The sequence below is a fragment of the Triticum aestivum genome, chromosome 1A, assembly GCF_018294505.1.
Source record: "Triticum aestivum cultivar Chinese Spring chromosome 1A, IWGSC CS RefSeq v2.1, whole genome shotgun sequence".
Taxonomy (NCBI): Eukaryota; Viridiplantae; Streptophyta; class Magnoliopsida; order Poales; family Poaceae; genus Triticum; species Triticum aestivum.
Genome location: NC_057794.1, coordinates 381,894,609 through 382,038,787, shown reverse-complemented (window position 1 = coordinate 382,038,787; position 144,179 = coordinate 381,894,609). Strand labels below are relative to the sequence as shown.

Below are 144,179 nucleotides of genomic sequence, written 5' to 3'. Positions count from 1 at the left end.
GAGCGCTTTACATCATATAAGAGTTTATCCAGGCTTGTCCTTTGCTACAAAAAGGATTGGGACATCTTGCTGCACCTTATTTACTTTTGTTACTTGTTGCTCGCTACAATTATCTTATCACAAAACTATCTGTTACCACATATTTCAGTACTTGCAGAGAATACCTTGCTGGAAACCGCGTATCACATGGGTATCTGGACGATTGCAGTTTAGACCCGCATCCTCGGTGGTGTCCAGACACTTTATTCGTGATTTGAAGAACAATCCATACATCCCTTCGAGCGTCATGCCGAAGAATTGCTGAATAGTTCACGGTCCTTCCGGGTTGAACTCCCGCATACGGAGAGATCGGCGTTGGCATGGCAGGACCCGACGAACTAGCATAACTTGCATTACCTTGACGAGACTGACGTCCCTCTTGAGGAGATCTCGGATGCGACTTTGCAATGTCGGAACGTCATTAACTGGCCCCCAGTCCAGCCCCTTGTTGACCCATGACGCCAGTTGTGGCGGGGGGCCCGAACGGAAGGCGGGGGCAGCTACCCACTTAGTACTTCGGGGAGCTGTGATGTAAAACCACTCCCGCTGCCATAAGTTGGATACCTTCGGGAAGGAACCCTTTGGCCATGGAGCATCGACGCCTTTGCTTATTGTGGCACCTCCGCATTCTGCGTGTCGCCCATCGATCATCTTCGGCTTCACATTGAAGGTCTTGAGCCATAAGCCGAAGTGTGGGGTGATGCAGAGGAAGGCCTCACACACGACGATAAACGACGAGATGTGAAGGATGGAATCCGGGGCTAGATCGTGGGAATCAAGCCCGTAATAGAACATAAGCCCTCTGACAAAGGGATCAAGACTAAAGCCTAGCCCTCGGAGGAAGTGGGAAATAAATACGACGCTCTCGTTGGGTTCGGGAGTGGGGATGACCTGCCCTTGAGCAGGCAGCCTGTGCGAGATTTCGGCGGTCAGGTACTTGGCTTCCCTTAGCTTCTTGATGTCCCCCTCTGTGACAGAGGAGACCATCCACCGACCTTGAAGGTTGGATCCGGACATGGTTGAAGGTCCGAAGCGCTTAGCCTGAGCCTAGGGTGTTGGAACTCGAGGTGGGGGAGGGGAAGGATTGAGCGCAAGAAGAAAAGGACATGCCTTGGCCCCTTTATAAAGAGGGCGAATATCAAGCGTCCTCCACGTGCCCGTTTAGAACTTTCCTAATATCGAGGAGTCATACCAGCAGGCGCGGTTGGGTTACCCACACCTATATTGATGAGAATCCCATGATAAGGGGACATGATCTCTGCTTCGATAGGACGTGCCAAGAAAACCGCCTCGCAATATGTGTAGTAGCTGGTTGAGGAAAACGGTTCGAATAATGACCGGGCCATGGCGTGATGTCACATTATGAAAAGTTGTCAGCAGATTAGATTTTTGGAAATATTATACTCTCTACGGTGGTATGTGGAATTTGTTTTGCAGAGCCGGACACTATCCTTGTGTTCAAAATCTTCTATGGAGTATTTGGAGAAGGAACCCGCCTTGCAATGCCGAAGACAAATCTACGCGCGGACTCATCGACATTGAAGCCTGGTTCAGGGGCTATTGAGGGAGTCCTGGATTAGGGGGTCCTCGGACAGCCGGACTATATCCTTCAGCCAGACTATTGGACTATGAAGATACAAGATTGAAGACTTCGTCCCGTGTCCGGGTGGGACTCTCCTTTGCGTGGAAGGCAAGCTTGGCAATTCGGATATGTAGATCTCCTCCCTTGTAACTGACTTTGTGTAATCCTAGCCCCCTCCGGTGTGTATATAAACCGAAGGGTTTAGTCCGTAGGACAACAACAATCATAATCATAGGCTAGATTCTAGGGTTTAGCCTCTACGATCTCGTGGTAGATCAACTCTTGTAATACTCATATCATCAAGATCAATCAAGAAGGAAGTAGGGTATTACCTCCATCGAGAGGGCCCAAACCTGGGTAAACATTGTGTCCCCTGTCTCCTGTTACCATCCGCCTTAGACGCACAGTTCGGGACCCCCTACCCGAGATCCGCCGGTTTTGACACCGACCGTGACCTTACCACACACACTGAACATTATCTTGTCCTAGCTTGGAAACAAATGGAAGTTTATCCTAGCTACTAGCAAATGATAATACAAATTGTTAAGAGCCAACATGGCCGAATAGGGAAAGTTCAATGATGCTAACTAGGTGCCAGTTCATCCTCTTACTCTTCCTCTTCCTCTGCTGCTTCCTCTTCCATGCTTATGCTGCTGCCTCTTTCTTCTTCTTCCTCTTGTTATTCTACTTCAAATCCTTGTTTGACCTCTGTTATCCCACATTGCCTGAGCACACTTCAACCTTTTGTTCTTCCACACTTCGTTGTCGAGCGCCTCCACACCATGGACAGAGCTGATTACCTCATCAGGAGTCACATATTGCTCCATCGGCACAAATCCATCAACTCCCCATTGCAGGATCCAGTTGTGAATGATGCAACATGCAAGAACAAACTTCACCTAGTTAGGGTAAGGGTGGAATGGCTTCTGATCCAGGATCTTAAACATGTTCTCCAGAGCTCCAAAGGCCCTCTCAACAGTCACTCTAAGGCTGGAGTGTCTGAGGTTGAAAAGTTCCCGGGGAGTCCTAGGATAGTTCTTACTAGCAAACTCGTTGAGATGGTACATGGTTTTCCCGAAGGGTGGAAGAACACATGTCCGACATGCGTAGCCAGCATCTCCAAGGTAGAACTTGCCATCGGGGATGTTGATGCCATCATGACGACTCACGCTGTCACTGAGAATGTTAGCATCATGTGATGATCCTTCCCAGCCAAGCAACACATATGTGAACTTCAGATCGAAGTCAATAGCAGCTAGCACATTATGGCTTGTGTAGTGCTTCCACCCTCTATATGCTATAGCTTGTGACCAAGGCACTCTGGCAACAACATGAGTATCATTTATAGCTCCAATGCAATCATGGAATGGCATTATAATATGTTGTTTGTCTACTACAGAACAATAACAACATATGAACTACATACTGTAAGTGCTCACCTTGAAGTATGGATACCATCTTGGGCTAGTGAGAATCTTGGTAGGAGTCTAGCCAGTTGTTAACCTGATCATCTCTCCTCTGAGCTCCCCAACAGCATAAAACACTTGCTTGAAGTACCTGGAGATGGTCTCCATTAATCTCCTGAAGGTGATGTGTACAACCCTGAACCTCTGGTTATGACCAACAACATGGAGGAACATGGTCACTTGCTCTTCCACAGTGGTGTGGATTCTATCTTCTAGCATCCCCTGTTGTGGATCTAAGACTAACAGTAGAATGGGGGGTAGGTATGAGGAGGCAAGATCCTAGCTATGGCAAAGTTGTACACACAAGTTTTATGAGTTCAGGCCCTTCGCAGAGGAAGTAAGAGCACTACGTCTCGGTGCCCGGAGGCGGTCGACTGGATTATGTATGTGTGTGTTTACAAGGGGTGTGAACCCTTGTCTCAGTGGAGGGGGTGGCTTATATAGAGTGCTCCAGAACCCCAGCCTGCCCACGTTACAAGAGTTTTAAGGTACATCAAGAGGGAAGCGTTACTGGTAACGCTAGCAATTAAGTGACATAAATGCCTATTAAGTCTATGAAGTAAACGTCCGACCGTTGTCGCGCGGAGTGACTTTAGATCTTCTGTCTGTCGAGTGATAATCGTCGTGGTCGAGTGACTTTGAATCTTCCGAGTGGAATGCCTGGCAGTCGAGTGGATGATGCTATACCTCTAATGCTTCTGGTTTTAGGATGGATTCCTAGGGGAGGGTGTCTATGTCAGGCCTATGACCCCACCCTAGGTACATATCTACATCATTAGCCCCCGAATGATTCAGGGTTTGAGTGGAAAAGGAGTTCAGAACACCTCCGATTCAATTTTCGAGCTTCGGAAGCGCCTGATTGGGACCAAGTGAGCAATCATGATGACTTCAACATCTTTTTCAGTCGCCTTGATCCATTCTTGGTTCTACCGAGTGAAATTTTACTGCTACACTTCGAGTGCTGATATGGGAAAAAATCTTCCGTCTGACAAGTTGCTCTACTGCTCACGGATATTGTGGGATTCAAATTTCAGGAAGCGCGCAGGGCGGAGGAGACCGCGGTAATCGGGTTGGATTAGGCAGGGCCGCCTCGATCGCTGCGCCACCTTTTTTGCCACGTATCGCGCGCGTGATTGTTGCGGGATTTTATAGGATCGCCCGGACACACAGGTCAGCCGGATTGGGGTCTTTTTGCATAGTGCGTTCCCATTCTCCCCCGCTTTCTCCGCCTCATCCACCTCTGCTCCTGGCGCCGCCGCTCTGCTCGAGCTCCGCCCGCTGCAATGGGGAAGGAGAAGACGGTGGCCTTACAGCACGTGAAGAAGGCGACGACGAAGGCGAAGGGGAAGAAGTCCAGCCGGGGCGGATATTCGTCGAGGTCCAGCCTGCCGTGCGGCTGGATTCGGTCGATGATTCGTCAGGACAACATCGACGATCTGGTTGAGGGGGGACTGATTCCCCACAAATCAGTGTGGCTCCTGGAAGGCGAGACCGAACCGCATCAGCAGGAGGGTGAGTGTGTTCTCCTCGCCACCCATGTTGACCGCAGATTTTCTTTGCCTCCCCATCCTTTTTTCTGAGGTTTCTTGAACTTCTTTGGAGCACAACTCCACCACTTTTCTCCCAACACTATCGTGTACCTCGCCACCTACGTGTCCATGTGCGAGAATTTCTTAGGTTATAGGCCACACTGGGTTCTCTTCAAGCACATTTTCACGTGTCGTTCCCAGTCGGTCAAGAAGGCCAACCCAAGTGATGAGAGGACGCACGTGATCCAGATGTGTGGGGGTCTTGGGATTCAAATGAGAGGTAAAAGCACTTTCCCAGCCATGATCCTTCTTGAGTCAGTCCAAGGATGGCAGTCGACCTGGTTCTATTGCAAAGACCAGCCGACTCCAGGTCAATCGACCGGACTTCCACCCTTCTATATGGCTCGGCTCGAGAAGCCTTCCGCCTTGAAAGTCATCCCGGAGGAGAAGGCGCAGGTGAAGGTGTTGGTCGAGCGGGTGGTCCAACTCGTCCGTGACGGCGTGACTGGCATGGATCTGTTGGAGGTCTTCCTTAAACGACGTATTCAGCCGCTTCAATCTCGAGACCATCCGATGTGGATGTATTCGGGCATCGATGATTCCACTCGGATCCACCGAGAAGAGGTCGACGAGGACATGGTGGAGAAGTGGCTAAGAGGTATCACTGGCAACAAGGATAACCCCAGGGGTCTAGGAGAGTCCCTCCATTCGACAAATCGCGCCAACCAGACAAGGTCCAACTCTGAACTGCCGAGTGTTCTCTTGATTTGTCATGTAACTGCTTGTTGTCAACCGACTGATTTCTGCTTCGCTTGTTGTATTTCAGGCCCTTACTGAGATGTACTCGATGCCCAACGGGGAGCAGGAGCAGGATCCAGAGGGGGAGGCGAGCGGAGGCAAGAGTGGCGAGTGGCACTCTGATGAAGAGGAGGACGAGGAGAGTGACGACCCGAGTGATGAAGAAGAGGTCGACTCACCTCCCCGTAAGGAAAAACGATCCAAGCATGCTCATGACCTGGCAAGCATCCATGACAAAGCGACCGTACCGACTGGGCAGTCGTCGAAGCGCCCTCGGACGTCTTCTCCAGTGCAGACTAAGAGGACACTGAAGCAACCGAAAGCTGCACCATCTCTAGCGCCAACTGATAAGGCGCCGAAACAACTGAAAGCTGCATCGTTAAAACCACCGAAGGCCTTGCCCAAGATCGAAGTGGCCATTCCTACTGTTTTCGGGTAATAATCAGACCTGATTTCTGTGTTTAGTACGAGTCGAATTTTGGCCGACCCACCGTGATAGGCATGACCGACTGAATCTTGAAATTTGCAGTGCAGCTACCTCCGGGACTTCCAACCACAAGTATGAAGATGAAGAAATGGAAGACGCAGTCACTTCCAACCCGGGTATAACTCTCGTAATCATGTCTTCAGTTGCTCGATCGATTAAATTCTGACAATTAATCTGGAGTCGACTGATCTTTTTGCAGCTCCTCCCAATGTCATTGAGCTTCCAGATGACGACAAGGGCGTGCCGCTGAGGGCTAGGAGGAACAAGAAGGCATCAGCTGGCAAGACATCCCAATCGGTGCTAGCAGCAGAGCCAGCGGTTCAACAACCTGAAGATGTGACTCGGGCTTCTGTTACTTTTGTTGATCCACTATCGAGTGAACGCCCCACATCGTCGACTGTACCAGTGCTTGCTTCCACCATCCAGCTTCATGCCTTGGAACTTCTAGCTGCTGCGTCTGGACCGTCAGTCCCATTCTTCACTACTCATCATGTTCCAGAAAGCCAAGCGGACGCTGTCGGTGTCAAAACCGGTGGATCTCGGGTAGGGGGTCCCGAACTGTGCGTCTAAGGCGGATGGTAACAGGAGGGGACACGATGTTTACGCAGGTTCGGGCCCTCTCGATGGAGGTAATACCCTACGTCCTGCTTGATTAATCTTGATGATATGAGTATTACAAGAGTTGATCTACCACGAGATCGTAGAGGCTAAACCCTAGAAGCTAGCCTATGGTATGATTGTATGTTGTCCTACGGACTAAACCCTCCGGTTTATATAGACACCGGAGGGGGCTAGGGTTACAGAAAGTCGGTTACAAGGGAGGAGATCCACATATCCGTATTGCCGAGCTTGCCTTCCACGCCAAGGAAAGTCCCATCCGGACACGGGACGAAGTCTTCAATCTTGTATCTTCATTATCCAACAGTCCAGCTGTCCAGAGACCCCCTAATCCAGGACTCCCTCAGTAGCCCCTGAACCAGGCTTCAATGACAATGAGGCCGGCGCGCAAATTTGTCTTTGGCATTGCAAGGCGGGTTCCTCCTCCGAATAATCCATAGAATATTTTGAACACAAGGATAGTGTCCGGCTCTGCAAAACAAGTTCCACATACCACCGTAGAGAGAATAATATTTCCACAAATCTAATCTGCTGACATGTTTGACAGCATGACACCATGTCACGGCCCGGTCATTATTCGAACCATTTTTCTCAACCAGCTACTGCGCACATCGCGAGGTGGTTTCCTTGGCACGACTTGTTGAAGCAGAGATCGTGTCCCTTTATCACAGGATTCTCATCAATACGGATGCGGGTAACCCAACCGCGCCGTCAATTACGGAGCTTGGGGAATAAAAGGTTTTACCAGGTGAGTGGGGAGGCGCATCGTCTCTTCCACCCTTATAAAGGGACTAGGATTCACTCTTTTCACCCACGCCTCCTTACCGATTCATTCCATTCTGCTTAGGCTCCAGCGCCCGAGCATTCACCTTCTCTACCAACAAAAGGTCTTCCAAAGATGTACGGATCTAGAGTAGGAGGCAAATGGATGGCCTCTACAGTCCGAGAGAAGGATATAAAAAAGCTTCGGGAGGCCGGGTATCTGGTCAAGAAAATCAGCCACCGTCACCCGACGGCGGGACAGATCGTCCCTACTCTGGAACCCCATGAGAGGGTTGTATTCCTCCCTCACTTTGTCCGCAGGCTAGGGTTTCCCCTCCACCCGTTCGTATGTGGTATCATGTACTATTACAGGATCGATCTTCACGATCTGTCCCCTAATTCCTTCCTCAACATATCGACATTCATTGTCGTGTGTGAGGCTTTTCTCCGTATTTCGCCGCACTTCGGTTTATGGCTGAAGGTTTTTAATGTGAAGCCAAGGTGGTGGGCGGCGAGCACGCCGAGTGCGGGGGCGCTATGTTGAGCAAGATGCCCAACGTCGTATGGCCAACGGGGACCTTTAAAGATTCTGTCAAGGAGTGGCAGTAGTAGTGGTTTTACATCACTGAGTCGTGCGACAAGGAATGGGCCACCTCTCCTGAGTTTCGACCCGGCGCCCCTCTGCGGCTTACATCCTGGGTCAAGAAAGGCCTGGACTGGTCCTCATCCGGCGAACTGTCGGTGCTCCAGACACACGTTAAAGATATGGGAGATAAGAACATTGAACTTGTCAACGTAGTCCAGGTGATGTTAGTCCGCCGGATACTGCCTTGCCAACACCGGACTTGCAATCTATGGGAATTCGATCCGGCCAGGCACCAAACTTTGCGAAGGTTCTTCGTCTCCTTGCACAAGGACATTTGGAAGGTGCTTTTCAAGTCCAGCAAATCATGGCCAGACTCCGCCGAAGACCACGGGTACCAACTGTCCCGCCCTGCAAGTTCGGTGAGTTTATCAAACTTTTCTATCCGCATGACCCAAAGGAAGCACTTAACATGTGTTTATTCAACTCCCCCAGAGCTGGACGAAGAAGGCGGAGCATATCCATTGTCCGGCCCCATTGCCCGAAGACCCGGCCATCCCACATCTGACGAAGATGCTGGTCCCGGTGCCCTACAAGGTGCCGAAGAAGACGGCCGAGAAGGAGGCCAAAAAGACCCGGGGCGGCCTTCATCGTCGTGGCACTTCGGACACAATACCTGAAGGCTCTGATGCCCGTTCCGCCTCCGAAGAGGATGAAAAGGAGGAGGAAGATGAATCCCCTGCGGGGTGAAGAAGGAAGAGGATGGCCTCCTCACCCTTGGAGGCCGAACTGCCCAAAAGGGGAAGGGCTTCTCTTCCGGAGGAGTCCACTGCCGCCCGACAGCGGCCTGGCATGGGATCCCAGGGCCCAGCCCCTCGTGAACTCGTAAGTATAGTAAATCCGAGTACGTTTAAGCGTCCGGACTCATCTTCGCTTAGTATTTTAACCTTAAGCCATATTTTTTGGTAATCCGGTGAGGTCCCATACCAAACAATCCTCATCAGAGGACCTACTGAGCTCAAATGCTATGGAGAGCGGGACGCCCCCAAAGGCCCCTTCCTCCAACCAGGTGTATAACATCGAGGCTTCGTCCCAGAAGGACCCCAGCCAAGGAGGAAAGGAAGAAACCGTGAAGGCGGCGCCTGGAGGTCAAACCGTAGGGGCCGGACACGTGGGGGAAAAGATTCCCATGGGGTCTGACGGCGGGGGCGATCCTAAGTTCGGCTCCCCACCGGATGCGATTCCAGGGGCCTATATAGCTCCAGAATCAAGAAGGCAGCCTCCCTCGGCTGGAGGGGGCGTGCCTGTTCTGCTGGCGACCTCTGTCCATCCAGAGGTGTCGGGTGCTTTGTTGGTGGCGTTACGAGACGCCTCCATCATTGACGAACACCGTACCCTTATGGGTGCGGTGATTGAGAAGATTCAGTCAACTGAGAGTGGACTGAACGAAGCCTATATCAGCCTTATAAGAGGCTTTGAGGTATGTTTTATAAGTTGTCGAAGAGTGTCATAGTATAGATAGTAGCCCCTGATACACTGTTCGGTGAAAGAAAGAACCGGACAGGGGATCGCTTTGATGATCACAGGAAGACTCATTGAATGATATTGATTTCTCTTCTGTTTCAAGTAGATACCTGTAGTGGCTGCCGCCTCTCGTACTGCGGAGATCTCCGGACTGAATCAAAGTCTGGAGCGGGCCACAGAAGAAATTGGCCAATTGAAAATGCAGTTGAGGGATAAACAAGGTATGCACAAGCATTGCATGCATTATTGTGAAATAAATGTTCAGTATGAGATAAGCCGCATAATTTTTGCAAGGGGTTATGACCGAAGTCGAGGCCCTCAAAAGGGTTGTTGCCGAGGCCGAGGAAAAGGCGGCCACGGAGCGGACTCTTCGTGAGAAACACGAGGCCAGAGTTATTAAAGCTGAGCAGGAGCTGCAAGAGGTCGTAAGTAAATGCGAGACCTTGGAGCAGAGTTTAACGGATAAAGAGTCCGAATTCACCAAGGCGCGTCAAGCCATGAGTGACGCCCGGGGGGAAACCCAAAGCGCCCTGCAGGGGATCTAAGAGGCGAGGAAGATCGTGGCGGGTAAGGCTTTTCCCATGTAAAGGAAGTATTTTAAGGGAAAACCATGTTTCTGATTGTGAATCCGGACTTCTCAAGTGTATTTGTCGAGCTACCTCACAGCATATCAGATGCCGCTCAATTCTACCAAGCTGAAGGAAGGAACACCACTGATAGGCTCTTTTGGTCGCAGTATTTGGCGCCGAATTATCTGGTGCCTTTTGTCGATCAACTGAAATAGCTGATCGAACTGCATAAGGCGGCGGAACTAGCCATGAAAGATATGGTTATCCGGCTATGACCTGCCGAGCCGATTCCAAGCGACTACTTTGGGCTCGTGAGGTGGCTTGTAAACGCTTTCCCTCGACTTGACGTCATCAAGCGGTCGGTCTGTATAGAAGGAGCGTGAATGGCCTTCGCCCTCGCAAAGGTGCACTGAGGGAAGATGGATGCTAAAAAGCTAGTGGCCGAGGGACCGCCAGAGGGGAAGGAGCACCGTAAGCCCGAATTATATTATAAGAGTGTCCTGAAAGGATCCTACCTTGCAACGGAGCTATGCACCAAGGACATTATATTTCCATGAATGGCAATCATGATGTCCTTTGTAATGTTTGAACAAGGTCGTTTATATGTCGCCTGTTATATAAAAGTTTACCCTCCTGTGCGGCCGTTTGTATGTTAAGGCTGAGAGTTGGCCAGTCGTCGGCTTCTGCCCGCACGTAAGAAGTACGGGGGTGTTCGGGATAAACCTGAGCACTCTTTATCCTAGTTTTGGGTCCTCCGAAGGAGGTGCTCAGCACAACGAACCAGGCAATTGGACTATAGGGCTTTATCACTCTCACTTAGCCATAGGAGCTTTAGTATGGTCGGCGCAGCCCCTTGTGTTCGGAAGACCGTACTAGGGGCTCTATAAGCACCTGATCGGAGAAAAAGCCGATCCATCGCACGCTGCATTGGTTATGGCATTATGCGGCAGAAATCCTTAAAGATTTTGTGACCGCTCGAACAGCTGACCAGCTCTCACCGTATCATGATAGTCAGTTTTCGTCTTTCTCTACTGAGGTTCTCGTCCGGAAGAACTCGGACACAATCGCAGTAGTTCTCCCAGTGCTACCTTAGCCGATATAGCGGAACGTAAGGTACCAAAACATGGGAGCCGGGCAAACCCAACTATTGACCCAAGACATGATTCGGAGATGATGCATATAATGCTATAGGTTCGGGGTGCCGAACTTCCATGAAGGTGTTCGGACTTTTATTGCCATGTTATGGGAAAAACGAAGCCCCTGGCATATTTAAAGCATATCGTTGTGTACGGATGCCACTTGATGAAATGATTTCGATAAGAAATAATTGGCAGGTAAACGTCATATAAATCCATATGTTGTATTTCAATAATACGTCTATGCGTATGGGTATAAGTAATGTGATAAAAAAGGAGTTGTGATAGCAGAACTTGCTATGACCAGGGGGAGGAGGTTGAGTGTGGATCCGTATTATAGCCGGACGTTCGCTGCGGGGAATGTCTAAGGATCCCCTGACGCGTTCGAGCTGCCTTTGTGGAGTCCGTCCTGGCCGGTTCAAAGGTGAACCTGCGAAGGAAATATAAGAAATGTTTGCTTGCCGGAGGCCGGTTGAACCGCTGAGTTCGGCCTGTCATGGCCTTCGCCAGAGTGTTGTAGTTGAGCTCTGGACGAGCCGGGGTATCCTTCCGTGAAGTAGTTCGGAGCCCCTTGACGGTGTCCGGGAGCCTGGGCATCGACTCGAGGTTCGGCTGCAAGGTGCTGCTTGTTGTTTCTGCTGCTAAGGCAGTGATGTATTTGTTGGTGCCGAAGGAAGGTTCGGCCCTGCCATGAACCATGATGACTCCGCGTGGACCGGGCATTTTGAGCTTGCGGTAGGCATAATGTGGCACCACATTGAATCGAGTGAACGCGGTTCGCCCGAGTAGTGCTTGATAGTCACTGCGAAAAGGGGCGATTTCGAAGATTAACTCTTCGATACGGTAATTTTCTGGTGATCCGAAGATTACCTCGAGGGCAATGGAGCCTATACAGCTAACCTCCATACCTGGTATGATGCCTCTAAAAGTGGCTTTAGTGGGCTTGATCACTGAATGATCGATGCCCATCTTGCGCACTGTGTCCTGGTAAAGCAGATTTAAACTGCTACCTCCGTCCATAAGGACTCGAGTGAGGTGGAACCCATCTATTATTGGGTCAAGGATTAGTGCGGCTGGATTTCCCTAATTGGCGTTAACCGGACGATCCGTGCGGTTGAAGGTGACCGGCCCTAGCTTATATTGTGGGACGGCTAGTTCTGTTGAGCCGCCGTCCCTAAGGGTGCATATCTTGTCCAAGTTGGCAATTTGGGTGGTATTTACCACATTCACCGATTGAATATGGGGGGGGGCGGATTTCTTTTGCCCTCCTGTGTTCGGCGATCTGGGCTCTTCGTCGCTATCGTCGCTTTAATACTCCTCTTCGTTTTTGGCGTCTGCCTTGCTGGCTTGTTTGAAGACCCAACATTCTCTGTTGGTATGGGTGGCTGGCGTTTTTGGGGTGCCATGAATATTGCATTGGCGAGCGAGTATGCGTCTAGACTAGATGGACCCGGATTTGTATTTTTGAGTGGCCCTTTCTACTGACTGGACTTTGAGCCCCTGAACCCGGCATTAACTGCCATATTTTTGGCGTTTTCACCATATTTGCGGCGCTTGTGTTTGTTGCGTCTTGGTTTGTCGTTGCTATCACTGGCTTCTGATATGCTAGGTTTGCTTGCTGTATTGGTACTACGAGCCAACCAGCTATCTTTGCCCGCACAAAAGCAGGTCATAAGTGTCGTGAGGGCTGCCATGGATTTTGGCTTCTCTTGGCCGGGGTGTCGGGCGAGCCATTCATCACGGATATTATGCTTAAATGCCGCTAAGGCCTCTGCATCTGGACAGTCGACAATTTGGTTCTTCTTGGTTAGGAACCGGGTCCAGAATTTCCTGGCCGATTCCCCTGGCTACTGGGTTATATGACTTAAATCGTCAACGTCCGGCGGTCGCACATAAGTGCCCTGGAAATTGTCCAGGAATGCCTCTGCCAGGTTCTCCCAACTTCCGATGGAGTTTGCCGGCAAGCTATTGACCCAATGCCGGGCCGGCCCTTTGAGTTTGAGCGGGAGATACTTGATGGCATGTAGGTCATCCCCGCGGGACATGTGAATGTGGAGGAATAAGTCTTCTATCCCTACCGCGGGGTCTGTAGTACCATCGTATGATTCGATGTTTACAAGTTTAAACCCTTCTGGGAATTCGTGATCCATTACTTCATCAGTGAAGCATAAGGGGTGTGCGGCGCCTCTGTGCTGGGCTATATCGCGACGCGGTTCATACGAGTCTTGTCTGCCGTGTCCGGCTCAGCCGGATTTGCTTTTAGTGTATCCGGCGTGACGATCATCGTCGTGTATTGGTGCGCGCCCCCATGATCCATAGATCGATCTTGCATGTTTTGCCTTGTTTTCCAATACGTCTCGAAGGTCCCGTGTGTTGCCCTGGGCCTTCATATTTTTGTCTGAGTGGCGGCGGGGTGTGGGCTGAACTTTAGGCCGATACGCCTCTCTGGCTCAGCCATGAGGTGGCCGGTCAGCCGCATCGTACACAGGTGATGTAGGTTTCAATGCTTCCTCCTCGAGGTGAGGTAGCAGCAACCTGCACTTTGGGTAACTCCTGGAGGGGCACTCGAGTTCATATTCCCCAGCCGCAAGGACTTCGGTCCATCTGTCTGCTAGCAAGTCTTGATCAGCTTGAAGCTGTTGTTGCTTTTTCTTCAAGCTATTTGTTGTGGCCATAAACCGGCGCTTGAAGCGCTCCTGCTCGACGGGATCCTCAGGTATGATAAATTCTTCGTCGCCGAGGCTCTCCTCGTCTTCGGAGAGAGGCATGTACTTGTCCTCCTCCGATTCTCCATCTGCTGCCTGCTCTGGAGGGCTAGCTTGTTCATCCTCCCGCTCTACATCATGCTGGAGGAATTTGTGGTTGTCTTCGGCACTATCCGGAGTGTTATTGTCTCTTGTGCCGGTATCACTACTTTTGTTGTGGCGGGACTTAGAGCGGCACCGCTGACGTCGGCACTTGGGTTGCTTCTTGGAGGGGTCATCCTCCGCTGTCTCATCGCCATTGCCTTCTTTGGGGGTGTCCACCATGTATATATCATATGATGAGGTGGCGGTCTAGCGCCCTGTGGGCGATGGTTCCTGTTTGTCTCCTGCATTGTCGTCCATACCGTCGATGTCTTCGGAGTCAAAGTCGAGCATGTCGGTTAAATCATCGACAGTGGCTACTAAGTGGGTGGTGGGTGGGCAGCAAATTTCTTCGTCATCCGCATCCCATTCTAGCCGGACATAGTTCGGCCAAGGTTCTCCTGACAAGGAGAGAGACCTTAATGAATTTAGCACATCGCCAAAAGGTTAGTGCTGAAAGATATCCACGGAGGTGAACTCCATGATCGGCGCCCAATTGGATTTGATAGGCACAGATGCAGGTGGCTCGGAGTCCATGGCCAGAGATGAATCCAGTGGTTCAGTGACACGGCTCTCATAAGGGGTGAAGTCAGTATCCGGCTCCATCGCCACTGAGGGTGCGGCCTCCATGGCGGGGTCTATCCCTCCGTCCTCTGATGGCGCAATTTGCTTCGGACTGAAGGCCGGAGTAGTTGCAGATGCGATCTCCCGAACACTGTGCGACGACAGAGTTACGTCATGCTCGTCGTGATTGTGCGGCGCACCTGACATGGGCTCGAATCCGTCGAAGATCAAGTCTTCGTGGATGTCGGCAGTGTATTTTAAGTTTCCGAACCTGACCTGATGGCCAGGGGCCTAGCTCTCGATCTGTTCCAGATGGCCAAGCGAATTGGCCCGCAGTGCGAAGCCGCCGAATACGAAGATCTGTCCGGGGAGGAAAACCTCACCCTGGACCGTATCGTTACCGATGATCAAAGGGGCCATCAGGCCTTATGGTGAAGGCACAGTGGAACTCTCAATGAAAGCACCAATGTCGGTGTCAAAACCGGCGGATCTCGGGTAGGGGGTCCCGAACTGTGCGTCTAAGGCGGATGGTAACAGGAGGCAGCAGACACGATGTTTACCCAGGTTCGGGCCCTCTCGATGGAGGTAATACCCTACATCCTGCTTGATTGATCTTGATGATATGAGTATTACAAGAGTTGATCTACCACGAGATCATAGAGGCTAAACCCTAGAAGCTAGCCTATGGTATGATTGTATGTTGTCCTACGGACTAAACCCTCCGGTTTATATAGACACCGGAGGGGGCTAGGGTTACACAAAGTCTGTTACAAGGGAGGATATCCACATATCCGTATTGCCAAGCTTTCCTTCCACGCCAAGGAAAGTCCCATCCGGACATGGGATGAAGTCTTCAATCTTGTATCTTCATTATCCAACAGTTCGGCCAAAGGACATTGTCCGGCTGTCCGGAGACCCCCTAATCCAGGACTCCCTCAGACGCCGCTGTAGAAGCCATTCGCCAAGCTGGCCTAATGATGGAGCGAGTGAAGGTGGTGCACGAAAACAGTCAGGCTACTTACGACGCTAGCGCGGCCCTTCGAGCCAATGTCCAGGTAAGTCGGCTTCTGACTGAACTTGGTCTGTTAGGATATGTTACCTGAAAACCTTTCTCCGTGCAATCTCTTGTTATCCTGCACTTCACATCTGCACACCTAGTGGGTGTTTGGCATCTTTATTGTTTTCACTCTTCCACTTGGTCTGGGCGGACCATGCCGAGCGGAATCTGAACCAGTGGGGGCACACTAAGTGCACCCACTAGGTGTAGTCCCCGAGACCGCAGTCGACTGCTGGCAGTCGATTGGGGTCTGAATATTTCTTTCTCTCTTTTTTTCTTCCATTCGGTCTGGGCGAACCATGTCGAGTGGAATCTGAATCAGTGGGGGCACGATAAGAGCACCCACTAGGTGTAGTCCTTGAGACTAATGTAGAATGTTTGATTCTGCAGTAGTCTTAAAGTTTTATTCACTCGAAAGTAAATGATCTTTGATCTTGTCCATTGACATGTCTTTTTCTCATTGTAGAAATCATGTGCGCTTATTTCCAAGTTTGCTGAATTCGAGGAAAAACAGAGACAACTCAACCTTGACTTGGAGCTAGCCCATCAGAACTTGAAAAAGGCTAAAGATGAAGTGGCTGGTACGGAAGGTAACAACCTGTCGACTGTTTATTTTGACTTCAGTTATCTCTTCGTTCTTCTGTCTGACCCGAGTGTATATCTTGCATAGAAAATGAGGCTGGCTCTGGCGAAGAACGACCTCGATCTTGCAGCTGTGCAAAAGGAGGCTCAGGAGAAGACTGCACTTGCTGACAAAAAGCTGGCTTCGGTCGGCGCGTTAGAGGAAGAAATCTCCACGTCTCTTACCGAGTCCAACTGAGAGGCGACTCGTCTGAAGAAGGATAAGGTGACTCTGAACGAGCAACTGGAAAGCATGTCTTGTAGGAGAAATGACCTGGAAGCTTATCTGAAAGCACTCGCCAAGAAGCTCTTCCTTATGCTCGAAGGTACTTTTCTTTATCCGACTGATTCACTATTTGCAAGTCATCATGAAGTGGTCACTCATTAACTCCTTGAGTCTGCAGAATTCTGCCAAAACTTTGAAGAAGAAACTGGACGGATCGAGATAGGCTTGGACACTGTCCTTTCTCCAGTTGGCGATGAGGCTGCCATGAACGTGCTCCGACTGGAATCTCGTGTTGCCAGCGTTACAAGCTATCTTGCTCCTGATGGTGGTGGTGTCGTGCATTGATACATCACTCTGGCCAAGGGCAATGTTTCAAAATGACCTTGAGTCTCTGATGACTCGACTCAATGAGGTTCCTTGTCCAGTGCAGGAATGGAAGAAGTCTTTTGCCCGATGCGGTGCTGATGTGGCTCTGTCGCTGGTTAGGGTCCACTGCAAAGAAGCTCGAGAAGAGAAGCTGGCGGCGATCAAGGTTGCCAACACCAAAAGGCATGACTTCCAATCCTTCATGGAAACCTTCATTGCTGCTGCCACTCGGATCACTGATGGAATTGATCTGGACGAGTTCGTCGAGCCTGTAAGCCCTCCTCCTGCGGAGTGAACAAACTTTATACCTCACCTTAAATTTGCCTCGGAATGCCAAGTGATTTTTTAACCGTTAAACTCCTTCAGGCCTGATGCCCGAGTACTTTTATCTTTATTCTGGAACTTTAGGATTTATCTGAACTTGGTTTATCTTTTGAATGTGCTTGCGTTTTTCTTCGAGTGGAACTTGTTCTTCACTCGGAATATTCTTTGTACTTGAGATGCAGTTCTGAGGAAGATGTCCCAGTCGACCTGCACTTTGTCGTCCTTGCGGATGAGGATGGAGCGCACATTGTATTTGTGGCATAGCTCCGAGGAGAAGGTTGCGGTCGACCTGCGCCTCATCGTCCTTGCGGATGAGGATGGAGCGTACATTGTATTTGTGGCGCAGCTCCGAAGAGAAGGTTGCAGTTGACCTGTACCTCATCGTCCTTGCAAAACGGGATGTGTTTCAAACTTAGGCGAGTACTGGACTGCAGCTAAGCCCCCGAGTATGAGGGTTGCTCATCACTCGGTAGGATTTTCTAAACTTAGGCGAGTACTGGACTGCATCTAAGCCTCTGAGTGAGAGGGTTGCTCACCACTCGGTAGGATTTTTCAAACTTAGGCGAGTACTGGACTGCAGCTAAGCCTCCGAGTGAGAGGGTTGCTCACCACTCGGTAGGATTTTTTAAACTTGGCGAGTACTGGACTGCAGCTAAGCCCCCGAGTGAGAGGCTTGCTCACCACTCGGTAGGATTTTTAAACTTAGGCGAGTACTGGACTGCAGCTAAGCCCCCGAGTAAGAGGCTTGCTCACCACTCGGTAGGATTTTTTTAAACTTAGGCGAAACGGATTCACAGCTAAGCCCCCGAGTGAGAGGCTTGCTCACCACTCGGTAGGATTTTTTAAACTTAGGCGAAATGGATTCGCAGCTAAGCCCCCGAGTGAGAGGCTTGCTCACCACTCGGTAGGATCTTTTAAACTTAGGCGAAACGGATTCGCATCTAAGGCACCCACTGGGGGATTTAGAACATATAAAAAGGAACAACAATCATTTAAGAGACTGTAAAACCGTGTCTTTGATAACCAAACTAAAGGGTATTTCTTATTACATCTCAACAGTCTGAATGCTTAAGTGTAAAAGGGCGGAGGAGCTCCGCATTCCAAGTGCATGGCTCGTCTTTCTTGTGTTCGACATTGTATAAGTGGTATGCTCCATTGTGGAGCACTCTGGTGATAATGAAGGGGCCTTCCCAAGTAGGAGCGAGCTTGTGTGGTTTTTGCTGATCCACTCAAAGAACCAAGTCTCCTTCTTGAAATGCTCGACCCCTCACGTTTCTGGCGTGGAATCGACAAAGGTCTTGCTGATAAATGGTCGACCAAATCAGAGCCATCTCTCTTTCCTCTTCCAGGAGATCAACTGCGTCTTGCCGAGCCTGTTCTGCTTCATCTTCTCAGAAAAGCTCGACTCTGGGTGCATTGTGAAGCAAGTCACTCAGAAGAACATCTTCAGCTCCATAGACCAGGAAGAATGGAGTTCGGCCAGTCGACCGATTAGGAGTTGTCCTCAAGCCCCAAAGCACTGATGGAAGTTCATCGACCCAGGCGCCTGCCGCGTGCTTGAGATCACGCATCAGTCAGGGTTTCAGTCCTTTGAGAATCAATCCGTTTGCTCTTTCATCTTGTCCATTCGACTATGGATGGGCGACTGAAGCGTAGTCGACCCGAGTGCCTTGGGAAGCGCAGAAGGCTCTGAACTCATCCGAATCGAAGTTCGACCCATTATCAATGATGATGTTGTGCGGAACACCATATCTGAATGTTAACTCTCCGATGAAACTGACTGCAGTACTGGCTTCGAGACTTTTGATAGGTTTGGCTTCAATCCATTTGGTGAACTTGTCGACTGCCACGAGTACATGAGTGAAGCTACTCCTACCCGTTCTCAGAGGTCCCACCATGTCCAAACCCCAAACAACAAAGGGCCAGACGAGTGGAATGGTCTTCAGGGCCGATGCAGGCTTGTTAGACAAGTTGGAGTAAAACTGGCAACCTTCACATTTGTCAACTATTTCTTGTGCCATCTCATTTGCCCGTGGCCAATAAAATCCCGCTCGGTATGCTTTGGCCACGATGGTCCGAGAGGACGCATGGTGACCACATGTCCCTGAGTGGATGTCATTGAGGATCACTCGACCTTCTTCTGGTGTTATGCATTTCTGGCTGACTCCAGTTACACTTTCTCTGAACAGCTGCCCTCTTATCACAGTAAAAGCTTTGGATCGGCGGATGATCTGTCGGGCCTCTTCTTCGTCCTCTGGGAGTTCCTTCCTAAGGATGTACGCGATGTACGACACTGTCCAGTCGGGAGTGATGACCAAAACCTCCATGATCAAGTCGACCATGGCCGGGACTTCAACTTCAGTCGGATCAGCGGCGCTCTTTGGTTGCGGGGGCTCTTCAGTGAAAGGATCTTCCTGGACTGAAGGTGTATGAATATGTTCCAAAAACACATTACTAGGAATGGCTTCCCTCTTGGAACCTATCTTCGCCAAATCATCTACTGAATGATTTTTCAGTCGGGGTATGTGATGGAGTTCTAAACCCTCAAACTTCTTCTCTAACTTTCTCACTGCATTGCAGTAGCCAGTCATAGTCGGGCTTCTAATGTCCCACTCCTTCATCACTTGATTCACCACCAAATCTGAGTCGCTGTAGACCATGAGGCGATGGACGCCGAGTGAAATGGCCATACGCAACCCGTACAAAAGTGCCTCATATTCAGCTTCATTGTTGGAGGAATCGAAATGAATTTGGAGAACATTGCGGAGCTTGTCACCTCGAGGGGATACCAATACTACCCCAGCACCAGAACCATTCAGCATCTTAGATGCATCAAAGAACATGGTCCAATGGTCCGAGTGAATCTGAGTCGGCAGTTGCTGTTTGATCCACTCGTGAGGAAATCCGCTATTGCCTGGGACTTGATAGATTTCTTTGCCTCAAACTTCTGGACATCATGCACGCGCACAGGGTGCCTCATCCGGAGTATGGCACCAACTTTCTCTGGGTTCACGTCGATCCCTTGTTCGGAAACGAGGAAGCTGAGTAACTTTCCACCAGGAACTCTGAATGTGCACTTTGATGGGTTAAGCTTGACATCATATCTTCTCAGGTTGGCAAAGATTTCACCAAGGTCAGTCAGCAGGTCGGAACCTTTACGCGACTCGACCACAATGTCATCCATGTATGCTTCCACATTCCGATTGATTTAAGTGAGCAGACACTTCTGAATAATCCTCATGAATGTGGCCCTAGCGTTCTTTGTAAGGTCATTTCCCTACTTTGTGTTTTGGAGGATGACGACAACCCTTTATTGGCCTAATCGTATGTTAAGTGTTTCAGGTTTCGGTTTTAGGTCTTCTTCGGTTAGCTATTCTCTCTGAAGGAAAAAGGATCGAAGATGGTGTGTTCTACATGTTTGCTTATCTCTTTTGGTCATAGGGAACCCGTACTATCAAGAGGGAATCCACATTGGAAAGTGTTGGGGGTATCATTTCACGTACACTTACCTCACCCCTCTCTTGCCTTCCTAAACTATGAGAGAGCGCTCGTCCCCTTCCTTCCTACTGCTTACTGTGGGCTCCAGTGGTTGTACCGCTCTCTGGAGCGGTTGTACCGCTGGGTCTTGGCGCTGACCAGTTTTGTTCGAGCGGTTGTACCGCTGCTTCCGGGCGGTGGTACCGCCAACTTGCTCAGCAAAGACTAGGGCGGTTGTTCCGGCCAGGCACCGCCCAAGTACCGGTTAGGCCTCTGTTTTGATGCGGTACTCGGGCGGTGATGGCCCGGTTGGTCCGGTCGTATTGGTACCACTGGTGTCCGGAGCGGTTCTACCGCTCAGGACTTAGCCGCCCGAGCGCTCGAGGCCATGCGGTTGCACCGGCCCGGTACCGCTCGACTACCGCACTCAGGGGTGACTCCCTTCTGTTTCTATGCGGTGGTTGGGCGGTGGCTGGGCGGTTGGTCCGGTTGTTCTTCTCAACCGGTACTACTGCCTGGTCGCCCGGTTGTACCGCCTGGTAGGGTTCTGCATGTAAACTATGAGTCCCCGTTGTACCGGGACCAGGAGCGGTTGTACCGCAGCAGTACTGAGAACACAGTAACGGTTGCATTTTTAGGGTTTCTATATAAGGGTGCTTCTTCCACCTACCACATTCACCTCTTACCTCTCTCTTTCCACCATTAATGCTACTCAAACTCTCTTTGCCCGATCTTTCTCTCTAGCCACTCAAACTTGTTGATTTGCTAGGGATTGAAGGAGGAGACCTAGATCTACACTTCCACCAAAGGATATTTGCTTCCCCATACTTTCTTGTGTGGATTTTGTTACTCTTGGGTGCTTTGTGCACCCTAGACGGTTGAGGTCACCTCGGAGCCATATTCCATTGTGGTGAAGCTTCGTGGTTTCGTTGGGAGCCTCCAATTAAGTTGTGGAGTTTGCCCCAACCTTGTTTGTAAAGGTCCGGTCGCCGCCTCCAAGGGCACCAATAGTGGAATCACGGCATCTCGCATTGTGTGAGGGCGTGAGGAGAATACGGTGGCCCTAGTGGCTTCTTGGGGAGCATTGTGCCTCCACACCGCTCTAACGGAGACGTACTTCCCTTCAAAAGGAAGGAACTTCGGTAACACATCCTCGTCTTCACCGGGTCCACTCTTGGTTATCTCTTACCTTTACTTGTGCAAGCTTATTAGTGTTACTTCTCTTGCTTGCTTGTTGTTGTTGTTGTTGCATCATATAGGTTGCTCACCTAGTTGCACATCTAGACAACCTACTTTGATGCAAAGTTTAATTTGGTAAAGAAAAGAAAAAATTGTTAGTTGCCTATTCACCCCCCTCTAGTCAACCATATCGATCCTTTCAATTGGTATCAGAGCCTCGTCTCTTTACTAAGGACTTTGCCGTCCGAAGAGTATGGTTGACACCGTAGACGGTGTGGAGGAGCACTCCGGTGTGAATCCGATCTCGTCTACGGGCGATGGGGGAACCTCGGTCTCTCGTGAGGAATTCAATGTGGCCTTGGAGACATTGAAAACCTCCATGACGACCGAGGTTGAAAGCATGTTTACTAAATTCATTGAAGGGCTTAAACTATCCACCGCACCGTTGAAAGTGGGTGATCCCACGACAAGGTGACGGATGCTAACTCCGACAAGGGGAAGCTAGTAGTGAAAAGGCTCCTTCTTCTAGTGGTAAAAATGGCACCGACATCTTTGCCCATGTGGAACCACCACTTGTTTATGGTGGACCGATTCCTTCCACTCATTTGAATCATGCCGGTCCTCCCCCTAAGATTGTGAAAAATGAGGACTTTGATTCTTGGGTTTATCGCTTTAAGCGTCATTTAAATCATGTGAACACTAATCTTTGGAGAATCATTGAAGAAGGTTTCCATCCACATGATCCAAGAAACTTCACTCCTCGAGAAGCCACGGATAATCAATTCAATGAGAATGCTCTCTTCATCATTCAAGATGCAATTCCTCCCGAAGATCTACCTCATCTTCGGCCCTTCGCCTTGGCCAAAGATGCATGGCTTTGTGTTGTCTCTCTCTACCGGGGAAGCGTAAGCATTCAACGCTCCAACTATGAAGTAGTGCAAGATGAAGCCGATGAGTTTGCAATGAAAGAAGATGAAGAACCTCGTGAGCTTTATCGGAGAGTAACCAAACTCACGGTCTCACTCTGAGATCATGGGAGCAAGGATACGAATGACAATTGGATCAAACGCAAATTCCTCAAGGCAATGATGCCTTACCACAAGGCCATGTCCTCCATCATTCGTCAAAGGCCGGACTTCCACACTTTGACCTCAAGTGAAGTGTTGGATGAGTTCGTGGCTATGAACATCTTGGACAAGACCGCTGACAATGTGGTGCTTCATTCTCAAAGGGCAAAGAAGCCCAACCTTGCTTTGAAGGCCAAGGTTTGTGTTGAAGAAGAAGAAGAAGAGGAAGAAGAGGAAAGCAACCCCGAAGAGACAAAGTATGCCTATCATGAACACATGGCACTTGCTTCAAGGCAATTTTGGAGCAAGAAAAACTCAAGGGCCAAACTTCAACAAGAACAACTCAAGTGGCACGAAGAGCAAGCAACGTGTGAGGACTTGCTACAATTGTGGCAATGTGAGTCATTTTGTTGCGGAGTACCCGTATGAGAAGAGGGAAGACAATGGTGGCAAGCTCATTCGAAAAGACAAAGCCAAGTCTTTGCCCAACAAGAGCAACTTCACCAAGAAAACCCCTCACAAGGCGTTGGTGGTTCAAGAAGAGTACCATGAGGATGATGACGATGAAGATGGTGAGTCGGTTGCCATGGCCTCCGTTGCCATTGCAAAAACTCCAAGGATATCTCTCTTCGACTCACCCAATGAGAACATCACCGCCAAGTGCCTCATGGCTAAAGCCACCAACAAGGTAACCCCCAACATCAAAGCTACCATCATTAATAATCCTTCCTTGATGGATTGCATTGATGAATGTGAGGGACCTAATGTGGAGGAAAATGAGTTTGAGTCCTTTATGGGTAAACTCAAGGGTAAAACTAAGAAGCATTTTGTTGCTCTCTTGGAACAACTTGGTGAAGCCAATGACGTGATCGAGGCTCACGAAGATACTATCTCCAAAATGGAGGGGCATAGTCGTGACTATGCCGATGAGATTTCGGATCTTTCCAATGCTCTTGAGGAAGAGTGTGGTCTTCGTTTGGCTCTTGAGGAGTCACAAAACGTTGATCATGCTAAGTTAAAGAAAGATTTGGATCATGCTCTCGTTGTTTCTCATGTGCTAAAGTCTGAGAAGGCCAAACTTGGGGTTGATCTTGCTAGACTCAAAGAGGAGTTTGATCTACTTGACAAGGCTCACAAGGTCTTGAAGGGTGTTCATGCTAGCCTCAAAGAGTCTCATGATCAACTTCAAGTAAAGCTAACCAAGGAGAAAGCCATTTTTCCTTGTATAATGTTAATTGATAATGCAAATGCTACTAACCCATGTTGTGAGCATGTGCATCTTGTTGAGGAGAACGCTAAGCTAAAGGAGCAACTTGAGAAAGGTCTTGTGTCTTACATACAAGGCAAGAAGAACCTCAACGACCTTTTGACCAACCAAAAGGGAGTTGTGGCCAAGGAAGGGATTGGGTACGTGCCCAAGTCCAAGAACAAGAATGACAAGACCAAACGACCTCCTCCTCTCAAGCAAACTTTTGTGAAGGAGGGAGAGGGTGCTTCCAAGGAGAAGAAGAACAATGCAAAGAGTGGCGGTGTCAAGAAGGGCAATGTCACCCCTCCCAACAAAGCCGGCGATTTTAATCCTTCTTATGTGTTATGCCGTGCTAGTGATGGGCATGTTTATGCCAAATGTTGTTGGTTCTCCTCATGAGTATATTGAATGGTCTATTTGGGCTCCTAAGACCCTTGTTACTAACATCGAAGGACCCATTACAAAATGGGTACCTAAAACCAAGCATTGATCTCTTGTAGGTGTTTGCTTTCGGTGGGGGATCATGGTTGCTTGATAGTGGAGCTACTAATCATATGACCGGAAGCAAGGACTTGGTGGTGGACGTGCAAAAGATTCCATCCATGCCCACCAACGTCCAGTGGGGTGACGCCTCGTCATCAAAGGTATTGGGACTCGGCAAAGTTGTCATTTCTCATGATCTTACGATCGAGAAGGTCATGCTTGTTCAGTCCCTTGTATATAATTTACTTTCCGTTCGCCAACTAGCACTCATGGGCTTTGCCACTTTCTTTGATGTTGGTACTGTGGCCCTCTTGTGGAGCAAGACTCTTAAAGTAGCCTTCGTTGGGCATGTCGAGGACGGTCTCCATGTGATTAACTTTTCGGAGCAACCCACTAAGACCGCGACATCCCTAATGGCTAAAGTTGACGTGGGATGGCTTTGGCATCGCCGTTTAGCCCACGTCAATATGAGATCTTTGCAAAGTCTTCTCAAGGGGGATCATGTCCGTGGACTAACAAATGTTAGTTTTGCCAAAGATCGTGCTTGCAGTGCTTGCATCAAAGGAAAGCTACACGAGAAGGCTCACCCTCCCACGACTATCATCTACTCGAAGAAGCCTTTGGAGCTCCTTCATTTGGATCTCTTCGTGCCTCCATCCTTTGATAGTCTTGGCGGTAGAAAGTATTGCTTGGTGATTGTGGATGACTATTCAAGATACACTTGGGTATATTTCTTCAAGAGGAAAAGCGAGACCCAACAAACCGTCATCGACTTTGCAAATGAAGCTCAACGACAACACAATACAAAGATCTTGACTATAAGAAGTGACAACGGCTCCGAGTTCAAGAACTACACCTTGGATGAGTTTTTGAGTGATGAGGGAATCAAGCATCAATATTCCGCACCTTATACCCCTCAACAAAATGGTGTAGCGGAGAGGAAGAACCGGACGTTGATGGATGCGGCAAGGACCATGATGGCGGAGTTCAAGTCTCCCTACAACTTTTGGGCCGAAGCCATCAACACCGCATGTCATGCATCTAATCGGCTCTACCTCCGCAAAGGCTTGAACAAGACTCCATATGAGATACTCACCGGTAACAAGCCCAACCTCAAGTACTTCCGGGTATTCGGGTGTAAGTGTTTCATTCTCAAGAAAGGTGTCCGTTTGTCTAAATTTGAGGCTAGAGCTTATGAGGGCATATTTGTTGGTTATGCTACAAACTCTCATGCTTACCGTGTTCTCAATAAGTCCACGAGACTTATTGAGGAAACGTGTAACGTGGAGTTTGATGAGAATAACGGCTCCCAAGTGGAGCAAAGTGGTACTTGGGACGTAGGTGATGAAATTCCTCCCCAAGCCATAAGAAGAATGGGTGTTGGTCATATCCTACCCATTGAGGAACCCCTTGTGGCCGAAGGAGAAGGACAATGTTCCACTCAAGTGGAACCTTCACCAACCTAAGACCCACACGCTTCCGAAAAACAAAGTGAGGGCCCTCAACTTCAAGAATAAGACCAAGGGCAAGATCAATCTGAAGATGGTGTTGTAACATCAAGTGATGCCCAAGGTCAAGCTCCCTCCTCTAAGCAAGTTCAAGATCAAGAGCTTCCATGAGATCAAAAACAAGCTCACGACAACGCTCAAGATGATCAAGTGACAACTCCTCGTCTCACCCCCGAGGAGGAATTGGAGCGTCGAGCCACCAAGGTTGTTTCCAAGCTCTCCACCAAGGATCATCTCATGACAAATGTAGCTTAAGAAAGGGGGTAAGCACTCATAGACAATTAGCAAACTATTGTGAAAATCACGCGTTTGTCTCTTGTGTTGAACCCCAAAAGGTCTATGAGGCGCTCGAAGATCTGGATTGGATCAATGCCATGCATGAAAAACTCAACAACTTCGAGCGCAACAAAGTATGGAGATTGGTGCCAAGGCTAACAGTGAACCACAATGTCATTGGAACCAAGTGGATATTCAAGAACAAGCAAGATGCTCATGGGATTATCATTCGCAACAAGGCTCGTTTGGTAGCACAAGGCTACTCCTAAGTCGAGGGAATCGACTACGGTGAAACCTTTGCTCCCGTTGCTCGTCTTGAATCCATTCGCATGTTAATTGCCTATGCTTCTCATCATAACTTTAAGTTACAACAAATGGATGTGAAGAGTGCTTTTCTTAATGGTCCTATTAATGAATTGGTTTATGTCAAGCAACCCTCTGGGTTCGAAGATCCCTACTTTCCTGATCATGTGTATCAACTCGATAAGGCACTCTATGGCCTTAAACAAGCCCCACGTGCGTGGTATGACCACCTTACCGAGTTGTTACAGGACCGTGGTTTTGAAGTTGGGCTAATCGACCCCACTCTTTTTACTAAGAAGGTCAAAGGGGAGTTGTTTGTGTGCCAATTATATGTTGATGATATTATCTTTGGTTCCCCTAACAAAGCTTTCAATGAGGAAGTTGCCGCTCTAATGACCTCAAAGTTCAAGATGTCTTCCATGGGGGAGTTGAAGTTTTTTCTTGGGTTCGAAGTGAAGCAACGGAGAGAAGGAACCTTCATCAACCAAGCCAAATACACTCAAGACATGCTCAAGAGATTCACGCTAAGTGATGTCAAGCCGGCTTCCACTCCCATGCCCACCAAGTGTCAACTTGACATTGATCACAATGGTAAAGTGGCGGATCAAAAGGTATATCGCTCCATGATAGGCTCCTTGCTTTACCTTTGTGCATCTAGACCGGATATCATGTTGAGTTTGGGTATTTGTGCATGGTTTCAAGCCGCACCTAAGGAAAGTCACTTTGTGGCGGTCAAGCAAATCTTTCGATACTTGGCTCATACCCCAAACTTTGGCTTATGGTACCCAAGAGGAGCAAACTTCAAGCTTGCAGGTTATTCGGACTCGGATTGGGCGGGGGACAAAGTGGATAGGAAATCCACTTCCGAAGGGTGCCAATTTTCTGGCTGCTCTTTGGTGAGTTGGTCGTCCAAGAAGCAAAGTTGTGTGTCTCTCTCGTCCACGGAAGTGGAGTATGTGGCTGCCGGTAGTTGTTGTGCACATCTTTTATGGATGAGGCAAACTTTAAAGGATTACGGTGTCATTTGTGACAAAGTTCCTCTTTGGTGTGACAATGAGAGTGCCATCAAGATTTCTCTCAACCCGGTGCAACACTTCAAGACGAAGCATGTTGAGATTCGGTATCACTTTATCCGGGATCACATAAGGCGAGGGGAAATCGAGCTCAACTACGTCAACACTCATGATAACCTGGCAGATATTTTCACAAAACCCTGGGATGAAGCAAGATTTCGCGAGTTAAGGCATGAGCTAAATATCATTGATTCGAGCAATGTTGCTTGAACCCTTGCACACCCCACCATACTCAACTTGTTATCTTGTTTAGATGTAGGCATGGACATAGGGGGAGTGGTGTTCTCTCAATGAACTCTTCCTCCCCCCATTATGCATAAATCGATCAACTCTTTCACATTATCATGTTTAAAGACGAGTTTTGGTCATGGGCCCAAGGATAATTCTTCGCGGTGCCATACCAATTGACTCCTACATAGGTGGCTATGGCCACCGACCCCCTTGATAGTGTTGTGCTTTGTGCTTGTCCTTGCCTTAGTTTGTTTTCTTAGGCTCTAGGTGTTGGGGTCTCCAAGTGTGGTTCTCCTTCTTTTTTTGTTTGTTGGTGTCTTGGAGACCCACCTTTTTCCCCGTGTCTTCTCTACCCCAAGCCTTCCCTTCCTCGAGCCATCTAGTCTAATTGCACACACTTGACCATGGCCTTGGTTATGGTGACCGGGCGGTACAACCGGGGTCACAGGCGGTTCTACTGCTGGTGCTCTCCAGGCGGTCTCCCAGCGGTGCTTGAGCGGTTCCACCACTCAACCACTAGGGTGCCCGTCTGGCCGGTTCTACCAGTTGGTTACGGTGGTACTACCGCTGCCTCTTGGCGACGGAAGTACCGCCCGCAACCACTGGCTCATACCAGGCAGCGGTACAACCGCCGCGCGACTTTGGGCCTATATATTCCCATCGGGGCTGGTGGGGGTTTCTTTTCTCTCTCCCCCAGCCCTTTCCATCTTGTGCCCTAGCCACCGGCCGCCATTGCCTCTGCCTCGGAGTGCTTCTCGTGCTTCGGATCCATGGGGTCTCCGTGGATCCTCTCCAAGGAGGCCTCCTCCTTACCGATTTCTTCCCATGGATGCCGGTAATGCCCCTTTGTCCTTCGTTCTTCGTTCTAGGGTTTGTTCCCCGTTTTCTAGGGCATTACTTGACATTCCGTGTTTATTGTCTAAACTATTGGGTGGAAGAGATCCCCTTTTGCCTCCTGCTTAGATTGCACATCTTTGAGAGTAGAATATGGCTAGTGTGATTCATATTTCGCGGTTAAATCTAGTCCCTACCAGTAGTACCACCGTTCAGCGGTTCTACCGCCTCTATGGGCGGTAGAACCGCTGGAGCGGTACTACCGGTAGGAGACCCAGTTCAACCAGGATATCTGCACCATGTAGCCCTGTTTTATTTTCTAAGTTCATGCAATATTTCTTTTCTTCTATTTGTGTGTGCAATCCTCTCATCTTTGTTGGGTTTCTTGTGTTCTCCTTGTGCGTGTGTTTAGGTGGCTCTAGTTCTCGCTCTGCTCCTCGCAAGACCAAGAAGAGGGCACGACGGACCTTGCGTCCTGTTGTGTCTGATGACGAAGAAGAGGTTGTGATTCCCACCAAGCCACTCGCCATGAGAAGTCTGCTGCTGCAAGCAACGTGTGGTTTTGCCCATGCATCGTTGGAAAGCCAAGGATTGGGAAGCTTTCTGCTTGAAGAATCCTTATGAGGTTCCCATTGCTCCTCGTTAGACCACTATTCAGTTCCGGAATGAGATGCAAGTGCGGATTGTTCACGAACTCTTTGAGCACAACAAGAACAGGTATGCCAAGCAGTGGACCATCGATCTTGACCATTGGAGGAACAACTTGGAGTATTTTGGTGAGGCACTGGCTCTCTGTGAGGAGTTTGATCTTGTAAAGCTCATGTCTGTCAACTGCGACTTTGATGTTCAACTCGTCCATCAGTTCTATGCCACGGTTCACTTTGGAGAAGATGACGCGCGCACTCTCACTTTCATGTGTCGTGATGAGCTCTTTCAAGTTCCCTGGAGGGCCTTTTGAAATGCTATTGGGTATGACGATACTGGTCTGGAAGGTAGAGGTGGCATTCGCCCTCATGACAATCCTGAGTCTATGCCTTAGGAGAAGCTTGTCCCTTTGTATATTTGGGGTCGTGGTATTATTGGAGAATCTAAGGATTTGGTGAAGGTCTATGACATCATGCATCGTGTGTTTCGCAATGTGCTTCTGCCCAAGGTGGGAAATCAAGATGAAATCCATGGCTATCTTTTTGACTTGATGGTTGCAATGAAGACCAAGGTGGGTTCCGGGGAAACATTTGACGTGTCCAACTGGCTGTGGCACGAGATGTACAACATGGTCATCTATAGGAAGGTCCCCATTTATGCTCCCTTTGTCATGTGCTTTCTGAACTCAGTATGGGAGGTTCGCCGTCCTGGAGAGGCTCTCACCTCTCCCGATAATCTCATTGTTCATGAGGTCAAGCTACTTAAGAAGAAGAAGCACGCCGAGCCTCGCTTCCCTGCCAATGCTCCTGAGGATGTCTATGCCACTTCTGACGATGAGGACTTTGAGATGGAGCCAGGGGCCAAGCCCTCTTGGGTGGACAAGCTCACTGCCAAGGTGAAGAAGACTTTCTGCCTCCAGTCTGACATCCAGAAAAGGATGTATGAGGCCCATGTCAATGAGAAGCATGCCCGGCGTCGCCAAATTGCAATGATGAAGCACCTCAACATGCCGGTTCAGAGTGGCTCTGAGAAGAGAATCACACCAGAGGAGTGTTGGATATCTACCCACATCACCTGGTCTGATGATGAAGCTCCTCCCCATCCACCCACCTCCTTTGCTGCAGCTGCTGATACCGTGGAGGAATCCGATCAAGACGATGCTGACGAGTCTGATGATGATGCAGATCCAGATGCTACCGAGGAGTCGGAGGAGGACAATTGAGCCTTGGGACGCTAGCTTCGCTCTTTTTCCTTTTTGGTGTCTTAATGCCAAAGGGGAGAGAGTTTTAGGTCTCGGGATTTGCATGGGTTTTTATTTGCCTTGTTGCCTGTGTTTGTTCCTTTTCGTTCGTTGTGTTGAACTTTGGCCTGTGAACCTTGTTGATTATCTCTGCATGCATGGTGTAAGACATGTGCGTATCTAGCTATCTATCTTTTTTTCCGTGTTATTGTTGTGTATTCCATTATTCTTGTTACCTTCATATTACGGTCTTATTTCTCACCATGTTTAGTAGGAGTGGCGAGTCTATAAAATCTAGGGGGAGTCTCGTCCCTAATTTGTGCTCTCAAATAGCCTTCTCAATTTGGGGCACACGTCTAGGGGGAGTCCCGTCTACATTTTCTAGACTTTCCACTTGCAAATCGTGGTGTTGTCATCATCCACCAAAATGGTGGATATTGTAAGGTCATTTCCCTAGTTTGTGTTTTGGATGATGATGACAACCCTTTATTGGCCTAATCGTATGCTAAGTGTTTCAGGTTTCGGTTTTAGGTCTTCTTCGGTTAGCTATTCTCTCTAAAGGAAAAAGGATCGAAGACGGTGTGTTCTACATGTTTGCTTATCTTTTTTGGTCATAGGGAACCCGTACTATCAAGAGGGAATCCACATTGGAAAGTGTCGGGGGTATCATTTCACGTACACTTACCTCACCCCTCTCTTGCCTTCCTAAACTGTGTGAGAGAGAGAGCTCTTCCCTTTCTTTCCTTCTGCTTACTGTGGGCTCCAGCGGTTGTACCGCTCTCTGGAGCGGTTGTACCGCTGGCTCTTGGCGCTGACCAGTTTTGTTCGAGCGGTTGTATCGCTGCTTCTGGGCGGTGGTACCGCCAACTTCCTCAACAAAGACTAGGGCGGTTGTTCCGGCCAGGCACCGCCCAAGTACCGGTTAGGCCTCTGTTTTGATGCGGTACTCGGGCGGTGGTGGCCCGGTTGGTCCGGTCGTACCGGTACCACCAGTGTCTGGAGCGGTTCTACCGCTCAGGATTTAGCCGCCCGAGCGCTCAAGGCCATGCGGTTGCACCGGCCTGGTACCGCACGACTACCGCACTCAGGGGTGGCTCCCTTCTGTTCCTATGCGGTGGTTGAGCGGTGACTGGGCGGTGGTCCGGTTGTTCTCTCAACCGGTACTACCGCCTGGTACCCGGTTGTACCGCATGGTAGGGTTCTGCACGTAAACTGTGAGTCCCAGTTGTACCGGGACCAGGAGCGGTTGTACCGCTGCAGTACTGAGAACACAATAACGGTTGGATTTTTAGGGTTGCTATATAAGGGTGCTTCTTCCACCTACCACATTCACCTCTTACCTCTCTCTTTCCACCATTAATGCTACTCAAGCTCTCTTTGCCTGATCTCTCTCTCTCTAGCCACTCAAACTTGTTGATTTGCTAGGGATTGAAGGAGGAGACCTAGATCTACACTTCCACCAAAGGATATTTGCTTCCCCCATACTTTCTTGTGTGGATTTTGTTACTCTTGGGTGCTTTGTGCACCCTAGACGGTTGAGGTCACCTCGGAGCCATATTCCATTGTGGTGAAGCTTCGTGGTTTCGTTGGGAGCCTCCAATTAAGTTGTGGAGTTTGCCCCAACCTTGTTTGTAAAGGTCCGGTCGCCGCCTCCAAGGGCACCAATAGTGGAATCACGACATCTCGCATTGTGTGAGGGCGTGAGGAGAATACGGTGGCCCTAGTGGCTTCTTGGGGAGCATTGTGCCTCCACACCACTCTAATGGAGACATACTTCCCTTCAAAAGGAAGGAACTTCGGTAACACATCCTTGTCTTCACCGGGTCCACTCTTGGTTATCTCTTACCTTTACTTGTGCTAGCTTATTAGTTTTACTTCTCTTGCTTGCTTGCTTGCTTGTTTGTTGTTGTTGCATCATATAGGTTGCTCACCTAGTTGCACATCTAGACAACCTACTTTGTTGCAAAGTTTAATTTGGTAAAGAAACGAAAAAATTGTTAGTTGCCTATTCACCCCCCCTCTAGTCAACCATATCGATCCTTTCATTCTTGAGACCGAATGGCATGGTGACATAACAAAAGCACCCGAATGGAGTGATGAAAGCTGTTTTTATCTCGTCGGGTCCATACAGTCGGATCTGATGGTACCCGTAATAGGCGTGTAGGAAAGACAAACGCTCACACCCCGCGGTTGAATCGACAATTTGGTCGATGCGGGGGAGAGGAAAATGATCTTTCGGGCATGCCCAATTGATATGCTTGAAGTCAATGCACATGCGAAGTGAATCGTCCTTCTTGGGGACCATAATGACATTGGCGAGCCACTCGGAGTGGTAAATCTCTCGGATGAACTCAGCTGCCAGTAGCCGAGCCACTTCCTCACCAATTGCCTTTCTCTTTTGTACGGCGGACCGTTGGAGATGTTCCTTGACTGCTTTTACTTTTGGGTCGACTCGCAAACAATGCTCAGCAAATCCCCTGGGTACACCCGGCATGTCAGAAGGTTTCCATGCAAAGATGTCCCAGTTCTCACGGAGGAACTGGATGAGCGCTTTTTCCTATTTGCTGTCGAGTGAAGTTGAGATATGAGTAGGAGCAGCATTAGGGTCAGTCAGGTGAATATGAATCGGCTTGGTTTCATCGGACAACTGAAATGCAGAATCAGTGGCAGGCTTCTTGGAGCATAGCAAATCACTCGGATCTGCATTTTTCTGGTATTCTTGCATTTTGACTGCTGCCATTTGTGCATCGGCGATTTTTTAGCCCTTCTGGAAGCACTCTTCTGCTTTCTGTCGATTGCCAGTGATAGTGATCACTCCTCTGGGACCAGGCATTTTCAATTTGAGGTACACATAACACGGTCGAGCCATGAAACTTGCATAGGCAGGCCTACCCAGAATGGCATGATAAGCACTCTTGAAATCCACTACTTCGAATGTCAACTTTTCTTTGCGGTAATTCTTAGAATCACCGAAAACCAAATCGAGGGCGATCTGGCCGAGTGATTCAGCCTTCTTGCTAGGTATAACGCCATGGAAACTCATATTACTTTCGCTGAGCTTGGACATTGGAATCCCCATTCCCTTCAAGGTTTTAGCATAAAGGATATTCAGGCCGCTACCACCATCCATCAACACTTTAGTCAGTCGAGTGCCTTCATCAAGTAGGTCGACCACCAACGCTTGCCTCCCAGGGGTGGCTATACGTGCTGGATGGTCAGACTGGTCGAATGTGATGGCAGTCTGGGACCACTTCAAATAACTTGGTGTTGCCGGAGCAACCATGTTCACTTCTCTGTTGATAACTTTCAATCGACTTTTGCTCTCAACATCAGCAAAAATCATCAGAGTGGAGTTGACATTGGGAAAACCATCATCATCCTCTTCCTTATCCTAATCCTTGTCCGACTCCTTTTCCTTCTCCTTGGATTGTTTCTCTCGGAACTGCTGGATCAGGAGTCGGCACTGCCGAGTGGTGTGCTTGGGATAAATCAGATTACCCTCTTCATCTTTCTTGGTGTGAATGTGACATGGCAAATCCAACACATCATTTCCGTCTTGATCTTTCACTTTCTTGGAATTTCAGGGCCCTTTGGGCTTCCCCTTGAAATTTCCTTGAGCCACAACTAAAGCATCACCAAAAGCAACTGGCTTGGCCTTACGCTTCTGTTTCCGATTGGAAGTACCTCCACCGGTGTCCTGGGCGGCTGCTTTGTGCTTGCCACTCCGGAGTCGGTCTTCTTCTTCGCCATTAGCGTATTTGGTGGCAATCTCCATCATCCGAGTCAGGGACATATCTCCTGTCCGACCGAATTTCAGATTCAACTCCCGATACTTGACGCCTTCCTTGAAGGCACAAATTGCTTGGTGATCTGACACATTCTCCACTGTATGGTGTAACGTGATCCATATCTGGATATAGTCTCTTAGGGTTTCATTCAATTTTTGCACACAACTCAGAAATTCAGCCAACCCCGCTGGTCGCTTGCAAGTACCTTCAAAAGTCCTAACGAACACTCGGGCAAGTTCCTCCCAACTGAATATACTGCCGGGTGCTAACTGGTTCAGCCATGCCCTGGCTGAGCCTTCCAACATCAGAGGAAGGTGCTTCATGGCGACTTCATCATTGCCACCACCAATCTGTACAGCTACTCAGTAGTCCTCAAGCCAACTGTCAAGCTTAGACTCACCCGTAAATTTGATGACTCCAGTCGCCAACCTGAAATTGGGAGGAATCACCGCACCCTTGATGGCTCTGCTAAAACACTCGGGACCTGAAACATGCACTCTACTGCCAGTCGGATAATCTCTGTCATGGCCTTCTATGTGTGCTCTGTTCCTATCAACCAGACCTTGAACGAGAATAGATCTCGCATCAAAGCCTGTCTCCCTTGGGTCGACTGGTATTCTTCGCTCGCTGCTGTGAGGGCGTCTGTCATCATGCCGCCGAGGCACATACGAACCACTCCTCGGAGGAGGCGTGGGCACTCGATGTCGGTCGCCGTGGCCGAGGTGGTGGTCATATTGCTCATGGTTTATGTACTGATCTTGCCTGTGCCCACGTCCTTCACGCCGCGGGGCGATCTTGGGCTGTGGGACGACTGTACTGTATCTTCTACCACAGACCTGCTGTGAATCCTATTCCGCGACTGAGACACTGTTGTGTTCTGTTCTCCAGCTGCTCGGAGCAAGGCCCGGATCTACATCGAACCCCTACCTGCCTCCGATTGGGAAGGCTGGATTGACTCTGCTATTCGGGCTGCGACTGTGAGATTTTGAATCGGAGTGCGGTATACCTGAGTTTGAGGCGGAAAAAGCTGCCGTCGACTGGATTCAGGGATCCTCTGCCGAGCACGCTCGTCAAGTGCATGTTGCAGGTTCTCCACTCGAGTGCGCTCAGCCAAGTTGTCCAGGCACGCTTCCTCCAAGGCCCGGGCCTCGGGGGTTTCTCCAACAATAGGAGTGTGAAGTGCATCCATGTTACGGCGGCGAAGCTCTTCCCTTCGTTGCGAAGAAAGGGGCTCGGGGCGGTACTCCTCGTGAATGCGCGACGGATCACCGCCGCCATCACCATCGTCGTTGCGGGGGAAGCCAGGAGGACTGGGTGGTCCGTCGACCATCAAGACTTCTGCCGCGGGATCGCTGCTGTCGCAGTCGGATGCGGTCTCGACGGAGCCAGTCGAACATGCCATAGAGAGTTTCGTCGGGCTCGATTGCCGCGACTTGTGAGGTGGCCGACTGGCGGGCCACCACGTGTCTCACCCACCGTTGGAGCCGCGACCGACCAGAACGCTTGTGCAGGCGAGCGGCGAGGGATGAGGACACCATAGGAACCGACCGATACTGGGTCGACGGTTGCCGGAGAAGGATGCACGCGCGAAAGCACGTCGCCCCGTGGACAGGGAGCACATGGACGTCGAGTGGAGCTTCCTGGAGCCAGGCGGAGTCGTCGGCGATGAACACGAGCGCGCCGAGATGGATCTCGCGGCCCTCAACCAGTCCACCGGCGGAAACCATGATGGTGAGAATCGGAAAAATCCCAACTCCACGAAAAAGTCGCTAAGACACCTGCCCCACAGTGGGCGCCAACTGTCGTGGATCTAAGACTGACAGTAGAATGGGGGGTAGGTATGAGGAGGCAAGATCCTAGCTATGGCAAAGTTGTACACACGAGTTTTACGAGTTCAGGCCCTTCGCGGAGGAAGTAACAGCCCTACATCTCGGTGCCCGGAGGCGGTCGACTAGATTATGTATGTGTGTGTTTACAGGGGGTGCGAACCCTTGTCTCAGTGGAGGGGGGGTGGCTTATATAGAGTGCTCCAGGACCCCAGCCTGCCCATGTTACAAGAGTTTTAAGGTACATCAAGAGGGAGGCGTTACTGGTAACGCTAGCAATTAAGTGACATAAATGCCTATTAAGTCTATGAAGTAAACGTCCGACCGTTGTCGCGCAGAGTGACTTTAGATCTTCTATCTGTCGAGTGATAATCGTCGTGGTCGAGTGACTTTGAATTTTCTGAGTGGAATGCCTGTCAGTCGAGTGGATGATGCTATACCTCTAATGCTTCTGGTTTTAGGATGGAGTCCTAGGGGAGGGTGTCTAGGTCAGGCCTATGACCCCACCCTAGGTACATAGCTACATCACCCCTCACTCCTAAACGTCTGCACAGCCCTGGAGAAAGGTGCTCTTTTCATTCGAAGATCAACAGAGCCTCTGTGTCGTTGTAGTTGTAGATGTAGTTCAGGTTCACTATCCTCTTTTGATCCTGGATTAACATCGGACCATACCGGATGCGAAGTTTCTCGTTCCGACTAACATCTCTCTTATGGACCAACAGGATCTAGGCCTGAACCACAGCTATCAACGATGTTTCCTGAACTAGAAGCTTTGTCCGTTCATCCACAACCTAAGCAACATCCATGATGCGGTCATCGATGGCACTATCGACCCTGAACAGTCCTATCGAAGGACCTAATAGATAACAGAGAAGGGGGGGGTGGTATCTTACCAGCTTCATGGTCGGGGGAGACATGGCGGACACGAGGAAGGTTGTACGTAGACGAAGAAGAAAGGGAGAAGTAGCTGCCACTTCTGGGGAGTGGTCCTGCCGCCTCTTGCCGCTGCAAGAGGGAGTGTCATAGCCGCAGATCTGAGTCGCCGCCGCCATCGCAGTCGCAGATCTGAGTCATTTCAACCACCGGTGCCAACAATAGAGGAGGGTTTGTCCTACAGCTAGAGGTGAGCGAGTAAATGGGGTGGTGAGGGTATATTTGGCGCCACCCCGCCTCGGCCGATTTCCCCCTCCCGCCATATCCGCCCGCACCCCCACTGCACCGCGCCCTACGCCGTGTCTTTGTTTTCTACCCCACTCAGCCTGGTTCAATGGAAACGGCCGATTTAAGTGTTCCCAGATGGCCAGGCTCTGGGGTGCTTTAAGTTTCGTGTAGATGCAAGCCAGGCCAGCCTGCAGGCAAGAAAATGACACATTTTCATCCCGCCCAGGTGTATGCAGCCTACCAAATGCGTCCTTGGAGTACTTTGGAAAAAAAATCTAGGAGGAGAAGCTGGTAGCCATGGTAAACATCTGCCAATTGTTGGATATAACATCAATGTTTTGATTCGAGGCTATAGTACACTAGGAGTAGAACAATCTCTACAGCGTCGGCGTGGTGTGGATACTGTACTGCTATGCCTACTTGTTTCTGATCTACTACTTGTGAAACAATGTTGCGATTTTGTTCACTTTCGTGACTTGCCAGTACGCCCACGTGCTGAGGTACAGGTGCTCTCCAAGTGTCGCAACAGGCCCTTCCACATCCCTAGAGTGATCACTGGGCTTCCTTACACTCTCAAATACAGGGATCACTTAAGCCGATTCCTGACGCATCCTAATCCTACCCGATTGCAATGATGGAGTAGCATGCACTAGGATTTTGAGCATCAAGTATGTATTTGATAGAAGAAAAACTATTGAGCTTGTGGGGAGGGGGAAGAAAACAGTCCATAACATGTTTAAGTTTGATCTCAGAATGCATAGCGAGAAGGAAATATATAGGGCCCGACACGCCCATACCATCTCTTCTCTCCACGCCTCCACCTGCCAGTGCCAGCCATTCACCTCGTCATATCGAGTACAGTAGGTGTACAATGCTAATTACTCCACTATAAGACCATTGTCCAAGGCCATTAATCATAGGTGACATGTGAGAGAGGAAGCCTATCATCTAGCATGATAATTTGTATGCTTAAGTACAACCATGTGTATGCTTGAAATTAGAACATGTATATATATGCGTGTCAAGCGATCTCTCGAACGTGTATATAGAGTTACATTGTTTTTCTTCTTTATCTAGCAAAAATGTGTTACGCTCTTGTGAGTGGCATATGTAAACATGTTTCTGTTAAGGCTACTCAAGCAACACACAATGCTAATTGTACGCGTCACTGGTCTCATAAGAGCAACTCCAATGCACTGACGCAAAAGGCCGCGTACTTTGTTTGCTTTTTGTCTGTTTGGATCGGTCGACCGAACATGTGGGTTTGTTTTTCATTTGGGTCCGCCGGTGCGGCCAACAGGTGGCCGATGCATTTTTCCCGCGTCCACAATTTTTTTCAAAAACATGCTGCCGACATAAACATAATTATACATTAAACGGCCGTTCAACCGTCGGCCAAAATCCATTTATGCATTAAATAAAACATAAAAAGGTAAAAACCTGCCCGCGCACCGCCCTAGGCCTTGCCCTTGCCCTTGCTGTGATCGTCATGAGGTCCATGAATGATGGCGGTGTTAGATTTAATCTTGATATTTTGTATCTGCATTTACATTTTTAGTTCTGCATGAGATAGGTGTCAGTATAGCGTGTGCAGAAGTACGTGCGACGCGTACGAGCTGGTGGTTTCAGCCAAGAAAAATCATGTATGGCGAGAGGCCGATGTGCCGTGCGAAGCGGTGCTGCATGAGGCAACGGGCTGCACAAGTTATCTGGCCGGAAGCTGCGTGAGTTGTGGAGAACGGGCAAGTAGCTAGTGGTTTGTTACAGTGCATGCATGAAGTTAGTTGAGCTAGGCGTGGGTTAGTGCATGGTCGTGTTGTTAGTGGCCGAGGGTTACGGCCAGGTTGTGTGCGTGCGTGTGTACTACTTAAGAGTTGTAAGCATGTTTCTTTTTGATAAGAGAATAGAGAGAAGAAAAGGCCGGCGGCTGTGTGAGGCAGCTCGGCACCAAATACTTGTGTCTCCATTGGTGTGTGTGTGTTGTGAGAAGCAACACCGAGAGGAAGAAGAGGGGTTGAGAGATTCAGCCCCAACATTTGGTATCAGAGCTAGGTGATGACGAAGACGATGCCGCGTGACTCTTCAGCGAGTGGAGCGTTGGTGCCGAGCGACTCGGCGGCGATGACGGCTGCCGCGACGGCGACGACGGCGGCGGCGGGGAAGCTCCCATTCCCGCTGCTCACGAGGACGAACTACGCGGCGTGGGCGATGAGGATGAAGTACCTCTTGCGCGCCAACGGCGCGTGGGGTGCCGTTGATCGCGAGGCCTCATCGGAGGTCGACAAGGGCAAGGAGGAGATGGCCATGACGATCATCTCCCAGTCCATCGACGACTCGACGCTGCTGCGAGTTGCGGAGAAGGAGACCGCAGCCGATGTGTGGGCGGCGCTACGCTCCATGCATGTGGGCGTCGAGCGCGTCCGAGAGGCGAGGGTTCAATCCTTGCGCTCGGAATTTGATGGCCTCATGATGGGTGATGCGGAGTCCGTGGATGATTTCGCGGCGAGGTTCACGACGCTCGTGGGGCGCATCCGTGAGCTTGGTGATGCGATGGAGGAGAAATATGTCGTGAAGAAGCTTCTCCGAGCCGTCTCCAACAAGTTCATCCACGTTGCGTCATCGATTGCATTGTTCGGCGACACCAATAAGATGGCCATGGAGGAGGCCATTGGTTCACTCAAGGCGCACGAGGAGCTCGTCAAGGGGCGGGAGACGACACATAAAGAAGAGCAGCTCCTCATGGCGAGAGGGCATGACTCATCGCGAGGACGCGGCCGCGGTGGCCGTGGCCGTGGCCGCGGACATGGCCGTGGTGGAGGGCGCAGAGACAAGAGCGAGGTACAATGTTATAACTGTGATGACTTTGGACATTTTGCTTGGGAGTGTCCGGAGAAGAAGAAGGAGAACGAGGAGAAGGCACTGCTGGCCGGCTACGGCAGCGACGGACCGGCTCTCCTATGAAGTTTCTGCGTGAAGAATGGATATCAAGATTAGGAGGTTGAATGTTAGATTTAATCTTGATATTTTGTATCTGCATTTACATTTTTAGTTCTGCATGAGATAGGTGTCAGTATAGCGTGTGCAGAAGTACGTGCGACGCGTACGAGCTGGTGGTTTCAGCCAAGAAAAATCATGTATGGCGAGAGGCCGATGTGCCGTGCGAAGCGGTGCTGCATGAGGCAACGGGCTGCACAAGTTATCTGGCCGGAAGCTGCGTGAGTTGTGGAGAACGGGCAAGTAGCTAGTGGTTTGTTACAGTGCATGCATGAAGTTAGTTGAGCTAGGCGTGGGTTAGTGCATGGTCGTGTTGTTAGTGGCCGAGGGTTACGGCCAGGTTGTGTGCGTGCGTGTGTACTACTTAAGAGTTGTAAGCATGTTTCTTTTTGATAAGAGAATAGAGAGAAGAAAAGGCCGGCGGCTGTGTGAGGCAGCTCGGCACCAAATACTTGTGTCTCCATTGGTGTGTGTGTGTTGTGAGAAGCAACACCGAGAGGAAGAAGAGGGGTTGAGAGATTCAGCCCCAACAAGCGGTGGCCCACCCCACGGGAATGCTCTGTCCCACGCCACCAACGCCGCCTTCTCCGGCGCTTGCTCCGGCAGCGGCATTGCTGCACGACAGGCGCACTCCTCCTCCTCGCGCTCCCACTACATCTGGCGCTCGCCGTCGGCTCACTCGTCCGCCACCCGTCTGAAGTACACAAGTTTGTTTTGCTCTCTTAGTTGTGTGTTGCCGTCTAAAGTAAAAAAAATGAGTCGCTCTTGGCTGAGAAAGCACTGACAATGTTATTATGCCACTGAGGATCTCAATCTCATTCTTCGTGGGTATACATTCAAAAATGAGCTCCAATTAGATAGTAAAATTCCTGTGTTTTTCTGTAAAAGAAGGATTAAAAAATCCTCCATTTTTTCATTTCTTTAAACCAAAGGCTTGAATAATGCCGCCATTCGAAATTTTCTATTCCTATGTGTTTCCACCACTTTTCGGCCTAGTTTGATTCATAGGATATGAATACCATAGGTGTGGGGGCATATTCACATATGTGCATGTTTCTATTTGTTTAGTGTCGAGCTGTATGTTCCCTCATACATGAGATTTATGATCAAATGTACTTGATTTATGAGAACACCTTTCTCTGAAGATCAAACGTCTATGTACTTGAAACAAACTACGTTACTGCGGCGGTGTCAGCAGAGTCGGCGTGAGTGCACGTCTTTGATCATGCAAATTCCTATTTGGAGTAGTTTGAAGAAAATCTGGGAGGAAAACTGGTAGCCACGGTAAGCATCTCCCAACTGTCGGATATAACATTAATTGTTTAGATTTGTGGCTCCGGCACACCGGGAGTACAACAATCTCTACAGCCTTTTCATATGGATACTTTATTGGTATGGCTGTTTGTTTCAGATCTAATAGTTGTGGAACAATGCTACGATTTTTCCGACTACCGTAACTTGATAGTGCCACCGGGGACGAAGGATCAGGTGCTCGCCAAGTGTCGCAATATTTCCTTCGACACCCCTAAAGTGATCGCTCGGCTTCCTTACTCTCTCAAATACAGGGGTTACCATAACCTATTCCAGATGCATCCTAATCCTACCCGATTGCAATGATAGAGTAGCAGGCACTAGGATTTAGAGCATCAAGTACGTATTTGAGAGAAGAAAAAAAATATTAAGCTTGTGGGGAGAGAAAAAGAGTCCATAACATATTAAAGTTTGATCTCAGAATGCATAGCAAGAAGGAAATATATAGGGCCTCAGACGCCCATACCATCTCTTCGCCCCACACCCTCACCTGCCAGTGCCAGCCTACACTCACCTCCTCATATCGAGTAAAGTAAGTGTACAATGCTAATTACTCCAGTATCTGAGACCTTTTGGCAAGGCCATTAATCATAGGTGACATGTGAGAGAGGAAGCCTATCATCTAGCATGATGATTTGTACGCTTAAGTACAACCATGTGTATGCTTGAAACTAGAACATGTATATATATGCGTGTCAAGCGATCTCTCTCGAACGTGTATATAGAGTTACATTCTTTTTCTTCTTTATCTGGCGAAAATGTGTTGCGCTCTTTTCAGTGACATATGTAAACATGTTTCTATTAAGGCTACACAAGCAACACACAAAGCTAATTGTGCGCGTCACTGGTCTCATAAGAGCAACTCCAACACGCCGACCCAAACGGACGCGTGTTTTGTCTGCTTTTTGTCCGTTTGGATCGGCCGACAGACGAGCGGATCCGCTTTTTCGTTTGGATCGGCAGGTGCGTCCAACGGGTGGCTGGTGAATTTTCCTGCGTCAACATATTTTTTCCGAAAACATGGGGCTGAAATAAACATAATTATATAGTAAACGATCGGTCAACCGTGTGCCAAAGTCCACTTAAGCATTAAATAAAACATAAAAAAGTAAAAACCTGCCCGCACGCTGCCCTAGGCCTTGTCCTTGCCCTTGCAGTTGTCGTCGCGAGGTCCATAAATGGAGGCGGTGGCCCAGCCCACGGGAATGCGCTCTCCCATGCCGCCATCGCCGCCTCCTCCGGCATTTGCTCTGGTGGCGGCATTGCTGCGCGGCAGGCGCACTCCTTCTCCTCGTGCTCCCACTGCATCTGGCGCTCACCATCGGCCCGCTCCTCTGCCACCCGTTTGAAGTACACAACTTTGTTTTGCTCTCTTAGTTGTGTGTCGCCGTCTGAAGTAAAAAATGAGTCACTCTTGGCTGAGAAAGCACTGGCAATGTTATTATGCCACTAAGAATCTCAATCTCATTCTTCGTGGGTATACATTTGAAAATGAGCTCCAAGTAGATCGTAAAATTTCTGCGTTTTCTGTGAAATAAGGATTAAAAAAATCCTCCATTTTTTTCTATTAATACATCTCTTTGAACCAAAGGCTTGAATAATGTCATCATACGGAATTTTCTATTCCTATGTGTTTCCACCACTTTTCAGCCTCGTTTGATTCATAGGATATGAATACCACAGGTGTGGGGGCGTATTCACATATGTGTATGTTTCTACTTGTTTAGGGTCGAGCTGTATGTTCCCTCATCCGTGAGATATATGATCAAATGTACTGGATTTATGAGAAGACCTTTCTCTGAAGATCAAAAGTCTGTGTACTTGAAACAAATTGCGTTACTGTGGCGGTGTCGGCAGAGCCGACGTGAGTGCACGTCTTTGATCATGCAAATTCCTATTTGGAGTAGTTTGAAGAAAATCTGGGAGGAAAAGCTGGTAGCCACGGTAAACATCTCCCAATTGTCGGATATAACATGAACGGTTTAGATTTGTGGCTACGGTACACCGGGAGTACAATAATATCTACAGCTTCCTCATGGTCAGGATACTTTACTGGTATGACTATTTGTTTCGGGTCTAATAGTTGTGGAACAATGCTACGATTTTTCTGACTACCGTGACTTGATAGTGCCAGCGGGACGAAGGATTTGGTGCTCTCCAAGTGACGCAACATTTCCTTCCACACCTCTAAAGTGATCGCTCGGCTTCCTTACTCTCTCAAATACATGGATTATCAAAACCGATTCCCGACGCATCCTAATACTACCGATTGCAATGGCGGAGTAGCGGGCACTAGGATTTGCATCTTCAAGGATTTGAGAGATTAAAAACTATTGAGATTGTGGGGAGGTGGAAGAAAATCGTCTATAACATGTTTCATCTCAATATCAAAATGCTTAGCGAGAACAAAATATATAGGGCTTGACCCGCCCATACCATCTCTTCGCCCATGCCCTCACCTGCCAGCTAGCACTCACGTACCTCGCCTTATTGAGTACAGTCTGTGCACGACACTAATTAGTCCACTACCATCTAGCTAGCACGACGTTTTGAATGCTTAAGTACAACCATGTGTAAGCTTGAAAATGGAATATGTATATGTGTATCAAATGATCTCCATCGAACGTGTAAGTTACGTTCTTTCTCTGGCGAAAATGTGTTACGTTCTTTTCAGTGCATATGTAAGCACGTCTCTGTTAAGGCTGCACAAGCAATGCACAAAGCTAACTGTGTGCGTCACTGGTCTCATAACCATGTGCATGTAGGCAGCTTTGTTTCGCTCTCTTAATTGTGTGTCGTCGTCTGAAGTAAAATGAAATGAACCGTTCTTGGCCGAGAAGCACCGGCAATGTTATTATGGCACTAAGGATCCCAATCTCGTTCTTCGTGGGTATACAGTTGAAAAGGAGCTCCAAATAGATCGTAAAATTCATGTGTTTTTCCTATAGAACAAAGATTAAAGAAAAAATTCCTTCATTTTTCCATTAATACATTTCTTTCAAGCAATGGCTTGAATAATGTCACCATACAGAATATTCTATTCCTATGTGTTTCTTCACATTTCGGCCTCGTTTGATTCATAGTATAGCAATACCATAGGAATAGGAAAGTTTTAGAAAATGAGGTGACATGTATCTTATTCCTAGATAAAAAGGGATGCCATTTGATCTATAGGATTGAATTTTTCAATAGGTCCGAGCTGTTTTGCATACCTTTGATACGTGAAGGATAGAAATTAATACCACATAGGAATAGGAATCGTATAAACCAAAGGGCTCTAAAGATTTTTTCCCCTATCAAACTCATATATCCTATAGAATTCCTACAAACTAAACTAAAGGGGGCATTCCTTTGAACCAAAAACAGCCTTGCGTCGTTGCTCGACGCACGATTCACCAACATATGTTTTTCTGGAAACATGCAGGGGAACTACATGTCAATATATTAGAAAAAGAAAAGGAGAAGGGAAGACCCGTACAAGGTTCTTAAAAGGAGGACAATGACCAAAACAACTCACAAGACAACAGGGGCGAAGCGAGTAATCAATGGAGGGGGAGGGGTGCAAACACAAATTGTGAAGCATTAAGGGAGGCCAAACAATATGTTCGTTGTTTTACGTGCACTTTTGAAGGCTATATACAACCAAGCATGTGTTCCTCTTGCTGCTGCTAGCTAAGTCACTACAAGATAACCAAATACACATGTCCCAGACGTGGATCAGACGAACAAAACTGAACCAGGAACAACACCAAGTTAGCACAAGCCTATCATATTCATATTGAACAAAACACCAGCATCCACTTTGATTTGATTCACAACCTGCAGAATCGACGTTGCCTCTGTTAAAAAAATGACGTCCCACAACCCATGAAAAAATGGCTGGTGTCCTCATGGGCACAATGGCACAATACAAATGCATCGTTGTGAGGGAAGCCTCGCTTGGCCAGGCGTTCAACAATCCACACCCATTTGTGTTCCACCAACCAAGTAAAGAACTTGCACTATGGAGCATATTTCTTCCAGTTGCTCTGCCCCGTCGCTGTGAAGTGTTCCATGTATGCAGACTTGGTTGAAAAGATCGCATTAGCACTCCATGGTAACAACCACACATCGCCTACATTGGATTGAGAAGTGAACCTCCGAGTCTTTCTGAGAGCTCAATAAACTAGAGAAAAGCTTTGATAGATAGAGGGTTTTTGACATCCTTAAACCACACATATGCTTAGCCCTAGCACACTGCGGAATTTCCGAGACGATCTTTGGGACAAAGGCTTCACTTGATGAACCATTTAGCCAACAATCGATTTAGGAAAGAAGTTTTTGCTATTCCCCACATGCAATCTAGCGGTAACGTTAAAGATTTCCACAACCTGCTTTATTCGTATGTTGAAAGGATCGAGAGGTCAACTAGAGGGGGGGATAAGAGAGTACAAATGTTAAGCTTAAATTCCAATTTTAGGCTAATGCGGATAAAGTAAGTTATTTAGATAGGCAATTAGCACTAGTGTAGAAAAGTCTAGTTATGGCATGTCAAAATTGGCCTTGCTAGCATAGGGCACCAATGCCACCAATATGGTGCCAGTGAAATTTTTTACTGGTGGCGTTGGGGCAAACGTCAGCAATATTTTGGGTACTGATGGCGTGCCACGTCTCCAACTACAGCAATATGTTCATATTATCTATGGAATTGCATGTTTGCCAATGCCAGCACTTTGATTTTTCACTAATAAAAAATGTGCAACAATTTAAACCTACTCTGTATATGCAACAATTTAAACTTAACTAGTAGTTCACAAACTCCACAAACAGTAGTACAAGTAGTTCAACTTCACAAACTCCAAACAATAGTACTAGTAGTAGTTCAACATCATCACAAACTCCAAACTACCTACATCTGATATCTCTCTTTGAATAATTAACTTCATCTCATGTAGCTTATTCCTATTGCTCTCCCCTTCCTTTCTGTAATGGGCTTTCTTTGTCTTTAGTTGAATCCTCTCGGCCCTTATGAGTTGTATCTCCTTCTTCACCTTATCCGTCTCGCGGACCAGTTCATCCTTCTAGTCGCTCAGCTTAATGATCTTACTATAGAAACCAACATTATCTTCGATTATCTGACCCCTCTTCTTCCGTAGGGAGTCATTCAACTCCCCAAGGGCCTTAACTATACTCTCATGTGATGCGACCAGCTTGCGATTGAGCATGTACATGTCACATGGCTGCTGCTCGATGGGTGCTGGAGATGGGTCTAGTACGTATTCCTGGCAAGTCAAATGTTTGAAATCATCAATAATTAATGGTTCGATATACACACACATGTGTTTGCAATGCTCATGGATGTTTTTGTTATCTTACCTAGTTGGTGCTCGCTTCGCCTTTGTCAATTTCAGCATACGCCGCGAACTTGCACGAGGACCGGTAGTGGTTGTTCCATGTACTCACTGACTGCACCTACTAAATAATAACAAGTCCGGCATGACAACATATGTTAGTGATATGAACTAATATATGAATGGAACTAAAAGAATATTAGTGATATGAACTAGAGATGATGAACTAGCATCTAATGCATATACATATGGCATTTTTCACAAATGCACACTAGGCATACTATGATCAAGAATGCATGGTATTTTTACAAATGCATATACCATGACAAGGTAGTTCAACATATGCTACACATGACATTTTTACAAATGTACACTAAGCAAACACATGGCAGTTTCCATCTATTCAAACTCATTATCTTACACATGACAGTTTCTACACAAGCAAAGTATCCATCTATTCAAATTACCTAGCACTGCCATACAAACACATGATAGTTTCTACACATACAAACACATGGTAGTTTCTAGGTTACATGTGACTAACTTGCTTAAATTACCATTGAACTAGCATCCATTGCCTAAATTGCCTAAATTATTTAAATCGGATCGGGCTACTACGTATCCTAAATAAAAGAACTCCAGAGATGGATTATTTTGCACAACCTAATGAAAGAAGTTGCTGGATGAAAGAAAGAAAAGCATGAATCACACAATTTCCTTGGAATTACGTAAGAACTAAGGTGCTAAGAAATGAATGAAAGAAAAGCATATGGGAATGTTTGGGATGCCACACTATTTCAGTCACATACCCCACTTGTCATAGACTCAAGTGCTAGCCAACTTTTGCCACAAGTGTGGAGACCAATTTGGGCATGCCCACAATTTCTTCAGAATTATGTAAGAAAAGCATAAATCACACAACCAGGCATTTTCTTCTATGAAGGTCGCATAGTAAGAACTAAGCTGCTAAGCAATGATATAAATTTACCAAAAATATGATTAAAGATGATCATCTAGTTAAATTCTGCATGGCTTCATAAAAAAGATAATCTAGATCGCTAAAAAATCTAACGACACTAGATGTTGAGAAAATATTTTGACTCGGTAGGGTATTTTGCATGATGATTTTTAACAGAAAACAAGAACAAGTAATAGCAAGGGCTTGTCCACTGAAAATACCTTATTAGTTTCAGATGAGGACAGTTCAAATGATATTACCGAATCTCATTAGAAATAAACCTGGAGTGTGAATCGGGAGCGGAGGATGGGGAGGTGGGTGCTCACCGGTGGAGGAAGCTCTGAAGGCGCTGGAGGGCTTCGAGGACATCGGAGACCTGCGAGATGGCGGCGGGGGCAGCAACCTGTGAGATGGCGAAGCAGCTGTAGGGGCAGTGCCAGTGGAGACCTATGAGACAGCGACAGGGCCGGCGGGGGCGCCGATAGTGACCTGCGAGACTATAGCGGGGGAGGAGGCGGTTGTGCGAGGTGAGAGAGATTTTTTTAGCGAACATAGAGAGAGAGAGAGAATGGGACGGAGATTAGGCTTCGGCCCAGTTAGTCCGAGCGGAGCGGGCCAATTCCTAGGCTTCGGCCCACGTTGGCTGGATTCGTCATGCCACAGTAACTGGTTCATTTTTTATTTTATTTTTTGCTTTGATAAAATATTTTAAAATACAAATAAATTCAAATATTTTTCTTTAATAACTAAATGTTTCAAAAATTATAAAAGTCGCAAAATACTAATAAATTTAAATAAACATATTTGCTTTGATGACCCAATGTTTCAAAAATATAAATAGATTCTCACAATACTAATAAATTCAAACTCATAATAATAACTTAGTGTCAGCGTTCAATTATATGTACGACATCACTAGACAACTAGACAAATTTCCTATGGTGTCCTAACAAATCAACGCCACTACTATCTACCAACCAGACAGTACAGTTGGGCTCATAAATTTGTGGTGCGTTATAAAAACCCATGCCAGCAATATTCTTACAAAGCCGTCATACCAAATATGCCAATGCCACCACTATTTAAAAATATAGTGCTGGCGTTAATTGAAAATGGGCTGCCAACAACTAAAGTTGTGGCTAGCCATTTCTCCACTAGTGTGGGCAAGAACAACCTATAGGGAAAGCAAGCTCAAGGCAAAGTATGCAAGGCAACAATTTAGTTAGCAAGCCAACCATCATACAAGAAGAGCAAATAAAGGTATGGGAAAGGATTAACCACAAGTGAGTGAAGGACACGGATTTTATCTCAAAGTTCACACTCTTTGGAGAGTGCTAATCTCTGTTGAGGGATGTGAAAGACAAGGGTGCGGAGACTTGAGTCACGCCCAATGGATAAGCATCAAATCACTCGGGGTTGGTCTTGAAGATGACCAACACACATTTATAAACTTCCCAGAGCACACCACAAGCAGGAAAGTTTGGGGCCTTGACTCCTAGCCGCTTAGGAGCCCAATCTACATGAATTAATATATTTCCCTTCATCAAAAGAGCTATAGCGTCACGAAAATCATCTTCAACATGTACATACATATTTCAAACTTTCCCCAATCACTACTCCAAAATTGTCTCCCTGAAAGATTCTTTGATTGTTGTCGATTATTCTAAGATTTTCTAGCTCTAATTTCTCTTCAGAAAGCTGGAACTAAGAGAACCCGGTGATTGTTATGAACACTTTTCTTTGTTTTGACTGGAAAACAATAGGAAATGATCTTACAATAATAAAATTTAAATATAAAGGGAAGTATGCGCATACAAATTATTTACAAGAGCATATATACGGAGGGAGAGAATGGAAAACTAAAAGGAAAATCAAAATTATAGTTTATGTTGTACTCATGCTCTGAAATTTCTTTGTGCTTAACTATGTGGATAACCAGAGTCAGGTCTTCTTAGAGACAAGCTAGCCACATATCTCTTCTTGGTGCATCGTTTGTAAAGATCAATCCATTTCTGCACCTTGAGAGGTTCCGGCAACTAATAATTATGATATCAATGTTCAAGGGTTGATCAATTGTCAATTTTGCTAGGTGTAATTCTTCAATGATTGAGATCCCTCTATTTTGAAACATGTGCTATTTGCAGTAGTTTGGAAAAAAATTGGGTGAAAAGCTGGTAGCCATGGTAAACATTTGCCAACTGTCAACTGCCAGATATAACATTAATGGTTTAATACATGGTTATAACACACCATTAATCAATCTTCCTCTACAATCACATCATGTTGTGGACACTTTACTGCCATGGCTATCTGTTTCTGATATAATATTTGTGAAACAATGTTATGATTTTGGTCACTTTCATGACTTGCCAGTATGTTCGTGCATAGAGGTACGGGTGCTCTCCAAGTGTCAAAACATGCCCTTCCACATCCATAGGGTGATCGCTCGGCTTCCTTAATCTCTCAAATAAACAAATTACTAAAACACATTCCCGACGCATCCTGATCCTACCTGATTGCAATGATGGAGTAGCAAGCACTAGGATTTAGAGTATAAGGGTTTGAGAGAAGATAAACCATCAATCTTGTGAGAAGGGAAGAACGTCCATATAACATGGTTCAATTAGATCTCAGAATGAATAGGGAGAAGGAAATATATAGGGCTTGACCCGCCCATACAATTGCCCCATGCCCCCACTTATTAGCTTACACCCACCTCACCATATTAAGTACAGTAGGTGCATAATACTAATTACTCCACTATCAAAGGCCTTTTGCCAAGGTCATTAATCATAGATGACATGTGGGAGATGAAGCATATTATCTAGCTAGCACAATGATTTGTATGCTTAAGTACATGTGTAAGCTTGAAAGCAGAACATGTATATATGTGTCAAACGATCTCTTTTGAAATCGCATCTAGCAGAACATGTGTCACGTTCTTCTTCATCTTCTTTTAAGAAAAATGTGTTACGTTCTTTCTAGTGAACATATGTAAGCATGTTTTTGTTTTTTTAACGCTGAACTGTGCAATAAGTGTTCAATGGTGTATATTTTTTAGTAAAAAGGTATATGCTTATGGTACACAATAGGGGAGGGGGTAAAGAAGAAAACCTCTTAAAAGATTTTATCCAAGGTCACATGCAAAGAATCAACCAATACCAGCTCTAAGGAATATGCATAACATGTTAACATGTTAAAGGTTTACAGAAAGCCACTCATGGAAGCAAACACTATGTTTGCTTTGAATTCCATGACCAAGAAGCTCCCAATCCTCTTTGAAAGCATGTCTCCAAACTTGAATGAAGTTATTAGTGTACTTGAAGAATTTTCCATTTCTCTAATCCATTGGTTCCAGCAAGCCAAAATAATAATCCTCCTAATCCTCTTTAATAGCATGTCTCCGAGTTGTATGTTTCGCCATCTATGAGATTTATGATGAAATGTACTAGAATTATGAGAACAACCTTCTCTAAAGATCAATCGTGTATGTACATCGAAGGAAACTGCACATGGTTGTGCATTACTATGGTGGTGTCAGCAGAGTCGACGTGAGTGCACGTCATTGATGATAAAAAATCCTGTAGGGGAACACAGTAATTTCAAAAACTTTCCTACGTACACGCAAGATCATGGTGATGCATAACAACAAGAGGGAAGAGTGTTGTCCACGTACCCTCGTAGACTGTAAGCGGAAGCGTTATGACAACGCGGTTGATGTAGTCGTACGTCTTCACGATCTACCAATCCTAGCACCAAAAGTACGGCACCTCCGTGATCTGCACACGTTCAGCTCGGTGACATCCCACGAACTCACAATCCAGCAGAGTGTCGAGGGAGAGCTTCATCAGCACGACGGTGTGATGACTGTGATGATGATGCTACCGGAACAGGGCTTCGCCTAAGCACCGCTATGATATGACCAATGTGGATTATGGTGGAGGGGGGCACCGCACACGGTTGGAAACAATCAACTTGTGTGTTCTAGGGTGGCCCCTGCCCCTGTATATAAAGGAGCAAGGGGGAGGCCGGTCGGCCCTTAGGGCACGCTAGGAGAGGAGGAGTCCTCCTCCTAGTAGGAGTAGGACTCCCCTTTCCTACTCCTACTAGGAGGGGAAAGGAAGGAGGAGAGGGAGAAGGAAAGGGGGGCGCCGCCCCCTTCCCCAGTACAATTCGGACCATACGGGGAGGGGGCGCGCGGCCTGCCCTGGCCGGCCCTCTCTCTCTCCACTAAGGCCCATGTGGCCCATTAATTCTCCCGGGGGGATTCCGGTAACCCTCCGGTACTCTGGTTTTCTCCGAAATCACCCGGAACACTTCCGGTGTCCGAATATAGCCGTCCAATATATCAATCTTTATGTCTCGACTATTTCGAGACTCCTAGTTATGTCTGTGATCACATCCGGGACTCCGAACTACCTTCGGTACATCAAAACACATAAACTCATGATAACCCACAAGTATAGGGGATCACAACAGTTTTCGAGGGTAGAGTATTCAACCCAAATTTATTGATTCGACACAAGGGGAGCCAAAGAATATTCTCAAGTATTAGGAGCTAAGTTGTCAATTCAACCTCACCTGGAAAACTTAATATCTGCAGTAAAGTATTTAGTAGCAAGTGGTATGATAGTAGCGGTAACGGCAGCAAAAGTAATAGTTTTGGTTTTATAGTGATTGTAACAGTAGCAACGGAGAAGTAAATAAGCAAAGATCAATATGTGAAAAGCTCGTAGGCATTGGATCAGTGATGGATAATTATGTCGGATGCGATTCCTCATGCAATAGTTATAACATAGGGTGACACAGAACTAGCTCCAGTTCATCAATGTAATGTAGGCATGTATTCCAAATATACTCATACGTGCTTATGGAAAAGAACTTGCATGACATCTTTTGTCCTACCCTCCCGTGGCAGGGGGCTCCTATTGGAAACTAAGGGATATTAAGGCCTCCTTTTAATAGAGTACCGGACCAGAGCATTAACACTTAGTGAATACATGAACTCCTCAAACTATGGACATCACTGGTAAGTATCCCGATTATGGTCACTTCGGGGTTAACGGATCATAACACATAATAGGTGACTATAGACTTGCAAGATAGGATCAAGAACTCACATATATTCATGAAAACATAATAGGTTCAGATCTGAAACCATGGCACTCGGGCCCTAGTGACAAGCATTAAGTATAGCAAAGTCATAGCAACATCAATCTCAGAACATAGTGGATACTAGGGATCTAACTCGATTACATGATAAATTTCATCCAACCCATCACCGTCCAGCAAGCCAACGATGGAATTACTCACGCATGACGGCGAGCATCATGAAATTGGTGATGGAGGAAGGTTGATGATGACGATGGCGACGGATTCCCCTTTCCGGAGCCCCGAACGAACTCTAGATCAGCCCTCCCAAGAGAGATTAGGGCTTGGCGGTGGCTCTGTATCGTAAAACACGATGAATCCTTCTCCCTGGTTTTTTCTCCCCGAACCTGAATATATAGAGTTGGAGTTGAGGTCGATGGAGCACCAGGGGCCCACAAGGCAGGAGGCACCCCCACACTCTCGTGGACAGGGTGCGGGCCCCCTGGCCTTGATTATTTCGCCAGTATTTTTTATATATTCCAAAAATATTCTCCGTTGATTTTCAGGTCATTCCGAGAACTTTTATTTCCGCACAATAATAACACCATGGAAATTCTGCTGAAAACAGCGTCAGTCTGTGTTAGTTCCATTCAAATCATGCAAGTTAGAGTCCAAACCAAGGGCAAAAGTGTTTGGGAAAGTAGATACGTTGGAGACTTATCAACTCCCCCAAGCTTAAACCATTGCTTGTCCTCAAGCAATTCAGTTGACAAACTGAAAGTGATAAAGAAAAACTTACAAACTTTGTTTGCTCTTGTTGTTGTAAATACGTAAAGCAAGCATTCAAGTTTTTAGCAAAGATTATGAACTAACCATATTCACAATAACATTTACGTCTCATGTTTACTCATATCAATGACATAATCAACTAGCTAGCAATAATGATAAATCTCAGATGACAACACTTTCTCAAAAACAATCATAATATGATATAACAAGATGGTATCTCGCTAGCCCTTTCTGAGACCGCAAAACATAAATGCAGAGCACCCCTGAAGATCAAGGGCTGACTGGAAATTGTAATTCATGGTAAAAGAGATCCAGTCACAGTCATACTCAATGTAAACTAATAGTAATACATGAAAAATGACAGTGGTGCTCTCCAACTGGTGCTTATTAATAAGAGGGTGATGACTCGACATAAAAGTAAATAGATACGCCCTTCGCAGAGGGAAGCAGGGATCTGTAGAGGTGCCAGAGCTCGGTTTTGAAATACAGATGAAAAATATTTTGAGCAGTATACTTTCATTGTCAACATAGCAACCGAGATCTCTCGATATCTTCCATGCTACACACATTATAGGCGGTTCCCAAGCAGAATGGTAAAGTTTATACTCCCCACCACCAACAAGCATCAATCCATGGCTTGCCCAAAACAACGGGTGCCTCCAACTAACAAAAATCCTGGGGGAGTTTTGTTTGCAATCATTTTGATTTGAGCATGGGATTGGGCATCCCGGTGACCAGCCATTTTCCCGTGAGTGAGGAGCGGAGTCCATTCCTCTTGAGAATAACCCGCCTAGCATGGAAGATACAGATAGCCCTAGTTGATACATGAGCTAGTCAAACATACAAAACAGAATTTCATTTGAAGGTTTAGAGTTTGGCACATACAAATTTACTTGGAACGGCAGGTAGATACCGCATATAGGAAGGTATGGTGGACTCATATGGAATAACTTTTGGGGTTTATGGAAGTGGATGCACAAGCAGTATTCCCGCTTAGTACAGGTGAAGGCTAGAAAGAGACTGGGAAGCGACCAGCTAGAGAGCGACAACAGTCATGAACATGCATTAAAATTAATCAACACTGAATGCAAGCATGAGTAGGATATAATTCACCATGAACATAAATATCGTGGAGGCTATGTTGATTTTGTTTCAACTACATGCGTGAAGATGTGCCAAGTCAAGCCACTCGAATCGTTCAAAGGAGGATACCACCCTATCATACCACATCACAACCATTTTAATAGCATGTTGGCACGCAAGGTAAGCCATTATAAACTCCTAGCAAATTAAGCATGGCATGAGCAACTATAATCTCTAATTGTCATTGCAAACATATTTCATTCCTAATAGGCTGAATCAGGAACGATGAACTAATCATATTTACAAAAACAAGAGAGATCGAGTTCATACCAGCTCCTCTCATCTCAATCAATCCATCATATATCGTCATTATTGCCTTTCACTTGCACAACCGAACGGTGTGGATAATAATAATAGTGCACGTGCATTGGACTAAGATGGAATCTGCAAGCATTCAATTCAAGGGAGAAGATAAGGTAATATGGGCTCTTTGTTAGATCAACAATAATGCATATGAGAGCCACTCAACATTTTCATTAAGGTCTTCTCCTCTCGACCCCCACAGAAAATAAAAGGAACAAAACTATTTACACGGGAAAGCTCCCAACAAGCAAAAGAGGAATGAGAAATATTTTTGGGTTTTCTTTTTAATTACTACTACTACAGGCATGAAAGTAAACTAGCTAAAAGCTACAACTAAATATTTTTTATTAAGGTTTTTCAAACACACAAGAATAAAGCTTAACAAGAAAATAAACTAGCATGGATAGTACAATGAAAAAGTATGAGCACCGACAACTGGAATGAGTGTGTGAACATGAATGTAATGTCGGTGAGAAATACGTACTCCCCCAAGCTTAGGCTTTTGGCCTAAGTTGGTCTATGCCCATGGATGGCCTGGTGGAAATCCAAAGTTGTAACTGGGGTCGTACTAAGATGCAACAACTATTGCCTCACGAGCTGCAGCTTGGAGGCAGGCTGCCTCCGTCCTCCTCTCGTACTCGTTTGCCTCGTCCATGGTTATAATATATCTCCCTTTTGTCTGAAAGTCAAAGAAAGCAGGAGTAGGGAGAGCAACATGGACGGTGCGCCGTCTGTCAAAGATTAGTCGGTACTGGAGGAATTGTTCATTCCTCTCAACAAACTGATGACGAACCATAGCATTATAATCTAGATAAGCAGGAGGAATTTCAATATCATTCTCATGTATGGGTATCTCAAGAAAATTAGCTACACAAGTTGCATAAATTCCACCAAACAAGTCTCCACTTAAACTATTAAGATGCAACCTACGTGCAACAATAGCCCCCAAGTTATATTGTTTATCACCTAACACCGCACTCTTGAGGACACTAAGATCTGGAATGCACATGTGACAAGCCTCATCTTTACCGTTAATGCATCTACCCACGAAGTGAGCGAAATAATGTATGGAAGGAAAATGAACGCTCCCTATGGTAGCTTGTGTGATTTCCCTAGATCCCCCCACAGTAATACTAGCGAGAAAGTCTTTATATTCATATTTGCGAGGTTCACTAACATTGCCCCAGTGCGGAAGTTTACAAGCAGTATTAAAATCTTCTAGGTCCATGGTATATGATTTATCATAAAGATCAAATAGAACAGTGTGAGAGTTGCGAGGATGTAAATTTAAACCTTCTCACAAAGGAATCAGTTAGGTGATACGTCTCCAACGTATCTACTTTTCCAAACACTTTTGCCCTTGTTTTGGACTCTAACTTGCATGATTTGAATGGAACTAACCCGGCTGACGCTGTTTTCAGCAGAATTACCATGGTGTTATTTATGTGTAGGAGGAAACGTTCCCGGAATGACCCGAAACTTCACAGAGACACTTTTCAGAAAATAAGAAAAATACCTGCCAAAGATGAAGGCCAGGGGGGCCACCACCTTGCCGCGAGGGTGGGGGCGCGCCCCCCTACCTTGTGGGCCCCCTGTTGCCTCTCCGACTCCAACTCCACCTCCATATATTGAGTTTCGATGAGGAAAAAATCAGGGAGAAGAAATCATCGCGTTTTACGATACAGAGCCGCCGCCAAGCCCTAAAACCTCTCGGGAGGGCTGATTTGGAGTCCGTTCGGGGCTCCAAAGAGGGGAATCGGTCGCCATCGTCATCATCAACAATCCTGCATCACCAATTTCATGATGCTCACCGCCGTGCGTGAGTAATTCCATCGTAGGCTTGCTGGATGGTGATGGGTTGGATGGGATCTATCATGTAATCGAGTTAATTTTGTTAGGGTTTGATCCCTAGTGTCCACTATGTTCTGAGATTGATGTTGCTATGACTTTGCTATGCTTAATGCTTGTCACTAGGGCCCGAGTGCCATGATTTCAGATCTGAACCTATTATGTTTTCATCAATATATGAGTGTTCTTGATCCATTCTTGCAAGTTTATAGTCACATATTATGTGTTATGATCCGTTAACCCTGAAGTGACAATAATCGGGATACTTACCGGTGATGACCGTAGTTTGAGGAGTTCATGTATTCACTATGTGTTAATGCTTTGTTCTGGTTCTCTATTAAAAGGAGACCTTAATATCCCTTAGTTTCCATAAGGACCCCGCTGCCACGGGAGGGTAGGACAAAAGATGTCATGCAAGTTCTTTTCCATAAGCATGTATGACTATGTTCGGAATACATGCCTACAATATATCAATGAACTGGAGCTAGTTCTGTGTCACCCTAGGTTATGACTGTTACATGATGAGCCGCATCCGACATAATTCTCCATCACCGATCCATTGCCTACGAGCTTTCCATATGTTGTTCTCCGCTTATTTACTTTTCCGTTGCTATTGCTATCATCACTACAAAATACCAAAAACATTACTTTTACTACTGTTACCTTTCGCTACCGTTATCACCACTATCATATTACTCTGCTACTAAACACTTTGCTGCAGATATTAAGTTTCCAGGTGTGGTTGAATTGACAACCCAGCTGCTAATACTTGAGAATATTCTTTGGATCCCCTTGTGTCGAATCAATAAATTTGGGTTGAATACTCTACCCTCGAAAACTGTTGCGATCCCCTATACTTGTGGGTTATCAAAACTATTTTCTGGCGCCCGTTGCCGGGGAGCATAGCTCTATTCTTTGAGTCACTTGCGATATATATCTGCTTATCATTATGAAGAACTTGAGAGATCCAAAAACCAAGATCTATCCCTCAACTACGAGGGGAGGTAAGGAACTACCATCTAGCTCTGCACTTGATTCACCTTCTGTTTTGAGTAAGCTTGTGACACCTACACATGTTTCTGCTATTCGTTCTGATATGTCGCATGTTATTGATGATGCCACTTCTACTATGCATGATACTTATGATGAAACTAGCTCTATGCCTGATACTACTATGCCACTCAGTGCTTTTCTCGATGAACAACTTGCTAGGGCTAGAGAAATTGAAAATATTGAATCCGATGATACTGATGAAAGGGATGATGAAGAACCACTTGCCATTCCTAAGGGTTATGTTTTTGATCAAGATGCTTCTTTAGCTATTTTAGCTTGCAGAAATATAACTGAACTTAAAAAATTATTAGCTAAATGGAGTAAGCAATCCCTAAATTATAGAATGAAACCTGACCCTGCTTTTGCTACTTCACCTATCTTTGTTACTGATAAGGATTATGAATTCTCTGTTGATCCTGATATAATTACTTTTGTTGAATCTGATCCTTTTCATGGTTATGAATCTGAAACTATTGTGGCACATCTTACTAAACTGAATGATATAGCTACCCTGATCACTAAAGATGAGAGAACTCGCTACTTTTATATCCTTAAAATATATCCGTTCTCATTAAAAGGTGATGCTAAGATATGGTTTAATTCTCTTGATCCTAGTTGTGTGCGTAGTCCCCAGGACATGATTTATTACTTCTCTACTAAATATTCCCCTGCTCATAAGAAACAAGATGCTTTAAGGGATATATATATAATTTTGTGCAAATTGAAGAAGAGAGTCTCCCACAAGCTTGGGGAAGGCTTCTCCAATTACTTAATGATTTGCCTGATCATCCTCTTAAGAAAAATGAAATACTTGATATCTTTTATAATGGGCTAACCGATGCCTCTAGAGATTACCTGGATAATTGTGCTGGTTTTGTTTTTAGGGAAAGAACACCGGATGAAGCTAAAATTCTATTGAATAATATGTTGACAAATGAAAATAATTGGACACCTCCGGAGCCAATTCCTGAGCCTATTCCTAAACCAACTGAAATTCTATTGAATAATATGTAGACAACCGAAATACAATTCAAATATGATTGGACACTTGGGTGATTATATGGCTAATGTTAAAAGTGAACTTAAGCTTATTAGTAAACATGCTTCTATGGTTACCACTCAAGTAGAACAAGTACTTTAAAGCTCAAAATGATTTGCTCAATTAATTGAATAGTAAAGATAATGATTATGCTGTTAGAGTGGCTACTAGAACTGGTAGAATGACTCAGGAACCTTTGTATCCTGAAGGCCATCCTAAGAGAATTGAGCAAGATTCTCAGAGAAATAATATAGATGCACCTAGTTCCTCTAAAAAGAAGAAAAAGAAAAATCATAAGACTATGCATGCTTCTAGTGATCCTATTGTTGAAACACCTGAGAACACAACCTGGTAATGAACCTGAAACTAGTGATAATGTCAATAATAATGTTCATGATGATGCTCAACCTGGTAATGATAATGCTATAGAGATTGAACCTGCTGTTGATCTTGATAACCCACAATCAAAGAATCAATGTTATGATAAGAAAGACTTTGTTGCTAGCAAACATGGTAAAGAAAGAGAACCATGGGTTTAGAAACCCATGCCTTTTCCTCCCAAACCGTCCAAGAAAAAGGATGATGAGGATTTTGAGCGCTTTGCTGAAATGATTAGACCTATCTTTTTGCGTATGCGATTAACTGATATGCTTAAAACAAATCCTTATGCTAAGTACATGAAAGATATTATTACAAATAAAAGAAAGATACCAGAAGCTGAAATTTCCACCATGCTTGCTAATTATACTTTTAAGGGTGGAATACCAAAGAAACTTGGAGATCCAGGAGTACCCACTATACCATGCTCTATTAAAAGAAACTATGTTAAAACTGCTTTATGTGATCTTGGAGCCGGTGTTAGTGTTATGCCTCTCTCTTTATATCATAGACTTGATTTGAATAAGTTGACACCTACTGAAATATCTTTGCAAATAGCTGATAAATCAACTGCTATACCTGTCGGTATTTGTGAGGATGTGCTTGTTATAGTTGCAAATGTTACTATTTTAACGGACTTTGTTATTCTTGATATTCCCGAGGACGATAGTATGTCTATTATTCTTGGAAGACCTTTTTTGAATACTGCAGGGGCTGTTATTGATTGCACTAAAGGCAATGTCACTTTTCATGTTAATGGTAATGAGCATACCGTACACTTTCCAAGGAAACAACCTCGAGTTCATAGTATCAACTCTATTGGAAAAATTCCATCGATTATATTTGGAGGTTTTGAATTTCCTCTCCCTACTGTCAAGAAGAAATATGATATTCTTATTATTGGGGATGTGCATATCCCCGTTGAGGTAACATAGTGTTATTCGAAATTTCTCCGATTCCATGTTATTCGGAATGAGTTCGTTAACAAGACTTGATCAACCTTGTTAGTGGATTCCTTTTGATGACCATGAGATGGATGAAACTAGAAGGCACAACCTTCTGTATCCCACTTTTACTTTCTGCTATTTATATTAAATAAAATAAAAATAAATATTTTTCTGTCTGTTATCTGATTATCCGTACAATATAAGAATACCTCGAAAACAAAAGTTCTCCAAATGCCCTGAAAATTAAATATGATTTTTTCTAGAATATTTGAGGATTTATGGAACTGAATACACCAGGGGGGTCAACCACCGTGCCACGAGGGTGGAGGGCGTGCCCACCCCTCTAGGGCGCGCCCCTGCCTCGTGGGCCCACGGTGGCCCTCCTCCACTTATCCTTTCAACCATACACTTCATCTTCCTCCCCCAAACACAAATAACCAGCTCAAACCCGAGTCCAAGCTCGTTTTGTTGCCATTTTCGATCTCCTTGCTCAAAGCACCTCTCACAAAACTGCTTGGGGAGATTGTTCCTTCGTATGTGACTCCCCCATTGGTCCAATTAGTTTTTGTTCTAGTACTTTATTCATTGCAAATTTTTGCTTCTTAGGTGACTCTGTTATTGAGCTTGCATGTCAAATTTATATGGTCAAAAGTAGTTTTGATGCATGATATAGGCCCTAGGCACTTGTAGGAGTAGTTACTATCAATATTATTGAGTTTGGTTTACTTTTATTTTGAAGTTACTAAAAATTTCAGAATTTTTCAGAAAATGATGAGGAGACTTCTGAGGGGATCATCGAGCCAAAGCTCGAAGGAAAAGGCACCGAAGCCTAAGTATAATCTTCCTCGCACCGCGGAGGTTCGGGCGTGTGAATGGCCTCCCGAGGATTTCTTAAGAGCAGCCGGGATTTATGAAGATTTTCATGAGTTGGCTCAGACTACAAGCCTTACCACTTTCCTCCACGACCAATGCGATCAGTATCTCTTGCTCACAAATACCTTTGTGCAAAACTTTTGTTTTCATTCTAGGAACTCACCACCTATGGTGGAATTTCATTTATATGATGAGCATAAGGAGATGTCACTTTATGATTTATGTCGGATTTGTTTAGTCCCTTTTTAGGGCAATACAGAAGAACCACATCGTGATGATGTGGAGGGATTTATTGACACTATCACTGTAGGGGAAACAAGGAAGGTTTCGGATGCACGAATCACTAGCATACACTTTCCTGTTTTACGTTACTTTGCTTTATTTGCTAGTCGTTGCTTAATTAGTCGCGGAAACTGTGGAAACCTGAGTATCCCTAATATTATTATTTTGCACCACGGTTTATACGGTGATAACTCTTTTAGTATGGGCGGCATTATTGCCAAACGGTTAAGTCTGAACCGTACCAAGGGCCCCATCTTTGGAGGCATCTATGCTACACGCCTAGCTGCACATTTTAACATACCTATTAGGCATTATGAGAAGGAAGAAAAGGTGCTGCCTCATGTTTATTTAGATTATAAAAGTACGGTGGCGCATGATTTTATTGTTAAGAATAGGGAAGGAGAGCTTAAATATCAATTGTTCTTTAATAAACATCATCCTGAGACTATTACCTTGCCTGCTCCTTCTTTATTTGATTTGACTGTAGGCACGTACCTTGTTCCGTTGACGGCTATCCACGCCTTCCGGAACCCTGCACCAGCCGAGGAGCAAGATCCGGAACCACAATTTGATCCTTCATGACAGTCTAATTACCAGTGGGATCCGGAGATGATTGTCAGCCAGTGGCAATTGGAGCCTTCCTCCTCTTCTTCTCAGTAAGACCCCAACTACTATTATGGATATCCACCAGGCCAGCTGTGGCCATAGACCAACTTAGGCCAAAAGCCTAAGCTTGGGGGAGTACGTATTTCTCACCGACATTACATTTATGCTCACACACTCATTGCTAGATGTCGGTGCTCATACTTTTTCATTGTATCATCCATGCTAGTTTATTTTCCTTTTTATGCTTTCTTCTTGTGTGTTTAATAAACCTTCAGAAAAACCAAAAAATTTAGTTGTAGCTTCTAGCTAGTTTTAATTTCCATGCTTGTAGTAGTAATTAAAAAGAAAACCCAAAAATATTTCATGTTCTTCTTTTGCTTGTTGGGAGTTTTCCCGTGTAAATAGTTTTATTTCTTTTCTTTTCTTTGGGGGTCGATAGGAGAAGACCATGATTAAATTGTTGAAGTGGCTCTTATATGCATTATTGTTGATCTGACAAAAGATCCCATATTGCCTTGTCTTCTCCTGTTTATTGAATGTCTGCAGATTCCAGCTTAGTCCGATGCACCTGCACTATTATTATAATTCACATCATTCAGTCGTGCAAGTGAAAGGCAATTATGACGATATATGATGGACCGACTGAGATGAGAAAAGCTGGTATGAACTCGACCTCTTTTGTTTTTGTAAATATGATAAGTTCATCGTTCTTGATTCAGCCTATTATGAATAAACATGTTTGTACTGACAATTAGAGATTGTAGTTTCTTGTGCCATGCTTGATTAGCTATGAGTTATAATGGTTTACCTTGCGTGCCAACATGCTATTAAAATGGTTATGATGTGGTATGATAGGTGGTATCCTCCTCTGAATGATTTAAGTGACTTGACTTGGCACATGTTCACACATGTAGTTGAAACAAAATCAACATAGCCTTCACGATATTTATGTTCACGGTGGATTATATCTTACTCATGCTTGCATTCAGTGTTGATTAATTTTAATGCATGTTCATGACTGTTGTCGCTCTCTAGCTGGTCGCTTCCCAGTCTTTTGCTAGCCTTCACCTGTACTAAGCAGGAATACTGCTTGTGCATCCAAACTCCTTAAAACCCCAAAGTTATTCCACACGAGTCCACTATACCTACCTTTATACGGTATCTACCTGCCGTTCCAAGTAAACTTGTATGTGCCAAACTCTAAACCTTCAAATAATTATCCTGTTTTGTATTCTCGAATAGCTCATGTATCAACTAGGGCTGTCCGTATCTTCCATGTTAGGCGGGTTATTCTCAAGAGGAGTGGACTCCGCTCCTTACTCATGAGATAAATGGCTGGTCACCGGGATGCCCAGTCCCATGCTTTATGCAAACTAAATCAAAATAATTGCAAACAAAACTCCCCCTGGGACTCTTGTTAGTTGGAGGCACTCGTTGTTTCGAGCAAGCCATGGATTGATGCTTGTGGTGGAAGGGGGAGTATAAACTTTACCATTCTGTTTAGGAACTACCTATAATGTGTGTAGCATGGAAGATATTGCCATCTCTTGGTTGTTATGTTGACAATGAAAGTATACCGCTCAAAATATTATTTACCTCTATTTCAAAACAGAGCTCTCGCACCTCTACAAATCCCTGCTTCCCTCTGCGAAGGGCCTATCTATTTACTTTTATGCTGAGTCATCATCCTCTTATTAAAAAGCACCAGTTGGAGAGCACCTCTGTCATTTGCATTCATTATTGTTAGTCTACATTGAGTATGACTTAACTGGATCTCTTTTACCATGAATTACAATGTCTAGTCAGTCCTTGATCTTTAAAGGTGCTCTGCATTTACTTTTTGCGGTCTCAGAAAGGGCTAGCGAGATACCATCCTGTTATATCATATTATGATTGTTTTGAGAAAGTGTTGTCATCCGAGTTTTATTATTATGGCTCGCTAGTTGATTATGCTATTGATATGAGTAAACTTGAGACCTATGCGTTATTGCAAATGTGGTTAGTTATAATCTTTGCTGAAAACTTGAATGTTGGCTTTACATATTTACAACAACAAGAGCAAACAGAGTTTGTAAAAGTATTTCTTTATCACTTTCAGTTTGTCAACTGAATTTCTTGAGGACAAGCAAAGGTTTAAGCTTGGGGAGTTGATACGTCTCCAACGTATCTACTTTTCCAAACACTTTTGCCCTTGTTTTGGACTCTAACTTGCATGATTTGAATGGAACTAACCCGGACTGACACTGTTTTCAGCAGAATTGCCATGGTGTTATTTATGTGTAGGAGCAAACGTTCTCGGAATGACCTGAAACTTCACGGAGACACTTTTCAGAAAATAAGAAAAATACTTGCCAAAGATGAAGGCCAGGGGGGCCACCACCTTGCCACGAGGGTGGGGGGCGCGCCTGCCCCCCTTGGGCGCGCCCCCTACCTCGTGGGCCCCCTGTTGCCTCTCCGACTCCAACTCCACCTCCATATATTGAGTTTCAATGAGGAAAAAATCAGGGAGAAGAAATCATCGCGTTTTACGATACGGAGCCACCGCCAAGCCCTAAAACCTCTCGAGAGGGCTGATCTGGAGTCCGTTCGGGGCTCCGGAGAGGGGAATCCGTCGCCATCGTCATCATCAACCATCCTCCATCACCAATTTCATGATGGTCACTGCCGTGCGTCAGTAATTTCATCATAGGCTTGCTGGACGGTGATGGGTTGGATGGGATCTATCATGTAATCGAGTTAGTTTTGTTAGGGTTTGATCCCTAGTGTCCAGTATGTTCTGAGATTGATGTTGCTATGACTTTGCTATGCTTAATGCTTGTCACTAGGGCCCGAGTGCCATGATTTCAGATCTGAACCTATTATGTTTTCATCAATATATGAGTGTTCTTGATCCTATCTTGCAAGTCTATAGTCACCTATTATGTGTTATGATCCGTTAACCCCGAAGTGACAATAATCGGGATACTTACCGGTGATGACCGTAGTTTGAGGAGTTCATGTATTCACTATGTGTTAATGCTTTGTTCCGGTTCTCTATTAAAAGGAGAGCTTAATATCCCTTAGTTTCCGTAAGGACCCCGCTGCCACGGGAGGGTAGGACAAAAGATGTCATGCAAGTTCTTTTCCATAAGCACGTATGACTATGTTCGGAATACATGCCTACATTATATCAATGAACTGGAGCTAGTTCTGTGTCACTCTAGGTTATGACTGTTACATGATGAACCGCATCCGGCATAATTCTCCATCACCGATCCATTGCCAACGAGCTTTCCATATATTGTTCTCCGCTTATTTACTTTTCCGTTGCTATTGCTATCATCACTACAAAATACCAAAAACATTACTTTTACTACTGTTACCTTTTGCTACCGTTATCACCACTATCATATTACTTTGCTACTAAACACTTTGCTGCAGCTATTAAGTTTCCAGGTGTGGTTGAATTGACAACTCAGCTGCTAATACTTGAGAATATTCTTTGGCTCCCCTTGTGTCGAATCAATAAATTTGGGTTGAATACTCTACCCTCGAAAACTGTTGCGATCCCCTATACTTGTGGGTTATCATTAGGTAGAGGTATTGCGGCCACTTATCTGACACAAAGCCCTCAAGATCAGCGTTACGCACATACGCGTGAAATTCTTCCTTAATTCCTGCTTCGACCATAAAATCTTCTGACGGCCATTCACAAGGCCGCACTTGAGCTTCTCTTGGTAGTTCATGGTCCGGCTCATGTATCAAGGGCCTGGGTCCTTGCTTCCTTCAGGAACCACCTTGCTATATTTTCCTAAACATATTTCTTCCTCTAAAAAATTTCTGAAATTTTTTAGTGACTCAAAAATAATAGTGAACCAAACTCAACAAGATTGATAGCAACTACTCCTACAAGTGCCTAGAGGCCATATCATGCATTAGAACTACTTGGGACCAAATAAATTTGACATGCAATCTCAAGAACTGGGTCACCTAAGCAGCAAAAATTTGCAATAAATAAAGCACTAGAACAAAAACTAATTGGACCATTGGAGGAGTCACATACCGAAGAACAACCCCCCAAAGCAGTTTTGTGAATGGAGATTTGAGCAAGGAGACCGAAAATGGCAGCAAGATGAACTAGAACTTGGGTTTGAGCTGGTGGATGATTTTTTCTGGAGGAAGACGAAGTGTGTGGGTGCAAGAATAAGTGGAGGGGGCCCACGTGGGGTTCACGAGGCAGGGGGCGTGCCCAGGGGGTAGGGCGCGCCCTCCACCCTCGTGGGCATATGGTGGGCCCCCCTGGTGTGTTCTCAGTGCCAAAAATTCTTAAATATTCCAGAAAAAATCATATTAAATTTTCAGGGCATTTGGAGAAGTTTTATTTTCGGGTATTTTTTTATTGCAAGGATAATTCAGAAAACAGACAGAAAATACTTGTAACATCCAAAATTTTCAATTTGGAATATTATACATTAGATCATCATGCATATCATATTTTATTTTGGTTGATCCTAGAAATTATACGCAACTCAATGACCCACGGAGAGAGTTGGGGATTTCGTTATTTTCATATTTGAGTTCTCTCAAATTTTGAGAATAGGATCATTTGATTTTATTTATTTTATCATCAATTATTTCTATTACAAAAATATGAGAGAGGGAATAAAATGACTTTCCCAAAATAAAGAAATATTGAGGAATTAATAAAAAATCAAATAAGATTTTATTTCGGAGTTTTTCGGTGTTTTATTTGAATTTAGGAAAAAAAAGTGCGTTTTTTAAGATTGCATTTAGGGACCAAATAAATGTTCACCTTGTGCGGCTTGATTTTAGAAGCCCGTGAAAATTTATTTTGGAATTTTTGGAGTCCGTTTAATATTTATTTTTATTTTTCTTCCGAGCGGAATAATTAAAAAAACGAACCGACTTCGGGCTGTACCCAAGCAGGACACCGCCCGGGGGCAGCCTTTAAATAGCGCCGCCCCGAGCCGCCCCAGCCCATCAGCCCCGCCTCGATCCGCGCGCGCCGCTGGAGCCACCGCCGCCACCGCCGACGATCCCGCCGCCCGAGGTTCGTCACACCTCGTTTTCCGTGCCGAAAAAAGAGAGGAAAAAAAATTCGGCGTTCGTCGTTTTTTTTTCTCGGATTAAATCCGCGATTTTTCTGATCGCGATTCCTGATCTAATTTTCGTTTTAGTTTAACTTTTCGCTCGTTTATCGGAATCAGGCGATTCAAGCGCCTAGGGATTCGTCTCGAAACCCTCTCTCCGTTTAACCAACTTAAACAAGATTTTGCTACTATAAAATTTGCCCTAGATCCAGATTACTAGAACGAAGTTGTTTTCTTTCGCAGTTTGTTTTTTGTTGCTTCGTTCGATTTGATTCTTTTTGCCAACCGGAGTTCTTAAGTTGAACATTCTGGTTAGATCTCTTATTTGAGTTTTACCTGTGCATTAGATGAGTACTCATTGTATGCTTGTTTGTTTGCGATAGAGTACCCGGAGTGCGCCGCCTGTTACTTCGAATCATTAGGTCTCGCGGATCATCAGCAAGGCAAGTAACACTTTGATCATACCTTTTCTACTACCCAGTTTTATTGCATTAGATCAATCCTCACACATTGCATGATTAGGATCTAATTAAATTGTGGGATGGGAAGTAGATCAGGTAGTACCTATTACCTGTTATTATCAAACCTTTGGGAGTTACTTCTACGTTTGCTTATTATGCCGTGCTATGCTAGTAGACGTGGATTGGGTGAGTGATATCCATGACAGATGTGACATTGTTAATTAATGGTTTATCTAAGGTGGCAACTTAAACACACATCTGGGTGGATTGAGGCACCTGGGTATTCCAGGACTTGCCTGTTTTCTTTTGGACCGCCACCCAGGCTCAAAGGGATCATGAGACTATTCATACTAGAAACTTCCGTGTGAAGCCACAAGCTATTATGGGCTCTAGCATAGTTGACTAAGTTGTGCGAACTCTTACAGTGGTAGACTAGCAGATGTAGGGGATATAGGTGGTACGGTCTACCCGATCGTAAGGTGCTAGCGCTTCTGAAAGACTATGTCTCGGTCATCCGTCTTCTCAAACACCATGTAGTGCGAGAAACCAAACGGAGGCGATCGAGTCTTGTGGGGAAAGTGCGCAAGCCTCTGCAGAGTGTAATAAACTAATCATGGTTAGCCATGTCCCCGGTTATGGACATCTTGAGTATCTAGTACTTGGATTTTCATGTGAATCTCAACATGTTACCCTAAATTAATTTTGTTGGGTTTGTTTAATGATGATGCTTAATTGGGATTGAGAATGCTGTCAACCATTCTCAATGTTTAACAACCACCATGATAGTTAAAAATTTATTCCTTTGAAGTAGGGAAAAATTGGCTTTACGCAAAACTGTAACCATAGATCTTTCCACCAGCCAAATATGCATATAGTATAGCTGTTTCATTCCATTACTCTCTATGTGTTACCTTGCCAGCATATTCCATGTGCTGACCCATTTTCGGGCTGCAACGTTAATGTTGCAGACTTTTCAGACGACGATTAAGGAGTTTTTAGGTCGTGGTCCTATACTCAGTGATGCTGTTGGAGTTGATGGACTCACTTGTCTTCCAAGCCTTCCGCTGTTATCATTATTAGATGGCCTTAAGCCATACTTATTGTAATAAGTTCTCTTTTGAGACACTCGATGTAATAAGTGTGTGATTGCTACTCTGCTATAAATCCTCTGAGTACTGTGTGGTGTCAGCATTACTGATCCAAGGATGACACCGGAGCACAGATATCAGACTGTTTGAGGTCTGGTCGTTACAGAGATGGTATCAGAGCACACGCTGACTGTAGGACACGACCACTAAGCTAAAGACCTAGATCACTATTCACTCTCTTCTGTTCTGACCTCTCATCTTTTCTACTCTTTAGGATGGCGGATGCAAGGAACAAGTTCACACAACCGGATGAAGATACACCCTTTGGACGTCACTTGAAGGAAGTCACTAGATACCTGAACATAGGAGTACCTAGCTTCAGGGGAACCTACAACGCCACTTTACCTGAAGAAGAGCGCTGGATGATTCAAGTTCAAGTTCCAGGAAGGACGTTCATGCCAGTCACTGAGCCCATAAAATTTTCTTTTGATGCACCAACTTGGAGTCTAGGAAAGAGCATGGCAGCTCACATCGCCATGGGACGCATTGGAGAAGTCTACTGCAAGGATCTCAAGGATACTATCTACCAGATTTGTGGGCGCCGAGATGAGCACTGGGAGATGATTAGCACCAGGAAGGATAGATCAATTGCAGCTTTTATCCAGGAGTTAAACCAGCACATTCGACGACATGAGAACCAGTTGTGCGCCGACATGATAGATCTGAAGAAGGCAAGGACGAGAATCAAGGAACTGGAGGAAGAACTCAAGGCTACACGTGAAGATTATGAAGAGGAAATTGAAGTATTGGTGGAGAAGAATGACGACCTGATCAAGAAGATTGGAATATTTATGGGAGACCCTACGCCAGTAGATGAAGACGAAGAACCCCAGGAAATTAGCCCGGAAGACTACATCATCATCGACGGCACCGACTCGGAAGCAGATAGTAGCGATGATGACTATGTTGATGAAGCTGGAGCAGATATTATGGAGTCAACGTCCGTTGAATATTTCTAGTAGACCACCTCATCAGTAGTAGTAGTCCACCATGTAAATATAGTAGTCCGAGCACTTTTGCGATAGATAGATCGATTGTATGCCCTTGTTTGATTGATTGAAGTGAATTGTTTGTTTTGCCTCATGTGCATATGGGTAGTGTTTTCTCTTTAGACCCCCTCTATTCTTATATCTCATCTTTTCTAAACCCTCAGATGCCTCCGAGACGTGACCCCGGATTTGCCTTTCCACCGGAGCTCACCCAGTTGATCCAGCAGCAAAACACATTGATGCAGTTGCTAGTCCAGAATCAGAATCAGGGGAACAACAACAACAACCCACCACCACCACCCCCACCTTTTGACCACTTAGCCCGTTTTCTTAGGCTGAATCCGCCGGTGTTTTCTAGTAGCACTGAGCCGATAGTAGCAGATGATTGGCTCCGCAAGACAGCTAGGGAGTTGACCACAGCAGGATGCACAGATGCGGAGAAGGTGAAGTTTGCCGCACATCAGCTAGAAGGACCAGCAGCATCATGGTGGGAGAATTTCACAGCCACTTTCCCAGTTGACACTATCACATGGGACCAGTTTCAGCAGGCTTTTCGTACTGCACACGTTTCAGCAGGAGCTATGGCCATGAAGAAGCGTGAGTTTCACAACTTGCGCCAAGGAGGAAGGACAGTTGGCTAGTATGTGGAGGAATTTAGTAAGCTAGCACGTTATGCCCCAGATGACGTCGCTACGGATGCAGCGAAGCAGGAGAAGTTTTTAGAAGGACTGAATGATGAGTTGAGCATGCAGTTGATGGTAGCCACCTTCAACAACTACCAGGAGTTGGTAGATCGTGCTCTTATGATTGAAGGGAAGCAGCAGCAAATTGAGAATCGCATGAGGAAGTATGGACAAGGGAAGTATAATTCAGGAGCTCAGCAGAAGCCACGTTTTACCCCTAGACCGGGAGGACATTTTCAGCATACCCATGGAGGAGGTAGCTCGCACAATCACAATGGCACCAAGAATGATAATGGCAACAGAGGAAGCAACGGCCAGAACCGCAGCAACCCATCAACCCCAGCCAAGAAGGACCTAAGCCAAGTCACTTGCTTTAAGTGTTCGAAGACAGGACATTATGCCAATGAATGTCCTGAATTACAAAATGGAAATAGCAATGGAAGTTCTGGGAAGAAACCGAACCCTTTCAATAGGGGACAGGTGAACCACGTTAGCGTGGAGGAGATTGAAGCTCAGCCCGATGCAGTAATAGGTAAGTTTTTGGTTAAGTCAGTTACTGCACTCGTTCTTTTTTATACTGGTGCATCGCATTCATACATCTCAAGGGGATTTGTGGATAAGTATAACCTACTAGCCCAAGCCCTTAGGTCACCCATGTTAGTAACCTCGCCCGGAGCAGAATATGTGGCTAGTCTATGGTGTGATCGGTTACCATTAAGGATTGGTAACTATGTTTTTCCCTCAGACCTAATAGTATTGGAATCTCAAGGATTGGATGTGATATTAGGCATGGATTGGTTACCAAAGTATGAAGGGAATATTGAGTGTGCTAGTAAGTCAATTTTGCTTACCACCCCAGAAGGGGGAAGGATCAAGTATGTATCCCGGCATGTGTCAAAGAGGACTCAAGTAAATTGCCTAACAAGAGTTGTGCAGGAGGAAGTACCAGTGGTAAGGGATTTCCTTGATGTATTTCTAGAGGAGTTGCCAGGCATGCCACCGGATAGAGATATTGAGTTTTTGATTGAGCTATTGCCAGGCACAGGTCCAATATCAAAGAGACCATATAGGATGCCAGCAAAGGATTTGGTGGAAATTAAGAAGCAGATTAAGAAGTTACTGGATAAGGGATATATTCGCCCAAGTTCTTCACCTTGGGGATCGCCAGTACTTCTAGTGGAGAAGAAGGATGGATCGTTAAGGATGGTTGTTGATTATCGAGGATTGAATGAAGTAACGATCAAGAACAAGTACCCGCTACCAATGATCAACGATCTGTTTGATCGATTGCAAGGAGCTAAGGTATTTTCCAAGATCGATCTGCGATCAGGATACCACCAGTTGAAGATTCGAGAATAGGATATTCCGAAGACAGCTTTTACCACTAGGTATGGGTTGTACGAGTATACCGTTGTGTCATTTGGTCTGACTAACGCACCTGCCTGTTTTATGAACATGATGAACAAAGTGTTTATGGAGTTTTTGGATAAGTTCGTCGTAGTGTTCATTGATGATATCTTGGTTTATTCGAAGAATGAAGAGGAGCATAAGGAGCATTTGCGTTTGGTACTTGGAAAGCTCAGAGAACATCAATTATATGCCAAGTTCAGCAAATGTGAGTTTTGGTTGAAGGAAGTAGGATTCCTCGAACACGTTATATCAGGAGAAGGTATAGCAGTAGATCCCGCTAAAGTTGAAACTGTGACCAAGTGGGAAGCCCCAACAACAGTTGGAGAGATTCAGAGTTTTCTTGGACTCGCAGGATACTACCGGAGATTTATTGAGAATTTCTCAAAGATTGCGAAGCCTATGAGTGAGTTGTTAAAGAAGAATACCAAGTTCATATGGACAGAGGAATGCGAGGCTAGTTTCCAGGAGTTGAAGAAACGTTTGGTTACCTCACCAGTGTTGATTTTGCCAGACCAGACCAAGGATTATGAGGTGTATTGCGACGCTTCATGTCGAGGACTTGGAGCAGTGCTTATGCAGGAAGGGAGAGTTGTTTCATATGCCTCAAGACAACTGAAGCCTCATGAGTTAAATTATGCCACACATGATTTGGAGTTAGCAGCCGTAGTGCATGCATTGAAAACATGGAGACATTTTCTGATTGGAAATCACTGTGAGGTGTACACGGATCATAAGAGTTTGAAATACATCTTCACACAGAAGGAGTTAAACCTCAGACAAAGGAGATGGTTGGAGCTCATCAAGGATTATGATATGAGATTGCATTACCACCCCGGAAAGGCTAATGTAGTAGCTGACTAATTAAGTCGCAAGAGCCATGTCAATACATTAATGACGGGAGGAATACCAAAGGAGTTAGCAGATAATCTTCGTGAACTATGTTTGGAAATAGTTCCGAGAGACTATGTAGCAGCATTGGAGATTCAGTCAACTTTGATGGATAAAATCAGAGAAAATCAGAAAGCTGACAAAGAGATTGCCGCTATAAAGGAGAAACTGAGCAAAGGAAAAGCTAAAGGATTTCGTGAGGATGAGCACGACACCCTATGGTTTGAAGACCGTGTCTACGTGCCCAATGACCCGGAGATCAGGAAGTTGATTTTGCAAGAGGCACACGACTCACCGTATTCAATTCACCCAGGAAATACCAAGATGTATTTGGATTTGAAGGATATTTTCTGGTGGACCAGAATGAAGAAGGATATAGCGGAGTATGTAGTAGTTTGTGATGTATGTCAGAGAGTAAAGGCAGAGCATCAGAAGCCAGCAGGATTGTTACAACCATTGCCGATACCCGAATGGAAGTGGGATAAGCTAGGCATGGATTTTATCACGGGATTGCCCAGGACTCGTTCAGGCTATGACTCGATTTGGGTTGTAGTTGATCGATTGACGAAAGTAGCTCATTTCATCCCAGTAAAGACCACTTACACCAGTGCTAAGTTGGCAAAGATATACATGACCAGGATCGTATGTCTGCATGGAGTTCCAAGGAGTATCGTATCAGATAAAGGAACCCAGTTTACCTCAAAGTTCTGGAAGTAGTTGCACGAAACTTTGGGAACCAGGCTAGAATTCAGTATAGCTTTTCATCCACAGACAGATGGACAGACCGAGAGAGTCAATCAGATTTTGGAGGATATTCTGAGAGCTTGTGCGCTAGATTATGGATCTAGTTGGGACGATAATTTGCCAAATGCAGAGTTCTCTTACAACAACAGTTACCAAACCAGTTTAAAGATGGCCCCTTTCGAAGCCTTGTATGGAAGGAGGTGCAGGACACCATTGTCATGGGACGAAGTTGGAGACCGCCAGTTGTTTGGACCTGACTTGATTAAAGAGTCTGAACAGAAGGTGAAGTTGATTCGCGATAAGCTCAAGGTAGCCCAGTCCAGACAGAAGAGTTATGCAGATTCTAAACGCAAGGAGACAGTTTACGAAGTTGGAGATGGAGCTTATCTTCGAGTATCACCACTTTAGGGAACAAAGTGTTTTGGAGTTAAAGGGAAGTTAGCGGCACGATTTGTAGGACCCTATCGAGTTTTGGAACGTATGGGAGAAGTGGCCTACAAGTTGGAATTGCCCGAAGGATTGTCAGGAGTACATGATGTGTTCCACGTTTCTCAATTAAAGAAATGTCACGCGGAGATGGCTGACATACCGTTGAGAGATACAGTGCCTTTGGAAACTATTCAGTTAGATAACAATTTGACGTACGAGGAGAAACCAATTAAGATCCTCGAGTTTGCCAGTCGTGTCACTCGCAACAAAGTTATTAAGTTTTGCAAAGTTCAGTGGAGCCACCACACGGAGGATGAAGCCACCTGGGAGCGAGAGGAAGATGTGCTCAAAGACCACCCTCACCTATTTTCTAGCCAACCCGAATCTCGAGGGCGAGATTCATCTTAAGGGGGTAGGTTTGTAACATCCCAAATTTTTAATTTGGAATGTTATACATTAGATCATCATGCATATCATATTTTATTTTGGTTGATCCTAGAAATTCTACGCAACTCAATGACCCACGGAGAGAGTTGGGGACTTCATTATTTTCATATTTGAGTTCTCTCAAATTTTGAGAATAGGATCATTTGATTTTATTTATTTTATCATCAATTATTTCTATTACAAAAATATGAGAGAGGGAATAAAATGACTTTCCCAAAATAAAGAAATATTGAGGATTTAATAAAAAAATCAAATAAGATTTTATTTCGGAGTTTTTCGGTGTTTTATTTGAATTTAGGAAAAAAGTGCGTTTTCCAAAATTGCATTTAGGGCCCAAATAAATGTTCACCTTGTGCGGCTTGCTTTTAGAAGCCCGTGAAAATTTATTTCAGAATTTTTGGAGTCCGTTTAGTATTTCTTTTTATTTTTCTTCCGAGCGGAATAATTACAAAAAAAACGAACTGACTTCGGGCGTACCCGAGCGGGACACCCCATGTGGCAGCCTTTAAATAGCGCCGCCCCGAGCCGCCCCAGCCCATCAGCCCTGCCTCGATCCGCGCGCGCCGCCGGAGCCACCGCCACCGCCGCCGACGATCCCGCCGCCCGAGGTTCGTCGCGCCTCATTTTCCGTGCCGAAAAAAAAAGAGAAAAAAATTTCGGCGTTCGTCGTTTTTCTTTTTACCGGATTAAATCCGCGATTTTTCTGATCGTGATTCCTGATCTGATTTTCGTTTTAGTTTAACTTTTCGCTCGTTTATCGGAATCAGGCGATTCAAGCACCTAGGGATTCGTCTCGAAACCCTCTATCCGTTTAACCAACTTAAACAAGATTTTGCTACTGTAAAATTTGCCCTAGATCCAGATTACTAGAACGAAGTTGTTTTCTTTCGCAGTTTGTTTTTCGTTGCTTCGTTCGATTTGATTCTTTTTGCCAACCGGAGTTCTTAAGTTGAACATTTTGGTTAGATCTCTTATTTGAGTTTTAGCTGTGCATTAGATGAGTACTTATTGTATGCTTGTTTGTTTGCGATAGAGTACCCGGAGTGCGCCGCCTGTTACTTCGAATCATTAGGTCTCGCGGATCATCAGCAAGGCAAGTAACACTTTGATCATACCTTTTCTACTACCCAGTTTTATTGCATTAGATCAATCCTCACACATTGCATGATTAGGATCTAATTAAATTGTGGGATGGGAAGTAGATCAGGTAGTACCTATTACCTGTTATTATCAAACCTTTGGGAGTTACTTCTACGTTTGCTTATTATGCCGTGTTATGCTAGTAGACGTGGATTGGGTGAGTGATATCCATGACAGATGTGAGATTGTTAATTAATGGTTTATCTAAGGTGGCAACTTAAACACACATCTGGGTGGATTGAGGCACCTGGGTATTCCAGGACTTGCCTGTTTTCTTTTGGACCGCCACCCAGGCTCAAAGGGATCATGAGACTATTCATACTAGAAACTTCCGTGTGCAGCCACAAGCTATTATGGGCTCTAGCATAGTTGACTAAATTGTGCGAACTCTTACAGTGGTAGACTAGCAGATGTAGGGGATATAGGTGGTATGGTCTACCCGATCGTAAGGCGCTAGCGCTTCTGAAAGACTATGTCTCGGTCATCCGTCTTCTCAAACACCATGTAGTGCGAGAAACCAAACGGAGGCGATCGAGTCTTGTGGGGAAAAGTGCGCAAGCCTCTGCAGAGTGTAATAAACTAATCATGGTTAGCCGTGTCCCCGGTTATGGACATCTTGAGTATCTAGTACTTGGATTTTCATGTGAATCTCAACATGTTACCCTAAATTAATTTTCTTGGGTTTGTTTAATGATGATGCTTAATTGGGATTGAGAATGCTGTCAACCATTCTCAATGTTTAACAACCACCATGATAGTTAAAAATTTATTCCTTTGAAGTAGGGAAAAATTGGCTTTACGCAAAACTGTAACCATAGAGCTTTCCACCAGCCAAATATGCATATAGTATAGCTGTTTCATTCCATTACTCTCTATGTGTTACCTTGCCAGCATATTCCATGTGCTGACCCGTTTTCGGGCTGCAACGTTAATGTTGCAGAGTTTTCAGATGACGATTAAGGAGTTTTTAGGTTGTGGTCCTATACTCAATGATGCCGTTGGAGTTGATGGACTCACTTGTCTTCCAAGCCTTTCGCTGTTATCGTTATTAAATGGCCTTAAGCCATACTTATTGTAATAAGTTCTCTTTTGAGACACTCGATGTAATAAGTGTGTGATTGCTACTCTGCTATAAATCCTCCGAGTACTGTGTGGGGTCAGCATTACTGATCCAGGGATGACACCGGAGCATAGAGATCAGACTGTTTGAGGTCTGGTCGCTACAATACTATTTTTGCTTTATTAAACTAAATAACAAAAAGTAAAAGGAGGGTATAGAGAGTTGTTCTTTCTAACTTCATCCATCTCATGCTCGTCAAAAGGAATCCACTAACAAGGTTGATCAAGTCTTGTTAACAAACTCATTCTGAATAGCATGAAACCAGAGAAATTTTGAATGACACTAGGTTACGTCAACGGGGATATGCACGTCCCCAACAATAAGAATATCATATTTCTTCTCGACAGTAGGAAGAGGAAATTCAAAACCTCTAATAGTAATCGTTGAAATTTTTCCAATAGAGTTGATACTGTGGACTTGAGGTTGTTTCCTCCGAAAGTGTACCGTATGCTCATTACCATTGACATTAAAAGTGACATTGCCTTTGTTGCAATCAATAACAGCCCGTGCAGTATTCAAAAAAGGTCTTCCAAGAATAATGGACATACTATCGTCCTCGGGAATATCAAGAATAACAAAGTCCGTTAAAATAGTAACATTTGCAACCACAACAGGCACATCCTCACAAATACCGACATGTATAGCAGTTGATTTATCATCCAATTGCTAAGATATTTCAGTAGGTTTCAACTTATTCAAATTAAGTCTACGATATAAAGAGAGAGGCATAACACTAGCACCAACTCCAAGATCACATAAAGCAGTTTTAACATAGTTCCTTTTAATGGAGCATGGTATAGTTGGTACTCCTGGATCTCCAAGTTTCTTTGGTATTCCACCCTTAAAAGTGTAATTAGCAAGCATGGTGGAAATTTCAGCTTCCGGTATCTTTCTTTTATTAGTAACAATATATTTCATGTACTTAGCATAAGGATTCATTTTAAGCATATCAGTCAAACGCATACACAAAAAGATAGGTCTGATCATTTCAGGAAAGCGCTCAAAATCCTCATCATCCTTTTTCTTGGATGGTTTAGGAGGAAAGGGCATGGGTTTCTGAACCCATGGTTCTCTTTCTTTACTGTGCTTCCTAGCAACAAAGTCTCTCTTATCATAATGTTGATTATTTGATTGTGGGTTATCAAGATTAACAGCATGTTCAATCTCTACATAATTGTCATTACTAGGTTGAGCATCATCATGAACATCATCATTAACATTATCACTAGGTTCATGTTCATTACCAGATTGTGTTTCAGCATCAGAAATAGAAATATCATTGGGATTCTTAGGTGTGTCTATAACAGGTTCACTAGAAGCACGCAAAGTTATATCATTTTTCTTTTTCTTCTTCTTAGAAGAACTAGGTGCATCAACATTAGTTCTCTGAGAATCTTGCTCAATTCTCTTAGGGTGGCCCTCAGGATACGAAGGTTCCTGGGTCATTTTACCCCCTCTGGTCATAACTCTAACATCATTATCATTTTTCTTGTTATTTAATTGACTGAGCAAATCATTCTGAGCTTTAAGTACTTGTTCTACTTGAGTGGTAACCATAGAAGCATGTTTACTAATGAGTTTAAGTTCACCTTTAACTCTAGACATGTAATCACTCAAGTGTTCAATCATATAAGCATTACGTTTCAATTGTCTACCAACATAAGTATTGAAGTCTTCTTGTTTAACCATAAAATTATCAAACTCATCCAAGCATTGGCTAGCAAACTTAGTAGATGGGATTTCACATCTATCAAATCTATAGAGAGAATTTATCTTTACTACCTGTGTCGGGTTATCAAGACCATGTATTTCTTCAATAGGCGGTAAATTCTTAACATATTCAACTTTAATACCTTTTTCTTTCATAGATTTCTTTGTCTCTTGGATATCTTCAGGAATGAGAAATAGAATACCCCTTTTCTTCGGAGTTGGATTAGGAGTTGGTTCAGGATGTGTCCAATCATTTTCATTACTCAACATATTATTCAATAGCAATTCAGCTTGATCAACAGTTCTTTCCCTGGAAACACAACTAGCACAACTATCCAGGTGGTCTTTGGAAGCATCAGTTAGTCCATTATAAAAGATATCAAGTATTTCATTTTTCTTGAGAGGATGATCACACAAAGCATTAAGTAATTGGAGAAGCCTCCCCCAAGCTTGTGGGAGACTCTCTTCTTTAATTTGCACAAAATTATATATTTCCCTTAAGGCAGCTCGTTTCTTATGAGCGGGGAAATATTTAGCAGAGAAGTAATAAATCATATCGTGGTAACTACGCACACAACCAGGATCAAGAGAATTAAACCATATTTTAGCATCACCCTTTAATGAGAACGGAAACAACTTAAGGATAAACAAATTACTAAAACACATTCCCGACGCATAGGGTGATCGCTCGGCTTCCATAGGGTGATCTCCAAGTGTCAAAACATGCCCTTCCACATCCATAGGGTGATCGCTCGGCTTCCTTAATCTCTCGAATAAACAAATTACTAAAACACATTCCCGACGCATCCTGATCCTACCCGATTGCAATGATGGAGTAGCGAGAACTAGGATTTAGAGTATAAGGGTTTGAGAGAAGATAAACCATCAAGCTTGTGAGAAGGGAAGAACGTCCATATAACATGGTTCAGTTAGATCTCAGAATGAATAGGGAGAAGGAAATATATAGGGCTTGACCTGCCCATACAATTGCCCCATGCCCCCACTTATTAGCTTACACCCACCTCACCATATTAAGTACAATAGGTGCACCACACTAATTACTCCACTATCAGAGGCCTTTTGCCAAGGTCATTAATCATAGATGACATGTGGGAGATGAAGCATATTATCTAGCTAGCACAACAATTTGTATGCTTAAGTACATGTGTAAGCTTGAAAGCAGAACATGTATATACGTGTCAAATGATCTCTTTCGAAATCGCCTCTAGCAGAACATGTGTCACGTTCTTCTGCATCTTCTTTTAAGAAAAATGTGTTACGTTCTTTCCAGTGAACATATGTAAGCATGTTTTTGTTTTTTTAACGCTGAACTGTGCAATAAGTGTTCAATGGTGTATATTTTTCAGTAAAAAGGTATATGCTTATGGTACACAATAGGGGAGGGGGGTAAATAAGAAAATCTCTTAAAAGATTTTATCCAAGGTCACATGCAAAGAATCAACCAATACCAGCTCTAAGGAATACGCATAACATGTTAACATGTTAAAAGTTTACAGAAAGCCACTCATGGATGCAAACACTATGTTTGCTTCGAATTCCATGACCAAGAAGCTCCCAATCCTCTTTGAAAGCATGTCTCCAAACTTGAATGAAGTTATTAGTGTACTTGAAGATTTTTCCATTTCTCTAATCCATTGGTTCCAGCAAGCCAAAATAATAATACTCCTAATCCTCTTTAATAGCATGTCTCCGAGTTATATGTTTTGCCATCTATGAGATTTATGATGAAATGTACTAGATTTATGAGAACAACCTTCTCTCAAGAGCAAGCGTGTATGTACTTCGAAGGAAACTGCACATGGTTGTGCATTACTATGGTGGTGTCAGCAGAGTCGACATGAGTGCATGTCATTGATGATACAAAATCCTGTAGGGGAACACAGTAATTTCAAAAACTTTCCTACGTACATGCAAGATCATGGTGATGCATAACAACCAGAGGGAAGAGTGTTGTCCACGTACCCTCGTAGACTGTAAGCGGAAGCGTTATGACAACGCGATTGATGTAGTCATACGTCTTCACGATCTACCGATCCTAGCACCAAAAGTACGACACCTCCGTGATCTGCACACGTTCAGCTCGATGACATCCCACGAACTCACAATCCAGCAGAGTGTCGAGGGAGAGTTTCATCAGCACGACAGCATGATGACGATGCTACTGGAACAGGGCTTCGCCTAAGCACCGCTACGATATGACCGATGTGGATCATGGTGGAGGGGGGCACTGCACACGGTTGGAAGCAATGAACTTGTGTGTTCTAGGGTGCCCCTTCCCCTGTATATAAAGGAGCAAGGGGGAGGCCGGTCGGCCCTTAGGGCACGCTAGGAGAGGAAAAGTCCTCCTCCTAGTAGGAGGACTCCCCTTTCCTACTCCTACTAGGAGGGGGAAAGGAAGGAGGACAGGGAGAAGGAAAGGGGGGCGCCGCCCCCCTTCCCCAGTCCAATTCGGACCAGACAGGGAGGGGGCGCGCGGCCTGCCCTCTCCGGCCCTCTCTCTCTCCACTAAGGCCCATGTGGCCCATTAGTTCTCCCGAGTGGATTCCGGTAACCGTCCGGTACTCTGGTTTTCTCCGAAATCACCCGGAACACTTCCGGTGTCTGAATATAGCCGTCCAATATATCAATCTTTATGTCTCGACTATTTCGATACTCCTAGTTATGTCTGTGATCACATCCGGGGCTCCAAACTACCTTCGGTACATCAAAACACATAAACTTATGATAACCCACAAGTATAGGGGATCACAACAATTTTCAAGGGTAGAGTATTCAACCCAAATTTATTGATTCGACACAAGGGGAGCCAAAGAATATTCTCAAGTATTAGCAGCTGAGTTGTCAATTCAACCACACCTGGAAAACTTAATATCTACAGCAAAGTATTTAGTAGCAAGTGGTATGATAGTAGCGGTAACGGTAGCGAAAGTAATAGTTTCGGTTTTATAGTGATTGTAACAGTAGCAACGGAAAAGTAAATAAGAAAAGATCAATATGTGAAAAGCTCGTAGGCATTGGATCAGTGATGGATAATTATGTCAGATGTGACTCCTCATGCAATATTTATAACATAGGGTGACATAGAACTAGCTCCAGTTCATCAATGTAATGTAGGCATGTATTCCAAATATAGTCATACATGCTTATGGAAAAGAACTTGCATGACATCTTTTGTCCTACCCTCCCGTGGAAGCGGGCTCCTATTGGAAACTAAGGGATATTAAGGCCTCCTTTTAATAGAGTACCAGACTAGAGCATTAACACTTAGTGAATACATGAACTCCTCAAACTACGGTCATCACCGGTAAGTATCCCGATTATTGTCACTTCAGGGTTAACGGATCATAACACATAATAGGTGACTATAGACTTGCAAGAGAGGATCAAGAACTCACATATATTTATGAAAACATAGTAGGTTCAGATCTGAAATCATGGCACTCGGGCCCTAGTGACAAGCATTAAGTATAGCAAAGTCATAGCAACATCAATCTCAGAACATAGTGGATACTAGGGATCAAACCCTAACAAAACTAACTCGATTACATGATAAATCTCATCCAACCCATCACCGTCCAGCAAGCCTACGATGGAATTACTCACGCACGACGGCGAGCGTCATGAAATTGGTGATGGAGGAAGGTTGATGATGACGATGGCGACGGATTCCCCTTTCCGGAGCCCCGAACAAACTCCAGATCAGCACTCCCAAGAGATATTAGGGCTTGGCGGCGGCTCTGTATCGTAAAACGCGATGAATCCTTCTCCCTGGTTTTTTCTCCCCAAACATGAATATATAGAGTTGGAGTAGAGGTCGGTGGAGCACCAGGGGGCCCACAAGGCAGGGGGCGCGCCCCACCCTCATGGACAGGGTGTGGGCCCCCTAGCCTTGATTATTTCAATAGTATTTTTTATATATTCCAAAAATATTCTCCATTGATTTTCAGGTCATTCCGAGAACTTTTATTTCCGCACAAAAATAACTGCATGGCAATTCTGCTGAAAACAGCGTCAGTCTGTGTTAGTTCCATTCAAATCATGCAAGTTAGAGTACAAACCAAGGGCAAAAGTGTTTGGGAAAGTAGATACGTTGGAGACTTATCAACTCCCCCAAGCTTAAACCTTTGCTTGTCCTCAAGCAATTCAGTTGACAAACTGAAAGTGATAAAGAAAAACTTTTACAAACTTTGTTTGCTCTTGTTGTTGTAAATATGTAAAGCCAGCATTCAAGTTTTCAGCAAAGATTATGAACTAACCATATTCACAATAACATTTACGTCTCATGTTTACTCATATCAATGACAAAATCAACTAGCTAGCAATAATGATAAATCTCGGATGACAACACTTTCTCAAAACAATCATAATATGATATAACAAGATGGTATCTTGCTAGCCCTTTCTGAGACCGCAAAACATAAATGCAGAGCACCACTGAAGATCAAGGGCTGACTGGAAATTGTAATTCATGGTAAAAGAGATCCAGTCACAGTCATACTCAATGTAAACTAATGGTAATACATGCAAATGAAAGTGGTGCTCTCCAACTGGTGCTTTTTAATAAGAGGGTGATGGCTCAACATAAAACTAAATAGATAGGCCCTTCGTAGAGGGAAGCAGGGATTTGTAGACGTGCCAGAGCTCGGTTTTGAAATAGAGATGAAAAATATTTTGAGCGGTATACTTTCATTGTCAACATAGCAACCGAGATCTCTCGATATCTTCCATGCTACACACATTATAGGCGGTTCCCAAGCAGAATGGTAAAGTTTATACTCCCCACCACCAACAAGCATCAATTCATGGCTTGCCCTAAACAACGGGTGCCTTCAACTAACAAAAATCCTAGGGGAGTTTTGTTTGCAATTATTTTGATTTGATTTGAGCATGGGACTGGTCATCCCGATGACCAGCCATTTTCTCGTGAGTGAGGAGCGGAGTCCACTCCTCTTGAGAATAACCCGCCTAGCATGGAAGATACAGACAACCCTAATTGATACATGAGCTATTCGAGCATACAAAACAGAATTTCATTTGAAGGTTTAGAGTTTGTCACATACAAATTTACTTGGAACGGCAGGTAGATACCGCATATCGGAAGGTATGGTGGACTCATATGGAATAACTTTTGGGGTTTATGGAAGTGGATGCACAAGCAGTATTCCCGCTTAGTACAGGTGAAGGATAGAAAGAGACTGGGAAGCGACCAGCTAGAGAGCAACAATAGTCGTGAACATGCATTAAAATTAATCAACACTGAATGCAAGCATGAGTATTATATAATTCACCATGAACATAAATATCGTGGAGGCTATGTTGATTTTGTTTCAACTACATGCGTGAACATGTGCCAAGTCAAGCCACTCGAATCGTTCAAAGGAGGATACCACCCTATCATACCACATCACAACCATTTTAATAGCATGTTGGTACGCAAGGTAAGCCATTATAAACTCCTAGCAAATTAAGCATGGCATGAGCAACTATAATCTCTAATTGTCATTCCAAACATATTTCATTCCTAATAGGTTGAATCAGGAACGATGAACTAATCATATTTACAAAAACAAGAGAGGTCGAGTTCATACCAACTTCTCTCATCTCAATCAGTCCATCATGTATCGTCATTATTGCCTTTCACTTGCACAACCGAACGGTGTGGATAATAATAATAGTGCATGTGCATTGGACTAAGCTAGAATCTGCAAGCATTCAATTCAAGGGAGAAGATAAGGTAATATGGGCTCTTTGTTAGATCAACAATAATGCATATCAGAGCCACTCAACATTTTCATTAAGGTCTTCTCCTCTCGACCCCCACAGAAAAGAAAAGAAACAAAACTATTTACACGGGAAAGCTCCCAACAAGCAAAAGAGGAACGAGAAATCTTTTCGGGTTTTCTTTTTAATTACTACTACTACATGCATGAAAGTAAACTAGCTGAAAGCTACAACTAAATATTTTTATTAAGGTTTTTCAAACACACAAGAAGAAAGCTTAACAAGAAAATAAACTAGCATGGATAGTACAATGAAAAAGTATGAGCACCGACAACTGGAATGAATGTGTGAACATGAATGTAATGTCGGTGAGAAATACGTACTCCCCAAGCTTAGGCTTTTGGCCTAAGTTGGTCTATGCCAACGGATGGCCTAGTGGAAATCCAAAGATGTAACTGGGGTCGTACTGAGATGCAAAAACTATTGCCTCACGAGCTGCAGCTTGGAGGCAGGCTGCCTCCGTCCTCCTCTCATACTCGTTCGCCTTGTCCATGGTTATAATATATCTCCCTTTTGTCTGAAAGTCAAAGAAAGCAGGAGCAGGGAGAGCAACATGGACGGTGCACCGTCTGTCAAAGATTAGTCGGTACTGGAGGAACTGTTCATTCCTCTCAACAAACTGATGACGAACCATAGCATTATAATCTAGATAAGCAGGAGGAAATTCAATATCATTCTCATGTATGGGTATCTCAAGAAAATTAGCTACACGAGTTGCATAAATTCCACCAAACAAGTCTCCACTTAAACTATTAAGATGCAACCTACGTGCAACAATAGCCCCCAAGTTATATTGTTTATCACCTAATACCGCACTCTTGAGGACACTAAGATCTGGAACGCACATGTGACAAGCCTCATCTTTACCGTTAATGCATCTACCCATGAAGTGAGCAAAATAATGTATGGAAGGAAAATGAACGCTCCCTGTGGTAGCTTGTGTGATTTCCCTAGATCCCCCCACAGTAATACTAGCGAGAAAGTCTTTATATTCAGATTTGCGAGGTTCACTAACATTGCCCCAGTGCGGAAGTCTACAAGCAGTATTAAAATCTTCTAGGTCCATGGTATATAATTTATCATAAAGATCAAATAGAATAGTGTGAGAGTTGCGCGAGGATGTAAATTTAAACCTTCTCACAAAGGAATCAGTTAGGTGATACGTCTCCAACGTATCTACTTTTCCAAACACTTTTGCCCTTGTTTTGGACTCTAACTTGCATGATTTGAATGGAACTAACCCGGCTGAAGCTGTTTTCAGCAGAATTACCATGGTGTTATTTATGTGCAGGAGCAAACGTTCTCGGAATGACTCGAAACTTCACAGAGACACTTTTCAAAAAATAAGAAAAATACCTGCCAAAGATGAAGGACAGGGGGGCCACCACCTTGCCACGAGGGTGGGGGGCGCGCCCCCCTACCTCGTGGGCCCCCTGTTGCCTCTCTGACTCCAACTCCACCTCCATATATTGAGTTTTGATGAGGAAAAAATCAGGGAGAAGAAATCATCGTGTTTTACGATACAGAGCCACCGCCAAGCCCTAACACCTCTCGGGAGGGCTGATCTGGAGTTCGTTCGGGGCTCCAGAGAGGGGAATCCCTCGCCATCGTCATCATCAACCATCCTCCATCACCAATTTGATGATGCTCACCGCCGTGCGTGAGTAATTCCATCGTAGGCTTGCTGGACGGTGATGGGTTGGATGGGATCTATCATGTAATCGAGTTAGTTTTGTTAGGGTTTGATCCCTAGTCTCCACTATGTTCTGAGATTGATGTTGCTATGACTTTGCTATGCTTAATGCTTGTCACCAGGGCCCGAGTGCCATGATTTCAGATTTGAACCTATTATGTTTTCATCAATATATGAGTGTTCTTGATCCTATCTTGCAAGTCTATAGTCACATATTATGTGTTATGATCCGTTAACCCTGAAGTGACAATAATCGGGATACTTACCGGTGATGACCGTAGTTTGAGGAGTTCATGTATTCACTATGTGTTAATGCTTTGTTCTGGTTCTCTATTAAAAGGAGACCTTAATATCCCTTAGTTTCCATAAGGACCCCGCTGCCACGAGAGGGTAGGACAAAAGATGTCATGCAAGTTCTTTTCCATAAGCATGTATGACTATGTTCGGAATACATGCCTACAATATATCAATGAACTGGAGCTAGTTCTGTGTCACCCTAGGTTATGACTGTTACATGATGAGCCGCATCCGACATAATTCTCCATCACCGATCCATTGCCTACGAGCTTTCCATATGTTGTTCTCCGCTTATTTACTTTTCCGTTGCTATTGCTATCATCACTACAAAATACCAAAAACATTACTTTTACTACTGTTACCTTTCGCTACCGTTATCACCACTATCATATTAGTTTGCTACTAAACACTTTGCTGCAGATATTAAGTTTCCATGTGTGGTTGAATTGACAACTCAGCTGCTAATACTTGAGAATATTCTTTGGATCCCCTTGTGTCGAATCAATAAATTTGGGTTGAATACTCTACCCTCGAAAACTGTTGCGATCCCCTATACTTGTGGGTTATCAAGACTATTTTCTGGCGCCGTCGCCGGGGAGCATAGCTCTATTCTTTGAGTCACTTGGGATATATATCTGCTTATCATTATGAAGAACTTGAGAGATCCAAAAACCAAGATCTATCCCTCAACTACGAGGGGAGGTAAGGAACTACCATCTAGCTCTGCACTTGATTCACCTTCTGTTTTGAGTAAGCTTGTGACACCTACACATGTTTCTGCTATTCGTTCTGATATGTCGCATGTTATTGATGATGCCACTTCTACTATGCATGATACTTATGATGAAACTAGCTCTATGCCTGATACTACTATGCCACTCAGTGCTTTTCTCGATGAACAACTTGCTAGGGCTAGAGAAATTGAAAATATTGAATCCGATGATACTGATGAAAGGGATGATGAAGAACCACTTGCCATTCCTAAGGGTTATGTTTTTGATCAAGATGCTTCTTTAGCTATTTTAGCTTGCAGAAATAGAACTGAACTTAAAAAATTATTAGCTAAATGGAGTAAGCAATCCCTAAATGATAGAATGAAACATGACCCTGCTTTTGCTACTTCACCTATATTTGTTACTGATAAGGATTATGAATTCTCTGTTGATCCTGATATAATTACTTTTGTTGAATCTGATCCTTTTCATGGTTATGAATCTGAAACTGTTATGGCACATCTTACTAATCTGAATGATATAGCTACCCTGTTCACTAAAGATGAGAGAACTCGCTACTTTTATATCCTTAAAATATTTCCGTTCTCATTAAAAGGTGATGCTAAGATATGGTTTAATTCTCTTGATCCTGGTTGTGTGTGTAGTCCCCAGGACATGATTTATTACTTCTCTGCTAAATATTTCCCTGCTCATAAGAAACAAGCTGCTTTAAGGGATATATATAATTTTGCACAAATTGAAGAAGAGAGTCTCCCACAAGCTTGGGGGAGGCTTCTCCAATTACTTAATGCTTTGCCTGATCATCCTCTTAAGAAAAATGAAATATTTGATATCTTTTATAATGGACTAACCGATGCCTCCAGAGATTACCTGGATAGTTGTGCTGGTTTTGTTTTCAGGGAAAGAACACCGGATGAAGCTGAAATTCTATTGAATAATATGTTGACAAATGAAAATAATTGGACAGCTCTGGAGCCAATTCCTGAGCCTATTCCTAAACCAACTCTCAAGAAGAGGGGTATTCTATTTCTCAGTCCTGAAGATATGCAAGAGGCAAAGAAATCTACGAAAGAAAAATGTATTAAAGCTAAAGATGTTAAGAATTTACCTCCTATTGAAGAAATACATGGTCTTAATTTACCGCCTGTTGAAGAAACATATAATCTTAATCCTTTACCTATTGAAGAAACTCATGGTCTTGATAACCCGACATAGGTAGTAAAGGTAAATTCTCTCTATAGATATGATAAAGTTGTAATCCCATTTACTAAAATTGCTAGCCCATGCTTAGATGAGTTTGATAAATTTATGGCTAAGAAAGAATACTTTAATGCTTATTTTGGTAGACAACTGAAATACAATTCAAATATGCTTGGACACTTGGGTGATTATATGGCTAATGTTAAAAGTGAACTTAAGCTTATTAGTAAACATGCTTCTATGGTTACCACTCAAGTAGAACAAGTACTTCAAAGCTCAAAATGATTTGCTCAATGAATTGAATAGTAAAGATAATGATTATGCTGTTAGAGTGGCTACTAGAACTGGTAGAATGACTCAGGAACCTTTGTATCCAGAAGGCCATCCTAAGAGAACTGAGCAAGATTCTTAGAGAAATAATATAGATGCACCTAGTTCCTCTAAAAAGAAGAAAAAGAAAAATGATAAGACTTTGCATGCTTCTAGTGATCCTATCGTTGAAACACCTGAGAATCCAAATGATATTTCTATTTCTGATGCTGAAACACAACCTGGTAATGAACCTGAAACTAGTGATAATGTCAATAATAATGTTCATGATGATGCTCAACCTGGTAATGATAATGATATAGAGATTGAACCTGCTGTTGATCTTGATAACCCACAATCAAAGAATCAACATTATGATAAGAAAGACTTTGTTGCTAGCAAACATGGTAAAGATAGAGAACCATGGGTTTAGAAACCCATGCCTTTTCCTCCCAAACCGTCCAAGAAAAAGGATGATGAGGATTTTGAGCGCTTTGCTAAAATGATTAGACCTATATTTTTGCGTATGCGATTAACTGATATGCTTAAAACAAATCCTTATGCTAAGTACATGAAAGATATTATTACAAATAAAAGAAAGATACCAGAAGCTAAAATTTCCACCATGCTTGCTAATTATACTTTTAAGGGTGGAATACCAAAGAAACTTGGCGATCCAGGAGTACCCACTATACCATGCTCTATTAAAAGAAACTATGTTAAAACTGCTTTATGTGATCTTGGAGCCGGTGTTAGTGTTATGCCTCTCTCTTTATATCGTAGACTTGATTTGAATAACTTGACACCTACTGAAATATCTTTGCAAATGGCTGATAAATAAACTGCTTTACCTATCGGTATTTGTGAGGATGTGCCTATTGTTGTTGCAAATGTTACTATTTTAACGGACTTCGTTATTCTTGATATTCCCGAGGACGATAGTATATCTATTATTCTTGGAAGACCTTTTTTGAATACTGCAGGGGCTGTTATTGATTGCACTAAAGGCAATGTCACTTTCACGTTAATGGTAATGAGCATACGGTACACTTTCCAAGGAAACAACCTCAAGTTCATAGTATCAACTCTATTGGAAAAATTCCATCGATTATATTTGGAGGTTTTGAATTTCCTCTTCCTACAGTCAAGAAGAAATATGATATTCTTATTATTGGGGATGTGCATATCCCCGTTGAGGTAACATAGTGTTATTCGAAATTTCTCCGGTTCCATGCTATTCGGAATGAGTTCGTTAACAAGACTTGATCAACCTTGTTAGTGGATTCCTTTTGATGACCATGAGATGGATAAAACTAGAAGGCACAACCTTCCATACCCCACTTTTACTTTCTGCGATTTATATTAAATAAAATAAAAATAAATATTTTTCTGTCTGTTATCTGATTATCCATACAATATAAGAATACCACGAAAATAAAAGTTCTCCAAATGCCCTGAAAATTAAATATGATTTTTTCTAGAATATTTGAGGATTTATGGAACTGAATACACACTAGGGGGGGGGGGTCAACCACCATGCCACGAGGATGGAGGGCGCGCCCCTGCCTCGTGGGCCCACGGTGGCCCTCCTCCACTTATCCTTTCAACCATACACTTCATCTTCCTCCCCAAACACAAATAACCAGCTCAAACCCGAGTCCAAGCTCGTTTTGCTGCCATTTTCGATCTCCTTGCTCAAAGCACCTCTCACAAAACTGCTTGGGGAGATTGTTTCTTGGTATGTGACTCCCCCATTGGTCTAATTAGTTTTTGTTCTAGTACTTTATTCATTGCAAATTTTTGCTTCTTAGGTGACCCTGTTCTTGAGCTTGCATGTCAAATTTATATGGTCAAAAGTAGTTTTGATGCATGATATAGGCCCTAGGCACTTGTAGGAGTAGTTACTATCAATATTATTGAGTTTGGTTTACTTTTATTTTGAAGCTACTAAAAATTTCAGAATTTTTCAGAAAATGATGAGGAGACTTCTGAGGGGCTCATCGAGCCAAAGCTCGAAGGAAAAGGCACTGAAGCCTAAGTATAATCTGCCTCGCACCGCGGAGGTTCGGGCGTGTGAATGGCCTTCCGAGGATTTCTTAAGAGCAGCCGGGATTTATGAAGATTTTCATGAGTTGGCTCAGACTACAAGCCTTACCGCTTTCCTCCACGACCAATGCGATCAGTATCTCTTGCTCACAAATACCTTTGTGCAAAACTTTCATTTTCATTCTAGGAACTCACCTCCTACGGTGGAATTTCATTTATATGATGAGCATAAGGAGATGTCACTTTATGATTTCTGTCGGATTTGTTTAGTCCCTTTTTAGGGCAATACAGAAGAACCACATCGTGATGATGTGGAGGGATTTATTGACACTATCACTGTAGGGGAAACAAGGAAGGTTTTCGATGCACGAATCACTAGCATACACTTTCCTATTTTACATTACTTTGCTTTATTTGCTAGTCGTGGCTTAATTGGTCGCGGAAACTGTGGAAACCTGAGTATCCCTGCCAAAGATGAAGGCCAGGGGGGCCACCACCTTGCCACGAGGGTGGGGGGCGCGCCTGCCCCCCTTGGGCGCGCCCCCTACCTCGTGGGCCCCCTGTTGCCTCTCCGACTCCAACTCCACCTCCATATATTGAGTTTCGATGAGGAAAAAATCAGGGAGAAGAAATCATCGCGTTTTACGATATGGAGCCGCCGCCAAGCCCTAAAACCTCTCGGGAGGGCTGATCTGGAGTCCGTTCGGGGCTCCGGAGAGGGGAATCCGTCGCCATCGTCATCATCAACCATCCTCCATTACCAATTTCATGATTCTCACTGCCGTGCGTCAGTAATTCCATCGTAGGCTTGCTGGACGGTGATGGGTTGGATGGGATCTATCATGTAATCGAGTTAGTTTTGTTAGGGTTTGATCCCTAGTGTCCACTATGTTCTGAGATTGATGTTGCTATGACTTTGCTATGCTTAATGCTTGTCACTAGGGCCCGAGTGCCATGATTTCAGATCTGAACCTATTATGTTTTCATCAATATACGAGTGTTCTTGATCCTATCTTGCAAGTCTATAGTCACCTATTATGTGTTATGATCCGTTAACCCCGAAGTGACAATAATCGGGATACTTACCAGTGATGACCGTAGTTTGAGGAGTTCATGTATTCACTGTGTGTTAGTGCTTTGTTCCGGTTCTCTATTAAAAGGAGACCTTAATATCCCTTAGTTTCCGTAAGGACCGGCTGCCATGGGAGGGTAGGACAAAAGATGTCATGCAAGTTCTTTTCCATAAGCACGTATGACTATGTTCGGAATACATGCCTACATTATATCAATGAACTGGAGCTAGTTCTGTGTCACCCTAGGTTATGACTGTTACATGATGAACCGCATCCGGCATAATTCTCCATCACCGATCCATTGCCTACCAGCTTTCCATATATTGTTCTCCGCTTATTTACTTTTCCGTTGCTATTGCTATCATCACTACAAAATACCAAAAACATTACTTTTACTACTGTTACCTTTTGCTACCGTTATCACCACTATCATATTACTTTGCTACTAAAAACTTTGCTGCAACTATTAAGTTTCCAAGTGTGGTTGAATTGACAACTCAGCTGCTAATACTTGAGAATATTCTTTGGCTCCCCTTGTGTCGAATCAATAAATTTGGGTTGAATACTCTACCCTCGAAAACTGTTGCGATCCCCTATACTTGTTGGTTATCATTAGGTAGCGGTATTGCGGCCACTTATCTGACACAAAGCCCTCGAGATCAGCATTACGCACATACGCGTCAAATTCCTCCTTAATTCCTTCTTGGACCATAAAATGTTTTGACGGCCATTCACAAGGCCGCACTTGAGCTTCTCTTGGTAGTTCATGGTCCGGCTCACGTATCACGGGCCTGGGTCCTTGCTTCCTTCAGGAACCACCTTGCTATATTTTCCTAAACATATTTCTTCCTCTAAAAAATTTCTGAAATTTTTTAGTGACTCAAAAATAAAAGTGAACAAAACTCAACAAGATTGATAACAACTACTCCTACAAGTGCCTAGAGGCCATATCATGCATTAGAACTACTTGGGACCAAATAAATTTGACTTGCAAGCTCAAGAACTGGGTCTCCTAAGCAGCAAAAATTTGTAATAAATAAAGCACTAGAACAAAAACTAATTGTACCATTGGAGGAGTCACATACCGAAGAACAACCCCCCAAAGCAGTTTTGTGAATGGAGATTTGAGCAAGGAGATCGAAAATGGCAGCAAGATGAACTAGAACTCGGGTTTGAGATGGTGAAAGATTTTTTCTGGAGGAAGACGAAGTGTGTTGGTGCAAGAATAAGTGGAGGGGGCCCACGTGGGGTTCATGAGGTAGGGGGCATGCCCAGGGGGGTAGGGCGCGCCCTCCACCCTCGTGGGCATATGGTGGGTCCCCCTGGTGTGTTCTTAGTGCCAAATATTCTTAAAAATTCCAAAAAAATCATATTAAATTTTCAGGGCATTTGGAGAAGTTTTATTTTCGAGGTATTTTTTTATTGCAAGGATAATTCAGAAAACAGATAGAAAACACTATTTTTGCTTTATTTAAACTAAATAAAAGAAAGTAAAAGGAGGGTATAGGGAGTTGTGCTTTCTAACTTCATCCATCTCATGCTCGTCAAAAGGAATCCACTAACAAGGTTGATCAAGTCTTGTTAACAAACTCATTCCAAATCGCATGAAACCATAGAAATTTTGAATGACACTAGGTTACCTCAACGGGGATATGCACGTTCCCAACAGTAAGAATATCATATTTCTTCTTGACAGTAGGAAGAGGAAATTCAAAACCTCCAATAGTAATCGTTGAAATTTTTCCAATAGAGTTGATACTGTGGACTTGAGGTTGTTTCCTCGGAAAGTGTATCGTATACTCATTACCTTTGTTGCAATCAATAACAGCCCGTGCAGTATTCAAAAAGGGTCTTCCAAAAATAATGGATATACTATCGTCCTTGGGAATATCAAGAATAACAAAGTCTGTCAAAATAGTAACATTTGCAACCACAACAGGCACATCCTCACAAACACCGACAAGTATAGCAGTTGATTTATCAGCCATTTGCAAAGATATTTCAGTAGGTGTCAACTTATTCAAATTAAGTCTACGATATAAAGAGAGAGGCATAACACTAACACCAACTCCAAGATCACATAAAGCAGTTTTAACATAGTTCCTTTTAATGGAGCATGGTATAGTTGGTACTCCTGGATCTCCAAGTTTCTTTGGTATTCCACCCTTAAAAGTGTAATTAGCAAGCATGGTGGAAATTTCAGCTTCCAGTATCTTTCTTTTATTAGTAACAATATCTTTCATGTACTTAGCATAAGGATTAATTTTAAGCATATCAGTCAAACGCACACACAAAAAGATAGGTCTAATCATTTCAGGAAAGCGCTCAAAATCCTCATCATCCTTTTTCTTGGATGGTTTAGGAGGAAAGGGCATGGGTTTCTAAACCCATGGTTCTCTTTATTTACCATGCTTCCTAGCAACAAAGTATCTCTTATCATAATGTTGATTCTTTGATTGTGGGTTATCAAGATTAACAACGGGTTCAATCTCTACATCATTGTCATTACTAGGTTGAGCATCATCATGAACATCATCATTAACATTATCACTAGATTCATGTTCATTACCAGATTGTGTTTCAGCATCAAATATAGAAATATCATTGGGATTGTCAGGTGTGTCTACAACAGGTTCACTAGAAGCACGCAAAGTTCTATCATTTTTCTTTTTCTTCTTCTTAGAAGACTAGGTGCATCAACATTAGTTCTCTAAGAATATTGCTCAATTCTCTTAGGGTGGCCCTCAGGATACAAAGGTTCCTGGGTCATTTTACCCCCTCTGGTCATAACTCTAGCAGCATTATCATTTTTCTTGTTATTTAATTCATTGAGCAAATCATTCTGAGCTTTAAGTACTTGTTCTACTTGAGTGGTAACCATAGAAGCATGTTTACTAATGAGTTTAAGTTCACCTTTAACCCTAGACATGTAATCACTCAAGTGTTCAATCATATAAGCATTACGTTTCAATTGTCTACCAACATAAGTATTGAAGTCTTCTTGTTTAACCATAAAATTATCACACTCATCCAAGCATTGGCTAGCAAACTTAGTAGATGGGATTTCACATTATCAAATCTATAGAGAGAATTTATCTTTACTACCTGTGTCGGGTTATCAAGACCATGTATTTCTTCAATAGGTGGTAAATTCTTAACATCTTCAACTTTAATACCTTTTTCTTTCATAGATTTCATTGGCTCTTGGATATCTTCGGGAATGAGAAATAGAATACCCCTTTTATTCGGAGTTGGCTTAGGAGTTGGTTTAGGAAGTGTCCAATCATTTTCATTACTCAGCATATTATTCAATAGCAATTCAGCTTGATCAACAGTTCTTTCCCTGGAAACACAACCAGCACAACTATCCAGGTGGTCTTTGGAAGCATCAGTTAGTCCATTATAAAAGATATCAAGTATTTCATTTTTCTTGAGAGGATGATCAGGCAAAGCATTAAGTAATTGGAGAAGCCTCCCCCAAGCTTGTGGGAGACTCTCTTCTTTAATTTGCACAAAATTATATATTTCCCTTAAGGAAGCTCGTTTCTTATGAGCGGGGAAATATTTAGCAGAGACGTAATAAATCATATCCTGGTAACTACGCACACAACCAGGATCAAGAGAATTAAACCATATTTTAGCATCACCCTTTAATGAGAACGGAAACAACTTAAGGATAAAGTAATAGAGAGTTTTCTCATCATTAGTGAACAGGGTGGCTATATCATTTAATTTAGTAAGATGTGCCACAACAGTTTCAGATTCATAGCCATAAAAGGATTAGATTCAACCAAAGTAATTAACTCAGGGTCGAGAGAGAAATCATAATCCTTATCGGAAATAAAGATAGGTGAAGTAGGAAAAGCAGGGTCATATTTCATTCTAGCATTCAAAGACTTTTCTTTAAGCTTAACTAATAATTTCTTAAGATCGTGTCTATCATTGCAAGCTAAGAAGTCTCTAGCAGTTTCTTCATCCATAACATAACCCTCAGGAACAACAGGCAATTCATATCTAGGGGGAGAATCTTCATCATCAATTTCATCAATATTATCAGTTTCAATAATTTCATTCTCTCTAACCCTAGCAAGTTGTTAATCAAGAAATTCACCTAATGGCACAGTATTATCAAGTATAGAAGTAGTTTCATCATAAGAATCATGCAAAGTAGAAGTGGCATCATCAATAACATGCGACATATCAGAATGAATAGCAGGAGTAGGTGTCGCAAGTTTACTCAAAACAGAAGGTGAATCAAGTGCAGAGCTAGATGGCAGTTCCTTACCTCCCCTCATAGTTGAGGGAAAAATCTTGGTTCTTTTATATTTCAAGTTCTTCATAGTGATCAACAGATATAAATCCCAACTGACTCAAAGAATAGAGATATGCTCCCCGGCAACGGCGCCAGAAAATAGTCTTGATAACCCACAAGTATAGGGGATCGCAACAGTTTTTGAGGGTAGAGTATTCAACCCAAATTTATTGATTCGACACAAGGGGAGCCAAAGAATATTCTCAAGTATTAGCAGCTGAGTTGTCAATTCAACCACACCTGGAAAACTTAATATTTGCAGCAAAGTATTTAGTAGCAAAGTAGTATGATAGTAGCAGTAACGGTAGCAAAATAATAGTTTTGGTTTTATAGTGATTGTAACAGTAGCAACGGAAAAGTAAATAAGCAAAGATCAATATGTGAAAAGCTCGTAGGCATTATATCAGTGATGGATAATTATGTCGGATGCGATTCCTCATGCAATAGTTATAACATAGGGTGACACGGAACTAGCTCCAGTTCATCAATGTAATGTAGGCAGGTAGTCCGAATATAGTCATACATGCTTATGGAAAAGAACTTGCATGACATCTTTTGTCCTACCCTCCCATGGAAACGGGGTCCTATTGGAAACTAAGGGATATTAAGGCCTCCTTTTAATAGAGTACCGGACCAAAGCATTAACACTTAGTGAATACATGAACTCCTCAAACTACGGTCATCACCGGTAAGTATCCCGATTATTGTCACTTCGGGGTTAACGGATCATAACACATAATAGGTGACTATAGACTTGCAAGATAGAATCAAGAACACACATATATTCATGAAAACATAATAGGTTCAGATCTGAAATCATGGCACTCGGGCCCTAGTGACAAGCATTAAGCATAGCAAAGTCATAGCAACATCAATCTCAGAACATAGTGCATACTAGGGATCAAACCCTAACAAAACTAACTCGATTACATGATAAATCTCATACAACCCATCACCGCCCAGCAAGCCTACGATGGAATTACTCACGCACGGCGGTGAGCATCATGAAATTGGTGATGGAGGAAGGTTGATGATGACGATGGCGACGAATTTCCCTCTCCGGAGCCCCGAACGGACTGCAGATCAGCCCTCCCGAGAGAGATTAGGGCTTCACAACGGCTTCGTATCGAAAAACACGATGAATCCTTATCCCTGATTGTTTTCTCCCCGAACATGAATATATAGAGTTGGAGTTGAGGTCGGTGGAGCACCAGGGGGCCCACGAGGCAGGGGGCGCGCCCGGGGGGTAGGCACGCCCCCACCTCGTGTACAGGGTGTGGCCCCCTGGCGTTGATTCTTTTGCCAGTATTTTTTATATATTCCAAAAATATTCTCTGTTGATTTTCAGGTCATTCCGAGAACTTTTATTTCTGCACAAAAAAAAAGACCATGGCAATTCTACTGAAAACAGCGTCAGTCCAGGTTAGTTCCATTCAAATCATGCAAGTTAGAGTCCAAAACAAGGGAAAAAGTGTTTGGAAAAGTAGATACATTGGAGACGTATCAACTCATAATACCGATCTTCACCGAACGTTAAGCGTGCGGACCCTACGGGTTCGAGAACTATGTAGACATGACCGAGATACATCTCCGGTCAATAACCAATAGCTGAACCTGGATGTTCATATTAGCTCCTACATATTCTACGAAGATCTTTATCGGTCAAACCACATAACAACATACGTTGTTCCCTTTGTCATCGGTATGTTACTTGCCCGAGATTCGATCATTGGTATCCTCATACGTAGTTCAATCTCGTCACCGGCAAGTCTCTTTACTCGTTCCGTGATGCATCATCCCGCAACTAACTCATTAGCCACATTGCTTGCAAGGCTTATAGTGATGTGCATTACCGAGAGGGCCCAGAGATACCTCTCCGACAATCAGAGTGACAAATCCTAATCTCGATCTATGCCAACTCATCAAACAGCATTGGAGACACCTGTAGAGCACCTTTATAATCACCCAGTTACGTTGTGACTTTTGGTAGCATAGAAAGTGTTCCTCCGGTATTCGGGAGTTGCATGATCTCATAGTCATAGGAACATGTATAAGTTATGGAGAAAGCAATAGCAACAAACTAAATGATCATCGTGCTAAGATAACGGATGGGTCAAGTCAATCACATCATTCTCTAATGATGTGATCCTGTTAATCAAATGACAACGCATGTCTATGGTTAGGAAACATAACCATCATTGATTCAACGAGCTAGTCAAGTAGAGGCAAACTAGTGACACTCTGTTTGTCTATGTATTCACACATGTAATAAGTTTCCGGTTAAGACAATTCTAGCATGAATAATAAACATTTATCATGATATAAGGAAATATAAATAACAACTTTATTATTGCCTCTAGGGCATATTTCCTTCAGTCTCCCACTTGCACTAGAGTCAATAATCTAGTTCACATCGTTATGTGATTTACACCAATAGTTCACATCTTTATGTGATTAGTTCACATCTCCATGTGACTAATACCCAAAGGGTTTACTAGAGTCAATAATCTAGTTCACATCGCTATGTGATTAACACCCAAAGAGTGATCATGTTTTGCTTGTGAGAGAAATTTAGTCAACGGGTCTGCCACATTTAGAGTCGTATGTATTTTGCAAATTTTCTATGTCTACAATGCTCTGCATGGAGCTACTCTAGCTAATCGCTCACACTTTCAATATGTATCTAGATCGAGACTTAGAGTCATCTAGATCGGTGTACAAAGCTTGCATCGATGTAACTCTTTACGACGAACTCTTTTATCACCTCCATAACCGAGAAACATTTCCTTATTCCACTAAGGATATTTTTGACCGCTGTCTAGTGATCCACTCCTGGATTACTATTGTACCCTCTTGCCAAACTTATGGTGAGGTACACAATAGGTCTGTTACACAGCATAGCATACTTTGTAGAACCTATGACTGAGGCATAGGGAATGACTTTTCATTCTCTTTCTATTTTCTGCCGTGGTCGGGTTTTGAGTCTTTACTCAACTTCACACCTTGCAACACAGGCAAGAACTACTTAAAAATCTTGTCAAGGTATGTACTCATTCAAAATATATCAAGCGTATTGATCTATCTCTATAGATCTTGATGCTCAATATGTAAGTAGCTTCACCGAGGTCTTTCTTTGGAAAACTCCTTTCAAACATTCCTTTATGCTTTCCAGAAATTTCTACATTATTTTCGATCAACAATATGTCATTCACATATACTTATCAGAAATGGTGTAGTGCTCCCACTCACTTTCTTGTAAATACAGGTTTCACCGCAAGTCTGTATAAAACCATATGCTTTGATCACTTTATCAAAGCATATATTCCAACTCCGAAATGCTTGCACCAGTCCATAGATGGATCGCTGGAGCTTGCTCACTTTGTTAGCACCTTTAGGATCAACAAAACCTTCTGGTTGCATCATATACAACTCTTCTTTAAGAAATCCATTAAGGAATGCAGTTTTGACATGCATTTGCCAGATTTCATAAAAAGCGGCAACTGCTAACATGATTTGGACAGACTTTTAAGCATCGATACGAGTGAGAAAATCTCATCGTAGTCAACACCTTGAACTTGTCGAAAACATTTTTGCGACAACTCGAGCTTTGTAGATAGTAACACTACTATCAGCGTCCGTCTTCCTCTTGAAGATCCATTTATTCTCAATTATTCACCGATCATCGGGCAAGTCAATCAAAGTCCATACTTTGTTCTCATACATGGATCCCATCTCATATTTCATGGCCTCAAACCATTTTGCAGAATCTGGGCTCCTCATCGCTTCCTTATAGTTCGTAGGTTCGCCATGGTCTAGTAACATGACTTCCAGAACAGGATTACCATGCCACTCTGGTGCGGACCGTACTCTGGTTGACCTACGAGGTTCGGTAGTAACTTGATCTGAAGTTTCGTGATCATCATCATTAGCTTCCTCACTAATTGGTGTGGGAAACACTGGAACTCATTTCTGTGATGAGCTACTTTCCAATTTGGGAGATGGTACAATTACCTCATCAAGTTCTACTTTCCTCCCACTCACTTCTTTCGAGAGAAACTCCTTCTCTAGAAAGGATCCATTCTTAGCAACAAAACATCTTGCCTTCGGATCTATGATAGAAGGTGTACCCAACTGTTTCTTTTGCGTATCCTATGAAGACACACTACTCCAATTTGGGTTTGAGCTTACCAGTTTGAAACTTTTCCACATAAGCATCGCAACCCCAAACTTTAAGAAACGACAACTTTGGTTTCTTGCCAAACCATAGTTCATACATGTCATCTCAATGGATTTAGATGGTTCCCTATTTAACGTGAATGCAGTTGTCTCTAATGCATAAACCCAAAACAATAGTGTTAAATCGGTAAGAGATATCATTGATCACACCATATCCAATAAAGTACGATTACAACGTTCGGACACACCATTATGCTATGGTGTTCCAGGTGGCGTGAGTTGCGAAACTATTCCACATTGTTTCAAATGAAGACCAAACTCGTAACTCAAATATGTGCCTCCGTGATTAGGTCATAGAAACTTTATTTTCTTGTTATGATGATTTTCCACTTCACTCTGAAATTATTTGAACTTTTCAAATGTTTCAAACGTGTGTTTCATTAAGTAGATATACCCATATCTTCTCAAATCATCTGTGAAGGTCAGAAAATAACGATACCCGCCGCGAGCCTCAACACTTATCAGATTGCATACATCAGTATATATTATTTCCAATAAGTCAGTTGCTCGCTCTATTTTTCCGGAGAACGGAGTCTTAGTCATCTTGCCCATGAGGCATGGTTCGCAAGCATCAAGTGATTCCAAAAGTCCATCTGCATGGAGTTTCTTCATGCGCTTTACACCAATATGACCTGCAATATTATTAACTTTGCATCTTTTGGTTTCAATATTATGAATATGTGTATTACTACGATCGAGATTCAATAAACCATTTATATTAAGTATATGACCATAGAAGGTTTTATTCATGTAAATAGAACAACAATTATTCTTTGACTTAAATGAATAACTGTATTGCAATAAACATGATCCAATCATATTTATGCTCAACGCAAACACCAAATAACATTTATTTTTGGTTCAACACTAATCCCGAAGGTAAAGGGAGTGTGCGATGGTGATCTTATCAACCTTGGAATCACTTCCAACTCTCATCATCACCTCGCCCTTAACTAGTCTCTGTTTATTTTGCAACTCCCGTTTCGAGTTACTACTCTTAACAACTGAACCAGTATCAAATACTGAGGGGTTGCTATAAACACTAGTAAATTACACATCAATAACATGCATATCAAGTATAATTTTGTTCACTTTTCCATCCTTCTTATCCGCCAAGTATCTAGGGCAGTTCCACTTCCAGTGACCATTTCCTTTGTAGTAGAAGCACTCAGTTCCAGGCTTGGGTCTAGCTTTGGGCTTCTTCATGGGAGCAGCAACTTGCTTGCTATTCTTCTTTGAAGTTCCTCTTTCTTTCCCTTTGCCCTTTTTCTTGAAACTAGTGGTCTTGTTAACCATCAACACTTGACGCTATTTCTTGATTTCTACCTTCGCTGATTTCAGCATCGCGAAGAGCTTGGGAATTACTTTTGTATAGTTTATCACTAAGTTCTAGTAACTTGATGATAGTGACTAGAGAACTTTGTCAATTACTATCTTATCTGGAAGATTAACTCCCACTTGATTCAAGCAATTGTAGTACCCAGACAATCTGAGCACATGCTCACTAGTTGAGCTATTCTCCTCCATCTTGTAGGCAAAGAACTGTCAGAGGTCTCCTACCTCTCGACACGGGCATGAGTATGAAATACCAATTTCAACTCTTGGAACATCTTATATGCTCTGTGGCGTTCAAAATCATTTTTGAAGTCTCGGTTCTAAGCCGTAAAGCATAGTGCACTAAACTATTAATTAGTCATCATACCGAGCTTTGTCAAACGTTCATGATGTCTGCATTTGCTCCTGCAATAGTTATGTCACCTAGCGGTGCATCAAGGACATAATTCTTCTATGCAGCAACGAGGATAATCATCAGATCACAGATCCAATCCGCATCATTTCTACTATCATCTTTCAACATAGTTTTCTCTAGGAACATATCATAAATAAAATGGGGAAGCTATACGCGAGTAATTGATCTACAACATAGATATGCAAATACTATCAGGACTAAGTTCATGATAAATTTAAGTTCAATTAATCATATTACTTAAGAACTCCCACTTAGATAGACATCTTTCTAATCATCTAAGTGATCTGTGATCCATATCAACTAAACCATGTTCGATCATCACGTGAGATGGAGTAGTTTTCAACGGTGAACATCACTATGTTGATCATATCTACTATATGATTCACGCTCGACCTTTCGGTCTCAGTGTTCCGAGGCCATATCTGCATATGCTAGGCTCGTCAAGTTTAACCCGAGTATTCTGCGTGTGCAAAACTAGCTTGCACCCATTGTATGTGAACGTAGAGCTTATCACACCCGATCATCACGTGCTGTCTCAATACGAAGAATCGTCACAACGGTGCATACTCAGGGAGAACACGTATACCTTGAAATTTAGTGAGAGATCATCTTATAATGCTACCGCCGAACTAAGCAAAATAAGATGCATAAAGGATAAACATCATATGCAATCAAAATATGTGACATGATATGGCCATCATCATCTTGTGCCTTTGATTTCCATCTCCAAAGTATCATCATGATCTCCATTGTCACCGGCATGACACCATGATCTCCATCTTCTTGATCTCTATCAACGTGTCCTCACATGGTCGTCTGGCCAACTATTGCTTTTGCAACTATTGCTATCGCATAGCGATAAAGTAAAGCAATTGTATGGCGCTTGCATCTTATGCAATAAAGAGACAACCATAAGGCTTCTGCCAGTTGCTGATAACTTTAACAAAACATGATCATCTCATACAACAATTTATATCTCATCACGTCTTGACCATATCACATCACAACATGCCCTGCAAAGACAAGTTAGACGTCCTCTACTTTGTTGTTGCAAGTTTTACGTGGCTGCTATGGGCTGAGCAAGAACCGTTCTTACCTACGCATCAAAAACCACAATGCGGTATAGTGATTGCTTTTTGATCTTCAGAAAGAACCCTCTTCATTGAATCTGATTCAACTAAAGTTGGAGAAACTGACACCCACCAGCCACCTATGTGTGAAGCACGTTGCTTGAACCAGTCTCGCGTAACCGTACGCGTAATGTCGGTCTGGGCCGCTTCATCCAACAATACCATCGAATCAAGAATCAACTAGTGACGGCAAGCAATATGTGTATACCCACGCCCACAACTCCTTTGTGTTCTACTCGTGCATATAACATCTACGCATAGACCTGGCTCTGATGCCACTGTTGGAGAACGCGGTAATTTCAAAAATTCCTATGTACACACAAGATCATGGTGGTGCATAGCAACAAGAGGGAAGAGTGGTGTCCACGTACCCTCGTAGACTGTAAGCAGAAGCATTATGACAACGCGGTTGATGTAGTCGTACGTCTTCACCATCGACCGGTCCTAGCACCGAAAGTACGGCACCTCCGTGACTTGCACACGTTGAGCTCGATAACACCCCACGAACTCACGATCCAGCAGAGTGTCGAGGGAGAGCTTTGTCAACATGGCGGCGTGATGATGGTGATGATGATGCTACCGGAACAGGGCTTCGCCTAAGCACCGCTACGATATGACCGAGGTGGCTTATGGTGGAGGGGGGCACCGCACACGGCTGGAAACAATCAACTTGTGTGTTCTAGGGTGCCCCCTCCCCCGTATATAAAGGATCAAGGGGGGAGGCCGGCCGGCCCTTAGGGTGCGCCAGGAGAGGAGGAGTCCTCCTCCTAGTAGGAGTAGGTCCCCTTTCCTACTCCTACTAGGAGGGGGAAAGGAAGGAGGAGAGAGAGAAGGAAAGGGGGAGGGGGCGCGCAGCCTGCCCTGGCCGGCCCTCTCTCTCTCTCCACTAAGGCCCATGTGGCCCATTAGTTCTCTCGGGGGGAGGGGGGTTTCCGGTACTCCGGTTTTCTCTGAAATCACCCGAAACACTTCCGGTGTCCGAATATAGCCATCCAATATATCAATCTTTATGTCTCGACTATTCCGAGACTCCTCGTTATGTAGGTGATCACATCTGGGACTCCGAACTACCTTCGGTACATCAAAACACATAAACTCATAATACAGATCGTCACCGAACATTAAGCGTCCGGACCCTACGGGTTCGAGAACTATGTAGACATGACCGAGACACGTCTCTGGTCAATAACCAAAGCGGAACCTGGATGTTGATATTAGCTCCTACATATTCTACAAATATCTTTATTGGTCAAACCGCATAACAGCATACGTTGTTCCCTTTGTCATCGGTATGTTACTTGCCCGACATTCGATCATCGGTATCCTCATACCTAGTTCAATCTTGTCACTGGCAAGTCTCTTTACTCGTTCCATAATGCATCATCCGGCAACTAACTCATTAGTCACATTGCTTTGAAGGCTTATAGTGATGTGCATTACCGAGAGGGCCCAGAGATACCTCTCCGACAATCGGAGTAACAAATCCTAATCTCGATCTATGCCAACTCAACAAATACCATTGGAGACACCTGTAGAGTACCTTTTTAATCACTCAGTTACGTTGTTACATTTGGTAGCACACAAAGTGTTCCTCCGGTATTCGGGAGTTGCATGATCTCATAGTCATAGGAACATGTATAATTTATGGAGAAAGCAATAGCAACAAACTAAACGATCATCGTGCTAAGCTAACGGATGGTTCAAGTCAATCACATCATTCTCTAATGATTTGATCCCGTTAATCAAATGACAACTCATGTCTATGGTTAGGAAACATAACCATCATTGATTCAACGAACTAGTCAAGTAGAGGCAAACTAGTGACACTCTGTTTGTGTATGTATTCACACATGTACTATGTTTCCGGTTAATACAATTCTAGCATGAATAATAAACATTTATCATGATATAAGGAAATATAAATAATAACTTTATTATTGCCTCTAGGGCATATTTCCTTCAAATCCTACTATTTGGTCTAGTTTGGAGAAACAAATCGGGAGGAAAAGTTGGTAACCATGATAAACATCTCCAAACCATCAAATATAACATGAATGGCTTAAATTTGTGACTATACCACACTAGCAGTACATCTATGCTTACAACCACTTCATGTCATGGATACTTTGCCATATGTGTCATGGTTACTTGCCTGAGATCTAGTTGTTGTGAAACAATGTTACCATTTTGTTGACTACCGTGACTTGCCGGTACATTAGGGAAAAGGGTTCAGGTGATCTCTGAGTGTCGCAACAGGTCCTTCCCCATCACTAGAGTGATCATTAGGCTTCCTTACTCCATCAGATACAGGGATAACCAAAATGAATTCCCAAATCATCCTAATCCTACCCGATTGCAATGATGGAGTAGCGTGCACTAGATTTAGTGCATCAAGGATTTGAGAGAAGATAAACTATCGACCTTGTGGAAAGGGAAAAAAGGTCCATATAACATGGTTCAGTTTGATCTCAGAATGTATAGCAAGAAGGAATTATATGGGGCTTGAGCCGCCCATACCATCTCTTCAACCCACGCCTCCACCCGTCAGCGTACACTCACCTCACCATATTGACTATAGTAAGTAGGTGCACAACACTAACTACCCCGCTATTGGGACCTTTTGCCAAGGCCATTAATCATAGGTGACATGTTGGAGACTAAGCCTATTATCTAGCTAGCACGACGATTTGTACGATTAAGTACAAACATGTGTAAGCTGGAACTTAGAACATGTGTATGTGTGTCAAAGGATCTCTCTGAAACTCATCTCTAGCAGAACATGAATCATGTTCTTCTTTTTTGCGAAAATGTAGTACACTCTTTTTAGTGGATATACATAAGCATGGCTCTATTAAGGCTACGCACACAATGAACAAAGCTAATTGAGTGTGTCACTGGTTCCAGAACCATGTGCATGTATGAAGCTTTTCTCTCTTAATCGTGTGTCGCCATCTGTAGTAAATAATCAGTCGTTCTTAGCCGAGAAAGCACTGGCAACTTTAACATGTTATTATGCCACTAAGGATCTCGGTCTTGTTCTTCATGGGCAGTAATTTGAAAAGGAGGTCCAAGTAAATATTAAAATTCCTGCGTTTTCCCTCTAAAACTAAGATTAAATGATAAATTCCTACCTTTAAACACTCAGTTGTTCCCCTCGCACTATATTCCCCAAATAGCGAAGGTGAAAAGACAATCAAACTTTTCATGTTTGCTCCATGCATGGAACACTTTGCCGAAAACCACCATGTCCATAGTTGACCATCGAGCGGAGGCGTGGCCGGCGAAATATTTCATCGAAGTTGCTTCGTGTCGCCGCCACGAAGTGTTCCATGTATGTAGACTTGGTTGAAAAGATCCCATTAGTGTTCCATGACCACAACCACAAATCGCCTACATCGGGTTGAGAAGCGAACCTCAGAGTCTTTGTAAGAACATAATAAATTAGGGAAAAGCTCTGATGAATAGAGGGTCTTTGACATCCTTAAACCAACTGTACACTTATCCCTAGCACACTACCGAATTTTCAGGACATTGTTTGGGGCAAAGGCATCACCAAAAGAACCATTTAGCCAATAATTGGTGTAGAAAAGAAGTTTTCGTTGTTCCTCACATGCACGCTAGCGGAAACGTTAAACATGTCCATGACTTGCTTATTCATATGTTGATAGGATCAAGTGGTCGACTAGGGGAGAGTTGATATGAGACTAATTTTTTGAAGCTTAACTTCTCTAGGATATGCAACTAGGTGAGAATAACTTATATGGCAGGCAAGTCAAGGCAAAGTATGCTAGGCAATAATGTAATTAGCAAGCCAACAAGCATATGATACGTCCATTTTGCATCATGTTTTCTTACTGTTATTTATGATGTTTTTATCCATAATAATGCTTTTTGGAGTAATTCTAATGCCTTTTCTCTCATAATATGCAAGGTATACACAAAGAGGGAGAATTCCGACAGTTGGAAATCTGGACCCGGAGATTTTTTTATCAAATATATGATGAATATTGGAGCAAATAACTACCAGACGAGGCCCACCAGGTGGGCACAACCCACCTGGGCGCGCCAGGGAGCCCAGGCGCGCCCTGGTGGGTTGTACTGACCCAAGCCCACCTCCGGTGCCCATCTTCTGGTATATAAGTCATTTGGACCTAGAAAAAAATAAGGATAGGACTTTCGGGACGGAGCGCCGCCATCTGGAGGCGGAACTTGGTGAAAGAACATGCGGTGCCCCCATGTTTGGTTTTGGTAATTGATGACAATCTCTATGGACTAATGACTGCCTTGAGTTATATTTGAAGGATTTGTCCATAGGTTTTTCTTGAAGTCCATTTGTTGGTTTCAAGGAGTTTATGAGTTGACCATGGTGCTATTAAGGAATTATCCAAAGATTGGTCATGTGAGTGTTGAGCTTATTGCAAGCCTGTCTTGAAGAAGAAGATTGTGTGAACATTCATGTTTACCTTCAAGACATCATCTTAATGGAGAAAGTTGGAAAGATTCAAGGTTGATCAAGACTATGTACAAAGAGTGATTCAAGTTGATCAACTCACAAAGCATAGAAGATGTACCGAGAGGGATCAAGTGATCCCATGGTATGGTAATTGGTAAACATTGTCCATTACACTTTGTGTACTAACCCATGGTCTATGTGAGAGTTCTATGTGGGGTTAGGTATGTGTCCATGGGCTTGCGTCAAGAGGAAGATATCATACAACCCATGGAGAGGACGACATCAAGTGGTGATCATCTTCAAGATTGCCATGTGAAAGTTCAAGTGGAGCATCACGAAGAGATCAAGTGCTTGAAGCTTGCTGTCCATAGTGGTGACAATGGACTTGTGAAGATGTGCGGGAGAGTGGCTCACCCATAGTGGTTTATGGGGGAGCACTCAACTAGTCTTCATCGAGCCATCGCAATCAAGAAAGGTGGTCCAACTTGAGGGAGTCAAGATCGTCATCATCTAGCTGAACTGAACTATGTGCAAGGAAAAGGTTGGCCCTTGATAGGTTTTCTATTTTACCGGTCTCATGGTGGTAGTTGGGAGACCGAGTTATAGGATCGATTGGCGTTCTATCAAGGGGGGCTCTCGATGAGTAGCTTGATCGTATCGTTCATAGAGAGCTCAAACCATTGCATCCTTGCATCATCTTTATTGGTTCTTGTTTGGTTCTTCTCCTTGTGAGTTTTTGATCTTATGGTCATCTTGATGACAAGCTCGAGTTCTTCAAAAACGGAGTTCATATGTATCTTCTATGATGTTTTCGATGTTGGAGGTTTTGCCACTTCTTCTCTTTTGGAGATTTAACTCCTCTGTTTTCTCTATTGTGTTCCTGAAAGCCTCAAGCGGTAGTACTGCTCTCTAGTGCGGTAGTACCACTTGTAAGCGGCAGTACCACGGCCCTGTGCCGTGCGTAGTACCGCTGCTTCCGGGGATACATTTTTTTCATGTCGGGTTTCGCGGTAGTAGAGCGGTAGTACCTCTTATAAGTGGTAAGCGGTACTACCTCTCCACCCGAGCGGTGGTACCTATTATAAGAGGTAAGCGGTACTGCCTCTCCCCAAAGCGGTACTACCTCTCCCCAGAGTGGTACTACCTCTCTGGCAGAACTACATCTTGTGTTTTCTCTCTCGTTGGGTTGTTTTGACCGTGCTAAGTGGTAGTACCGCTCCTCCAAGCGGTAGTACCGCTTGTACACAACCTAAGCACATAACGATTGGATTCGGGAGCCCCTATAAAAGGGGGTCTTCTTCCCCATTCAACCTTATCCTTTGAGCTCGTGTTCTTCCCCCATTGTTGACCTTCTTCAAGGTTGCTAACTCTCAATTCCTCCATGGATTCTTGCTGGTTCTTGAGGGAAAAGAGAGAGGAGATCTGGATCCACATTTCCACCAATCAATTTCTCCTCTATGTGAGGGGAACCCCCTCGATCTAGATCTTGGATTTCTTGGTGTTCTCCTTCTTCTTCTTCCTCTCATTTTCCTCCATACCTTTTGTTGCTGTGGTGGGATTTGAGAGTGAGGGACTTGGGCACTCGGTGTTCCCTTGCCATTGCATTTGGTGCATCGGTTTGAGTTCTCCAAGGTGGTACGTGGAAGTTACAAGTTGAGAAGCTTATTACTCTTGGGTGCTTGGTGCCCTTGAGCTTGTTCCTCTTGGGTGCAAGGTGCCCTCGAGCTTGGTCCTCTTGGGTGCTTGGGCTCCCTAGACGGTTGGTGGTGTTCGGAGCTCAATCATTATGGTGTAAAGCTCCGGGCAAGCGTCGGGGTCTCCATTTAGGTTGTGGAGATCGCCCCGAGCAATTTGACGGGTACTGATGACTGCCACCAAGGGTTGCCAAAGTGTACAGGTTCGGTGACTGCCCCCAAAGGTTGCCATTTGTACAGGTTCGGTGACCGCCCTCAAGGGTCCCTTAGTGGAATCACGACGTCTTGCACTGTGCGAGGGCGTGAGGAGATTACGGTGGCCCTAGTGGCTTCTTGGGGAGCATTGTGCCTCCACATCGCTCCAAACGAAGATTAGCATCCGCAAGGGTGTGAACTTCGGGATTCATCGTCGTCTCCATGTGCCTCGGTTATCTCTTACCCGAGCCCTTTACTTATGCACTTTACTTTGTGATAGCCATATTGTTCTTTGTCATATATCTTGTTATCACATAGTTGCTTATCTTGCTTAGCATAAGTTGTTGGTGCACATAGGTGAGCCTAGTTGTTTTAGGTTTCGTGCTTGACAAATTAACCGCTAGGTTTATTCCGCTTTTGTTCAAGCCTAAACTGTAATTATTTTAAAGCACCTATTCACCTCTTCGTGCGCTTGCTCTTGTGCTTTGGCTTAGGACCGGCAGCTTGGTTGACGAGCTCGTACTCGAACAAAGGCTCCACTTGGATGTCGCACTCGTCCTCTTCCTCTAGCCCATAGTCATCCAGGAACTCGTGGTCGAGGGGGAAGGCTTCCAAGTCGATGCCGACCTGATCACGCATGAAGGCCGCCTGATCGGGATCATAGCCAGCGGCCGGCGTGAATGCCCCGCGGCCGTCCTAGCTTTGTGTCTCCTCGGGATCGTAGCCAGCGCCCGGTGCACCACCCTCGAAGATGAGTTTTTGCATGTAGTCCTTGTCGATGGCGTACGACATTTCCTCGAACAGGTTACGAGCGTCCGGGAGCCCGCCGGCCGGCGTCTGTCGTGCGCGTTTCCTCGTGCTGCCGGAAGAGGAGCTACCGACCACCGGGGTGGTGTTGAGGTCGATGGGCGCGGGCACGGGCGTGGTAGGCGCGACCACGCTCACGTTGGGTGAGCACTCCCCGGAGAGGCGGGAGGCCTGCGGGTAGACGTGGAAGCTGGGGACCGGGTTGGAAGCCGACGCGAAAGGTGAGTCGGGCATCACCATCCGAGGAAACGCCAACGAGCCGGTGCTGGCTGCAGCGACATCAGCTTGGAGGACGCTGTGCTGGATAGGGTTTACCCCTAGCATGTAGAGCGCCTCCCTCGTTGTCGCGATGATGCGGGCGTTGGTGAACTCCTGCTGCGCGGCGGCAGCGGCGGCGGCCTCCGCGGTGGCCTCATCCCTCACGTCCGCGGCATACCTCCGACCCTTCCTCTTGGCCGACTCCCTTGCCCGCTGTTCGGGCGTCAGTGCCTTCTTCGGCTTGGTCGCGACGGCGGTCTTGCGCGGGGCACGAGTCTTGCCTTTCCTGGAGGGGGCGACAACGCTGGACGAGGCGAGGGAGGCGAGGCTGGCAGCGGCGTCGAGGTCGAGGTCGATGGCGTCCTCCATGGCTGGTTGGGGGGCGGGGGCGCGCGCGGGTGGGCGGTAGCGTTTTTCGGGAAAATGGGGGGAAATGGTGGTGGCTGCCACCGACCGGCGGGCCCGGGGAGGGGAGTAGGTGCGCGCGCATCCGTCTCGTGTCCGCGCCGACGCAAATCCGGCTCAAAATTGGGCCTGGAATGGGTCGCCCGCGGATGAAAAACGGACATGCGTCCATTTGGGTCAGCGTGTTGGGCCGCCACTTTTTTCCGCGCTAACCCAAACGGACGCGGGCAGACAAAATGGGTCGCCCCATTGGAGTTGCTCTATCTCTTTGGTCCCGATGAGTTTGGGTACCATTTTGTTTGTGATGATTGTTCTAGGAACAATTGAATATGCATTGGATGCTCGGCTCACTCATAAGGAAGGTGGTGTCACCATGTGCTTATTGGAGTCAAGTTAGGATGATCAGTGAACTTCTATCTACATTTAATTGGTATCTACTACATCCTTCCAGTGCTATCTAGGTAACTAGTATCTATTCATGCTTTTCCCTCTTGCATTCAACCTTGTGTAGGTTGCATCTTGGCATGATTTTCACTTCATATCTTGTGATACTTGTTTTCTTTCTCAAAGCATCTCAACGATGATATCATGTTGCTGGTTGTGATGTCTTTGATTGTTGTGTGGTAGGAGTTCAATTATATACAATAAGACCATATCTAGCCATGTGCTATGCTTTCAAGCGAATATCTTATTGGTATATTTATTCTTCCTTTTGGATATCATGTTCCTTCATGTTGTAGCTATTTCGTGTGTACATCCTTCTTTGTGGATTGATATCATCTTGATTTTCATCCACCTAGAACCTTATACACTCGAGAGAAATTACATCTCTAGTTGATATCCCTTTCTTTCACGTCCACCGCTTTCTTTCTTGTGTTATTTCCTTGGTGGCTCCATGAAAGCTTTTTCCTTAAGTGCTTGTCTTATCTTGTTGCATCTTGATGCACTCTTGAGTGGTGAAGATTATTTTCCGCATGCTTGTCTTTACGAGGCTTTTGCCATCTTAATTGGTATCCCTCGTCTTGATGAGGCTTTCATCCTCTATCTTCACCATGGGTTGTCGCAAGCCTTGTTGTTAATTCACATTTTAGTGAGCTTGTGAACCCATTTGCTTGTTGGGTGTGTGTGGGGAGGACATGTCATGCACCGTGTATCTCATTTATCAAAGACTATGTTGATGCTTAATGCTCATCCTTATATTAGTCTTCTCAAGTGCTTTGCCATGACTCACACACATCTTTTTGGTTGAGCCTTTTCTTAAGTTGCCTCGTTTACATGTTGCTCAACCATGTGTTTGTCGCAAGTTCTAGGCTTTGTTTCCTTTATGCTCACTTGCACTTGTTGTGAGTCTTTATTGATTTTGTGGAAGCTATGATCCTATTTTGCGCACTTTGTATCCAAATACAACAATTCCTATTTGTGCACAAATCATGGGGAGCTTCTCTAGTTTCTTTAGAACACTCCTTTTCTCATATCATAATATCCTTTATTCATGTGGCTCATAGGATCTTTGGTCTGGTTGGTTCAATTGATATCCTTTGATTGCTTGCTTCAATTGGTACCTTTTGATTGCTTGATTGCTTGTCTCTCTTTGTTATGTCTTTGTGGCATATAATTCTTTAGTAATCTTTGTGCCTCAATATAGTTTGTGTTCCTCCAAGTATTTACCTTTGGATATGCATATTGGATTCCACTCTCTTGTTGAGGAATACACAATTTATGGAGGACCACAATTTATATTGTCCTTCTAAGCTTTTCGCCCATTTTGGCAATCGATGCCAATGGGGGAGAAGTTTTAGAAGAGAGTTTTGTGGAGAAGTTAAGAGAGTTATTTTTTGTTGCTTTGGTTTTTATCTCCTTAGCATTTGCATCTCATATGCATGCATTATTGGTTGTTGCATTGCATTGTGATGCATAATTCCTTATATAAACTCTCTTGAAAGTGATTGTCATCAATTACCAAAATGGGGGAGATTGAAAGAACATGCGGTGCCCCCATGTTTGCTTTTGGTAATTGATGACAATCTCTATGGACTAATGACTGCCTTGAGTTATATTTGAAGGATTTTTCCATAGGTTTTTCTTGAAGTCCATTTGTTGGTTTCAAGGAGTTTATGAGTTGACCATGGTGCTATTAAGGAATTATCCAAATATTGGTCATGTGAGTGTTGAGCTTATTGCAAGCATGTCTTGAAGAATAAGATTGTGTGAATATTCATGTTTATCTTCAAGACATCATCTTAATGGAGAAAGTTGGAAAGATTCAAGGTTTATCAAGACTATGTACAAAGAGTGATTCAAGTTGATCAACTCACAAAGCGTAGAAGAGGTACCGAGAGGGATCAAGTGATCCCATGGTATGGTAAACATTATCCATTACACTTTGTGTACTAACCCATGGTCTATGTGAGAGTTCTATGTGGGGTTAGGTATGTGTCCATGGGCTTGCGTCAAGAGGAAGATATCATACAATACCGAGAGGGATCAAGTGATCCCATGGTATGGTAAACATTGGCCATTACACTTTGTGTACTAACCCATGGTCTATGTGAGAGTTCTATGTGGGGTTAGGTATGTGTCCATGGGCTTGCGTCAAGAGGAAGATATCATACAACCCATGGAGAGGACGACATCAAGTGGTGATCGTCTTCAAGATTGCCGTGTGCAAGTTCAAGTGGAGCATCACGAAGATGTCAAGCTCTTGAAGCTTGCCGTCCATTGTGGTGACAATGGACGTGTGAAGATGTGCAGAAGAGTGGCTCACCCATAGTGGTTTATGGGGGAGCACTCAACTAGTCTTCATCGAGCCATCGCAATCAAGAAAGGTAGTCCAACTTGAGGGAGTCAAGATTGTCATCATCTAGCTCAAGTGGACTACGTACAAGGAAAATGTTTGCCCTTGATAGGTTTTCTATTTTGCCGGTCTCATGGTGGTAGTTGGGAGACTGGGTTATAGGATCGATTGTCGTACTACCAAGGGGGTCTCTCGTTGAATAGCTTGATCGTATTGTTCATAGAGAGCTCAAACCATTGCATCCTTGCATCATCTTTATTGGTTCTTCTTTGGTTCTTCTCCTTGTGAGTTTTGGAGCTTATGGTCATCTTGATGACAAGCTCGAGTTCTTCAAAAACGGAGTTCATATGCATCTTCTATGATGTTTTCGATGTTGGAGGTTTTGCAAGTTCTTCTCTTTTGGAGATTTAACTCCTCTGTTTTCTCTGTTGTGTTCCTGAAAGCCTCAAGCCGTAGTAGTGCTCTCTAGAGCGGTACTACCGCTTGTAAGCGGCAGTACCACGGCGCTGTGCCGCGGGTAGTACCGCTGCTTCTGGGGATACGTTTTTTTCGTGTCGGGTTTCACAGTAATAGAGCGGTAGTACCTCTTATAAGCGATAAGCGGTACTACCTCTCCACCCGAGCGGTAGTACCTCTTATAAGCGGTAAGCGGTACTACCTCTCCACCCGAGCGGTGGTACCTATTATTAGAGGTAAGCGGTACTACCTCTCCCCAGAGCGGTACTACCTCTCTGGCAGAACTACATCTCGTGTTTTCTCTCTCGTTGGGCTGTTTTGACCGTGCTAAGCGGTAGTGCCGCTCCTCCAAGTGGCAGTACCTATTGTACACGACCTGAGCACATAACAGTTGGATTCGGGAGCCCCTATGAAAGGGGGTCTTCTTCCCCATTCAACCTTATCCTTTGAACTCGTGTTCTTCCCCCACTGTTGACCTTCTTCGAGCTTGCTAACTCTCAATCCGTCCATGGATTCATGCTAGTTCTTGAGGGAAAGAGAGAGGAGATCTAGATCCACATTTACACCAATCACTTTCTCCTCTATGTGAGGGGAACCCCTTGGATCTAGAACTTGGAGTTCTTGGTGTTCTCCTTCTTGTTATTCCTCTCATTTTCCTCCATAGCTTTCATTTCTTTGGTGAGATTTGAGAGTGAGGGACTTGGGCACTCCGTGTGCCCTTGCCATTGCTTTTGGTGCATCGGTTTGAGTTCTCCAGGGTGGTACGTGGAAGTTACAAGTTGAGAAGCTTATTACTCTTGGGTGCTTGGTGCCCTTGAGCTTGTTCCTCTTGGGTGCTTGGGCGCCCTAGACGGTTGGTGGTGTTCGTAGCTCAATCATTGTGGTGTAAAGCTCCGGGCAAGCGTCGGGGTCTCCAATTAGGTTGTGGAGATCGCCCCGAGCAATTTGACGGGTACCGGTGACCGCCCCCAAGGGTTGCCAAAGTGTACGGGTTCAGTGACCGCCCCCAAGGGTTGCCATTTGTACGGGTTCGGTGACCACCCTCAAGGGTCCCTTAATGGAATCATGACATCTTGCATTGTGCGAGGGCGTGAGGAGATTATAGTGGCCCTAGTGGCTTCTTGGGGAGCAATGTGCCTCCACACCGCTCGAAACGGAGATTAGCATCCGCAAGGGTGTGAACTTCGGGATACATCATCGTCTCCGCGTGCCTTGATTATCTCTTACCCAAGCCCTTTACTTATGCACTTTACATTGTGATAGCCATATTGTTCTTTGTCATATATCTTATTATCACATAGTTGCTTACCTTACTTAGCATAAGTTGTTGGTGCACGTAGGTGAGCCTAGTTGTTTTAGGTTTTGTGCTTGAAAAATTAACTGCTAGGTTTATTCCGCATTTTTTCAAGCCTAAATCGTGATTATTTTAAAGCGCCTATTCACCCCCCCCTCTAGGCGACATCCACGATCTTTCACTTGGGCAGGAGCAGTTTTGCCCTCCGACGGAGCGATTCCGCCAAGGGAACTTCCCTCCGGGAGGGGGAAATCATCGTCATCATCATCACCAACAACTCTCCCATATTGGGGAGGGAAATCTCCATCAACATCTTCAACAACACCATCTCATCTCAAACCCTAGTTCATCTCTTGTGTTCAATCTTGTTACCAGAACTATAGATTGATGCTTGTGGGTGACTAGTAGTGTTGATTACATCTTGTACTTGATTACTATATGGATTATTTGGTGGAAGATTATATGTTCAGATCCAATATGCTCTTTAATACCCCTCTGATCTTGAGCATGATTATCATTTGTGAGTAGTTACTTTTGTTCTTGAGGTCACGGGAGAAATCATATGTTGCAAGTAATGATGTGAACTTGATATATGTTCGATATTTTGATAGCATGTATGTTGTGATTCCCTTAGTGGTGTCATGTGAACGCCGACTACATGACACTTAACCATATTTGGGCCTAAGGGAATGCATTGTGGAGTAGTAATTAGATTATGGGTTGCGAGAGTGCCAGAAGCTTAAACCCCAGCTTATGTGTTATTCCATAAGTGACCGATTGGATCCAAAAGTTTAATGCTATGGTTAGAATTTATTCTTAATACTTTTCTCATAGTTGCGGATGCTTGCGGGAGGGTAATCATAAGTAGGAGGTTTGTTCAAGTAATAACAGCACCTAAGCACCGGTCCACCCACATATCAAATTATCAAAGTACCAAACACGAATTAAACCAACATGGTGAAAGTGACTAGATGAAAATCCCATGTACCCTCAAGAATGCTTTGCTTATCATAAGAGACTGTTTTGGCCTGTCCTTTGCCTAAAAAGGATTGGGCTACCTTGCTGCACTTTTTTTACTACTATCGTTACTTGCTCGTTACAAATTACTTTGCTATCAAACCACTCTGCTACTTATAATTTCACCACTTGCAGACATTACCTTGCTGAAAACCACTTGTCATTTCCTTCTGCTCCTCGTTAGGTTCGACACTCTTACTTATCGAAAAGAGCTACAATTGATCTCCTATACTTGTGGGTCATCAAGGCTGTTTTCTGGCACCGTTGCCGGGGAGTGAAGTGCCTTCAGTAAGTGGAATTTGGTAAGGAAACATTTATATAGTGTGCTGAAATTTATTGTCACTTGTTACTTTGGAAAACAATCCTTTGAGGGGTTTGTTCAGGGTATCCTCACCTCGACTGGAACCACAATTAGCTACCTCTCAACCTACTGCAACTACTGAAATATTGAATATGAAATTCCTCCAGGTATGATAGAACAACTGCTAGCTAATTCTTATGCAGGAGACGGAACCGAACATCCTGATATGCACTTGATATATGTAGAACAAATTTGTGGATTTTTCAACCTTGCAGGTTTACCCAGAGATGAAGTTATGAAAAAGGTTTTCCCTTTATCTTTGAAGGGAAAAGCATTGGCATGGTATAGGCTATGCGATGATATTGGATCTTGGAATTGGAATCGTTTGAAATTGGAGTTCAATCAAATATTTTATCATATGCATCTAGTTCATCATGATCAGAATTATATATATAATTTTTGGCCTCGTGAAGGAGAAAGTATCGCTCTAGCTTCGGGGACTCTTAAGTCAATGTCACATTCATGCCCCAATCATGAGCTCTCAAGAGATATTATTATCCAAAACTTTTATGCTCGACTTTCTCGTAATGATCAAACCATGCTCAATACTTCTTGTGCTAGTTCTTTTATGAAGAAATCTATTGAATTCCAGTGGGATCTTTTGGAAAGAATTAAATGCAACTCTAAAGGTTGGGAACTCGACAAGGTAAAGAGTCAGGTATTAAACTTAAGTATGATTGTGTTAAATCTTTTATGGATACCGATGCTTTTCAAAAGTTTAGCACTAAATATGGACTTGACTCTGAGATAGTAGCCTCCTTTTGTGAATCATTTGCTACTCATGTTGATCTCCCTAAAGATAAGTTGTTTAAATATCACCCACCTATTATAGAAGAAATCAAAGAACCGGTACCAGTTAAAGAAGAAACTATACTTTACAATGTTGATCCCGTTGTTCCTTCTGCTTATATTGAGAAACCACCTTTCCCTGTTAGGATAAAGGAACATGCTAAAGTTTCAACTGTGGTTAACAAAAGACATATTAAAACACCTAAACCTGATGAACAAATTAAAGTAGAACCTAGTATTTCTATGGTTAAAGATCTCTTGGAAGAAGATGTAGATGGGCATGTTATTTACTTCTGTGAAGAATCTGCTAGAATTGCCAAACCTGATAAAAAGATAAACATAGACCTGTTGTTGGCATGCATGTTGTCTCAGTTAAAATAGGAGATCACTGTTATCATGGTTTATGTGACATAGGTGCTAGTGTGAGTGCTATTCCTTACACCTTATATCAAGAAATTATGAATGACATAGCACCCGCGTAGATAGAAGACATAGATGTTACTATTAAACTTGCTAATAGAGACACTATATCACCAATTGGGATTGTTAGAGATGTTGAAGTCTTGTGTGGGAAAATAAAATACCCTACTGATTTTCTTGTTCTTGGTTCTCCACAAGATCAATTTTGTCCCATTATCTTTGGTAGACCTTTCTTGAACACCGTTAATGCTAAAATAGATTGTAAGAAACAAATTGTCGATGTTAGTTTTGGTGATGTGTCTCATGAGTTTAATTTTTCCAAGTTTAGTAGAAAGCTTCATGAAAAAGAATTGCCTAGTAAAGATGAATTAATTGGTCTTGCTTCTATTGCTATACACCTACTGATCCTCTAGAACAATATTTTCTAGACCATGAAAATAATTTACATGTGCATGAAAGAAATGAAATAGATAGGATTTTCTTTGAACAATGTCTTATACTTAAACACAATTTGCCTATTGAAACTCTAGGAGGTCCTCCTCCACCTAAAGCTGATCCTGTGTTTGAATTAAAACAATTGCCAACCACTTTGAAATATGCTTATCTTGATGAAAAGAAGATATATCATGTTATTATCAGTGCTAACCTTCCATAACATGAAGAAGAAAGATTATTGGAAGTTCTAAGGAAGCACAGAACTGCTATTGGATGTACTCTTGATGATTTAAAGGGAATTAGTCCCACCCTATGTCAGCACAAAATTAATATGGAACCTGATGATAAACCCGGTGTTGATCACCAACGTCGGTTAAATCCAAAAATGAAGGAAGTGGTAAGAACGGAAATCTTAAAACTTTTAGAAGCATGTATAATCTATCCTATAGCTGATAGTAGATGGGTAAGTCCTGTGCATTGTGTCCCTAAGAAAGGAGGTATTACTGTTGTTCCTAATGATAAGAATGAACTTATTTCACAAAGAATTATTACAAGTTATAGAATGGTAATTGATTTTAGAAAATTAAACAAAGCAACTAGAAAAGATCATTACCCTCTGCCTTTTATTGATCAAATGCTTGAAAGATTGTCTAAGCACACACATTTTTGCTTCCTTAATGGATATTCCGGTTTTTCACAAATACCTGTTTCTCAACCTGATCAAGAAAAGACCACTTTTACTTGCCCCTTTGGAACTTATGCCTTTTGGTTTATGCAATGCACCTACTACCTTTCAAAGATGTATGACTGCTATATTATCTGACTTTTGTGAAAATACTTTTGAGGTTTTCATGGATGACTTCTCTGTTTATGGGAAGTCTTTTGATGATTGTTTAAGAAATCTTGATCGAGTTTTGCAGAGATGTGAACAAACAAATCTTGTCTTGAAATGGGAGAAGTGCCACTTATGGTTAATGAAGGCATTGTCTTGGGTCATAAAATTTCTTAAAGAGGTATTGAAGTGGACAAAGCAAAGGTTGATGCAATTGAGAAAATTCCATGTCGTAAAGATATAAAAGGGACAAATCCTACGGAAATGTCACTCGGAAGCTTATGGAGGGCATCATGCTGGAGATAGAACTGCTCACAAGGTATTGCAATCTGGATTTTATTGGCCTACTCTCTTCAAGGATGCCCGTAAGTTCGTCTTATCTTGTGATGAATGTCAAAGAATAGGTAATATTGGTAAGAATCAAGAAATGCCTACGAACTATTCACTTGCTGTTGAACCATTTGATGTTTGGGGATTTGACTACATGGGACCTTTTCCTTCCTCTAATGGGTATACACACATTTTGGTTGCTGTTGATTATGTTACTAAATGGGTAGAAGATATTCCAACTAGTAGTATTGATCACAACACCTCTATTGAAATGCTTAATGAAGTTATTTTCCAAGGTTTGGAGTCCCTAGATATTTAATGACTGGTGGTGGTTCACACTTTATTCATGTTGCTTTCCGTAAAATGCTTGCCAAGTATGATGTTAACCATAGAATTGCATCATCTTATCATCCTCAGTCTAGTGGTCAAGTTGGACTTAGCAATAGAGAAATATAATTAATTTTGCAAAATACTATTAATAGGTCCAGGAAGAATTGGTCTAAGAAATTAGATGATGCACTTTGGGCTTATAGAACAGCATATAAAAATCCTATGGGTATGTCTCCTTATAAAATGGTTTATGGAAAAGCTTGTCATTTGCCTCTTGAGTTAGAACATAAAGCATATTGGGCAATCAAAGAACTCAATTATGATTTCAAACTTGCTGGTGAAAAGAGGTTATTTGATATTAGCTCATTAGATGAATGGAGAATCCATGCTTATGAAAATGCAAAATTATTCAAAGAAAAAGTTAAAAGATGGCATGACAAAAGAATCCAAAAGCGTGATTTTAAAGTCGGAGAATATGCTCTTTTGTACAACTCTCATTTCAGATTGTTTGCAGGAAAACTCCTCTCAAAATGGGAAGGCCCCTACGCTATCGAGGAGGTATATCGGTCTGGAGCCATCAAAATAAATGATGTCGAAGGTACTAACCCGAAGGTTATCAATGGGCAATGAATAAAACATTATATCTCAGGTACGCCCATTAATGTTGAAAGTAATATTATCCAAACTTTGACATCGGAAGAACACATAAAATAGTCCTTCCGGAACACTCTAGAATCATGAAAATAATAAGGTACGTGATACGGTAAGTAAACGGACCCCAAAAAATCCGCAAAAATATTTTTTGTTAGTTTTGGAATATTTAGGAAAATAGGGAAATAATAAACTACCGGGAAGCGTACCATGGTGGGCACAAGACACCAGGGAGGTGGGTTGTGCCCACCTAGGACACCTTCCGGACTCTGTTTTTCTTTTGTTTGCTTGTCCCCCAAGATAAAAAAATCTATATATACTTCCTGAACCTGTTAACCACCGTATCACGAAGAAATCCTCTGTTCTATTTTCTTGCCATTTTCGGTCAGATCTGTTGAGCCAGGCATCATGTCTTCCTCACCCTCCAACAATGGAGAAGAAGATGCAGAGGTATTTCAGGAGGATCTAAGGAGAGAGGAAGCTGAAGAAGTTGCTATGGAAGAAGAGGAGGAAAATCCTTTTGGGGTTCACTCTCCGGCTTTCGGGAGAGGGACATTGGCTAGCATCTCCTTTCATCTGAATCTTCATCAAGCTATGATACCATCAAATAATCAAGAGAGCCTCAAAGTGCAAGAAGAAACCCCACCAAGAAGGCCTTTACACAGGTTACATCGTAACAATTTTCGCAATTTGATTCATAACTATGGGTTCGAGAATACTCCTCGTCGGCACAAACCGTACAATTGGGACATATCTTTCCCAAGGGAACACAGTGCAAGGATAAACCCTTGGGGCCCGGAAAATAAACACATAATGCCATAAGTGAAGAAAAACGGAGAGGTAATTCATCAAGCCCTTCGGGAGATCCAAGGCTTGAAGGATCTACTCATGGTTATATTGGAAACTACCACTTCATCACCACCACCTTCTTCTTCATCACCAAAAGAGAATTGAGTATTGGGTATGGGCACTCCCTTTGGCTTCTGCCAAGGTTGGGGGAGGTGCCCCGGTATCGTATCATCCCACTTATTTTAGTTCGATCATTTGCTTTAGATGAATAAAAGTTTAGTTCACTCCTTCTTTTCGAGAGTTTGCTTCGTGATGTATCCTTGTAATCATGTGCAAGATATATAATAAAGTTAGTTTGAGCTTTTGCTTTCTTTACTTTCATGTTGCAAATAAAAGTAAAAGAGAAAGGAAATAAATAAAAAGAAAGGAAATAAATCAAAAAGATCATATACTAATCTTATGGTTGGTGATGACACCACATAAGGAAAAGTCTAAGTAGAAAAATTTATTAGAAAGTGACAAATATAGCATTAGGCAATGATGAAACTCATGAAAGAATTAATAAGGGAAGAGAAGATTCACATATAAATATACTATCCTAGAAATCTTTTGTGATTGTGAGCCCTCATCAAAATATTATATGCCAAAATCGTTGGCGTTGGACAAGGAATACAACTTAATGGTTTATGTTTGTTTATATTCACATAAAAGTCATATTGTCATGGATCCTTCAACATGTGGTGCTTGCCCCTATCTTTGCAAGCCAAAAATTTTGCACTAAGTAGAGATACTATTTGTGCATCCAAAAACCCTTAAACCCAAATCTTATTTTCAAGTGTCCACCATACCTACCCGGGGATTGAGCAAGATCCCTCAAGTAAGTTGTCATCGGTGCAAAAAAGGCAATAAAAATTGCTTCTAAAAGTGTGAGATCATTTAGTGTAAGAGAAAATTGAGTGTTGCACGAACTTGTTATGGTGAAGAATAAAAGCGACAGACTGCATAATAAAGGTCGCTATCACAAGGGGCAATGTAACATGGCGTTCTTTTGCACTAAGGGGTTGAGCATACAAAAAAATAAGCGCATGACAACCTCTGCTTCCCTCTGCGAAGGGCCTATCTTTTACTTTATGTATTTACTTTTATGCAAAGAGTCAAAGTTTTCCTTCTATTCCTTTTTATTTTTCTCCTTTGGCAAGCATCATGTGGTGAGGAAAGATCTAGGCACATATGTCCAGCTGAATATAGATAGCATGAGTTACTATTGTTGACATTACCCTTGAGGTGAATACGTTGGGAGGCAATACTATAAGCCCCTATCTTTCTATGTGTCCGGTTGAAACATTTTTCTCATGTGTACGCGGTGAGTGTTATCAATCATAGAAGACTATATGATGATTGAGTATGTGGACTTGCCTAAAGGCTCCGATACGTGACCCTTCCTGAAAAGATGATGAATTGTAGTTGCAAAGTTGACTAAGAACATAGTTTGTTGGCTTCTAATAGAGTTTTTGCTTTATACTTCAATAGTGTGATGAATTATCACTATTCATGAGAAGTCTATGATAAAAGTTCTATGATAAGAGTCTTATGTTTAAGTTTGTTGCTGTTATAATAATGAACATGATGCTTCGATGTCCGTATTTTGTTTTTATCGACACCTCTCTCTCTCTCTCTCTAAGCATGTGGACATGTTTTTCGATTTTGGTTTTCGCTGGAGGACAAGCGAGGTCTAAGTTTGGGGGAGTTGATATGTCCATTTTGCATCATGTTTTCTTACTGTTATTTATGATGTTTTATCCATAATAATGCTTTTTGGAGTAGTTCTAATGCCTTTTCTCTCATAATATGCAAGGTATACACAAAGAGGGAGAATTCCAACAGCTGGAAATCTAGACCTGGAAAAGCTACATCGGGCCACCTATTCTCTGCACAACTCCAAACAAGCTGAAACTTCACGGAGATTTTTTTATCAAATATATGATGCATATTGGAGCAAATAACTACCAGAGGGGGCCCACCAGGTGGGCACAACCCACCTGGGCACACCAGGGAGCCCAGGCGCACCCTGGTGGGTTGTGCTCACCTATGCCCACCTCCGGTGCCCATCTTCTGGTATATAAGTCATTTTGACCTAGAAAACAAATAAGGAGAGGACTTTCAGGATGGAGCGCCGCCGTCTCGAGGCTGAACTTGGACAGGAGCACTTTTGCCCTCCGGCGGAGCGATTCTGCCGGGGGAACTTCCCGCCCGGAGGGGGAATCATCGTCATCATCATCACCAACAACTCTCCCATCTTGGGGAGGGCAATCTCCATCAACATCTTCAACAGTACCATCTCATCTGAAACCCTAGTTCATCTCTTGTGTTCAATCTTGTTATCGGAACTATAGATTGGTGGTTGTGGGTGACTAGTAGTGTTGATTACATCTTGTAGTTGATTACTATATATATGATTTATTTGGTCAAAGATTATATGTTCAGATCCAATATGCTCTTTAATACCCCTCTGATCTTGAGCATGATTATCATTTGTGAGTAGTTACTTTTGTTCTTGAGGTCATGGGAGAAATCATGTTGAAAGTAATCATGTGAACTTGATATGTGTTTGATATTTTGATAGTATGTATGTTGTGATTCCCTTAGTGGTGTCATGTGAACGTCGACTACATGACACTTAACCATATTTGGGCCTAAGGGAATGCATTGTGGAGTAGCAATTAGATGATGGGTTGCGAGAGTGACAGAAGCTTAAACCTCAGTTTATGCGCTATTCCGTAAGGGACCGATTGGATCAAAAAGTTTAATGCTATGGTTAGAATTTATTCTGAATACTTTTCTCGTAGTTGCGGATGCTTGCGGGAGGGTTAATCATAAGTAGGAGGTTTGTTAAAGTAAGAACAACACCTAAGCACCAGTCCACCCACATATCAAATTATCAAAGTACCGAATAAGAGTTAAACCAACATGATGAAAGTGACTAGATGAAAATCCCGTGTACCCTCAAGAACGCGTTGCTTATCATAAGAGACCGTTTTGTCCTGTCCTTTGCCTCAAAAGGATTGGGTTACCTTGGTGCACTTTTGTTACTACGATCATTACTTGCTTGTTACAAATTACTTTGCTATCAAAGTACTCTCCTACTTATAAGTTCAGCACTTGCAGACATTACCTTGCTGAAAACCACTTGTCATTTCCTTCTGCTCCTCATTGGTTTTGACACTCTTACTTATCAAAAAGATCTACAATTGATCCCCTGTACTTGTGGGTCATCGGCATACAAGCAAGTAAATATATTGGAAAGTCTTAACCACAAGTGATTCGAGGACACATATTTCATCCCGAAGTTCACACTCTTTGGGGAGTGCTAATATGATCTCTGCTGAGGAGTGCCAAAGACAAAGCCATGGAGAGCCTATCAAGTGGCTCACCCTATTGTCCATTCGAGTCACCACAAATACACGAGCCTCAAATCACTCGGAGTTGATCTTGAAGGCAACCATCGCACTTTTATAAACTTCACGAAGCACACCACAAGCAAGAAAATTTTGGGGCCTTGACTCCTAACAACCGATGAGCGAGGTCTATTGGTATTAATATATTGCCCTTCATAAAAAACAGAGTTGAATGAACATTTTCTTCAGCATATACACACATATTCAAACTTCCCTCACTTTCTACAATAAAATTCTCCCACGAAAGATTCCTCCGAATGTTGTTGATTGTTCCAAGATTTCCCTCTCTTGTTGCTTTTTAGAAAGTCGTAACTAAGAGAACTAGGTGATTGTTAGAAACACTTTTTTACCAGAAAATAGTAGGAAAGGATCTTACTATAATTAAACTAAAATATAAAGAGAAGTATGATCATGGAGAATATTTGTAAGATCATATATACAAAGGGATAGAATGGAAAACTAAAATGAAAATCAAGAATTATAGGTTATGTTGTACTCATGCTTTGAAATTTTCTTTGTGATTGATCTTGGCTCCATGGATAACTAGAGTTGGGTCTTCTTTTGAGACAAGCTAGACATGAATCTCTGCTTGATGCACCCTTTTTGCGGATCAACACATTTCTGCATCTCTAGAGGTTCCAATGACTAATAATTATCATATCCATCTTGAAGAGCAGATCAATTGCCAATTTTGCTAGCTACAATTCATTATTGAGATCCGTATATTTTGAAAAGGTATACTCCACCAACACTGCTGAGAGAAACTGCAATCCCAAAAGAGATGCGTTGGGATCTTAGGAGATTGCTCACTACATAAAACACAATTATAGTCAGGCAAATGAAACGATTTTCTCTAGAACAGACTTATGTGTTTATTCTATCATGCAAAATGAGCCAGCTGGGGATTATGTGCCTTAGCTGTCAGGCACTCTTTCAAAGATGTCCTAAGATGGTAGGGGACTGATCATCTTCCATAAGAAGTTTGTACATTTTCATTGAGCTATAGTTTGTGGAGTCATAGTAGTATGGCCAACTATTTGATTGTTTTGAACATGGATATGCAATGAATGCCCAATGCATCCCAGGCCTAGTTGATTGTTATGAACATGAGAGAATAGTAGCTATGAGAAAAAGAATGAAGCAGTTAATTTAGAAATAGTGGAGCGGGAACCGGGGGTGGGAGCAGCAATGCAATAGGGGTTTGAAAGAAGAACTAGAGAACATGGAAAAAATGATAGATGTGCATTTCCAGTGTTTAGCTTGTTCCAAGGATGCAAGGGGAGAAGGGAACATATAGGGTTTGAGTGCTTGACCCACCTGGAAGGGCACACTTAGCTCACCATATGAGAGGCGTAGGTGCATGCCACACTTTACTGAATCCATTTTAGATTTTCTGATGGGTCATTAGTCGAGAGGCGATATATACACCAACACGATGAGGATGCCACCGTGCCACATATCTGGAGGCTTAATTTTATCCAGAATGTTAAAAATCTTATGTCATATTTTTAATCATGGCAAATCGAACATTTTTATGGCAAATAATATTGTTAGACGAATGTTAATTTCCTTTATAAAGTATTATAAATTCCTTGCATGTAACAGCCTGGATTTTGGCCCTTTCCTTTTTCTTTTTGATTTATTTGGTTTTCGCTCTGTTTTTCTTTTTGGAGTGGTTTTGTGGCCTTGTCACATGGGAAATCAGCTTCATTTCCTCTCCCAAGTGGCTCATCATTCTCAAAACCTTGCCAAGACCATGTCACTCCACTGCTTGACCAAACCCTAGTTCCTTTGTCTGGGGAAAATTCCTTTTTCTATTAAAGGAATAGCCCTAATAGCCACAGGTTGTGAAGCAACCTATATTTATGTCCATACAAAAATTACCAAATAATTCTCATAATTCCTTTGGGTCATATGTTTCTCAAATATGCCCAAACCTCATCTTGTCCAGTTAAAAAAATAATTATCCAATATTAATTCTTCACTTCTGTCCAGAGTGGCACTTTGTGAAGGAAGTACCACCTATACAATCTTGTTTGCTCCCAAACTTGTTGGGCATTATTTTATGTCCAAATAATTTCCTCATGCCAATATTCAACTTTATTTGCCTAGCCAATCTTCCTCGGCAATTTTTCAAACTTTTTGTCAAACAGAAGGCATTGTGAAGGAAGTGCTAGCTAGGAGTACCCAAATGAGTTGAAATTTTGCATGCCCCTTCATGTGCTCATAGAATTATCCTCCTACAAATTTCAGCCCCATACCTTGATCTATTTGAGCACAGGACCAAATCTTTGATTCTGGCAATATTTTCAGGTTGTGAAGCAAGTGCATTTTATATTGCTTCATTAATTCTGAGAAAATACCATATTGTTCTCCTACCTATATAACTTATCTCCACCAAATTTGGCATCATTTCACTTAGCCAATATTTCTCCAAAATTCTTGCAAGACTCTGGTCAGTGAAGATAGCTGTGAAGGAAGTACCATTTTGGTGAATCCAATTGGTATGAAACTTATACAGCATCTTTATATGATCAAATAATGAAGCCTTGCCAAATTTTAGCTCAAGTGGCCACAACATTTGAGTGCATCATCTTGATCCATTTTCTGGACCATTTGGGTTAGTTGCAAAGCAACTATGTTAAACCTTGATCCTAATCTTCTCAAAATTACCAGGATGAAAGTCCTTCTTTACCTCAACCTCGCAGACAAAATCAATGGCTCCAAACCCTTTCCTGTTGATTACTAGTCCTCAACCAAGTTTACTGCAGTAAACTTCGAAGACTTCTTACTGTTTAACCAGATCACTTTTAACCGAGCTACCACTGTAGTTGAAACCTACACTACAAGAAATATGTCAACTTGTGACCACCACTATTGGTCACTGAATGGTCACAAATTTCCATTTGTGACCTTTTTGTGACCAAAAACATAAGGTCAAAAGCTGGCCGTCATAAACTGACTATAGCGACCTTTCTTCTGGAATGGTCGAAGACGTTTATGACCAAAATACGTCTACTATGGCGTTTTGGTCACTAGCAACCTCCCCAGGCCACGTAGGCATCCAGCATGGCAATCTGATGTGGCACAAGATTCAACCCGGTCCAATTCGATTTTCTACATGGGCCTAGCCCAACAATTCAGCCTATTTGTGTTTTTTTCTGTCTGACAATTTTTGGTTGGGTTCATGGGCCAAGTCCAATATTGCAGCCTTTTTATTGTTGGGTTGTGGCCTTTTTGTCTAAACGAATTTAGTTTTTCTTTTTTCCCAAAAGAAGGGTCCACTAGTCAGATGGATCCCAGTTGTCAGGTTCTATTAAAGTGGGACCCTTTTGGTAGCATCATATTATTCAGATTACAATTTGACAATTTGACAGAAATAAATAACCATGTTTAAATAAGAACAGACAGAAAACACAAGTAATATTTCAAATAACAACAGCGAGAATCAATCACAGTCATACAAATATACTGGGCTCCTTCTGTCATGACACAGTTACAACATAGATACAAATACAATCAGTCACACAGATATAGGGACAATCACAATGAGAATTGACAATCAGCACAAACTGGGCTCCTGGTCCAGTCAAATGAAACTGTATGCATGACTAACTACGCGACCATAGTCGACTAGGCTACCTTCGCTACACTAGGACAACAATAGAACTATCATCATGCCTTCGGCCGTCGCCCTATTACATGAATCAGAAGAGAAGAATCAAAACACTGGAGCCAATATATTATGAACAGAACATTCAAAAAAGGACAAGTTCTTTAGAAAGATAACACAAATTCAGCTAATACAATGATTTTTGGCCCCAGATAGTTAAGACGATATACTCATTCATACAAGGTGACACAAGAAAATAGAGCACTTTACTCATAGCATGCAGAGTATCATTATTAAGTTCATAGGGTTTATAGTCCTTGGACTTATTAGAGTGGTAGCATATCATCATATACATCTGTATGTTGTAGCGCATTTGAAATGTCTAGAAAGACTTATATTTAGGAATGGAGAGAGTAGAATGTAGCATGCGATAAAACCAAAGGATTAGCCAACAATAAAAGAAGGCACATAATTAGTTCATTACATTTAGTTAAAACTGCTTCTATGAAGCGCAGGACTAAACCATTTAGTTAACACAGCAAGAAGTGCCAAGGAGCATAGTATAGTACTACACTAAAAGCACCAAGAATCTTCTGGACCTACAACAGAAACAACCAAGAAGCACTCATTTTTCAATTCATAGGGCTAAAAATATATTTATCAGAATGGCACTAAAATCAACCTCTTTATCTATCATCACAAGGTCAGTATGCTTGATAGGCCCATTATGAGTTGCCCTACGGTAATGCCGCAGATGAGACAGAGGACGCACACATTGCTGTAGACATTGGCAAGACAGGAACCAACAAAATGGTGCTTGCCATCTGCAAGGAGAAAGCAGAATACCAAAAAGGTTAGGAAAACAATATAGAATGATAAAACAAAGAAGAGATGCACCCACTCATTAGAGAAGTAGCATACCCAAAAAATGTGAAGCACAAATGGCCACCAAGAAAGCATATTTTTGTATACATTGACAAGATAGGAACCAACAAAATGCAACAGACTAAAACCAAACTTTATACAATAGGGAATGATTTACAATAACCAAAAGATTTTGCACAACAAGCAGTAAATAGGTAGTAGATATTAACACCCATGACATAGGACTAGCATAAAAAAAGAGCATCGGTGTAGAACAGGCATATAATCAGTGTAGTCAGCAAAAGATAGGGGGAAGATAAATTGAAAAACCCAGAAAGAGCATTCATATATGAGGCACTAAGCTGTATGAACCAAAAGACTATTGACATCAGCTAGCAAAGAAATGGCAGTTGGCACCACACATATCGGACGACCACATGAAACAGATAGAACAGACTGGTCGGCCATAGCTAACATGGTAAATAGAATAATGCACATATTGTAGAAGACACCACCAGCATGGATTCTAAGAAATGGATTAGAAGAGCTCAGGAAACACAATGTTCCTGGTCTGAGAATCAGTAGTACCATCTTCATTTTCAATCAGGATTTTCAAAGCCTTTTTGAGGTCACACGCGACACTGCTACATAAAGCTGGCCATGCGTGAACACAGGTGCATTAAAGTATAGATCAACACTGCATAACACGTGTCCTACAATATTTTGACTCCTACCTATTTTCTTATTTTACAAAAGTTTGCCATGCGTGTATAGATCAACTTTATATTGTGAATACATAAAGCTGGCCATGCGTGAACACAGGTGCATTAAAGAATGAAGAATACATTGACACATAGCACGAACCATGGACAAACATTGGTATGTAACCTGTCTACTCAGTAGGTGCCAATTTAGATGCACTGAATCGACACCAACTTGGGCGAACTGGTGGTATGTGCAGAAACAGCAAAACATTGCAAAATCTCCTCTTTTCCCAAATTGTGCGGTGAGGAACCAGCCTATGCCCCCAATTCGTCCTGCGGAGGCAACTAGCGGCAATGACTTAAGCATGACCCCAGTTCCCCACAGCTGATTACCCTTAACTCATCCAAATTCTCCTAACAAGGTAGAAATTGGCAGGTCTATTTGGAGGGAAAAAGGATCTACTAAAATCTAGCTTACTAAATATTGGTCAGATCGCAGGACTGTGTGCGCACACCGCAGATCCAAAAGATCACAACGCGAGACAACAGGACCCAAGTCTAACTAAACCGTGCAAACAAGAGGGAGACGGGATCGGAGGAGACGCGTTCGCACCTAGCCGGAGCCGACGATGATGTTGTTGATGGGGATGAAGATGAGCTTGACGAAGAAGCCGATGAACCCCATGACGACGAACCCGATCACCGTCCGTGCCGCCACCTTGGTGAACTCTGCATGCCCAATCAGCGTCAGATCTGGTGAAAGAGGAAAACAAACCGGATCTAGACGAGCAGGTGCGAGTCTTTGGTCCTTACCCTTGCGGTCGGGCTTGTGGCAGCGCTTGACGAGGCGGACACTGTCCTTGGTGAACTCGCGGAGGGGGTCCACCACGGAGTCAACGGCGTCCATGGCTGCTACCGGTGGGAAGGCGAGATCTCCGAGCCGACAACGACGACGAGGTCGCGCGCGTGAGGGGAAGGGAGGGGGGAAGCCAACGGGCGAATGGTGTGCTGTTTGGATTTGTGCTCTGGATCTATGAGGAGGGGAGGAGGAGGCCCGGTGGCGAGCTATGGTGGGAGGATGTGGTCTGAATCAGGGAGAAGGGGGCGGGGGCGACGGCGGCGGCGGGAATGGATCTCCTCGCCGCGGCGGGATGGGGAAGGAGGGGGCAGCGACGGGGGGCCGTCGTTGTTGGTCGTTGCAGGTCGTTGCAGGTACAACTACCAACCAACATGTTGCCAAATGTGTGTGTCCTGCTTATGATTGGCTACTGGCACAACTTGCAATGCTATGTTCAGATCATAAGACTGATTTGGCAACTGCCACTAATCCAGTGCTATGATCTAAACATAGCAGTGCAAGTTTCGCAACTTGCGAAAGTTGCATTGCTATATTTAGATCAAAGCATTTGGCAACTACCACTGATCCGGTGCTATGATCTAAAACACACCATTGCATGTTTAGCAACTGGCACTGATCAGTGGGAGTTGGCCAAGTGCAAGTGGCACTGATGAGTGGCACTTGCACTTAGGCAACTACCACTGATCAGTGCCAGTTGCCAATGATCATCTCACTGATCATTTGCAACTGCCAACCATTAGAGGCAGTTGTCAATGCTCTGTTACTAACATAAGTCATCTTACCTGACAAGATCATGAATACGGAGAAGGACGTAGGTGGTGGAGGAGGGCAGGTCATCCCTGGCACCGAGGATTGGATCCGGACGAACCAGTGGTTCAAGAGGGTGAACCTTCCTAGCAGGGCCGCTGCCATGAGCCAGCCATGGTCATGGGGATGAGCACCGACGATCGGCCACGAGGAGGGGGCACAAGATCTGTTCCGTTTCTACGTTCAGATCAAGGACATGGAGAAATGATAACCCACAAGTATAGGGGATTGCAACAGTTTTCAAGGCTAGAGTATTCAACCCAAATTTATTGATTCGACACAAGGGGAGCCAAAGAATATTCTCAAGTATTAGCAGCTGAGTTGTCAATTCAACCACACCTGAAAGACTTAATATATGTAGCATATTATTTAGTAGCAAATTAGTATGGAAGTAATGGTAACAGTGGCAAAAGTAACAATAGCAGTTTTGTAACAATAGTAACGGTGGCAGCAAAAAAGTAATAAAACAAAGATCAATATGAAACGAGCTCGTAGGCAATGGATCAATGATGGTAATTATGTCGGATGGCATTCATCATGCAACAGTTATAACATAGGGTGACACAAAACTAGCTCCAATTCATCAATATAATGTAGGCATGTATTCCGAATATAGTCATACGTGCTTATGGAAAAGAACTTGCATGACATCTTTTGTCCTACCCTCCCATGGCAGCGGGTCCTAATGGAAACTAAGGGATATTAAGACCTCCTTTTAATAGAGAATCGGACCAAAGCATTAGCACTTAGTGAATACATGAACTCCTCAAACTACGGTCATCACCGGGAAGTGTCCCAACTATTGTCACTCCGGGGTTGCCGGATCATAACACGTAGTAGGTGACTATAACTTGCAAGATACGATCAAGAACACAAATATATTCATGAAAACATAATAGGTTCGGATCTGAAATCTGGCACCCAGGCCCTAGTGACAAGCATTAGGCATGGCAAAGTCATAGCAACATCAATCTTAGAACATAGTGGATACTAGGGATCAAGCCCTAACAAAACCAACTCAATTACATGGTAAATCTCATCCAACCCATCACCGTCCAGCAAGCTTACAATGGGATTACTCACGCACGGTGGTGAGCATCATGAAATTGGTGATGGAGGACAGTTGATGATGACGATGGCGACGATTTCCCCTCTCCGGAGCCCAAAACAGACTCCAGATCTGCTCTTCCGAGGAAGAACAGGAGGTGGCGGCGGCTCCTTATCATAAAACACGATGAATCCTTCTCTCTAATTTTTTTCCTCCCCGAACATGAATATATGGAGTTGGAGTTGAGGTCGATGGAGCTTCGTGGGACCCACAAGATAGGGGGGCGCCCAGGTGGGTAGGGCGCCCCCACCCTTGTGGACAGGTGGTGGGTCCCCTCTGGTTGATTCTTCCGCCAATATTTTTTATTTATTCCAAAAATAATCTCCGTGAAGTTTCCGGCCATTCTAAGAACTTTTATTTGTGCACAAAAATAACACCATGGCAATTCTGCTGAAAACAGCGTCAGTCCGGGTTAGTTCCATTCAAATCATGCAAATTAGAGTCCAAAACAAGGGCAAAAGAGTTTGGAAAAGTAGATACGATGGACACGTATCAACTCCCCCAAGATTAACCGATTGCTTGTCCTCAAGCAATTCAGTTGACAAACTGAAAGTGATAAAGAAAAACTTTTACAAACTCTGTTTGATCTTGTTGTTGCAAATATGTAAAGCCAGCATTCAATTTTTTAGCAAAGATGATGAACTAACGATATTCACAATAACATTTAGGTCTCACATTTACTCATATCACTGGCATAATCAACTAGCGAGCCATAATAATAAATCTCAGATGACAACACTTTTTCAAAACAATCATAATATGATACTCCCTCCGTTCCTAAATATAGGGTGTATAGTTTTTGGCATGGAAATTAAAGAATGCACGTGGAGGGAAAATTTCACAAGTTTTGGGCGAGATTACACCTGACTAATTGGCATGAGAAAATAAAGAAGCTTGCCTAATATAAGGAAATGTAATCGAATCCCGAAAAAATTATCCATACGAGTGGTGCAACTCAATACACCTTATATTTTGGGTTTTTCCTCAAAAATATATACACCTTGTATCAAGGAACGGAGGGAGTATAACAAGATGGTATCTCGCTAGCCCTTTCTGAGACCGCAAAACATAAATGCAGAGCACCCTTGAAGATCAAGGACTGACTAGACATCGTAATTCATGATAAAAGAGATCCAGTCACAGTCATACTCAATATAAATTAATAACAATGCATACAAATGACAGTGGTGCTCTCTAACTGGTGCTTTTTATAAAAGGGTGATGACTCGTCAATAAAACTAAATAGATAGGCCCTTCGCAGAGGGGAGCAGGGATTTGCAGAGGTGACAGAGCTCGAGTTTTTGAAACAGAGATGAATAATATTTTGAGCGGTATGCTTTCATTGTCAACATAACAACCAAGAGATCTCAGTATCTTCCATACTAGATACATTATAGGCGGTTCCCAAACAGAATGGTAAAGTTTATACTCCCCCACCACCAACAAGCACATTCCACGGCTGGTCCGAAACAACGGGTACCGTCCAACTAACAACATTCCTGGGGGAGTTTTGTTTGCAATTATATTTTGATTTGATTTGAGCATGGGACTGGGCATCCCGGTTACCAGCCATTTTCTCCTGAATGATGAGCAGAGTCCACTCATCGTGAGAATAACCCACCTAGCATGGAAGATATTTACAGCCCTAGTTGCTACATGAGCGATTCGAGCATACAAAACAGATTATCATTTGAAGGTTTAGAGTTTGGCACATGCAAATTTACTTGGACCGGTAGGTAAATACCGCATATAGGTAGGTATGGTGGACTCATATGGAGCAACTTTGGGTTTATGGAAGTGGATGCACAAGTAGTAATCCCGCTTAGTACAAGTGAAGGCTAGAAAAGGACTGGGGAGCGACCAACTAGAGAGCGACAACAGTCATAAACATGCATTGAGATTAACCAACATTGAGTACAAGCATGAGTAGGATATAAATCACCATGAACATAAATATCGTGGAGGCTATGTTGATTTTGTTTCAACTACATGCGTGAACATGTGCCAAGTCAAGCCACTTGAATCATTCAAAGGAGGATACCATCCTATCATACTACATCACAACTATTTTAAAAGCATGTTGACACGCAAGGTAAACCACTATAAACTCCTAGCTAATTAAGCATGGCATGAGCAACTATAATCTCTAATTGTCATTGCAAACATGTTTCATTCATAATGGGTTGAACCAAGAATGATGAACTAATCATATTTACAAAAACAAGATAGGTCGAGTTCATACCAGCTTTTCCTCATCTCAATCATTTCATCCTATATCATCATTATTGCCTTTCTCTTGCATGACGGAATGGTGTGGATAATAATAATAATAGTGCACATACATTGGACTAAGCTGGAATCTACAAACATTTAAGGAGAAGACAATGTAATATGGGCTCTTTGTTAGATCAACAATAATGCATATGAGAGCCACTCAACATTTTCATCATGGTCTTCTCCTCTCAACCCCCAAAGAAAAGAAAAGAATTTCAAAGTAACACACTGAAATGTTTTTGGAGTTTTTCTTTCTCCGAAGAAAGTAAAACAAGAACGAGAAATATTTTTGGGTTTTCTTTAATACTACAACTAATTATGGAAAGTAAACTAAGCATGAGCTGCAACTATTTTTTTGGTTTTTCTCAAAGTTTTTCAAACACACAAGAAGAAAGCAAGAAAAAGAAAATAAACTAACATGGATTATACAATGAAAAAGTATGAACACCGACAACTGAAATGAGTGTGTGAACAAGAATGTGATGTCGGTGAGAAATACTTACTCCCCCAAGCTTAGTCGTTTGGCCTAAGTTGGTCAAGATTTGGGGTTGTACTATGCTGCAGCAGCTACCGCTTGGCGAGCTACTTCTTGGAGGCGAGCGGCCTCCGCCGCTCTCTCATACTCATTCGCCTCCTCTCTAGTTATAAAATATTTCCCTTTTACCTGAAAGTTAAAGAAGGCAGGAGCGGGAAGGGTAATATGGACAGCACGTCGTCTGTAAAAGATTAGTCGGTACTGGAGGGACTGTTTGTTCCTCTCAAGAAACTGGTAGCATACCATAGCATTATAAGCTAGAAAAGCGGGTGGCAACTCAATGTCATTCCCTCTTATGGGTATACCAAGATAATTAGCTAAACGAGTTGCATAAATCCCACCAAATAAATCTCCCTCTTTAGCATTAAGATGTAACCTCCTCGCAATAATAGCCCGCAAGTTATATGGCTTATCATCTAACACCGCACACTTGAGGATACTAAGATCTGGCACGCAAAGGTTGCAATGATCATGTTTACCGTTAATGCATCTACCTATAAAGAGAGCAATGTAAATGTATGGCTAGCTCGTTGATCAATAGATGGTTGTGGTTTCCTGGCCATGGACATTGGATGTCGTTGATAACTGGATCACATCATTAGGAGAATGATGTGATGGACAAGACCCAATCCTAAGCATAGCACAAGATCATGTAGTTCGTTTGCTAGAGCTTTTCTAATGTCAAGTATCATTTCCTCAGACCATGAGATTGTGCAACTCCCGAATACCATAGGAATTCTTTGGGTGTATCAAACGTCACAACGTCACTGGGTGGCTATAAAGGTGCACTACAGGTATCTCTGAAAGTGTCTATTGGGTTCGCACGAATCGAGACTTGGATTTTTCACTCCGTATGACGGAGAGGTATCTCTGGGCCCACTCGGTAATGCATCATCATAACGAGCTCAATGTGACTAAGGAGTTAGCCACGGGATCATGCGTTACGGAACGAGTAAAGAAACTTGCCGGTAACGAGATTGAACGGTGTATGGGGATACCGACGATCGAGTCTCGGGCAAGTAACATACCGATGGATAAAGGGAATTGCATACGGGATTGATTGAATCCCCGACATCATGGTCCATCCGATGAGATCATCATGGAACATGTGGGAGCCAACATGGGTATCCAGATCGCGCTATTGGTTATTGGCTGGAGAGATTTCTCGGTCATGTCTGCATGGTTCCCGAACATGTAGGGTCTACACACTTAAGGTTCAGTGATGCTAGAGTTGTTATGGGAAATTGTATGTGGTTACCGAAGGTTGTTCGGAGTCCCGGATGAGATCCCGGACGTCACGAGGAGTTCCGGAATGGTCCAGAGGTGAAGATTTATATATGGGAAGTCCAGTTTCAGTCGCCGGAATGGTTTCGGGGGTTATCAGTATTGTACCGAGACCACTGAAAGGTGTCCGGGGGTCCACTGGGTGGGGCCACCTGCCCTAGAGGACTTAATGGGCTGAATATGGGAGGGAACCAGCCCCCTAGTGGGCTAGTGCGCCCCCAAGGGCCCAAGGCGCCTAGGGTTGGAAACCCTAGGGGAGGGGACGCCTCCCACCTTCTTGGGGGGCAAGTTTCCCCCTCCTGGCCGCCCCCCTCTAGATGCATCTAGGGTGGCCGGCACCCTCTTCCCTTTCCCCAATAAATAGTGGGGGTGGGAGGGAAACCGCACCCCTTCCCCGGGCGCAGCCCTTTCCCCCTCCAACACCTCCTCCACCTCCATAGTGCTTGGTGAAGCCCTGCTGGAGAACCACGAGCTCCACCACCACGCTGTCGTGCTGCCAGAGTTCCCCCTCAACTTCTCCTTCCCCCTCGCTAGATCAAGAAGGAGGAGACGTCCCCGGGCTGTACATGTGTTGAACGCGGAGGCGCCGTCCTTTCAGCGCTTGGATCGGCTCTTCTGTAATTTGAATCGCCGCGAGTAGGACTCCATCAACCGCGTTCTTGTAACGCTTCCTCTTAGAGATCTTCAAGGTATGAAGATGCACTCCCTCTCTCTCGTTGCTAGCTTCTCCTAGATTGATCTTGGTGACACATAGGATTTTTTTTGAATTATTACTACATTCCCTAACAGTGGTATCAGAGCTAGGTCTATGTGTAGATTCTATGCACGAGTAGAACACAAGTAGTTGTAGGTGATGATTTGCTCAATTTGCTTACCGTTACTAGTCTTATATTGATTCGGCGGCATTGTGGGATGAAGCGGCCTGGACCGACCTTACACATACGCTTACGTGAGACAGGTTCCACCGATTGACATGCACTTGTTGCATAAGGTGGCTAGCGGGTGTCTGTCTCTCCCACTTTAGTCGGATCGGATTCGATAAAGAGGGTCCTTATGAGGGGTAAATAGAAATTGGCATATAACCGTTGTGGTTTTTGCGTAGGTAAGAAACGTTCTTGATAGAAACCCATAGTAGCCACGTAAAACATGTAACAACAATTAGAGGACGTCTAACTTGTTTTGCATGGTATGCTATGTGATGTGATATGGCCAAAAGGATGTGACGAATTACATATGTGATGTATGAGATCGATCATGTTCTCGTAATAGGAATCACGACTTGCATGTCGATGAATATGACAACCGGCAGGAGCCATAGGAGTTGTCTTAATTTATTATATGACCTGTGTGTCAATGAAAATGCCATGTAATTACTTTACTTTATTGCTAACCGTTAGCCATAGTAGTAGAAGTAATAGGTGGTGAGACAACTTCATGAAGACACGATGATGGAGATCATGGTGTCATGCCGGTGCAGAAGGTGATCATGCCGCGCCTCGAAGATGGAGATCAAAGGCGCAAGATGATATTAGCCGTATCATGTCCATTTATGATTTGTATGTGATGTTTGTCATGGTTACATCTTATTTTCTTAGAACGACGGTAGCATAAATAAGATGATCCCTCACTAAAAATTTCAAGAAATGTGTTCCCCCTAGCTGTGCGCCGTTGCGAAGGTTCGTTGTTTCGAAGCACCACGTGATGATCGGGTGTGATAGATTCTAACATTCGCATACAACGGGTGTAAGCCAGATTTACACATGTGAAACACTTAGTTTGACTTAACGAGCCTGATATGTCTCCAACTTATCTATAATTTTTTATTATTCCATGATGTTTTATTATCAATCTTGGATGTTTTATAATCATTTTATAGTCATTTTATATCATTTTTGGTACTAACCTATTGACATAGTGCCAAGTGCCAGTTGTTGTTTTTTCATGTTTTTTACATCGCAGAAAATCAATATCAAACGGAGTCCAAATGCCACGAAACTTTACGGAGATTTTTTATGGACCAGAAGGAAGATGTTGGGCCCTGGTTGCACCTAGGGGGAGTCTCGAGGAGGGGACAGCCCACTAGGGCGCGCTAGGAGGCCCATGCGCGCCCTGGTGGGTTGTGCCCACCTCGGGTGCCCCCCGGACCGCCTCTTTGCCCTATAAATACCCCAAAAATCCCAAAACCCTAGGGGAGTCGATGAAATATTCATCCAGCCACCGCAGAGTCCAGAACCACCAGATCCAATCTAGACACCATCACGGAGGGGTTCACCACTTCCATTGGTGCCTCTCCGATGATGCGTGAGTAGTTCATTGTAGACCTTCGGGTCCGTAGTTAGTAGCTAGATGGCTTCATCTCTCTCTCTTGATTCTCAATACAATGGTCTCTTGGAGATCCATATGATGTAACTCTTTTGCGATGTGTTTGTTGGGATCGATGAACTTTGAGTTTATGATCAGATCTATCTTTTTATATCCATGAAAGTATTTGCGTTTCTTTGATCTCTTTTATGCATGATCTCTTATAGCCTCGTATTTATTCTCTGATATTTGTGTTTTGTTTGGCCAAATTGATCTATTTATCTTGCAATGGGAAGAGGTGCCCGGTAGTGGGTTCGATCTTACAGTGCTTCATCCCAGTGACAGAAAGGGAACCGACACATATGTATCGTTGCTACTAAGGATAAAAGGATGGGATCTATATCTACCGCCATGGATAAAAGGATCTCGTCTACATCATGTCATCGTTCTTATTTCATTACTCCGTTTTTCCATGAACTTAATACACTAGATGCATGCTGGATAGCGGTCGATGTGTGGAGTAATAGTAGTAGATGCAGGCAGGAGTCGGTCTACTAATCTTGGACGTGATGCCTATGTAATGATCATTGCCTGGATATCGTCATAATTATTTGAGGTTCTATCAGTTGCCCAATAGTAATTTGTTTACCCACCATTTGCTATTTTTCTCAAGAAAAGCCACTAGCGAAACCTACGGCCCCCGGGTCTTCTTTCTCATATTATTTGGCTTTGCGGTCTATTTTTCTCTTGCATTTATTTTCAGATCTATTAATCCAAAAACCCAAAAATACCTTGCTGCAATTTTTCTCTATTTATTTTATTTGGCGCTCGATCTATCAATCTACTACAAATTTATCCCACGTCTGTTTGCCTATCTTGAGGCGTCGTACCCCGAAAGGGATTGACAACCCTTTAACACGTCGGGTTGCGAGTGGTTGTTATTTGTGTGCAGGGGCTGTTTACGTTGTGTTGCTTGGTTCTCCTACTGGTTCGATAACCTTGGTTTCATATCTGAGGGAAATACCTACCGCTGCTATGCTGCATCATCCCTTCCTCTTTGGGGAAATACCGACGTAGCTTCAAGCGACATTAGAGCCTGGCATGTATAGACATGGCCTCGGAACGTGACAGACCAAAAGATCGAACATGAGTCGTATAGTAGATGCGATCAACATGGAGATGTTCACCATTGATGAATAGTCTGTCTCACGTGATGATCAGACACGGCCTACTCGGTTCGGATCATGTATCACTTAGACGACTAGAAGGTGTCTATCTGAGTGGGAGTTCATTAAATAATTTGATTTATTGAACTCATTATCTGAACATAGTCTAAATTATCTTTGCAAATTATGTTGTGGATCAATAGCTCGTGCTATAGCTCCCTATTTTAATACGTTCCTATAGAAAGACTAAGTTGAAAGATATTGTAAGCAATTATGTGGACTGTGTCTATAGTCTGAGGATTGTCCTCACTACTGCACAGAAGGCTTATGTCCTTGGTGAACCGCTCGGTGTGCCAACCCCTCTAGCGTCGTCTGTGGATGTTGTGAACATCTGGAAAACACGTTCCGATGACTACTTGATAGTTTAGTGCGCCATGCTTTACAGCTTAGAATCGGGGCTCCAAAGGTGTTTTGAATGCCATGGAACATATGAGATGTTCCAAGAGCTGAAATTGGTATTTCAGGCTCATGCCCGTGTTGAGAGGTATGAGACCTCTGACAAGTTCTTTGCCTACAAGATGGAGGAGAATAACTCAGCTAGTGAGCATGTGCTCAGAATGTCTGGGTGCTACAATCACTTGAATCAACTGGGAGTTAATCTTCCAGATAAGATAGTGATTGACAGAGTTCTCCAGACACTATCACCGAGCTACTAGAACTTCATGATGAACTATAACATGCAAGGGATGGAGATGATCCCGAAGCTGTTCGCGGTAGGCCGCGGACGTAGAAATCAAGGAGTATCAAGTGTTGATGGTTGACAAGACCACTGGTTTCAAGAAGGGCAAGGGCAAGAAGGGAAACTTCATGAATGGCAAGCCAGTTGCCACTCCAGTAAAGAAACCCAAGGTTGAACCCAAACCCGAGACTGAGTGCTTCTATTGTAAGGGGAACGGTCACTGGTAGCAGAACTACCCCAAATACTTGGTAGATAAGAAGGGTGGAAACTTCAATAAAATTATATTTGATATACGTGTTATTGATGTTTACCTTACTAGTACTCCTAGTAGCACCTGGGTATTAGATACCGGTTCAGTTGCTAACATTGGTAACTTGAAACAAAAGCTACGGAATAAACGGAGACTAGCTAATGGCGAGGTGATGATGTGTGTTGGAAGTGTTTCCAAGGTTGATGTGATCACCATCACACGCTCCCTCTACCTTCGAGATTAGTGTTGAACCTAGGTAAATGTTATTTGGTGTTTGCGTTGAGCAAGAAGATGATTTGATCGTGTTTATTGCAATATGGTTATTCATTTAAGTCAAAGAATAATGGTTATTCTGTTTACATGGATAATACCTTCTATGGTCATGCACCCAATGTGAATGGTTTATTGAATCTCGATTGTAGTGATACACATGTTCATAACATTGATGCCAAAAGATGTAGAATTGATAATGATAATACCAATTTCTTGTGGCACTGCCGCTTAGGTCATATTGGTGTAAAGCGTATGAAGAACCTCCATGCTGATGGACTTTTGGAGTCACTTGATTTTGAATCACTTGACACATGCGGACCATGCCTCGTTGGCAAGATGACTAAAACCCTGTTCTTTGGAACAATGGAACGGGCAAGTGACTTGTTAGAAATCATACATGCTGATGTGTGCAGCCCAATGAGTGTTGACACCTGCAGTGGATATCGTTATTTTCTCACCTTCGCCGATGAATTGAGTAGATATGGGCATGTTTACTTAATGAAGCATAAGTATGAAACATTTGAAAAGTTCAAGAAATTTCAGAGTGAAATTGAGAATCATCATAACAAGAAGATCAAGTTCCTACGATATGATCAAGTGGAGAGTATCCGAGTTATGAGTTTGGAGTTCACTTAAGACAAGGTGGAATCATTTCACAGTTGATGCCACCTGGAACACCATAGCGTAATGGTGTGTCCGAACGTCGTAATCGCACCCTATTGGATATGGTGCGATCTATGATGTCTCTTACCGATCTACCACTATCATTTTGGGGTTATGCATTAGAGACAACTACATTCACTTTAAATAGGGCACCATGTAAGTCCGTGGAGACGACACCGTATGAACTATGGTTTGGCAATAAACCTAAGTTGTCGTTTCTTAAGGTTTGGGGCTGCAATGCTTATGTCGATAGGCTTCAGCCAGAAAAGCTCGAACCCAAAGCGGACAATTGTGTCTTCATAGAATACCCAAAGGAGACGATTAGGTATACCTTCTATCTCAGATCTGAGGGCAAAGTGTTTTTCACTAAGAACAAGTCCTTTCTCGAGAAAGAGTTTCTCTCGAAAGAATTGAGTGGGAGGAAGATAGAACTTGACGAGGTTGTTGAACCTTCACTTCAACCAGAGAGTAGCGCAGCACAGAAAGATGTTTCTGTGGCACCTATGTCAGTTGAAGAGAAAGCTAATGATGATGATCATGGAGCTTTAGATCAAGTTACTATCAAACCTCGTAGGTCGACAAGGGTGCGTACAACTTCTGAGTAGTAACCATGTCTTAAAGGTCATGTTGTTGGACAACGGTGGTGGGCCCGAATTCCAAAAAATGCCTAGGAGCCATGAAATCCGAGATAGGATCCATGTATGACAACAAAGTATGGACTTTGGTGGACTTTCCCGAAGATCGGCAAGCCATTGAGAATAACTGGATCTTTAAGAAGAAGATAGATGTTGATGGTAATATCACCATTTATGAAGCTCGACTTGCCTCAAAGAAGTTTCCGACAAGTTCAAGGAGTTGACTGTGATGAGACTCTCTCAATCATAGTGATGCTAAAGTTTGTTAGAATTATGTTAGCTGTTGCTGCATTTTCATTTACGAAATCTGGCATATGGATGTCAAAACAAAGTTTCCTTGACGGATTCCATGAGGAAAAGCTGTATGTGATATAACCAGAAGGTTTTGTCGATCCTAAGGATGCTACAAGGTATGCAAGCTCCAGCGATCCTTCTATGGACTGGAGCAAGCATCTCAGAGTTGGAGCATATGCTTTGATAAGGTGATCAAAGCTTTTGGGTTTATACAAAGTTTGCAACAAACTTGTATTTACAAGAAAGTGAGTGGGAGCACTACAACATTTTTGATAAGTATATGTGGATGATATATTGTTGATCGGAAATGATGTAGAATTTCTGGAAAGCGTAAAGGGTTGTTTGACTGGAGTCTTTCAAAGGAAGACCTGGGTAAAACTGCATACATATTGGGCATCAAGATCTATAGAGATAGATCAAGACGCCTGATAAGACTTTCACAGAGCACATACCTTGACATGATCCTGAAGGAGTTCAAAATGGATCAGTCAAAGAAGGAGTTCTTGCCTGAGTTGTAAGGTGTGAAGTTAAGACTTGAAGCTCGACCACGGTAGAAGAAAGAGAAAGGACGAAGGTCGTCCCTTATCCCTTAGCCATAGGCTCTATACAATAGGCCATGCTATGTACCGCACCTGATATGTGCCTTGCCACGTGTCTGGCAAGGGGGTATAAGAGTGATCCAGGAGTGGATCATTGGACATCGGTCAAACTTGTCCTTAGGAATAAGGAAATGTTTCTCGGTTATGGAGGTGATAAAGATTTCGGCGTAAAGGGTTACGTTGATGCAAGCTTTAACACCTATCCAGATGACTCTGAGTAGCA

General features: G+C 43.7%; 1 protein-coding gene across 1 annotated transcript; it reads right to left on the bottom strand.

Annotated features, from left to right (window-relative positions):
- Window positions 1–130,723: 130,723 nt before the first annotated feature.
- On the bottom strand, window positions 130,724–131,076 carry LOC123135244 (protein transport protein Sec61 subunit gamma-like). The gene is made up of 2 exons (XM_044554326.1): window positions 130,983–131,076; window positions 130,724–130,898 (listed from the first exon to the last, which is right to left on the bottom strand). The coding sequence occupies exons 1-2, from the start codon at window positions 131,074–131,076 to the stop codon at window positions 130,783–130,785; spliced, it is 210 nt and encodes a 69-aa protein (XP_044410261.1). The 3' UTR covers window positions 130,724–130,782.
- Between the last annotated feature and the right edge of the window lie 13,103 nt (window positions 131,077–144,179).

What these genes read in the sequence shown, in the direction of transcription:
- LOC123135244 (XM_044554326.1), bottom strand. Translation starts at nt 131,076, where the DNA reads ATGGACGCCGTTGACTCCGTGGTGGACCCCCTCCGCGAGTTCACCAAG. An exon ending in CCACAAGCCCGACCGCAAGG is followed by an intron (nt 130,899 to 130,982) that starts GTAAGGACCAAA and finishes TTGGGCATGCAG; the next exon opens with AGTTCACCAAGGTGGCGGCA.